Source organism: Medicago sativa, chromosome 3 (genome assembly GCF_051527215.1).
Source record: "Medicago sativa cultivar Bolivia chromosome 3, Bolivia_mono, whole genome shotgun sequence".
In the NCBI taxonomy this organism is placed as follows: Eukaryota; Viridiplantae; Streptophyta; class Magnoliopsida; order Fabales; family Fabaceae; genus Medicago; species Medicago sativa.
The window spans coordinates 97,454,088-97,598,266 of record NC_140751.1 but is presented as its reverse complement, the minus strand read 5'-3'; the positions used below and the strand labels follow the sequence as shown (position 1 = coordinate 97,598,266).

Genomic DNA, 144,179 nt, shown 5'->3' with positions numbered 1-144,179 from the left:
GCTTTAGAAATACAATTTGTGTTCTAAATGTTATTTTACATTCTAAATAGTAGTGTTTCTATAGATTATTCATTATGTTGTACTTTCAACTTTGATATGCATCTATGAAAAAAAAAATGTAAGAACTATCATATGTTTATTAAGATTTTTTTTCTTAATATTATAATATTGATAAGATTTTATTGAATATTATAGAAATTTGTTATTTGTTTCTTTGTAATTTGTTATTCAACGAAATTAATGAGCACAAAAATACAATTATAGAGCTTCTTCTTAAGAGACATAGAACATCGTGGTTCAAATCCTTCGCCCTATGACTTTGTGTGGGACACGAACATAGACCAATTTTCTTAATATTTAGAAATGGTTTTAATGAATCAAAATATTGGCTTGAAATTTTGATTTTTAATTTTGAATTTTTTAGTAGTTTACGTTATTGGTGATTAATTCAATTTTTTTGTTGAATTTTAGATTTTTTTATGATTTTCAATTTTAGATTTTTACTAATATTTGACGTTAAAAATAAACATATCTGAAATTAAACGATATATATACCATTTTAGGTATATATTTTACATTAATATTTTTTATTAGTTCAATTTTTTTCCAATTACCAAAATTTTAAAGGAATTATTGTTTTAATGGACATTTAATGAGGAAATATTCACCATTCAATAGCTATTATCATTGTCCAGGACTTTTAATGTGTATGCTTGAAGTGTTTTGTATATTATAAATACAATGTTAGTATTTTAATTTGACTAAATAAAATAAAAGATGATACCTTTTTTTTTGTTGGTATGATACCTTTTTTATGCCGATATTTTTAGATGATTATGAGCGCAAAAAAAAAACATAGACCTCTATTGCCTATATCCTCTATTGCATATATATATATATATATATATATATATATATATATATATATATATATATATATATATTTCTCAAATGTATATATGAAAACAAAGTTCTTCGAAGCCTACTCTTGACACACGACACCATGGACCAAACCAAGCATTTTCATGCATTTAACATCTGTGGCGGTTATTTCTTTATTATAATTTTTTTTATTTGGTCATGATGTATGCATTAAAATAATTTTACTATTCTAAGGTTTTTTATTTTCTCATTATGTAGGCATTAATTGGACCAAACACAAAATTTAATAATTATAACTAAAAAAGAAAATTGAATTTTTTTATAAATATAATTATTTTAATCTTATTTTTTTAAATAAATTGAAACAACATTCATCTTTTTTGTTGGTTTCTAAACAACATTCATCTACTTTAATAATTGTACCACTAAATTAATTTTTTATATGTTGAAAAAGTATTAATAAAGATAATTTGATTTTTTAAAAATTTAAATCATTTTTAATCTACAACATGGTTAATTTGTTATCTTTTAATTTTCTTAAGATTTTAAATATTATAATTAAATTCCTCAAAAAAATTATTATAGTTATATAATTTTTAAGTCATATTAAAAAAAACTTATGAAGGTAGACAAATATCTAAGAGAATCAGAAGCAATTTAAATGATAATATTGTGATACAAGCTTTCTAAACAAGTTATCGATTTGTAATATTTTTAATATATTTTAATGAAGTTTTCCTAATAAGTCATCTCAATATAATATATAACAAAAAATTGAATATTAATCAGGACATTCTCTTTACCGTCAAATTTTAATAATTATAATTAAAATAATAAATAAAAAATTAATTTTTTATAACTACAATTATACATTAATAAATTAAAATAATAAGTAATATTAAAATAAAAAGGGAAAACCAGTTCATTTCTTTTTATCACAGGTCAATGTAATTTATTGATCTGTCTTTAATGTCCAAGATCTTATCTCTTTACCACTAGACCAAACATTTACAAATGTATTACATTAATATTAATATATCATCGGTTGATTTTAATTTTTTTTTTTTGATATTTTATCTCATTCTTATGAGTGTGTTTCCATGGGTGGATGCACACCATATGGATTTGGTGTGGCTATAGTCACACCAAATTTTTCCTAAAAATAAACTTACATGTGAAAGATGTCTACAAGATAACAGTAGAATTGCAAGTTTAAAAAAATTGGTCAAACCATTTGTGATTATATATACTTGGTGTTGTTATACATGCTTTTGCATCGACACCTACATGTGTTCACAGGATGGGTCACTTTTCATTGTAATCTATTACCCGATGCAATGAAGTTTCGTTAGGTTGGATCAACAGATCATTACATATAACTTTTTTAAAAAAAATATTTAAAATATATATAATTAAATGACATTCTATATTATAAAAACTTCAAGACTTAGACTAGATTCTATTGTTTAAAATTTGAACACTTGAATACAATTGAAACACTTTGAATCTTTATGACATGAACCGAGTATTAATAGTGTGAACACTAGGTCAGTGCTTAGAGGAAACACGTTGTATAAGTCAAGTACAATGTTAAATGAGCAAGGGTCGATACATCGTCGCCTGGATGCAGTAAAAAATAAGCAAGAGTCTCAACATCTTTGTGAATGAGTGTGAGTAAATAAGTTAGTCCACGAGAGTATGACCCATTTTAGAACATGGAATAAAAGCACCCTTGAAAATATATGGAAATAGTTGACTCTATGACTAGGAGAAAGGTTAATTTTATGTGCCAACAAGAAACTAAGTGGGTGGATGAGAAGGCGAAAGAATTAGATAGTTCAAGATTTAAGCATTGATACACTGGAAAAGTTGGATCAAGAAATGGTGTAGGCATTATTGTGAATAAATAAAGGAAAAAGGATATTATGGATGTAAAGAGGATAGGAGATTGGATTGTAGCCCACAAATTTGTAGCTAAATTAGACATCTTTAATTATTATTTTTTGAAAGGAAATAAGACAACTTTAATGTTATTAGTGCTTATGCATCTTAGGTATGGTTGAAAGAATGTCCTAAAGTAAAATTTTGAAAGGATTTGAAAGGCTTAATTCTAGATATACCACAAGAAGAAAATATTTTTCTAGGAGGGGGTCTAAATGGGCATGTTAGGAGTGTTTGATAAGTTTTGAAGGTGTGAATTAGGGTATAGCCTCGGGGAGATAAATGCACAGGGTAAATTTATCCCAGATTTTTTGTTGTCTTCTAATCTTACTTTAGGAAAACAAAAGGGAGTCTTATTACATAAAAGAGTGAGATGTCATGTTTTCAGAGAGATGTATTTCTTATTAGTAATTATGACAATAAGATTTGATGAACTTAAGGTTTTACCTGGAGAGAGTTTGACTATCCAACATGTAGTATTGGTTATAGATGCAAGGGTTAAGAGAAGAGAGAAGAGGAGATGCCACAGTTGGGATACAAGGATCAAATGGTGGCATTTAAAGGATGAAAAACAAAGTGTTTTCCAAAAAAAGATTTTAAAGGAAGGTTACGTCAAGCTACATAGAAGCGAAAATGATAAGTGGAACAAGATGACATATGAGATTAGAAAAGTAGCAAAAAAGACAATAGAAAAACTAATAGGTTTTGGACCTAACTAGGAGTAAAGAATCATGGTGGCACTAACATTTTTAAATTAAAATGAGAATCAAAAGGGGATGTTTTAAAGTGTGGTATAGGTGTACACACACAGATATTTAGGAAAATTATAAGAGAGCTAAGAAAGGGGCAAAGAAGGCATTAAACGCAACAAGAACACAAGCTTTTGATGGGTTATACCAATCCTTACTCACCAATGAGGGAGAAAAGTTTATATATATTCTTGCTAAAGGACAAGAAAGAAAGGAAAGATAGATATTAGAGAGGCAGATATAAAATATAACTACTATCATCGTATTATAGAACACGAGGTAAAAGAAGTGTTGAAACGGATGAGACAATAAGGTAGTTGAGCTTGAAAATAAATCTATTGAAGTGCAAAAAAGTTGTGGAGAAATTTCATCCTCAACCCTGAACCCGTCCCCAACCTAAACATTTTCCCAAACCCGAACCTACTACTAGAAATTCATATCCACCATTTTTTATTAATCTAATCCATTTGAGGTAGGAAAACACACAACACCATATTTTATATCAAACGAACCTCTTCACAAAGTAATTAGTCAATTTTAAATTAGGGTAATGATTACAGTGATTAAAAGTTCAAAAATATCTCAAAAGTAGATATAATATTTAGAGATTTGCATGTTGCATATTAATATATTTCTACATTCGGTATAGGTTCGAAATGGTATCTATATCTTTAAATACTTGCCAATCATAATAGGAACACAGGCTACCATAGATCTTATAAAAAAAATCCATTTTCAAAAGATGAATTTGACAATAGTAAATATTTTTTTTTAAATGTCAATGTAATATATTCTTGGGGCAAATATCATCATGTTGGAGAGATCAAAACAATTGCCCTTTTTTTTAATGAAAAATGTTAGTAATTAGTTGTTAAATTAACATTACTCCTTCGTTTGAGTTTGACACAGTACCTCTAACTCCTTATTCCTTAACTCAAATCATTTGAACTACTCAACCCCAAAAACAATTTATTAGTTAGGATAAAAATACCAATTTAAAATAAAATATAGTTGTAAACTATATATATACTTTATATTTGTAAAAAAAAATATTCCCTCAAAAAAAATTGTAAAAGAAAAGATCTTGATACAACTATATAATATTATATTTTTTTACAAAAACTATTAATATCAAGTTATATTTTTTGTCAAAAAAAACTATATAATTTATTTAAAGTTACTTTAAATTTATATTGATTTATATATCAAATAACTTAAATACTCACAAACTTTATGTAAATTAATTTTCAATTTTAAATAATATTTTATTAAACATTAACGTTAATTCCTTGAGTAAAAAAGTATAAAAAAGTATGTTAATTTCCCGTGCTTAGCACGAGTATCCCGATTTGAATGATAATCTTGGTGACCCGTTATTTTTCGAAGAAAGGGGAATACTCGCACCAACGTTTGATTCAGTTGAGCATGTTAATGAATATATGATGTCACTGATTCCAGGTGAAGAGAAAGAGTATTTAAGCTCTGATTCTGTTTGTCGATCGGGTGAAAATTCTGATGTCCAAAACGAGTGGTTAACAACGAAATTTCTTAATGGTATTAAGAGCTCTGGAGAGAAACATCGATCAGGCCAATGGATTGTGTAATGGTGCGAGGCTGACAGTTACACATCTAGGGAAGAGCACGATAGCTGCTCCCCTAATTACAGGAAAAGGGACGATACTAGGGTATTCATTCCCAGGATGAATCTTATTCCGAGTGATCCAGGACTACCCTTCGAATTCAGGCGCATGCAATTTCCATTGACGCTTTGTTTTGCAATGACAATAAATAAAAGTCAGGGTCAATCTTTATCTCGGGTGGGAGTTTATCTTCTTAAGTTCGTGTTCACGCATGGACCACTCTATGCCGCTGTCTCTCGAGTTACTTCTAGAAAAGGTTTGAAGCTGCTCATCTTGGATGAAGATAATAATGTTTGCAAGGAGACCACAAATGTTGTGTATCGTGAAGTTTTTCAAAAAGTATGATCATTGGTTATGTTTTAGAATTGTTGTTGCTATAATTTAGAAAACTAAAGTTGTGTATTGTTTGAAAGTTGTTTTTTTTCATTTCTTTGTAAGGTGTACTGGTCATTACAGGCCATGCAATTTCTATATAAGCAGATCCTCCTGCCATTGACTTTTAATTGATGCACTTTTCACGTATAACAATACATGGAACTTTTTTTTATATCGTTGTTACCCTAAAACGCAATATTTACATTAGACCATTGGTTTTGTAAAAACTAAAAACAAATAACAATCGGCGTTTCTGTAGCCCAAACTATATTTATACACACCCGTAAAAAATTTAACGTTTGCATTCACAGACTAGGTGTATACATCTGACACTAGGCATGGCAATTGGGGGGGGGGGGGGGTTTACCTTCCCCGTCCCCATACCCGATTCTAATATACTTACCTGTTATTCTACCCATACCCAACGGGGATGAGAAATTGAATCTCATCCCCGTCCCCGACGAGTTCGGGTATCCCCGCCCCATCCCTGTCCCCGCATTGAATAATTTTTTTAAATAAAAAAGAGAAGTTTTTTTGCATCCCCAAGAGAAATGTTTGTTAGATGAAATTATTTAGTTGATCCTTTAAATATCAATTATAGTTTTTATTAACATGACAATTATCAAACAAAATAACATGACATATCAACATAAAGTAATTTTTTACATTTGGGACGGGTATGGGTTTGGGTTTGGGGTGGGTACCTATATACCCGTTACCCGTCCCATACCTATGTTTTGAAATCGGGAAAAACCCATACTCATATTCAAACCCAGTAAAAACGGGGAAGACCCGTCAAATTGGGTTTGGTTCGGGCGGGTAACTGCGGGTATGGGGTTTCTTGCCATGCCTGTCTGACACTGACTATTATATAAAAAAAAATACAAATTTTGTAGTTTTTATGATTAATAAAATACATTATGTCAACAAATAATAATATACAGTACATCGGCGTATTTTTGCAAAAATATTACATATGTTAAGTTTAACAATGAGTACATCTTATACTACAAATAATTAGTATAAATATAAATCCAAATACTTTAATCGTTATGTGCAATGTTTAGATATTTCAAAATATATACAAAATTAACAAAATTAAGATGATATTTTTTTACATATCAAATTTAAATTATAATCACACTTATAACTTTAAGATAACATAATATAAAATCTATTCATTTGATCAAAAAAGTTTTTTATTTCCCGTGCTTGGCACGGGTCACTATACTAGTTATATAAATTTAAGACCCTTTTTTCAAGTTTCAATATGGCATTGACACGTGGCATTCTTGAAAAACACTCTTGAGAAACCAAGCATTCTCAAGCATTTGGATTTCAATAACTTTCTATATTTATATTTGTAACTATGTATATCATTTATATTATAATTTATATTATAAAAAATATGTTAATTCAATTATAAATGGAGATTGAGAATAAATAGTCATCTTATAATGGTTGTTTAAGATATTATTAATAATGACATTAAATGGATTGAATATTTTTAATTTTTTTTGACGGCAACAAGTTTGTTAGACATTCTTAGAAAAAAATGATTTTTTTACTACAAATCGAAGATGCCCGCGGAAAACTTAGGTGCAATTCTTTTGGTGCTTTTGGTATGGTTCTTAACTAAAACTACAAATTTTTTGGATATAATAAACTTTGAGAAAATTATGAATTTAAGAAAATCAAAGTGAATTTAGTTAAGAACCATACGAAAAGCATCTAAAAAATTGTACCTAAGTTTTTTTTTTCTAAATTGAATAGGTGCATTAGTTACTTTCAAATAGAACCATTTTTTTTAAGGAAATAGAACCATTTTTATAGGCACCGAAAAAAAAATAAGATTATTTTGTTAATGTCGGATACGTAAATTAATATTGACTATTTTTATTGGACTAAAAAGTATACCACAATTAGTTTATCAAGAAAACGTCAGTTGTTTTTCTATTTTATTTCTTTTTTTTGTGTCAACTTCGTATCTCTCTATCAAATCAAAATGGCCCCAAAGATCGACTTGGTTTCTGATGTATCCACTTCCAAAGAAAGTTGGAATATTAGGGTTCGAATCGTTCGTCTTTAGTTTGTGAGAATCCGTACATTAATATGTACTTTAAATGAGTTTTTTTTTTGTGTATACAAAAAAATGCAGGTCAGCACATCAATACAATCAATAGAAAATAATGCACTTTAAACGCATTTTAATGTTTGTCCAAAAGTTTTATTTTAGTTCAGAATTACCTAATATGCATAAAATAAAAATAATAATGTCTAAACTACCCCACAAAATATGTCTATAAATTAGATATCCATATCAACAACATTGCACATCACATGCTTCTATCCTACTTTTTTTTCACCTCTTTATTTTTCATTATTTGTTGTTTGTTGTTTTGTAAAACCAAATGACATCAAGTGTGATTATGTTCTAATGTATTCCATTCTAAAGAATATTGGAATATCATGGTTCAAATCGTTTTTCTTCAACAATTTTTTTTTTTTTGCTTATTGTTGTGAGAGACATGTACAAGACAAACTTTCCTATTCTTTGGTAATGGTTTTTTGATGGATAACAAGGTTAATTTATGATTTATCAACATGTTAATTTTTTTTATTTAACGTTGGTCATATTTTTTCCATTATTTTTTTATTGATTTAACGTTAGTCATATTTTTTTCCATTATTTTTTAAAAAAAATCATTTTTTAAGGTCATGTTTTCGAAGAAAAAAGTGTATATGATTTATTTATATTTATATTTTTTTTACGATTAAGTCATTTTTTTTAACAAACACAAGAATTTCATGGCTACTTTTGTGATATAAACTATTCCTATACAATTTTTTGTTATTGTCGTGATTTTTAATTATGCAATTTTTTTATAGATTAGGAGCCATTATGAATTGTCATGATTTATGTCTATTTTTCATTTTTTAATTGTCATTGAATCGTGAAAATATAAAAATATTTATTTGCATTTTGTCAAAGAAAAAAATCAAAATATATGATTATTGATAAATTACCATTAAATTGTTTTTAATTAGCATATTAATGGTAATTATTACCATTAACTCACAAATCAAAATATTGAAGTTGAAAACCCCATAAATGAATATGGTTATTTTATTTATTTAAATATTACGTTTTTTAATCTGAATTCAAACTTGATGTTCTCTTTCTAATCCTAACTGACATTGTTTGTTAAAAATTGCAACAAGAATTGTGTTATTTTCACTTTAAATGTATAATAGTCATTCATGAAAATTTTGTAATAAATCATAAGGTGATATTTTAAAGTTTTATCAATTTTTTTTACGGATGAAAAGTTAAAATTGAAAAGAATATATCATTTTAAAATCATTAATGTCATTTTTAAATTGTAATGTTGTCTCTCAAGAAGTCACTTGGTAGAGAGTTTCTCTCTTCAACATGAGAAACTCGATTGGATACCCAGCACCTAGAGAAATTGTAACATTATTTTCTATCATATAAAAGAGAAAAGGTGAAAAGAAAGAGTAATAAAAAAATGAAAAGAATATATTTTTTTAGGAAAAATAATATATTATTTTACATATTACGGGTAATGAAATGATTTTTCCACTTAATTGTACATCAATTGTATCGTCTTGATAATATCATTATAAAGGAACTAAGAAGTGTGTCATTAAAAAAATGTTAATTATGTTTTAAATGAATAAAAATCATTAATGACAATTTCAATGTGGAGGTAATAACATTGATGTAGTGCAATCGTTGGTAATTTGATATTCTCTTTCTACCATTATATTTGAAACAATAACAAAATAAAAAGTGGAGAAATTATTGATAGTGAAAAGTTAACTCAATTTGCTATCATCTAAATTATTATTAATAATAGCAAAAGAAAAAGTGAAGAAATTGTTGATAGTGAAAAGTTAACCCAATTTGCTATCATCTAAGCTATTAATAAATTAGATTTTTTTAACAAAGCAAAACATTCAATGTATTTTCTCTCAACTTTTGACCACTACAAAGTTTGGTGACATTTTTTCAACAAGAGCTTAGTGACATGACACTTCACCCTTGGTCCATAATTTATTTTTTTCTTTTCCAAAACATTAAATACATAATATACGATATCTCTATTATAAACATTTGCGTTGCATCAAATAAAAAGTACACTTGGCATTTTCTCACTTCTTATTTCATTTAATGCCTTCTTATCAACCAATAAAATTGAATCATGACTCATTTATTTTTTCTTAGCCAATCAAGATGAATCACAACTCATTTAGTTTTCATCATCCAATCAAAATTAATCATGCCATGATTTTTTTCCTATATATAGACCTTTTGTTTTTCATTATTTTCATGTGATTCTTCCTCCCATAAAAAATTCATAAAAAAGTATATTTTGTGTTTTAAAAGCTTGGAAGTTTAATCACTTGGTTCTAGATTATTGGGTTGATTTCTTTTTTATTTGTATCTAATTGCTAATGTTACTCTCTCAAGGTCCCACCGGAGAGCATGTGTCTACATTCTACAACTTCAAGGCGTTCAACATAAGCAATATAATTTTTAGCAAGACAATGGTTAATGTTTTGTATTTTGATTTGATATAGAATCGAGAAGTTAGAGTTTAGATACTTTATGCTGATTGAATATTGTAAATTGATTTAGCCTTTATCTATATGTATATTATAAACATTTGTCTTGCACAAATGTTATATTACACATGAACTCTTATTTGATGAATCTTAACTGATGCTCTTAAACACATCTTCCGACATGTTACACATCATCCTAAATGTTGCATACAATTGATTCATATCATATAATCTTAAAGGTTGTATACAGTTACAAATCATCCTAAAGGTTGCATACAATTGGTTCATATCATATAATTTGGGTAAACCTTTTATAATAAGAACACAAGTTAACTTCATATGATTTAATATGACAACTTTTTACTTATCATGGGTTCTTTAATAAAATGTATCAAAAGCTTCAATCAACCATTGAGCAATAATCATAGTTTCTCATGACACATAATTGTGGGGTCTAACTCTAAATGTATATATGTGTTATTATAAAGTCATGGTTTTAAGGAAATGTTATTGCATTATCTTCGATAACTCTAAATGATTGTGCCATTTAGTCATGGTTTTAACCGATGCCATAATTTTTTTGCCAAGGACCATTTCATTCCTCCTAAAATTTAATTAATTCAAATTATTTTTTTGTCAATTTGTTTTGATAAGAAAATTTGGATCCTAAAAATATTCCAGATTCTACGATTGATTTAATTATGATGCTCTGAGTAGTCAATTTTTTTTAAAATGCAAAATTATGTTATCATTTAATCTCATATCAATTGTCTCAATTAATGTAATTAATGGTTTTCTTTGATTTTGATTTTTCCATGATTCAAATTGTACGATGGAGAAAAGAAATTAATTATTACCAACATTTATCATTAAAAAAAATCCTTTGTTTTACAGGATATCTTTTTTCTTAATTTAGTAATTATTAAAGATATCACTTTTCAACTATGATAATGAATTCCTCAAAAAAAAAAAACTATGATAATGAATAAAAGCTTATGTCTTTTATTTTTTTCGGTTACATGAATATTTTTTTGGGGGGTACATCTTATGTCTTTCGTTTGTAAATAGTATTGAGGATAGTTTTCAAATAAAAAATGGAAAATTATTGATATTTTAAGAATCTTTTAAAACAAGTTTTTTTAAGCTAAAAATGTATTAAGAAAAAAGAGAAAAATAAAAAAAAAACTAAAGGACGTAAACATAACCCAATAATCAATTATGGACATAAACCAAATTCAAAAAAAGAGGCAACATGATCTTTTTCATTAATTTGAGTGATTGTCTTTGTCCCAATTATTTTTGATGTCATTTTAAATTTAATTTAAAAATATAATGACATTTAATCAAATTAATTTTACCCATAACAATATAGGAGAATGGACATGATTTGAAATTAATTTGCGTTGAATTTTTTTTATGTATGCTACAATGCCTTATACTTTATTGACTTTTTTCAGCTCTATAAAATTTTTATACGTAACACTATCATAACTAATTATAGTTTACAAATTCTTTCTTTTGCATCATGAGAATTCACATAAAATTTCCACTGCAATTTTTCTTCATCTATTTTTCATATTAAAACAGTTGATATCTAAGTTTTTTTTTTTAAAGTTTACTTTATTTTTGTTGCTAATATTTAAAAAGTTACTTTGAAATCAAAGCAACAAGTTGATTCTTATTTGTTTAATATATCTCATACACCGACCTTTAACCATGTAAATATTATTACTACCTTTTTTTTGAAGGAAAATATTATTACTACCTGTATTCAATGGAAAAAAAAATTTAATTATAAACATTTGTGAAGTCATTATTTTTTTACCTCTCAAATAGTGTATTTTTTTTATTTTTATTTTTTTGTAAATGAATCTTTGTATTCCGGAGTTTGGTCAAGAGAGATTGTTTTACTGAATCAAACTCGATTTCCTTGAATAATTTATAACTGATTAATTGTTTGATAATCAATATATTATTAGTAAATATATTTCAAATCAATAGTTCATATTCATGCTCAAATAAATTTGTACAATAATTGCAACTCGGATGGTAGCTCAAATAAATGTGTCGATCTGCATTTATTGTGTGAGTCTGGCCACTAAAAAAGAAAAAAAAAAATAGAAAATAGCTCATTAGTTTATTTCTCTAATTCCTCTAATCTATACAAATGGAAAGGACATATTATATATATATATATATATATATATATATATATATATATATATATATATAATCTTTATCTCTATCTCTATATCTATATCTATTATAATTTATAAACATTTTCCTTGCACAAATGTTAACATACACTTGGCGCTCTTCAAGGTTAAGTATCATCAATACATTAATATAGCTAAGCATAATTAATACACGTGTATGCTTCATCATCCAAATCAGGGGCAATTAAGTGCCACACCAGCCCAAGCTTTTTTTTTTTTGGTCCATGGGAAACACAAGTACACTATAAACACTTTCACCTCACTTCTCACTTCAGCAAGCCCTTTTCATTATTCTTTCTCTCAACAAGCGCACAACACAATACAAACAGAAGCAAACACTTTTATTCTTATTAAATTTAGGCTAAGGCATGTATTGTAAATGGCTTGGCATGTGTAATCATCTATCTCATGGATTAACAAGTTTTCCAAGTTTTCAAGTTCAGAGTTCTGAGGAAGCCTAAAATGAGTTGGATCATTACATTTGTATAAGAAAAACCCCACAAATGAGATTGATACCACATCTTCATCCAAAACCTTAAGACATTAGGTATACTGGTCGTTTCACTTATATGTTGCTCAATATTTACTCTTGCATCAAATATAAAAGTTTAACTCACACATGTCACATTAATTTCTTCTCTTTGAGTGTGAGACTCTCGGTGTCTATGATTTGGTGAAATAGGCAAATAAGGTTGAAGACACAACCTGGTAAAAAAGATGGGTGGGTGGCGCTTTTATAAAGGGACATTTTTACTCATTTCCTTCATGATAAGAGCAAAAGTAAAATAGAAAAGGAAAGAAGATGAAAAAGATATTTAAACATGAGAGAAATGATAAGGGAAAATAATGAGTTTTTGGTAATTTATGGGTTTGTTGATGGAGGTAGAGATTACTGGGTAATTTTGCTACCTAAATATTAGAATTATTAAAAAAATTATCACATCAATTTAAAATATCTAATAAACATGTATTTTGTCAACTCAACATAACACATCTACATTTTTCCTTTTTTAGACCCCCAATTACCAAAAGTGAAGGAATTTAAAATATTGCATTGACCAAACAAATGATTGGATTAAAGTGAATGACATTAAAAATTTAAAATATAAGATAAAAAAATCAACGCAAATGACACCTAAAAATTAACAAAACAAATCACCATACTGTCGGGACTTACTTTGAAACTTACATTGGGTTGTATTTCACATTAGACTAGGAGAAATTACACAAAGGAGATTGACACCACATTTTGATCCAAAATGTTTAGACACATGTATATGAGTCATTTCACTCATATGTTATTTATCATCTAACTCTTCCATCTATTGTAAAATTTTAACTCATATTAGACACATTAACATCTCTCCCCCTCTCTCTCTCAACAATGTGACTCTTTGTGTCCGTAATTGTATGACATAGTACATAGTTAAATAAGGTCAAACAAAGGCACATCATGGTCAAAAAATTAGAATTGTGTGTTCTGTCCATGAAGTTATAAGAAATAGAGTGAGTTTCTGGTGGTTTTATCGGTTAGTTGAAGAAGTTTGAGATATTTGGGTAATATCTCAAACTGAGCATAACACATCAACGTTTTCTATTGTGAAATCCCAACAAAGACAAAAAGTAAAGGAAGTTGAAATAATAGAGATTGATTATAAAATATTGCTTGAAAACAAAAGACATAAAAAAAACTTAAATTTAATATAAAAATTAAAGAAAGAACGTTGAAAAAACTAACAACATAATTCATCAAAATGTTTAGAGTTTCGAGGGAGCCTACAATGGGTTAGATCATCATAAAGCACACAATTGGGATTGAAGATAGTGGTTTCATGGTTTCTGGAGACATAGCCAAATAAGGTCAACTAGAGGCATAACATGGTAAAAAAGGTGGGTTGATAGTAGTTTCATGGAGGGAGGTTTATGTTCATGTCTTTCATAAAAAAAAGAGAAAGAAAATTAGGAAAAGAAAGAATATGAAAAAGAAATTTAAAGATAATAGAAACGGTAAAGGGGAAAGCAGTTGTGTGTGTTTTGTCCATTGAAGTGTTGAGTATATAGCAAGTTACTGTAATTTTATGGTATAGTTGAAGGAATTGAAGACTTATGGGTAATTATTTCACCAAAAAAAAAAGACTCAATTAAAAAAATATCACTTCATTTTAAAATGTTTGATAAGCATGTATTTGTCAACTCAACATAACACGTCTGCATTTTTCTATTACTAGATCCCACCAAAGACCAAAAGTGAAGGTATTTGAAATGGTAGATGTAACGCCCTCATAAAAGTGTCTAGAATTTTAGAAAGCGTTAAAATTTAATACCGGGTACATTAAAATTTCAATATAGAAATTTACCTGTGATGACTGATAATGTACATATGTCTCTAGGACTCCTGACTGATTATCTGATAACTATACATATTATCTAGATGATATTTGTACTAACTGACGAGCACAAAATATTATACATAATCTGATACATAATTCCCATAAACTGATAGGGACTAAAATACATCACAAACAAGTCCTGAGACATACTTCCACATATAGACATCATCAATGAAGTGCCATAATCAATCTGTAGCCTTTACTTATTCTTTCCTCTTGGATGACTGTGGACCTGAAAAATAATAAATGGAATGGGATGAGACATAATGTCTCAGTGAGCTCCACCTATCCTAGGCTGCAGGCAATCCTTGGGGATACCTATAATTGCCCTCTGTCTAAAATTCAACCTCTCTGAGGTTTATATATCTTTAACTTGTAACTCTGATAACTTAACATAACTGAATATTTAATCTCAATATCTAACAATTGTGTTAGTAAAGTTAGCGTTGAACAAACAATATTATCTGAGTTGATTTTACGAATAAACCCAGGTGGAGTAACCCCGGAATTTATTCCTCTGATAACCGGTATATATAAATATTTTCCAACTGACGGGAAACCCAACTGACGGGGATACCGGACTCCTCTGATTATTGTGGGGTCATCCTCACGGATAGTGCCCGTTCCAACTGGCGGGAACCTTTCGTATCCAACTGGCGGGATAGCGAAAGCCACAATTTAATAAATCAATTAATGTCATATATGTTAGTGAGAATTAAATTCTCGTCTCTAACTGAAAATGTGTCAATAACTATTCTCTTCTCAAAAATGGTATTTTACCCGGGTTAGTGACTTACCCATAACTCTTATTCATGGCCAATTTACTCTAAACATTCTTTTACATAAATAATAATGTTATATGGTAGTACATAATTAGAGGTCATAATAATACATTTCGGCTACACGTTTGGTAATAATGAGAATTTATATTCTTAGCCAAACCAAACCATTATATTACCTTAAAAGTGTAAATTACATTAGCTAAGATTTGAAACAAAGTAATAAAACCAACAATTCTCACTTTCCAAAATTATAGCCGAAATGTGCATATTTATTCATACTTGTGCAAAACTTGTCATAACAATTTTTCCTCTAACTCATACACTACCATAAGCATAATTATCAATATAAAACCATTTTAGAGTACACTAGCAAGGGTAAATATCTTAAGTCATAATGTCTCTATGTTATGTCCTAACATACTAGATCATAATCTATAATTTCTAAAGGCATAATTTATTCTAAACATTCTTTTATATTAATACACATAGCAATATGGTAGTATTTGGTTGGAGGTTCTTATAATACTTTTCGGCTACATATCCGGAAAAATGAAAGTTCAATCCGTAACCGCCATTAGTCGTGTATTCATTTAAAAGTTTTTCATTCCCATTAACCAAAGATAGGAAAATACCAAATATTTAACAAATTTCTAATTTCCGGAATCTAGCCGAAATCATACACATATATCAAAAATGTATTGAATCCTTGTCTAATAATTTTCCTCCAACTTCTATACTAACATAAGCATGACAATTAACATAAAAGCAAATTCTAGAATATATTAGCAAGGGGTGTTTAGCCTAAACATAATAGCATTAACTATGTCCTAATGCTCAAAATCATGATTTATCAATCTCATAGCATAATTGAACTACCCAAAAGGGAAGGTGTACTAACTAAAGGAACTCACACTATTGTGTTGGTTCCTTTGATGATTTTGTGAAGATTAGAGTGAAGGGAGAAGAGAACCGATGGGTCTAGAAAGAGGAGGGGATTTGTTGTGATATTTTTGGGTGAGGAAGTGAATGGAAAAATGTGTGGATGTTTGTAGAATTTTCAATATATTATGCTTGGCTAGAAAATGTCCATTTTGCCCTTGGTTCCAAAGATTTATGGGTAAAAAAAATATCTCATTGATGATTCGAAAAATAACTGACATAGAAATTGACAGTGATTTTAAGCGGGATATTATAGTAGAGGTTGGATAAAAAAAAAGTTGCATGAAAGTGAACACTAAAAACTTATATTTAATATAATAAAATTAAGCAAATGACATCCAAAAACTAAAAAAATAGTTCATCATAGAGTTTGGAGTTATAAGCGAGCCTATAATGGATTGATCATCACATTAGACCAAGAGAAACCCCACAAGTGAGATTACCACCACATCTTCACCCAAAACCTTAAGACATTAGATATATTGATCATCTCACATTCATGTTTCTCAATATACACTCTTGCATTCAATGTATAAGTTTAACTCACACATGACGTGTTAACATCTCTTTGTAAGTGTGAGATAATCGTTGTTTCTGATCTGGTGAGATTGCCAAATAAGGCCAGAAGCACAACACGTTAAAAAATGTGGGTTGGTAGCGGTTTCATAGATGAGTGTTTTTGTTCCTTTCTTTCACGAGAAAAAATAAAGTAAATTAGAAAAAGAAAGAAGACGATAAAGGAATTTGAACATGAGGAAAATGACAATGGAAACAAGTAAGGAGTGGTTGTTTTTATCTATGAGAGTATAGAGTATAGAATGAGTTACTGGTAATTTTATACATTTATTGAAGGAGTTAAAAATTACTGGGTAAATATGTTACCAAAATATTAAACTTATTAAAAAAAATGCAACGAAAATTTAAAATGTCTAATAAACATGTATGTATTTTTTATCTCAGCGGAACACATATACTTTTTTCCTATTGTCGGATCCCACCAAAGATTAAAAGTGGATGAATCTGATATAATAGAGGTTGAATAATTTTTTGACGTTAGAAAACTAATATTTAAGATAAAAAAATTAAACAAACTACTTTCAAAAATTAACAAATCAAATTATCATAATGTTGAGACTTCTGTAAAAGTCTAAATTGAGTAGTATAAGGCTAATATCAATCACACGAGTGAGATTAACATCACATATCCAAAGTCTTAAGACACATGGTTCATCTTCATTGTATGTTGCTCACATCTACTCTTGCATACAATGTGAAATTGTAACTTACACTTAATACATTAACATCTCTCTATTAAGTACCAGACTCTCCGTATTCGTGATTCACCACCTAGAACACTTCCGTACCCCCACAATGTTGAACCAGGATATCATACCACCGTTGGACTTTCATGAGGAGCCAACACTAATGTGGATCGACACATTGAAGAAAGGGTAAGCACACAAGTGAGAATGATACTACATTTTCATCCAAAACTTTAAGGCTTAAGCATGTGAGTTTCTCACTCTTTTGATGTTCAACCTATACTGTTTCATCCAATGTTGAACTTTAACTGACATTTGCTACATCACAATATTATCTCCCTCAAGTTTGACGGAATTCTAGCCCATGCTTGGCACGGGTGTACATGCTAGTTAAGTATATTTAGTTTGTCATTTGAAATCGTTAACACTTAAGTGTTAACGACTTCAAATGAAAAACTAAGAGATTTACTTACCAAACATGCAAATCAAATGACAAAATACAAACCTTAACTTTATAATATTATATTGATGTTGAGAAACATCTTATGATCAATCACTATGTCGTCATAATTTTGGTTTTCAACGAGTTATCTATGACCATTTCTCGAGGAATAAACAGTGAAGTTAGTCCCCAAACTATCACTCTCTCAACATTGGTACACGGAAGAATTAGATAATTCAAGATTTAAGCATTCGTACACTGGAAAAATTAAATCGAAAAATGGTGTAAACATTATTGTGGATAAAGAATGAAAAAAATGGTATTGTGGATGTAAAGATGATATGAGATTGGATTGTAGCCTACAAATTTGCAGTTAAATAAGACATCTTTAAAAAAATTTGAAATCTTTAAAAAAAAATTGCAAAAATATTACATATGCTAAATTTAACAAAGAGTACATCTTATACTACAAATAATTAGTATAAGTATAAATCCAAATACTTTAATCGTTATGTGCAATGTTTAGATATTTCAAAATATATACAAAATTAAGATGATATTTTTTTCCATATCAAATTTAAATTATAACCACATTTATAACTTTAAGATAACATAATATAAAATCTATTCATTGATCAAAAAAGTTTTTTATTTCCTGTGCTTGGCACGGGTCACTATACTAGTCCTATCATAAACCTTTTATAAAAGTTTCTTAATCTTTTACATGTGTTCGATTGAGATGTTTTTGTTTCGCTTTGTTTATAGGAGAATAATGGTACCTTTGATTCAACTTTTTTAACGCATAAAATTTTAGGGTCAATTAAGTTTTTAATCCCTATAAATATTCACACTTTTTAGTCCCTGTGGCATTTTCCTTAAGCATTTTAGGGACCAAAACTGTTGATGGAAATTTTTGACAAGGACTAAGGCCACGTTTGGTTTGAGCTTATGAAAATTAGCTTATGTAAATAAATAAGCTTTTATTTAAATTTATAAGCTCTCACTAACGAAAATTGTATCTTCATAAATGGTTTTTTCATAAACTACCTTAAAAACTTATAAATAATACATAAAAAGTTATTTATTTGCATAAGCTATTTTATATAAGCTCTAAAATAAGCTAATCCAAACCGGCCCTAAAAGTGCTGATGGAAAAATTTATAGGGACTAAAAATGTTGATGGAAAATTTTATAGGGACTAAAAAGTGTTATTTTATTTTGTAGGGACTAAAAACAAAACTGTGAATATTTATAGGGACTAAAAACTTAATTAACCCAAAATTTTATTTTAATAATAAAGTTTGATGTAAGAGCTTTATAAATAAAGCTAAGGTTATCTGGTAATTTTCTCTTTTAATTTTTGTTTAATTTGTTTTAAGTTAAACGATAGAAAACATTTTTTTATAAAATATTTAATTATATAAGAATAAAATATTAAAATTTAATTATTAAGAAAACTTTATTATTAAAATCAATTCTAAAAGCAACAAAAAAAAATCAATTCTAAAAAACAATTAAACATGTCAAAGTCAATCATACAGATCCAAAATCAATCCTGACTTCTCTAAAGGTGGAATCAAACATGCACTTAGAATTTTTTTAAATTGTGAATTTAAATTTCAAACTTTAAAAAACTCACAATTTTCAACACAAATTTAAGAAAGTCGAAGACACAATTTCCAACATAATTTTTTTTATATTTAGCCTACCGACTTGTTAACATTTTCCTTTTCTATAATTTATGTTTTAATTTGTCACTTAGTGTGTGTTTGGAAACACGCTCAACATTTTTTTCTCGTGTTTCAACACAAATCTACCATGATTTTCTAAAGCTAAAAATCCAAGCTTCTTAGTAAACGTACATTTGGAGTTGTTTGATGTGGGAGCAAACGGGCACTTAATTATTATGATTTTGTTCAATTCATTTTGATTTCTATGGATCGAACACAATATGATTTTACATAGAATACTATGATATAATTTATATATGTTTTTTTTTTTTTAAAAATAAAATAAAATAAGATGTAGTAGTAGTAGTTTAAGCAATAAATAACCACATGGGTGACATGGCTTTGATTTAACTTTTGTTTGAAAAAGGTCTGTCTCTGAGTAAGCATGCCGAGTTACTAGTTACTACTAGTACCAATGGAAAAGGAAAAAGATTCTCCAATCCAACACAACACATAACTTGTTTCTCATTCTCTCACTTACTCATTTCAGTGTGGAGGTGTTCAAAAAAGCAGCTTAACTCAAAAAGCAGTTTCAAACTCATCAGCTTCAGTGTGTATGTCTATTATCTCCTAAGTTTTCACCCTTACTTTACTCTCTTGTACTTTTCAGCTCTTTCACTTCAGATTACTGAAGGAAAGTTATTGAGCTTTAGATTTTGCATATACTAATTGTATTAAACAAACCAACACTCTTTTTTTCTCATGATGGAGTTTGCTAGAAGTGAAAAGTTTAGCAACTGTGTTGTTTTTATCTTGTTCTTTAACGCGTTGTTGGTGTGTTCTGTGAGTGGAATTGGAGTTAACTGGGGTACACAGTGTACACATCTTTTGTCACCAACCACAGTGGTGAAAATGCTGAAAGATAATGGGATTCAGAAGGTGAAACTGTTTGATGCTGATCCAAATATCTTAAATGCTCTCAAGAAGACTGGTATTCAAGTCATGGTTGGGATTCCAAATGACATGCTTTATACACTTGCTAATAGTCTTCCAGCTGCTGAAAAATGGGTTTCCAAGAATGTTTCTGCTCATGTCTCTTCTGGAGGTGTTGACATCAGGTATACCCTCTATTTGAATTTATTTTTTTAGGGTTTTGTTCTGACCTTAAGTACGCTTGTTCGATTTGGGTCTTGTGTAAGCCCTCACAGTGAGTGTTAGTGTTTATAATTAGCCTCGATTCCTAAGCAATGTGAGACGAAGAGTAAGATGGATATTATCCCCCAATCTGAGCTGAAAAGGCTACTGGGCCTGTTAAACCCTCTTTACCAAAGAGGGTGTGGATGCACTGCTTTTGTGGGTTATTACCTGCTTTAAGCCCTTAGTTAAAAACAAGTTAGTGAGTTGAGAAGTGTGGTGTTTATAAACTGTGCATATACCAAAGATTTTCTTTAGAAATATGAATGAATAACATCATGGCAGCCAGCCCTACTACCGATTGGATGACAATTAATTTGGTTTTACAGTGCAATAGCTTGGAATTTAAAAAAAATAATAATCAATTTCTAATCGTTTATTAACATACCTAATGTGAAGACATGCAAACTAAGAAATGCCAGAAATAGTTTTGTTGCTGTTTCTGCTCTTGAATGATTTACCAATGATATACAAGTCCACAATTCCATTTACGATTCTTTGTTTTTTAGTTTTTATCTATTTTACATTAGCCTGATAAGAACCAAGTTAAGATGCAAGATTTAAAATTCAGTATATGTAGTGTTTTACCGCAAGTTGTTGTATCTAACACAATCACCAAATGTTTATGTTACTGTGAAGTTATCTGATCTCCTAACTGTCAAATAATGCATGTGGCAGATTTTAGTTTTTTGCTCCATTATTCTTCTGATTTGGATACGTATCTTGAACATTTCACTTGAAATGCAAGATTTGAAACACGCATAGGATATAACATAGACACAAGCATTATCAATAATGATTCTGCTAACTTTCTCTAAGAGGATTTAAGTGTATCTCATTGATTACGTATAATGCTGTGTCCTTGTTATGCTACATTCTATATTTTGTCATTCATAGACATTTATTTCTCATGGTCTTTACAAGGTATGTTGCTGTGGGTAACGAACCATTCCTGTCAACATACAATGGCACCTTTGAAGCAACAACACTGCCAGCTCTTGTAAACATCCAGGCAGCTCTCACAAAAGCCGGTCTGAGCAGTCGGGTCAAAGTCACTGTCCCTTTAAACGCTGATGTATATGAAAGCTCATCAGAAAAGCCATCCGACGGCGATTTCAGATCGAATATCAACAATCTCATGCTGCAGATTGTCAAATTCTTGAGCGACAACGGAGCTCCATTTACCGTTAACATTTATCCTTTTATCAGCCTCTACTTGGATCCCAGTTTCCCCTCTGAATATGCCTTTTTCAATGGCTTCCAGTCTGCTATAGTTGACAATGGAAAGACCTACGACAACGTGCTCGATGCTAACCATGATACTCTGGTTTGGGCACTACAAAAACACGGTTATGGAAACATGCCTATAATTGTCGGAGAAATAGGGTGGCCTACGGACGGAGACAAATTTGCAAATCTTCAAAATGCGCAGCGATTTAACCAAGGTTTTATGTCAAAGTATGTTTCCGGAAAGGGTACACCAATGAGGCCTAGTCCTATAGACGCATACCTATTTAGTTTCATAGATGAAGATAATAAGAGCATTCAGCCCGGGAACTTCGAGCGTCATTGGGGGTTGTTTTACTTAGACGGACAGCCCAAATACCAACTTAATCTTGGAACAGGCCGGGCCAATGGATTGGTAGGAGCTAGTGGTGTTGATCATTTGGCGAAAAAGTGGTGCGTTTTGAAGCCTTCAGCAAATCTTAATAGTGATCAATTGGCACCAAGTGTATCTTATGCTTGTCAAAATGCTGATTGTACTAGTCTTGGATATGGAACTTCATGTAGTAATTTAGATCTGAAAGGCAATATCTCTTATGCATTTAACAGTTACTACCAAGTTAATGATCAGATGGATAGTGCATGCAAATTCCCTGGACTTTCAATGGTTACTGATAAAGATCCTTCAGTTGGAACTTGCAAATTCAGAATCATGATACAGACAGATTCTGCTGAGCTAAATGGCATGGTTGGGTCAACAACAACAGCATTCCTTGCTTTGGTTTTTTTACTCTTGTGTAATGTTACATTTTGATTTGCATGCTTTTATTTTTAATTTATTATTTATGGATAACTTGATATGTCTATTAAAAATTCTCAGTATGTATGAGCTTAGCCGGTGTATAAAAACACTCGTAGCAGATCAAAGAATGGGTAAAATTCAGCGAGGTTCTTTAAATCACATATCTTAGACGGTATTTTGGTGGAGCTGGTGAAGCTTATATGGTTTGCTTATATGGTTTTCGCTAAAAAAATAAAAATAGAATGAGAAACAAACTTGATAGAATGACAAAAGTTGATTACAATGAGATACAATTTCTATAGTGTAGTATATGTGTCCAATCGAGTAGCAAGCTTGATGCAATACATTAATCATACTACAATAGAATTTAGTCATTAAGAGTTTATAGTAGATATATGAACTTTAATATAATGTTGCTCTGGGAATACCCAATTTCCCAATGCAAAGCAATCTGTTTGGTCGATCTTAGTTGTATGTTGCATAATTCTTCTTCCTTTGAGGGGACTAATTCTTGTAGTTAGTTTGGACATTTTTCTTGGTAATAATGCATTAATTTAAGGTTTCTACTACATTTACTTCTACCCATTCTTTACCGAAGATTGTCTTCTACTAACCTCCCCTAAACTATATGTATATGTCACTTACACCCCCTCCATTTTCCCACTTGACAAAAACATCCCCTGCCGTTAAAATCATCCACCTTCCGTTAAAGTTGTCTACCTCACGTTAAGAAGAAAATGAAACGTTGCACCGGCCTCCACATCCTTTGTCACTTGTTCTGCAATTGAACCATTTGTGAACAAACTACCAATACATACCAAAAAATTTGTTTCAACTGAAGTGGATTTTGGATTTTGATTGATTGATTTTTGTTATACCGTAATTACTTATTTACCACGTCTGCTATTATTAATCTATCACAATCATTTTTCTCTCCCTGAAACACTTTGATTCCAAGCCTCCTATCCACCATGGAAATAAAACTAACACCTCGGCTCTGTTTCACCACCGAAGCATCACACATATCACATATATTATCGAGTATCTCTTCCATTTTTGCTTGTTTCTTTCGTTTCTCTATGACATATTTCTAATCATTCATCATTAGGTATTTTTGTTTCAAGGGTGTATTCACGTTTATATGGGGCTTATTCTTCAATTGAAATGAAGAAAAATAAAAGGATTTAAAAAGCCTTCAACAATAAGAGGAATATTTAATGGTTTGGTAGAAGATTACCATCACTCATCATCAATAGAAAAGTAATGGTTGCAATTTTTAACAGAATTATAAACGGTGTTAGTTGAGAAGGGAGGTGCTTGTGTGTTTTAAGAAACCTTAAGGGAGGTTAGTGTCAATTATTAAACTAGAGGGGATGTTTGTGTCATTTGAAGAAACCTCAAGGGAGGTCCTTGTAATTTTCCCTAGAATATAATTGCCACAGATTATTTAGAACGTGAAAAAAGCTGTCATTTTGATACAAAAACTAAATTATTTTAGAAGAATATTAGAAATGAATAAGCCATCAATTTAAAGTATCGGTTTCTTTAATTTAATTTTTTTTTAACAAGTTAAATTAGCTCACACATACCTCGCATGAGTTTTTCGTCTATTCACAACCTTCAAATCTTTCAAAAAAAAAAAAAATTCACAACCTTCAAAGTTTTGTCCATAAAAAAATATATTAACTTTTATAAAGACCGATAATTTTTTTTCTTCATATTTTATCTTATTTTTTAAATTGAGACTATTCGTACAAACAATAATATTATGAAAGAAATAAATCACCGTTAAAGTTTAATAGAGACAAAACCTAAAAACTCGTGATTTTGTATGATTTTTTTTTGTGGCAGTCGGAGTTTGAACCTCAAACTTTGCATATATTATGCATTGTTAAATAATTATAAAAACATATTCGTTCCATAAAAAAATTCAATGGAATTATAAAAAAAATAAAGAAAAAGTTATTAATTACTACAAGATCTTTTTTTTTTCAATTAATCCGGTGGTTAAAATTTCACATTTTAAGTTGAGTAAGCGGAAAATACAAGGTTCAAACCTCTACTTCTACATATTTCAACACAATAACTCTAATATTTGAATTATACTCATCCAAATACGATATTCTTACATAATATTTTAAATTTCACAAAACATTGAGTCTTTTATGTAATTGTAAGTTATAAACAAAACAAAAATCTATATATACAAAAAATTACACATAAGTGAAAGACAAACAAACAACAAGCTGAACAGTTAAATTTTTTGATGACAAAATCAATTTCGTAAGCACAACAACCGTAAACGTAAGAGACATAATATGACCTTTTAAACTTGATGTAAAATGCAAATGGTATAACATGTTGATTTGCAGAACACATTTTTTCATATTTGACATATTTGTTTGACGCAACTTTAAGGGCTGGTTGCCCCATTGTAAAAGGCCAATCAAATTATAATATTTTATGAAAAAAAATTCTTTCAAATTCTCAATCAAATACAATACACTCTCTAGACACTATTATAAGCAAATTTCAGATTCATTAAATAAATGATATAAATGATCTATATAGAAACCAATAATCTATTCAATGAATTAAAAATAGATTTTTGTTTATAATAGTGGTAACTTTTTTATCTCCTTTAAAAAAAAAAAAATATCCAATTCAGAGAAGTGTTATTCGGGCTGGTTTCTCTTGGGTTGGGTAAGTTTTTTGTTGGTTGTTTTTGTTAGGGCTTTGGAAGTGGGAACTTGGAGAAGTAGTGTTAGGGTTAATCACGCAGCCAACTGGGTCGAATATCTCCGGAACATTCTGATCCATCGGTGTTGAGTTGTGCACTTCTCTTCTAACTCTATATTTCACCATCCCTGCAACACAACACAACCCTTATTATACTTTACAATTTCCATAGGTAGTTAGAATCATACATAAACACAAACATTAATCATCAATTTTTCATTATCATTAATTAATTAAATCACACGGTTGCCGGACAAATTAATCATCTCTGTATCGCCGCCGTAACTGATTTTCGATGGATAATCAACCGAATCAAAATCAAGCTCTACCACCACGTGACGAAGAAGAAGACGAAGATTCATCGAGGATGGAAGATGAAGAGTTAATTTCAAAGGTTAACAAACTCATGGATAAAATCACTTCCTCTCCCGATAACCCTAAACCTAATGTTCTTCACGCTCTTGCCACCATTCTTGAAACTCAAGAGTCCAAGTACGTTCCAACCATTCTTTTCTAATTTTTTAATTAATTAATTTCTTAGGCATTCATGTATTGCATTTACCAATTCTCAGCTTACACTATGAATATTGTATTTCATTTTTTCTAATAATTTAATTTAATTTTTGAAATGTAGCTACATGGATGAGAATGCTCATTCATCTTCAACCAATGCTCGTGCTGCCCATAACATTGGACGCCTTGGGAGTATAATTCGGGTATTATTATTTGATCTTTTTTGGTGTAGTTTTTTTTTTTTTTTTTTTTTTTAAGATTATTAAATTACCGAGGTAGTAATTTGGCTTTTGTTACATTTTTTTACACAGGAAAACGATGATTTCTTTGAGTTAATATCTTTGAAGTTTCTCTCAGAAAATGGATACTCCACCGCAGTTCGAGCTGCTTCTGTCAGACTACTCTTGTGCTGTTCCCTAACTTGGATTGTAAGATTATTTTTTCCACTTGTTTTGGTTGGCTTTTGTGATTTTTTTTATCGTGTTTTCGTCATTCTGCGGGTATTGGTGTCTCATGAATTTGATGAATTTTTAATTGGACAGTATCCCCATGTTTTTGAAGAACCGGTCCTTGAGAACTTAAACAATTGGGCGACGGAGGATAGTAGTAGGTCGGCGGCGGAGGAGCAAAACCTGAAGCGTGATCCGGTGGGAAAAGATGCCTCGGATTCTGAAATGTTGAAAGCATATTCTACTGGACTCCTTGCCGTGTGTTTGGTTGGGTATGCTATGCTGCTCCATCGATGAGCTGTTGTCTGTTTTAGATGTCGGGGGCAGAAGTTTTTGCTTCACTGTGTCTTTATTTTTGCTTCTTGACGACGTTGGTGGTCTTACTTATTATCCCTCTTTTTTACTCATATTTTTCTTGTTGAATTTTAAATGATTTCAGTGGAGGTCAAATAGTGGAAGATGTATTGACATCTGGCTTGTCAGCTAAGCTCATGCGATATCTTCGTTTGCGCGTGCTGGGTGAGACTAGTGGCAGCCAGAAAGATAGTAGTCATTTATCGGAGAACAAACATTCATCTGGGAATACTTCAGTGAGAGGTAGAGATGATAGTCGTGGAAGGTTTCGCCAGCTCCTGGAATCAAGTCATGTAGATGATACAAGGATGATTGAAGAGGGATCTTTTGATGACCAAGCTCCTGAACGGGGTCAGGATAGCGGACAAGCTTGCCAAGAAGATCCTTGGATAGATGGTGAACCACCTGATGGACTCGGCGAGGGTGCTGATGACTGCGAGGCTGATTCTGATGGGGAAGAGAGATGGCGCTGTAGAGATATTCGTGATGGAAGGATTAAATATGGTGAGCATGAAGACAATGCTAGAGACGAATCTTCTAGGCGGCGTACTAACCGCGGATGGGGAAGATCTAGGGGGAAAGGAAGGGTCAATGAAGGGCCAGTAGAAAGTGAACATGTTCTGTCATCTGCTGGTTCCGCCAGTCGCCTAGGACAGGGGAGGAGTGTTAGAGATAGGAGCTCGTTGAGGAATGGTGACATTAAGCGGGTGCCTGATTCTAAGAAGACTCTTACGAGTTCTATTTCTGAGGCTTTGATTTCTGAAAGAGAGGATAATGATGATTGTTTCCAAGAGTGCCGTATTGGAAGTAAAGATATCTCCGATCTTGTTCGGAAAGCAGTCCAAGCTGCTGAAGCTGAAGCCAGATCAGCCAATGCACCTGAAGAAGCCGTCAAAGCAGCTGGTGATGCTGCTGCTGACCTTGTTAAAACTGCAGCTTCGGAGGTACGCTGATGCTCGATCACCTTTTTCAAATACAAAAAATTATACTGTGTTAATATATTGTGGGTGTGACTGTACTTCATAACTTATCAAAACTTAAATGATAAAATATCTTATTTCATGTATATATTCAGGAATATAAATCCACCTATGATGAAGAAGCATCTGTTTTGGCTGCTTCGAGAGCTGCATCAACTGTTATTGATGCGGCATCTGCTGTTGAAGTTTCAAGGTACTTAAGAATATAATTACGAACAATTTGAGTGCTGAGGCAAATAATTGCCAGATAGGTTCTCTTAGCCGTTTTGACAACGTTATTATTGGATTGGTTGCAGGAGATCTGTCTGCATCAATACCGAGACAGAGAATGTTACTAGCAGAGAAACAGAATCCATTGAGGATGTTGAAGATTATTTCCTCCCAGACACTCTAACACTTACACAATTGAGGGAAAAATATTGCATTCAGTGTCTCGCATTACTTGGAGAATACGTTGAAGTTCTTGGACCTGTATTGCACGAGAAGGGTGTTGATGTTTGTCTTGGACTTCTGCAGCAAAATTCTAAACATCACGAGCCGTCCAAGGTTGCTTTTGTGTTGCCTGATGTCATGAAGCTGATATGCGCTTTGGCTGCCCATAGGAAATTTGCTGCACTATTTGTGGACCGTGGGGGAATGCAAAAGCTTCTTGCTGTCCCTAGAACGGCCCAAACATTCTTTGGCCTTTCTTCGTGTTTATTTACCATCGGTTCCCTTCAGGTATTCAATATTTTTAATTGTAATAATCGTGATGTGAGATGTGTAATAGCGATTATACTCCAAACCTTTGTGTACATCTTCCTTGTTATTTGATCTTCCTACAATGCTATTACATTATTTTGACTCTAGATTCTTATTTCAGGGGATAATGGAACGGGTTTGTGCTCTTCCATCCGATGTGATTTATCATGTGGTTGAGTTGGCTCTCCAACTCATCGAGTGCAATCAAGACCTAGCCCGGAAGAATGCAGCATTGTTTTTTGCTGCCGCATTTGTCTTTAGAGCAGTTCTCGATGCTTTTGACTCTCAGGATGGTTTACAGAAATTACTGGGCCTTCTCAATGATGCTGCTTCCATAAGATCAGGAGTAACTTCTGGAGCCTTGGGCTCGTCTAACTCGGGATCACTTCGAAATGATAGAACATCATCTGCTGAAGTGCTGACCTCATCTGAGAAGCAGGTAGCCTATCACACTTGTGTTGCTCTGCGGCAATATTTCAGAGCACACCTCCTAGTATTAATAGATTCTATCCGTCCAAACAAAAGCAATCGTAGTTCTGCTAGAAATATTCCGAGCACAAGGGCTGCTTACAAGCCACTAGATATTAGTAACGAGGCAATGGATGCAGTATTCTTACAATTACAAAAAGATCGGAAGCTAGGTCCGGCATTTGTCAGAACAGGTTGGCGAGAAGTGGAGAAATTCTTGGCATCCAATGGGCATATTACTATGCTGGAATTATGTCAGGTATGTCATATTTATTATATAGTTTGTAATCCCTTTGTCTTGCAATATATTTATTTACCTAGTTCTTGTTGTTTTATAGGCCCCACCCGTGGAGCGATATCTACATGATTTGCTTCAGTATGCATTAGGGGTTTTGCAAATTGTTACATTGGTACCTAGCAGTCGTAAAATGATTGTAAATGCAACATTAAGCACCAATCGTGCTGGTATTGCTGTAATTTTGGATGCAGCAAATATTGCCAGTAGTCACGTTGACCCCGAGGTAAGTGTCTTGTGGTAGCGATTGTAGTGTTTGCTTCCCTAACATCTGTTGTTGTTAAAGGGAGGTGCTTTAGATTTTTGACATGCTAATGATGCTGATAAATGATATTCTGTATTTCAGATAATTCAACCAGCATTAAATGTTTTAGTCAACCTTGTTTGCCCCCCACCTTCAATCAGCAATAAACCACCTGCAGTGTCACAAGGCCAGCAGTTCCCGTCTTCACAAGCCTCTAATGGTGCTCTAGAGACTAGAGACAGAAATGCCGAACGTAATATCACAGATCCTAGGGAGAGGAATGGAGAGTCCAGTGCTGTAGATCGAGGAAGTGCTGCAGCACTAACTACACAATCTGTGACTACTGCTCCCCAAACTCCCGTTCCCTCTGCAATTTCAGGCTTGGTTGGTGACCGAAGAATATCTTTGGGTGCAGGAGCACGCTGTGCCGGCCTTGCTACACAGTTGGAACAAGGATATCATCAGGCAAGAGAGGCTGTCCGTAATAATAATGGTATAAAGGTTCTTCTGCATCTCCTCCAACCGCGTATATATTCACCTCCTGCTGCCCTGGACTGTCTCCGTGCTCTAGCTTGTCGGGTACTGCTTGGATTAGCCAGAGATGATACTATTGCACATATATTGACAAAACTTCAGGTGAACAACTTTAACTTTCTTTGATATGAACCTTGTATCTTCTTCCAAGATGCAGGGGTAAATTCTCTAGTTATAGAAATGTTGCAGAAATTTGAGGGTCTGCACCTCCCTAGTCAAAGGCCTAATTTCTCTCATAAGAAAACAATATCCTTCTCACGCACTTCTATTTGTATGCAATGTGCTTTATTTCTCTAGCTATTCCCAGCCTTCAACTAACTCCTCTTCTAGCAGTAATTTAGTACCAATAGACATGTGACACCTAACAATTATTTCAACTTACTAAGGGGTCTACCTAACAACTATTTAGTCGCATTTAAGTCTGAAAACTATTAGTATTCTGTTCTCATTGGAAAGTAATTCCTGATATTGTTTGTGTTCTAGGTTGGGAAAAGACTGTCAGAACTAATCCGGGATTCAGGCAGCACGGCACTTGGAACAGAACAGGGTAGGTGGCAAGCTGAACTATCCCAGGCTGCAATTGAGCTAATTGGGGTAAGCATCTCCGCTTTTTGTTGTTGCTGAACTGTGTTTCAGTGTGTCATGTTGGGTTGAGTGAACTTGTTATGGACTCATGCTGTGTGCTTTACTGTTTTTTATTTGTCCGAGTTTCACAACCCATGTTAAAAAAAATATCATACAATTGAGGCTTAAGTTTATTCACTAGAAATTTTACCATATTAACCCAGGATGGAATTGAATGGTAATACTTTTTCTTGCCATGGCACATTATTCTATTCAATTATATTCCAGCTAGAAGAATATCTGTAATGAATTTTTTTTTTTTTTTTTGTATTTTCTTTTTCCTTGTCAATTTTGTTTGTGTTGTGATTTGGAAGTTTAGGGGATGTACATTCTCAATATGTGTTGCATTCTATGTTAGTTCTTTTATAAACTATTTATTTGAGCTTTTTAAAAAAGGTTAAGCTTTGCTTAGAAATTGACTATTTTTAATTTTCAAGAAAAACAAACTTTTTAGGATTAAATTGTTTAAACGGTTTCCAAAATAAATCTTTGAAAAAGAAGTCAAGTAAAACCAGCGATCTTACTTAAACTTAACATAATTTACTGATCTCAATTAAACTAAATATAATTTACATGTGCTCTATGAAGTCTACTATTGATGCTTAAATTGTCTGCTACTGATACTTATGTTGCAATTACATTTGTAGATTGTGGCTAATTTAGGGCGTGCAAGTACATTAGTTGCTAGTGATGCAGCTACTCCTGCATTAAGGCGCATTGAAAGGGCTGCCATAGCTGCTGCCACTCCTATTACTTACCCTTCAAGGTTTCCAGTCTTTTTTACATTACAAAAATTCACCATTCAGGATTTTTGTATACATTTACAGTTCTTCTGCCAACCTTTATTGCGGTATCCCTTCTGATGGCTGTTTATTTGTTGGTTGTCTTATGCAGGGAACTCTTGCTCTTAATTCATGAACACTTGCAGGCATCTGGATTGGGACAAACTGCCTCTTTATTGCTTAAAGAGGCTCAGTTAACTTCTTTGCCGTCATTACTTGCTCCATCTTCCCTTGCACAACAACCCACAACACAGGAAGTTTCTTCAACACAAATTCAGTGGCCTTCTGGTCGTACTCCTAGTGGATTTCTCACTAGTAAACTGAAGTATAATTCAAAGAATGAGGATGCTTGCTTGAAAAGTGATGCTGGCTCTGCAAGGAAAAAGTCGCTAACTTTCTCGTCATCTTTTGGTTCTCATACAAGACACCAAGTTATCGACTCTCGGCATTCATCGGCCAGAAAATGGTTACGTGCTGGGAAAGAGTCTTCAGAAACTAGTACAGTAGAGAATCCATCTGAATCTTCAGTAAAACATAACACTGAAACTGGATCTCAGTTCAAGACTCCAATCACCTTGCCGACCAAACGAAAGTTATCGGATCTAAAGGACATACCAATGTTTTCATCATCTGGAAAGCGACTAAATGTCGGGGATCAGGGACTTCGTTCTCCTATTTGCTCAAGTTCAGTTCGTAAAAGCAGCCTGCATACTGATGCTGTTGGGCTTTTCACACCAACTAGTAATCTGAGGAGTCAGCAAGGCCGTTGTACAGCTGACTATGTGGATGACAATCAGTACTGCATCTCAAATCTAGGTCAGATGACACCATCCTCCCAAGTAGTGAATGACCTTCAGCCGAACAACCCTGAGCGTGTGACACTGGATTCTCTAGTGGTTCAGTATCTGAAACATCAGCATCGCCAATGCCCAGCCCCCATTACCACCCTTCCTCCAATATCTCTTCTGCACCCACATGTTTGTCCGGAACCTAAGCGAAGCCTCGATGCCCCCTCTAATGTGACTGCTCGGCTTGGTACCCGTGAATTTAAGTTTATGTATGGTGGAGTACATGGTAATCGCAAGGATCGTCAATTTGTTTTTAGCCGGTTTAGGCCATGGCGCACTTATCGGGACGATGCGGGTGCATTATTAACATGCATTACATTTGTTGGAGACTCTTCGCATATTGCTGTTGGTAGCCATACTGGAGAACTCAAATTTTTTGATTCAAACAACAATAATGTGGTAGAGAGCTTCACTGGCCACGATGCTCCCTTGACCCTTGTTCAATCTTTTGTTTCTGGTGAGACCCAATTGTTGCTTTCTTCGTCCTCTAAAGATGTTAAGATGTGGGATGCAACATCAATATTAGCTGGTCCCACCCGATCATTTGAAGGGTGCAAGGCTGCCAGGTTTAGTAATTCCGGGAAAACATTCGCTGCCTTGTCTTCAGAATCTACAGCACGGGAAATCCTTTTATATGATATCCAAGAAGGCAAGTTAGAAGCAACGTTGTCAGATACATTCACTACTTCTACAGGGCGGGGTCATGCTTATTCTTCAATCCACTTTAGCCCTGCCGATTCAATGCTGCTTTGGAATGGTGTCTTATGGGACCCGCGAGTGTCTACTCCTGTTCATCGCTTTGATCAGTTCACTGATTATGGAGGTGGAGGCTTTCATCCTGCTGGAAATGAGGTATTTGAAATCCTGCATGTCTGAACATTATACTTATAGATTGATTTTACATTGAATCGACTTCCAGTGTAGACTTGTAGATATACTGTTTTTTTACTTAGCGAGTCTATAGAAGTGAGATGATGTTTGGAGGTTCAAATATCAACCTCATTATTTTCTTATGCACCCATAAAATAATTAACTTGGAGATTGTGGAAGAAGGGTTATCATTTATGGCCAAAATTCCATGATTGTTGAGCGACTCCAAGACATAAGTATAATTTTCACATATTTTTTAGCGATGTAATAAGTATACATCAATTGTATTAATAGGTTTTACAGCATCTAAATATATTTCGTCATCATATAACAATTTATGAATATATTAAGCAATATTTTGATGTATTAAATGGTGAAATATGGATGAATATTTGTAGATGTTGTTTGCAATTTCAATTTGTAGTTATTCAGCGTTTTTTTAAATTATAAAATTTGAATATATACTTCCTGTGTACAAAGTCGTATTTCTGACCTTCGTTTCTGTTTTCCCAGGTTATTATAAACTCCGAAGTCTGGGATCTGCGCAAGTTCAGACTTCTACGTAGTGTAGCATCATTAGATCAGACAGCAATAACATTCAATGCTCGTGGAGATGTTATGTATGCAATCTTAAGGAGAAATCTTGAGGATGTAATGTCAGCGATGCATGCACGCCGTGTTAAGCATCCGCTTTTTTCAGCGTTTCGCACGGTGGATGCAATAAATTATTCTGACATTGCTACCATCCCTGTGGATCGTTGTGTTCTTGATTTTGCAACCGAACCAACAGATTCATTTGTTGGGTTGATTACCATGGATGATCAAGGTGATATGTATTCGTCAGCCAGATCATATGAAATTGGTCGTCGGAGGCCAACTGATGATGATTCTGATCCTGATGATGCTGAAAGCGAGGAGGAAGATGAAGATGACGACGATGACAATGAAGATCCTCTTTTAGGCCCTGGTTTTGGTGTGGGAAGTGACAGTGATGCTGAAGACATGAGCAGCAATGAAGATGATGATGATAGTGTAAGTGATCCTGATGATGATGACGACGATGGAGGTTACATGATGGACGATGTAGACTTTGATGGACACGACATGTTGGATATTGTGACTGATGGGGATGAGGACGACGACGATGATGATAGTCAAGGACTTGAATCCGGAAGTAGTGATGACGATTATGGCTTTGGTTATTAATTGTTAATCTGAGAGGCTGTAATTATAATCTCTTCATTGTATTCATTTTTGGGCGAAAGGTCGCTTTGTTTTCTCAAAATTTTGCTGTAGTCTTTCACATTTAACTCTTCCTACTCAGTGGTATAAAGTCGAGTAGCATAATTGTATATATTTTTAGGAAACTGCATTTTTACTGGGCTGCGAATGCGTTATGGGGGTGCAACTGTTTTGTTTTTGTTTACAGCTTTTTTAGAGAATTTTTTTTTTTAAAAAAAAAAGCTTCAAAATCAGAAATCGGTCTAAATAGTTTCTTGGAAGAAGTCATACTGTTACCGACTATTTTTCAATGACAATTTTTTAAAAATGCTTGAAATAATTATCTAATTTGAGTGCAATTTCTAATGTGCACAAGTCACTCAAGTGGTGCATGGTGCAAGATTAATTTCTAAATGAATATCGATACACTTGAAGGTTATAAATTTTCACCTGAGGAATCAAGACCATGTTGTTTCGATATTCCTTGTACAGCAGCTATTTGAAGTCAGATCTTAAACCGATAAAAATCGTCTAACATCAAATTAAAACAAAAAATACAATCAGCATACTGATGGATAAAAGATTTGGGGTTTAAAGAAAGTTTTGAAACCCAAGTTGAATCGATTGAAGATTATAACAGTAACAAGTGCTGCTGGGTATGTTAACATGATTGGGTTTGAATGGTAAAATCAAAACTAGTGGTAGTTTCTAGAAGGGGAAGGGAGAAATGAATATTCACGTTTTGCTGTGTTGTCGTTGTTCTTCGAGGCAGTGAGTGAGAGTGGGGAAGTCGATTTGGTGTGTAGAGTGTACCATCGCATTTTGATAATGATTAGCCTCACAACCTTGAACCTCTCTGAGTTTGGATTTGCAAACTGAGAAATGATATTCTAATCATTTTGTGATAATTTTTGTGACAACTTTCTTTCTCGTACTCAAGTTGTGTTTTTATTTTCTCTCTATATTGCTTTAGTTTTTGTGTCAATTCTCATGTTTAATTGTCTAACAAAAATGGTTGTTCAAATAACACTTATTTTACAAATTTTAGGAATTTGATCCTTAAATTGCCATGCTCTTATCAATTTCGTTTTTAAACTATACTATAAAAAGTACATCAATTACGTTGTTGTATGATCATAAAAAACAACACATTTTTTTTAATTGAGAGAGTAAATAATTGGATGAAAGGATAGTTTAAAATTTGTTTAGCTGATTTTGATAGTTTATGGACCATCTCTATAAAAAAAAAAAAAATTATGGATTAAATTGTCGAGAGACTTAAAATTTAAGGACTAAATTATCTGTTTAAACCAAATTTTACTGTGTGGAGGTCTTCTAACTACTCCCTCCGGTCACATTTTTAAGCAACTTTTGCTTTTTGAGATTCATTAAATAAGTGACGTATCTAGACTATATTATGTTTTAGATACGTCACTTATTTAAAGAATCTAAAAAAGTAAAAGTTGCTTAAAAATGTGACCGGAGGGAGTATATAATTAAACTCACTAATGACTAGTCTTACTCAACCTTGATAACATTTTTTTTTAAGGAACTCAACCTTGATAGGATATACAGTGTTTAAGCTACATGACATCTCTATTATATACATTTCCCCTATTTTATTTTGATAGTACACATGGCAACCTTATATTGAAAGATGCATTTAATGTTTTCTTATCATCCAATCAAATTGAATTATGACTCATTTACTTTTTATTAGCCAATCAAAATTATTCATGACACATTTAGTTTTCATCAGCCAATCAAAATTGATCATGTCATGATTTTTTTTCCTATATATTGACAATTTGTTTTTCATTATTTTCATATGTCTCTTCCCCATCTCTTCCTCCATAAACAAATTCATAAAAAAAAAAATTCCGTGTTTTAAAAGCATGGAAGTTTTTTGTAAACCAAAAAACATGGAAGTTTAATCACTTGGATGTAGATTATGGAGTTGATTTTATTTTTTGTGTATCTTATTGTTAATCGTTGATTCTACTTTCTCAAGATCCCATTGAAGAGCATGTGTCTATATTTTTCGACTTCAAGGCGTTCAAAATCAGCAATACAATTTTTAATTGAGGCAATGTTTTGTATTTGATATAGAATCAAGATGTTAGAGTTTATATACCTTATGTTGATTGAATATTACTTGATGAATTGATATGTCGAAAAACCAATCTCCATAAATTTATTTAGCTTTTATCTATATATAATCTATAATATTTGTCTTACGCTAAATGTTGTATTACATGGGCTCTTATTTGATGAATTCTCAACACGTCTCCCGATTTGTTACACATCCTAATGATTCACATCATCTAATCTGGACAAACCTTTTTTAATAAGAACAAATCTTAACTTTATCATGATTTACTATAACAGCTTTTCATTATCATGGTTCGTTCAATAGAATGTATCAAAAAAGTTTCAATCAGCCATTGAGCAATAATCAAAGTTTCTCAAGACACATAATCGCGGTTTCTAACTCTAAAAGAATGTGTCATAAAGTCATTGTTTTCTGGAAATGTTATTACATTATCTTCAATACAACCTTGATCAAATCAAAACTTACTCAAGTTTTTGTTTCTTATACTCATATTCATGCTTATATATTTTTTTTAATGTGAGACATCGACTTCACTATAAAAAAAAAGTTCTGTTATTTCAATTTATTTTAACTTCATGAATTTAATATATAGTATAAATATCTGTTAAAAAAACGTTTCTTGCATTTCATTTAATATCCTTTGGTACTCAATTATTTCATTTGATTTGCGGTCTACTTATTTATTTATTTATTTTAAAAAACCAATGCCATAATTTTTCCAATGACCATTTTATTCCTCCTAAAATTTAATTAATTAAAATTATTTTTCGTCAGTTTGTTTTGATAAAAAAAATTGGATCCTAAAAATATTTCAGATTCTAAAATTTAATTAATTAAAATACAACAACAACAACAACAACGCCTTATCCCACTAAGTGGGGTCGGCTACATGGATCAAATGCCGCCATAATGTTCTATCAAAGACCATATTTGGATCCAACTCATTGACCTCTAAATCTTTTCTAATGGTTTCTCTAATAGTTTTCTTAGGTCTCCCTCTACCTCTTTTAATTAATTAATTAAAATAATGTTAGCATTTAATCTCATAACATTTTTTTTTAGGGAAACTAATTACTAACATTTATTATTAAAAAAATCATTTATTTTATAGGATATTTTTTTATTAATTCAATATATTAAAGATATCACTTTTCAACTATGATAATGAATAAATTATTATGTACATTTGTAAATAGTATATAAAATAGTTTTCAAATTTAAAATAAAAAATTATAGATATTTTAAGCATCTTTTTAAACAAGTTTTTTAGGATCTCTCAAAACAAAACAAAAAACAAGTTTTTTAGGATAAAATTTGTTAAGAAAAAATGAAAAATAAAAAAACAAAAGGACATAAACCTAGCCCAATAAACAATTATGGACATAATCTTTTCCATTAATTTCATTGATTGTCTTTGTACCAATTATCTTTACTGTCACCTTAAATTTCATTTAAAAATATTATGACATTTAATCAAATTAACTTTACCCACATGTACCAATTATCTTTACTGTCACCTTAAATTTCATTTAAAAATAGGAAAATTCTATGGTGAAGTCGTTCAATTGACTTTTTCGGTGAAGTTACACTACACCCAATAATAATGCGCCACGTTGTTGAATGATGTCATGTGTGTTGACTGTTGTATGGTATATACCGTGTACCTGCTCAATATGTACCACTTTAGACTAGCTTTTTTGAACCATCAGATTAAACACTTCACTAGTGTTATTGTGTTGCGTTTCGCACTATATTTATTTCTTTTCTCCTTTTTGAATATAAACCTTTTTTATGATAATCCTTTTTATAAAAAATATTTCATTATTAAAAATAAATAAACCCAGAAAGATTATGAACATCAACACCATCTCCATACCTCCATCATCTTCTTTATTAAACAAAATACAAAATAGCTACTCAAATACATCTCCAAATAACATGAATCTCAATATTTTCTTCATCTCCATTTTCTTCTCAACACAAAAGTCAATTACCCTAATTTAAATTCAACTCGTTTGTTTAACCCAATCCATTTTTCCAATTTTAATTTAAAACAATTTATATAATCATCTTTTTCGTCGTTCAAAATCGGTATAAATCGCCCGGTCTAATTTCGGGTTTCACTGGTCTGAAAAGGGTTAAAATGACCCGGTTGGAGGTTGAAGACGACTTCATTATTTTTTAATTGTATTTGTTATACACACTAGTAAACTATATTACGTACTATTAGTCTAAATTATTATATATTAAGTTGTTAAACATCTCGGCAGATTCAACAATAATATACGGAGAATTCGATGAATTTTTAATCTTTGTTTTTTTTCTTAACAAAAAAAAATCATTTTTTTTGTTAAATGAGGCTGGTATATACGAATGCAATTTTTTTTGCTTAACAATTTTTTTTTTGCAAATTAATAGTCAACACAATGCAAATTAATGCAAATTAAAAAAAATCCTATAATTAATGTCAACAAAATGCAAATTAATTTGTTTGTTTAACAATATTTTTTTGTTTAATGTGTGTTATTAATACAGTTGGTAGAGATTTACGGTAAAAAAAATTAATTTACGCCACCTATAATTAATGTTAACAATTTCGCTATTAATAGTAATATTTCCATTATTATTTCTTAATTATTTTATTATGGGTTTTTCTAACCTGTGCAAGATTGTTGCACAGCTTAAAGAGTAATAAATGCCTAATTTTTGGGTTTTTTAAAAGTCTATTAATGAGTATTTTTTGGGATTTTTGAAACTGTTTTTTTCTCGTTAAGGGCCCTCTCATTTTTGCAATTGCCAACGAACCAGATCACACTGATAATTGACTCGTTAAAATTTAGTTGTGCAATCGCAGTACCCTTACCATACCACAGCTCGATGAAATTTCAATTTTAATCATTGATTCATGTTGTTCCCATCAATCAATACATTATCCTTGACATGGATTTTTGTAAATGAAACAAAATATTGTAAATTAGAGAGATAATCCTTGACATGGATTTTTGTTTAGTGGAAAAGGAAAAACTGATGATCGTTCAGGGGAAAGGGATGAATCATAATTCATGGGGTAATTAATTGAAATTAGCTTTAGATTAAAACTGAAGGTCTGGTTTGTTCCTAGTAAGCTCCATTTTGTTGGCAAATGTTAATATGAGAGAGAAAAATACGGGTTTTAAAAAAAAGCCAGTCAATTGATTCATTAATAGGACTTAAAAAACTTAAAAAATCATGCATTTATTACTCCTTAACTGTGCAATCTTGCACAGGTTAGAAATCTCCTTTTATTATTTATTTTTTTAATTCTTAATCTCTCCATCTGTGTCGTGTCACACTCTTGAAAAGAGAAAACACCTCTCTATTTTACTGCTATTCATTTTTTTCAATACTTCATCTTCTACATCTAGTCGGGTCATAACGACCCAGTTAAAACCCATGCGACCCAAAACCATAAAAGCATAACTTTAAGTCATTTTAACATCAAAAACTCATTTTAAATACATAATCACGAACAAAAATAACATTTTCTGCGATTTCAAGAAATGTTTTGCAACTTTAATAACTCAAATTGAAATAAATAAATCTAATTTCAACAAAAAATACCCGAAATTAGATAAAAACGAATTTGCTAAGCAGGTGTTAACAAAGCGTTGGTATCTAAGAAGAAAAAGAATTCATGTGTGGTTGGATGAAATGAGTCTCGTTGTTGTTGTTTATGTGAATATTTTTATGTCCTTGTTGTTGTTTCGGTGCAAATGTAATTACGTTTCTTTTTTAATTATGTAATTTCATTTTTTTAATTTTTTGGATTTTTTTCTCTCATGAAGATGATGAAGATATGATGAAGATGATGAATGTATGATGAAGATGTTGAAGAGTGACATAGTGATTTGATAAAAAATCTGGAAGAGAGAGAGAATATAGATAAATAAAGAAAGAGAAAGAAATATGAGAGAGATGAAAAAGTGATAAAGTGGAGAGAGAATTGGAATTATAAAAAAAAATCATGTGGAGAGTGTGTACCACAATAACATAGAGATTAAATAAATCTAACCGTTAAGATCATGAAATAAACATGTCCATGGTGGAACATATGAAGCAAGTGATCCATATTAGAATTTGTCCCAACATCTGACGTGTCATCACTTAAAATCTGATTGGCCCTTTCAAACGACTTCACCGAAGAAGTCATTCTCCTGACTTCTTCATAGAAGCTCCCTTAAAAATATTATGACATTTAATCAAATTAACTTTACCCACAACAATATAGGAGAATGGACATGAAATAAAATTAATTTGCGATGAAAAATTTATATGTATATGCAACAATGACTTAAACTATATTGACATTTTTCTCATTATAGAAGTTTCTTATACGTAGCACTATCATAACTAATTATAGTTTACATATTTTTTGTTTTGCATCATGAGAATTGATATAAAATTTATGTTGCATTTTATTATGTGATTTGAAAAATTTATGGGCGAAATTTAAGGTGTTTTCTCTCTATAAAATCAAAAAATAAAAATATTAATAGCATCTAAACTAGGCACAAGATATGCAAATAAGAGATAAAAATAAAAATAAAAAGCAAATATAACATGTACCAACATTTTTTTTAAGAATAACACATAGCTGTTATAGTTTAATAAGGCAGCAAGAATTAGTAGAATCAATGTTTATATTCCACATAGGAAACATCATTTAAAGGTCAAAGGCAAAGCAAAACATTTTTCGTTTTTCTCTATAAGGAATGATGTGGTGTATAGAAAGCATTGATTAAGTTCATATTATTTGTTTCTATAAAAAGAATCATATTATTTGTAGAAGGAAAAAACTAAAAAAACAATGGTGATAAGAAGGGTCAAAGAAAAACGTTTTTATTGTAAACTTTTATGACAACATTGGGAGTCTTGATCTCAAAATAATGAACATGTATCAAAGTCTCACTGCTGATTGGTAGGGAGAAAAACAACGAAAAACGATGAGAGAAAGAAACAAGCGGTTACAGCTTTTTTTTATTAAATATTAAGATAATATAATTTTGGCTTTTAGTGGAAATCATGGGTAGTTTGTAGGGTAATTCGTCGAATTTTGTTGGTTTGTTTCGTACCATATAATATTTCCCATAATAAAACTCTCAGTTGGACCTCTCAAAAAAAAAAAAAAAAAACTCCCAATTGTTCTTCAAAAAGAAAACCTCCCAACTGTTTTTACGAGAGTAATTTTTAAAAAAAAAAATTATAAAAAAATTATAAAAAAAAGAGAAATATTATTGTAGGTTAACTCCCCTCCCACGTATGACTAATTATAGATTTTTCTTATATAAAATAAAAATGTTTACTCAAATTTTTCTTATAGAAAAGAAGGACATAATCCACGAGTCCTAGCATACTTGGTAAAATACTGGAATTTTTAGATAGTACGTCATGATCAAGTTTGAACCCTGACTCCCCTACTTATGTGTGTGTAAATTTTCAAGAATTATTATCATTTTGTCTATCTTTCTAAAATAATTGAAATGAAAATCAAAATACATGTTTCAATTTGTAACATATTTGATAATTATTTAATACCAATTAATTGAGAGTTTTATTTTTAGGGGGAATCAAATGAGAGTTTTCTTATTTGAAATCAAAATTCATTCATATACTCATGATGTAATAACGAAAAATAATAATTACAAATTGAATACATGTTTTTGTTTCTTAATTAAAAGAGTATTGTCTTTATTTGTTTTCAATAAATTGTGTAACTATTTTTTTTAAGAAGACAAATTATCTAAAAAAAAACCCAGCGATGACCAATTCACAAAAATTGTCTAAAATAGAGGAGAGAATATCGTTCCAATAAAAGAATTTGTTAAGAGCAAGAGTTATGTTATCTAGGTCATCAACACAATGATTTTCTTCCCTAAATATGTGAGTAACTATGAAATTCATACTTCTTAAAAGAATCGTACAATTTTGCCATATGTTACTTAAATGTCAAGGAACTATTTTGAGAGATTCGAGGGACAAATATCTACTATAGAGTGGAATATGTCTCTAACCCGAGATTCTTCAAATTATTGTCAAATGTAAGCTCAATTACGCTCATTGCTCCAGAGATCTCTGCATGAAAAGTTGAAGCTTTACCAGTGTTTTCAGTAAAGCAACCAAGAAAAGCACCTTCAATATTACTAAAAAGACCTCCATGATACAATGGTACATGTAGAAGCTCAATTGGTGTTGCCCTTTCCTCTAATTATTTACCTATCATACAGGTTCCAAATGTAATCCATGGAAGAAAAATGTAGTTGTAAATTTATTTATTAAGGCAGAAAAACAAGTTCCAAATTTTTACTACAAAAGACCATTCAAAAAATAAATGTAAAGTGATTTCAACAATAGTTGAGCAAAGGATTCACATAGAGGGAAAGTTGTAACCCCCTGCATAAATTTTTCATTTGTAGGTATCTTATCATGCATGAACCTCCAATGAAGAGATTTTGAAGGAGTAACAACTATTATATTATGCTCTAAATAGCTTTTTCCCGGTGTAACTTTTGAGATTGATGAAACTTGAACGAGTATGCCTCTTGGAGATAAAGATCACCATAAGAGGTATACTTCCATATTATACATTAATATAAGAATAATTCATATTAATTTCATAAATCAGTTTGATCATATTTAACTATGTGCGCCAACAAGTCAAATATTTTAGCATTCATATATTGACATGCCTATATATTTGTTTAGGAAAATTTGACAAGGTAATTAGGCAGCCAAGAATAAAAAAAATATTTTCTTGACAAATTTATTTGCATAAAAGTGGATGACATCTAAAATTTAAGATTAAAAAAATCCAACAAATAACACCTAAAAACTAACAAAAACATATTATCATAATGTTGAGACTTTCACTGAAGCCTACATCGGGTTGTATCATTGCATTAGACTAGGATAAACCACATAAATGAGATTGACACCACATTTTCATTCAAAATCTTTCGGAACATGTATATGAGTCATCTCCTTCATGTTATTCAAGATCTACTCTTCCATCCACTGTAGACCTTTAACTCATAGTTGACACATTATCATCTCTCACAAGTGTGTGTCTCTCTGCGTCTGTAATTATGTGATATAATCAAATAAGGTCAAATGAATGCACAACATGGTAGAAAAGGTGGGTTGGTGGCAATTTAATGGAGAAAGAAAATTATAAAGAAAAAAAGACGAAAAAGAAATTCAAGATTTAGAGAAATGATATTAGTAAAAAAAAAAAATAAGAATTTTGTTTTGTGCATGAGGTTACAAGAAATGAGGCGAGTTATTGGTAATTTTATTAGTTTGTTGAAGGATTCAGAGATTGTTTTTGCCACAACATTTAAAAATTTAAAATAAGCAAGTATTTTTTTCATCTCATCATAACACATTATCTTTTTCTATGGTTAAATCACATCGAAGATCAAAACTGAATGAATTTGAAATAATAGAGATTAGGTAAAAAATATTGCATGAAAGCGAAAGACATCCAAAAACTTCCATTTAGTATGAAAATTAATTAAACGATATCCAAAAACTAGCAAATCAGCCCATCATAATGTTCAGGGTTAGGTGGGAGCCTACAATGGGTTGGATTATCACATTAAGTTAAGAGCAACTAAACATGTGAGATTGACACGACATCATCATCCAAAACCAAAAGACAATAGGTATATTGATTATTTCACTTATATGTTTCTCAATATCCACTCTTGCATCCAATGTAGAACTTTAAGTCACAATTGACACATCAATATATCTCCTTTAAGTGTGAGACACTTTGTGACATGGTGACATAGCCCAATAAGGTAAGACAGAGGCATAACATGGTAAAATAAGTGGGTTGATGATGGTTTCATGAAGGGAGGTTTATGTTCCTATATTTCAGTAAAAGAAAATTATAAAAATAAAGAATATGAACAATAAATTTGAACATGAGAGAAATGATAAGGAAAAAAATAATTTGTTGTTTTGTCCACGAAAGTATTGAGAATAGCACGAGTTAATGATAATTTTATGGGTTAGTTGAAAGATTTGCATATTTAAGAATAATTATTTTACCAAAAAATATACTCAATTAAAAAAGTGTCACGTTGTTTAAAAATGTCTAATAAACATTTACTTTGACAATTCAACATAATATGTTTGTATTTTTCCATTGTTAGATCTCACTAAAGACAAAAAAAAAAATGAGCTATTTTAAATAATAGTAGTTGGATAAAAAAAATACATGATAGCGAACGACATCCAAAAACTTAGATTTAATATAAAAATTGACGCAAATGACATCAAAAAACTAAAAAACAATGGGTCATGTTAACTTGTACCCTTGGGGCACATGTTAAGCAACCTAAAAAGAGCAACTTTGCATTAGAAAACATAATAGATCAACTTTTAAGAAGTTGAATGCATGACTTTTAATGTGTATATTTCAATAATGAGTTCCTTAACATGCGTCATTGAGGGTACAAGTTAACATTTGCCAAAAACAATTCATCATAGTGTTCAGAGTTCTGAGGGAGCCTACATTGGGTTGGATCATCACATTTGACTAAGAGAAACCCAATAAATAAGATTGACACCACATATGCATCCAAAAAATTAAGACATTAAATATATTGGTCATCTATGTTACTCAATATATATTTTTTCCTCCATTGTATAAGTTTAAATCACACATAGCACATTAATATCTCTCCCTTAAGTGTGAGATGTTATGTGTTTGTGATATGATGAGACATCCAAATATGGTCAGAAGCAGGAAATGATAAAACATGTGGGTTGGTGGCGGTTTCATATAAGGTTGTTTTTATTCCTTTATTTTATGTGAAGAGAGAAAGTAAATTTGAAAAAAAATGTAAAAGAAATTTGAACATGAGAGAAATGATTAGAGAAAAAAATTAAGGAGTGGTGTTTTATCAACTGATAATTTTATGGATTTGTTAAATGGGTTGGAGATTACTGGGTATTAATGCTATCAAAATATTAGATTAATTAAAAAACACCATATATTTTTTTTTTAAATTAGCATGTAGTTTGTCAACTCAGCAGAACGCATATATATTTTTCCGTTGTCAAATCCCATCAAATACCAAAAGTGAAAGCGGATGACATCTAAAAACTAAAATTCAAGATAAAAAATGAAACAATTGACACTCCAAAACTAACAAAAAAAATCATCATAATATTGATACTTCAATGGGAGCCTACAATGGGATCACATTAGGCTAAGAGCAACAATATAAATGAGGTTAACATAACTTCTTCACCAAAAGTCTTAGAACATCAGGTATATCGGTCAACTCACTTATATGTTTTGAAACATTTACTCTTGCATGTAATGTGAAATTATAACTCACACTTGATACATTAACATCTCTATTTCAATTGTGAGACTCTCTATGCATGTGATCCACCACCATGCGCTATTCCTGCTCCCCAACGACGTTGAATCATAATATGTTGCCATCGTTGGGACATTTGGGGAAGCCAATACTAATGTGGATCAACACCTTAGAGAAAGAATTACCACACAAGTGAGAATGATACCACGTCTTCAACCAAAATTTTAAGCCATAATTATATGAATTTTTTCACTTATTTGTTGTTCAATCTCCACTCATTTATTCAATGTTAGAATTTAGTTGACTCATTTATTCAATGTTAGAATTTAGTTGACACTTGATACATTCCAATATACTATCTCAAGTATGACGAAATTCTAGCCCGTGCTTGGCACGGGTGTCCATACTAGTGATTATTAAACTTTATAGTTAATTCCAAAATTCTGGTTTAGAGTCGTTTGTTATAGTTTTTTCTTAAATAAATTTGTATAATTTAGCATCTTTTTGCTATATTTTTTTTAACAAATAATTTTTTAAAGAAAACTTCAAATGGAAAATTCGTTTGAATATTTTATCTTAGAATGTTATTATAAATATTTCATCATTTTGTTTTAACTTTTTTTGGATAATAAAATTTAAAAAATGTCTAGAATTAAAGGCTATTTAAAATAACTTTTCATAAAAATTATTTTACGAATGATGTTTTTTGGTAAGAATGATATGTGATTTCCAAACAACTTCTACTATTTTTAAATAAATATTCAAATCATTTTTAAAAAAAACAAAGGAAGATTTATGTTTTTTAAATCTAAAACCAAAAAAAAAAAATCAAAAAACAAAGGAAGATTTACGTTTTTCGAATGATGTTTTTTTTTTTAATACTACAATTTCTGGTCACACTTTTAAGGTGAATTCTAGGGTGAGGGCTTAATTAAGTCCCTCACTGGTGGACCATGAAAAATATATCATCAGATCTTATCAATGGCTAAGATTTTTCAGAATTAAAATTAGAACATCTACGTATTCCTGCACAGAATCTTTAACCCCCACCATCAACAGTTAAGTTTTCATTCAACTCTAGGTGATTCTAGTGGCTAAATCAAGCATTTTACTATGATTCATCAATTAAATGTTAGTATAACCCAAAAAAACAAAGTGCAGAAAAAAGATGTTGTGAATAGAAACAAACAAGACAAGAGACATTGATTGCTGATCAATTTGAGTTGGTTCATATTCATTCACTATCATCACGACAGCAAAAATGCATTCCATCGATGCCAGTTCATTGAAGTATGAGCACAACATCTTCCAATCCTTTTGTGTTCTAATCATTCATGAATATGAACAAAATAAACATACTTCAATGACCTTTGATTAAATCGAATTGAAATATGAGATATGAAATATTAATGAATGACCAAACCTCATTAATTTTTCGTAATTTCGTTTAATTTATTTTAATTTATTCATGAATATAAACAAAATGAACATACTTCAATTTTGTTCATCTTCCAATCCTTTTAGAGCATCCATGGAAACTAACGGGGGAGATACATGGATTGTGTGTGGGAATGTGTAGATTTTCTTCTTTTTATTTTTAACAAATATGAACCTTTGATTAAATCTGATGGTATATTTTTCATGGTCCACCGGTGAGGGACTTAATTGAACCCTCACTCTAGAATCCACTCACTCTTAAAAATCGAGACTACGCCCCAAAATTATGATATATATAGCGTAGTACTTTTCACCAAAATAAATAAAAATAATAAAAAGGCGAAAACTAAAGAAATCAATTTTTGTTTAACAAAATTAAGAGAATCTTTTTTTTGACAGAACAAAATAAAGAGAATCAAATTTATTTATTTATTTTGAGGGAGAGAATCAAATTTTTTTGTTAATCAATATTTGAGTTTTTTAATAAAACTGCAGAATGGCACGTGGACTGGCAAAACCGTAGTGGAGTTAAAGATTTGAGTTTTTCCCGTAAACCCTAGTGGTATTTGATTCTTTGAGTCATTCAGTTCAAGCGTGCGTGTAACTGTAACGCAATGTTGGGAGGAGCTGCAAAAACCTTCACAAACTTCTTGGGAGCTCCATTCCCATTCAGCTCATCATCCAAAATCAAACGGCAACAAACCAACCTCTCTTTTCCATCCAATGGTTGTCGTTGCATCTCCGCTTCAGCCGCGTCACCCGAGCCACCATCTCCGGGTCAATTCCGAGTCGACATCCTCTCTGAATCGCTTCCCTTCATCCAAAAATTCAGAGGGAAAACCATCGTCGTCAAATACGGCGGCGCCGCAATGAAGTCACCGGAGCTTCAAGCCTCCGTCATTAACGATCTCGTTCTCCTCTCATGCGTCGGTCTCCGTCCTGTCATGGTTCACGGCGGTGGTCCTGAAATCAACCACTGGCTCGGCCGTCTCAACATTCAGCCCGTTTTCCGTGACGGCCTCCGTGTCACTGACGCTGAAACGATGGAGATCGTCTCCATGGTTCTAGTCGGAAAAGTTAACAAAATTCTCGTTTCTTTAATCAAAAAAGCCGGCGCAACCGCCGTCGGTCTCTCCGGCATGGACGGAAATCTCCTCACCGCACGTCATAGTCCTAATTCCTCAAACCTAGGGTTCGTCGGCGAGGTCGCAAGAGTAGATCCGGCTGTTCTCCGGTCTCTCGTCGACAGCGGATATATTCCGGTGGTTACATCCGTTGCAGCTGATGAATCTGGTCAACCGTACAACATCAATGCCGATACGGTTGCCGGAGAATTGGCGGCGGCGTTAGGAGCGGAGAAATTGATACTGTTGACAGATGTGGCTGGGATATTGGAAGATCGAAATGATCCTGAGAGTTTGGTGAAGAAGATTGATATTAAAGGAGTGACAAAGATGATTGAAGATGGAATTATTGGTGGTGGAATGATTCCTAAGGTGAATTGTTGCATACGATCGCTAGCACAAGGGGTTAAAACTGCAAGTATTATTGATGGTAGGGTTCCTCACTCATTGTTACTTGAGATTTTAACTGATGAAGGTGCTGGAACCATGATCACTGGCTAATTTACTTGCAAAATTACTGTTTTTTAGTTTTAAATTCAAGTTCTGTGTTTTCTTCGCAATGTTGATTGTACCTTCAAGTTGTAAGACTCGGAAATTAGGGATTTTGATAATAATCGCCCGTTGTGGCCCTGCAATGTCAGGGGAAGCTCTCAACGAGTTTTTAACTGAAAATACACTTCCGTAGTGTATTTTGAGCATGTAGGGGGCAGAATGAGAAATTATGATGTTGTTTACGACCGTCTAATGATGGGGGGCGTAAACAAACACTGACTAAATCAACATTTCGGACTCAAGGGTATAGTAGTCTCTTGTTACATCAAGATTCAAGACCAACATAATTTTTAAAATCGTGGTGTTTAATTTTAAAAAATGACTAATGTTCAATTTAAAGGACTAAATTATAATTTTTCATTTTTGAAGGAAGAAATTGATTCACCTTACTATTTCTATTTCAATGATTAAAATGTTATTTACCCCTTATCAAACACTATATAAAGAACACTATAAAAATGCCCCTATAAAAAGGTGCTGCTAAGACTTCTGAAGCCTTTAGCCTGCTGCAAACTCCACAGCTGAATATCTGATTCAGAACTTTCCCGCAGTTAACAACATTCAAAGACAATTCTTTCAAAAAAAAAAAAAAAAACACATTCAAAACAAGTAAATAAAGACATTGGATGGAGCAATTTCTTCTTCACATCTACTTTTAAAAATTCTTGAACATTGGAGGGAGAAATAAGACTTGGTTGTTCATTCCATTCGTCACATCTTTAACTCCATATACCGTTATCATGAAAGAGAGGGGGGGGAAATGAGTCTCCCTTACACATTGTCAGCTGTCACGGCTTTGGTATGTAGTTTTTTTAGTTTGTAGATTGGTCGTTGTAGATTTTTCAGTTTTTAGTATGTAGATTGGTCGCTATATAACATTGGTCAATTAGGGTGTGCCATATCGGAAGTTGATTGCCTGGGTAGAAATTCTTGGTCACTCCCTCTAAGTTTATCTTCAAGGTTCAGAATCAAGGGTATCAATCAATTTATTGTACATATTTAACCATATGAACCTTGTATTTAGAAATTGAACATGATGACTTATTATGACTGTTCAGACACCTCCGCCACTAGCACCATCACGAGCAATGGCAAGTGAAACTGCCTTTTTGACCAGATCATCCCGTACTGTACAGCATCAAATACAATGTCAGCACTAAGGATTGAGATGGAAATTCCCCCTCCCCCCCAAAAAAAAAACCTCAGAATTTCTACTCAGAATTTGAATCATAAAAGAGTTATAAGTAATCCAAAGCCATTGTTGTATTGCTGCGGCTACAACTAATCCACCATATTTTCTAATGATCAAGCCAACACATGCATTTAAGTTATCCGATCAAAATCAGGCGGTTTAAATTTTACATCAGATTTTAATTTTTCTACCATAGATAAATGGAAAAAGTTCACTTTTCATGCAAACCTTTAGTTATAGAGAAACCATTTGTATCCTCGCACTGTACTCTCATGCTACTGGCTAGATATAAACAATTCAAAGATCAAAGTTCTGAACTCCTTTCTACTTCTAGGCTTTTTTCACTAAAACTTTCAAGAAAACCTCTATATGAACCAATCATATGCCTTTTCCATATCAATATAACTATGTGGAAACATTTTTTACTATCCAATAACTCTGGCATTAAAAAGATGCATGCTGACGTTGGAAAATAACTTCTGAGAATTATCCCCTTTACTTTGCTTCTTTTCATTCACATTAGACAGAGAGAGAGAGTAGTATGTCAGCAATTGGATTTTATTTAATCATCTATCTTTTGTTTGTACAAGTTTCTGAAATCTATATATGATCTAGATCAACTTTAGCAAAAGGTTTTCCCAGCACAACTGATTCTTAAGGAAAATAAATAGATCTACCAGATGTCAAATCTTTATATCAAGGCATAACCTTAGCAAGTCAAACAAGCAATACATGTATACAGAAATAGGACACACATCTATATCTGAACATGAATACAGAAACCGTAATACAGATTGTATTTATAAACATGTTTTTAACAGTCAAATACCTCCAATAGCAAATGATTGTACAATTGTTCCACCAAGAGGAACTCCTTAAATCTGACCTCGTACTCGTCCCATCCATCAACAATTAACTCAGTTTGTAAGTTATTCTGCCAATGAGAATAGATTTAAGAAGAGCCAAATACTTACGGACATATACATACATACTATAATTAGTATGTTACAGTAGAAGTATCCATCAGGCTGATGCAAAGTTTGATTTCAAGATTTTGAAGGAACATAGCATAATCTAAACTAGTATCTACTATCTACAATCGCAACTAGCATTGTGGAATTTAATGGAAACTCGACTATGCCGCTCTATTTAACAAGAAAAAGGTTCAAAGTCAAACTTTGTTGTTATATATCATGAGAGTAGCTGAAAACAATAATACACAGACATGGTGAAAGGCTTTGGACTTGTACGATTGTGTTAAATGCTTCACCCCCAAACAATTTTGGAAGCTCTTTCTTTGACAACAAACATTTAACTCTTTTCAACCAATGTTTTATTCATCCTCTCAGCAACACCATTCAAACATAAAGACATATAATGTTTAATCTAATTCTCTCTACAGTAAGCTTTAAATTTTCTCGAATAGGCGTCTTCATTATCTGTGTATATTCACTTTAACTTCATCCAGTCTCGCGCTCAATTGAGACCTTAAATTTCATGAACACGTTAAAAACATCATTTTAAATCTTCAATGTGTAAACTCAAGTTTTGATTGAATGGTCATCAATAAAAGTCAAAAAGTATGCACTACCCTCAACTGTTCTTGTCTTCATGGGACCGTATAAAACAATTATCACATTTCATAAAGTGTGGATTTCTCATGTAGACAACACATTCCGCTTACTTAGCTCATTCATATCTTACTTACTCATGTGACAGAACCTCTTATGTCATAGCTCAACTTTGTCAGCCGGTTCAACTACATGCACATCTTTAATTATTTTTGCATGTGTTGCGTAAAAGGTAGAACACTTCCTACCTCTAGAACCCTTGGTAAGTTTTCAGTGTCCCATGAGAACAAATTATTATAACCTTCATCACATAGTTTAGCCACGAAAATTAATTCAATCGAATGTCGGAACATCCTTCACATCCTTTAGAGTTAACTTGATGCCATCATCCATCTTCAAGGCCAACGCACTTTAACACACTTTCATGGGCCAACTTCACTTCAACAAATTCATCTGAAATATATGAGCAGAAAATATTTCTCGCGAAAGAGGCATGTACGGAAGTACCACTATTGATCACCCAAATAGATACACTATCAACAATACCATTTGAACTCTTAAAACAAAACCTTCTATAAGTAGAAAGCTTACGCATGAAGAAAGCAAAAACAAAAATCGCATATTCTCCCCCATTTGGAGTTCTCACCCGCAGCGACCACCGTAAACCTCTATCTCACTCATTTCTCCGCCAATTGCTCAAATTTGGTACCGAATTGAAGCCTTCAACGAATTCTAATCACCCACACACGATCCATCGGCGATGGAGGTATTTTCTCCATATTTCTCCTCTCTTCTTTTCGATTTTGAACTCTGGTTGAAGAGGGTTCGTGTTTTCTTGCTTATTTGCTGATGTTTCTTTGTTAAAATAATGTGGTGATCATCCTTGTGAGCACGATTATACAGAACATTTGCACTTGAATCATTTTTTTAAGAGTATTGCTATTTCACACGACATTTCAACGCACGACAATACACGACTCACGTGCTTAGTGTAAAAGTCACGCACACTCCTTTTTATTCTTAATGATTTTGTATTAAATATAAAAAGCAACTCAAATCACTCCCACGTTTACAGCGCCAAATGCAGTTTAACCGCCACTAATTGATTGATCTCACCATCAATTCTACAGACCTTTGTCCTTTCGTCGCCGTTGTTGTCTGCTCTACCATCGCCGCTGTTGTATTCACCGCCACGGTTCTCGCCGCACAACTATAACTGCATATCGTCGCTGCATCTCCATCCTCAAACATCACTTTACTTTGATTCCCCTGTTTCAACATTCAATTCCACAAGCAAGTAAGAATAATTTGGTTTTTTATTGTTTTTATCTAGTTAGATATTTAGAAATCATGTTATATCCACTTGTTAATTTAGTTGATTAATTTAAGTTTGTGTTTTGTAAAATTTTCTGCATTAGTGGAAACGGGATCTACTTCTTCTGTCCAAGAGGAGGTTGATCACATAAATGAAAACAGTGATGAAAATTTAGAAGCAAATATTGTTCAAGCAGGTGAGGAACCTAGGATTGGGATGACATTTAGTTCTGAAGAAGAAGTTACCAAATATTACAAGAGCTGTGCTAGATGTATGGGTTTTGGAACTGTTAAAATCAATTCAAAAAATGCAAAGGATGGAAAAAAAAATACTTTACTCTAGGATGTACTCGTGCAAGAAGCTATGTGAGTAACTCAAAGAACCTTTTGAAACCAAATCCTACCATAAGAGCACAGTGTATGGCTAGAGTAAATATGTCTATGTCTTTAGATGGAAAAATTACAATTACAAAAGTTGCTCTTGAGCATAATCATGGATTAAGCCCAACAAAATCTAGATATTTTAGATGCAATAAGAATTTGGACCCTCATACAAAAAGGAGGTTAGATATTAATGATCAATCTGGTATTAATGTAAGCAGAAATTTCCGATCTATGGTTGTTGAAGCAAATGGATATGATAATCTTACATTTGGAGAAAAAGATTGTAGAAATTACATTGACAAAGCAAGACGGCTTCCACTTGGGATAGGAGATGCTGAAGCTATTCAAAACTATTTTGTCAGAATGCAAAAGAAAAATAGTCAATTTTATTATGTGATGGATGTGGATGACAAAAGTCGTTAGCGAAATGTATTCTGGGTAGATGCGAGATGTAGGGCTGCTTATGAGTATTTTGGTGAAGTCATAACTTTTGATACCACTTATTTAACAAATAAATATGACATGCCTTTTGCCCCTTTTGTTGGAGTCAATCATCACGGTCAATCAGTTTTGTTAGGTTGTGCCCTATTGTCGAATGAGGATACGGAAACCTTTTCTTGGCTGTTCAAAACATGGTTAGAATGCATGCATGGACGTGCACCAAATGCCATAATTACTGACCAAGATAGAGCAATGAAGAAGGCAATTGAGGTCGTCTTTCCAAAAGCTCGCCATCGATGGTGTTTGTGGCATTTAATGAAAAAGGTTCCGGAAAAGTTGGGTAGTCATTCTCATTATGAGTCTATCAAATTACTTTTGCATGATGCTGTGTATGATTCTTCGAGCATATCTGATTTCATGGAGAAGTGGAAAAAAATGATTGAATGTTACGAACTGCATGATAATGAATGGTTGTAAGGGCTATTTGAGGAGAGATATCGTTGGGTTCCTGTGTATGTTAGAGACACATTTTGGGCTGGAATGTCAACTACACAGCGAAGTGAAAGTATGAATTCATTCTTTGATGGGTATGTGAGCTCAAAGACAACATTGAAGCAATTTGTTGAACAATATGACAATGCGTTGAAAGATAAAATTGAAAAGGAAAGCATGGCTGATTTTGTTTCATTTAAGACAACAATTGCTTGTATTAGTCTTTTTGGCTTTGAGTCTCAATTCCAAAAAGCATTTACCAATGCAAAATTCAAAGAATTTCAAATTGAAATTGCTTCTATGATGTACTGTAATGCTTTCTTAGAGGGAATGGAGAATTTGAATTCAACATTTTGTGTTATAGAAAGTAAAAAGGTATATGATAGATTTAAAGACACAAGGTGCATGGTAATCTTCAATGAGAAAGACTTCGAAATACAATGTGCTTGCTGCTTATTTGAGTTTAAAGGCATTTTATCCAGACATATCCTTTGTGTTCTTCAGCTCACAGGTAAAACTGAGTCAGTGCCGTCTTGTTATATTTTGTCAAGGTGGAGGAAGGATATTAAGCGGAGACACACGCTTATTAAATGTGGGTTTGATCATTTAGCCGGAAATGTTGAATTGCAACTAGTTGGTAAGGCATGTGATGCCTTTTACGAAGTTGTTTCTGTGGGGATACATACTGAAGATGATTTATTGAAAGTGATGTCGGATAAACGAATTGAAAATTGAATTAAACCGTGAAGGAAGTTCTTCTGTCATTATAGAAGAAGACAGTTTAGTTCAAAATCAGATGGCTAAAATTCTTGATCCTGCAACAACTCGAAGTAAAGGACGTCCTCCCTCAAAAAGGAAAGCTTCTAAAGTTGATCAAATTGTGCAGAAGAAGGTTTTAAGAAAGAAAACTCAAAATAGAAACAAAAAGAGTAACAGTTTTCTTAGCCAAGAAGAGGTGACCTTGAAATTTTTCAAGTTTATTTTCTCTAGTTAAATGTAATAGCATGTATGTCTAATTTTATATTTTTGGTGGCAGGGTCTGTGTCTATCTAGACTTCAAGAAACTGAAAAAGCTGAGTTTTCTACATCTCAAATCATTGATGGGATTGGCACACAACAGAGAATTCAAGCAAATTTAGCTCCCTTCAATCCAAATCAAAAATATTTTGTTGAAGTAAATCAGGTCCAAATAAATTCAAGCACTCTTTACTTTTGTTTGAACATTTATATTCATATTATGGAAGTATCTGATTCAATAAGCATAAATCATAATATTACATGTTCAGAACTTTTAGAGGTATTGGTTCCTTCTTTTCTTTCTGTTAGTGATCTAGTCAAGTTTTAATATAAATCAGCAATTCTTACATTTATGTGTTTTTTGTAGGCACAACACCATATGATTGATAAACCATCAGAATGAGGACATGAATGAACCACTTCTTTGGGAGATGAGAGTTGAAGATGATTGCTGCAGACTTGCAGAAACTATTTAAATTTATATTGTGTTAACTGATTAAGACACTACATTTTACATGTTAGGATGGCAATTGGAATCTACAGCTTGTACTGTTATTGAATGTAGTAGCAACTATTTAGCTTTATTTTATGTTAGAATTATAATATTTTGATTTGGATGATTTTTATGTTATTGGTGTTGAAACAATTTAGCTTCAGTCTCACTTTTGTTCTTTGCACATTTTGGAGGTTTATATTTATGTCTCTTTGAGTGGACATGTTTGTTACTTTGTGATGAGGCTCTTGATTGTGTTATGTGCTCTCTGATTAAGTAGCAGCCATTTACAATCCATCAAACTGAACCCATCATTCAGATTTTGGTGACTTGAATAATAGTACTTAATTCATAGTATTGGTTTGTGTACCATTATAATTTGATACGGCCACTCACATGAGTCTATTAACAATATGCCTTTACATTAACAACTTGTTTAGCATGCATAAGAACAATATGCCTTTACATTTTTTTTAAACAGCAAAATTTTATTCTCGTCGAGATTGTGCGAGACACACAAAAGCTCGCGGCCAAAACAGAAATACAAAAACGTGCGCCAAACTGGTACAGCCAAAACAACAGAAAAACACCCAGCCACACCACGCAGGGAGGGAAAAACCAGAACCAAAAAACCCGCCAACAGCTGAAAAACCAGACGCACACAGCAGGCCAGAACACAACTGCACACCCCAGGACCAGCAACAGCACACGGCAGCCGGACAACAATGACGATGTCATATACTCGTAGCCAAAACAGCAAAACAGCAGCATACAAAAGAATACACACCACCCACTTAACAGCCTTTAAAAAAGCACCATTACCGCACCAACATTATATGGAGTTTTTATACAAATAAATATGTTGTTACATCAATAGGCGTTTACAAAAGCAATACACAAACATGCCAGAGTCATCCACATGCCCTCCATTTTTTATCCCTATTTGACTAGTTTGTTTGCATTGGAATTCGCCTCTCTAAATACATGAGCAAAAGACACCACTTGGTAAATACCTATTTGGCACAAAATGAACAAACCTGTAACAATTGTCATTAGTTTCTAGACAAATAAACAATATGTCTTTGCAAGGTTCTAATAGTAGTTCAATAACAATTCAAATGTACATTGTCAATGCACGATAATTCCAAGATAATGAAACTCAGAATTCAAATTCAGAACACCTTACCTTAAGGACATAAGCATGAGGCAGCGGGGGTGAAGGTTACCTTACCTTAAATGGTTCATTGTCAGTTTGGAACTTAATCCCTGGAATGAAGTGAATCCAAAGAGGTTAACCACTGTTAAGAAGTTAAAGCCCTCAATTAGAAATGAAGACCCCAGAAAAATAAGCTATTTCTATTTAAGTGCTTTCAACAATTAGCAATTCAGCTTAACATACACACTTGTTTTCTTTTCTTATAACTACTAATTAAAGCTGCAAGCAATGCAAACTTTTCCTTCACACATTATCAATGCAATGCTGAAAGGCTTAGGAATATGAAAGAAAATGGTAAGAATATGATAGAACAAATTAAGAAAACAGAACCTGACCTTTAACGGGTTCATGTAAGTTCCAGAAACATAGTTTCAATGACATAAAGTCCTCCATCTATAAATTTTTGAATAAGGTTTGGCCACATCTTTAACCAACAACAAATTCAACACCTTTTAAAATCAACTACAATGCAAAAACTCAGAAAATACATAGAAAATCAAAGAGAGAAACCGATGGAGTACTAAGAAGGTAGTGAATATAACAAGAAATCAATAATCAAACTTTTGTATGTAGTAATTGCAATAGAATAAAAGTGGAATTGAAGCAAACCTTAAAATTTTCCCTTCATCAATTTCATTCTTGAATTGAGAAAGATGAGTTTGGATTGAGAAAAATTATTACCCTTTTTCTTGATTTCATTTCATCTGCTGCGATCCTAAACAGTAAACACAGTGTTTGGTGGATTAAAGTTTGGATTGGGAACGTTGGAACGTTGAGCACGGTGGTTCTGAAAAAGAGAACACTGTTTTTTTTCTTTCTTAAAGTTAAAAAGTCAAACAATAATTTTTATTTTTTTTTAAGTTAAAAAAATCAAACATTAATTTGTTGCCATGTCATAACTCGTGTGATTTACACGACTGTTATGTCGTGCACACCAGCATTTTCCTTTTTTTAATGTGATTTTAGAAATGTTTAAAATGTTATTATATTTTAGACGTGTTAGGATCCGTGGACACCAGGTGTCAACAGATTCGTTGACATCAAATCTTGATCGTCCATATCATTTGATCTAATAGCCAGAAATTATTCATTAAACAGCCCATGTGATTATTGTGTCTGTTCGCCCACATAATCTCCTTCTACATGTTGGGTTTCTGGTTGTCTCTCTCATTGTGGCTCTGTCACTGATTTTCACCCTTTCCCATTTGTTATCGGTCTCATTGATTATCGGTCTCCCTCTTTGTAGCTCCATCATTGATTTTCACCCTCTCCAATTAATATCAAGAAGAATGGTGAAAGCAATTGAGCTGTTTAGGTCTTCAGGACAGAGAATTATAAGCAATTCAACTTTATTCAATTGGGGATTTAGGAAAATACTAGATGTCAATGGATCTTGTATTTATTTTAATCAATTGGGAATTTAACGTGGGATAAATGGGATGGAAGCTTATCAATTTTCAAAACACAGGAATGAATGAGAAGATTTGTGCACGAGAGGCCTGGAGGTTTTAGCTTGTCGTCACAGAATAGAGATGAGAGGATATTTTTTCTGAATTATTATCCAAATCCATATTTTTCAACACCATAGCCGCCGTGAGTGAGTTCAGGTAAAGGAAGATGAAGAGGTGTGATTTATCAGCTAAGGAGCCTTCACCTGAACACTAAAGTGAATAAATGTCTGTCGTTAAGATGAAAAAAATACGGATAGGATTTGGTGTCAACGTGTCAAGGGATCCTAACTCATTTTAGACAGTTAAGTTGTTAATTTAACCAGTTAATTTTTTAAAAAAATATCGATTTTAGTATTGTCCGAGAATAAAAGAGCAAGATGGTACCAACCTATAATAATCTAACCTTTTGTTCATAATCTGACATTTTTTATAATATAAACCAACATTTTTTTTTAGGAAAAAACAATGTAACATTTATTATTTAGCAACAACATATAATTACTTACCGACATGTTAATTGCATATCCTTCAAAAAAAGAAAATGTTAAATGCATAAAAAGTCGCTGAGCAAGTTTATTTTGCTGTGGCCTGATTTCTAATTTTGTCAAGCATCTCACATGGTCACGTGCTGACATGCACCATGAGAGATGTTTGAACGGTGTTGAATTGATACATCAAGCAAACGACTTATATTCATTATCCATATATGTACTCAGAATTTTTAAATTTCTCGGATCATAGCACCTGAGAGAAGTATACATACCTTCATGGATTCCGAGACAACTTAGATCAAACCAAAAAATATGTAGAAGCTTAAGAAGAGGGATGTTTTCAAAATAACCCCAAATTTTGCTGACTACATTCTACACTACTAGATACTTCCCCAAAATGTAAGTTAAATACTGGGCCTAGGTAGACTAAGAAAGATCTGTCTTCCCTTCATCCGATTCATCCTCTGAATCAGGAACAATAGTAGATTCTATGGCAGTATTTCGGGTAGGTCTCTGTCTCACTCTTTGCTTTGCAGTCAAACCCATGCTTTCTGGAACAGTATGGCCAGGGACTCCAGCTATCCGCTTACTAGAGCGAACCCCTTTTGGATAAGAAACTGCATGGCTAGAGTGTTCTTCGGAATTATCCGCCTGACTCACATGTTCATCATTCTCCTCACTACTGCTGTGATTCTCAATTTCATAACCAGCATCATCACTCTCGGATATAGGTTGTGTATCCCTTTTAGAATCATCACTGTCTGCAGAAACATCTATGTCGGAGTCATCTTCCGATCCTCTGTTTCTATCTTGGTCAGCAGCAGGGGACTTTTTCCTTTTGCTAAGCATCAGTTCAAAAGAGTAGAGATTATAAAAGTAGAGTCAGATACAGAATCCAAAACACATATCAGAGAATGGAAATTATAAATGATGGCATGTTATGCTTATGCAGCAAATATATTGTTAGGGTAACCATTGCTAAAAGTTATCAACGTTATTATTCTCAGGAACATACACTTTCATCTCAGATTGTGTGTTTCAATGGGTGTATCTCAGCAATGGTGAAAAGAAGCAAAGTATTAAAGGCTTAAAAATTTTGCTTGCTCCTTCTCTTTGAGAGGATTAAACTATTCCACTTGATGATAACAAAAAACTATCAACATTCTACAAGGATGATGCAATGTAGCAAGGCAGATAGAACATGAACCAATGGGATATAATATCAGATAAAACATACTTTGTCAACTGTATAGCCTCCTTAATTGTTCGATCATAAGCTTCTGCAATATTTCCCAAAAAGAACTTGATTAATGTCAAAATCCAACTGATGTCATAAAGAGGCAGAGAAGAAAGAAATTGAAACAGTTAATATTCAAATGAGTGATTAGTTGTGAGAAGCATCAAACAAAATGTGGTTACTTACACCCGACCTGTCAAGTCAGTTTTAACTAACTCAATTTTATTTGCACACGTGTGATATGATGACTAATGGAACAATAGGAGTAGAAACTAGAAATGCAATTCTTAACATTGAAATGGCATTAATGAGAAAATATTTCTAAACAATTGAACATTCTGAGCTGATATAACCACTTAGTACTTAGAAAATTAATGTAAACACCACACATTACTCTCTAAGACTAAAAACTGATACAGGAAAAAAAACAAGAAATCAGTGAAAGTGAGGTTGAATTTATTTTATCAGATATTATATGCAAAGTAATACTGAGAAAATCAAAAGAGAGGAATATCTATTCACAATTCAATCCCTCTATGCATCATAATGCCAAACGAAGGGCACCTCACACATACACAGACATCCTCATCTGCTCAATTGGTATGACCAACCCCCTTTAATAGTGCAAGTAATACACAAAGGACAAAGAACAAAGAACAGTAAATCCAACTCCATAAATATGCAAGCATGGAGATCTTACCAAAACTGTAATTAATAGGCCTTCGAGTGCGACAAGAGCGTGTATTTCCAGAAGAAAAAGAGTTCTGAAAATCTTTTAAGAGCTTATCCTGTCTCTCTTTTTGTTTCATTGCTCTTTCTTTTTTCTGTATAATTTGAAAGTAATATTACACTATATTTAATATTAAAAACAAATAAAGGGTGTTCCCTAATATTTACTACTATTGAACACAAGACAAAAGGATGCACGTACCTTTTGAAGTTTCTCAAGAACAGGAATAGCATCACTTTGAAGCCTGTCGCCCATAAAAATCTCAACACGAGACTTGCTAGATGATAATTTTTCCTGCAAATAACATTCAAAGACAGTTAATTAAGGTTTCAAATATGGGTAAATGATGGAAGAGAAAGGACAGTTAGCGTGTTCTTACAGCTACTTCAGAAAATTCGTCAAGATTGGTGGCGAGTGTTTCCCATTGAAAGTTGGGAAGTGGTAAGCAACCTTTGCCCTTACGGTTTGGAGTGGAGACTGATGTGATTGTTTCCCTGTACAATCTGTGACTCTGCGCTTTAGTGTTTGCATCGTACCTACAATAGACAAAGTAAGACAGATTAATAATTTTTAGGGTTATGACAAAATCATGAAGAGATTGGAACATATTGAAATAATTACCAATAGGATGTGCGAGTTCCATCTATTCCAAAGGCCTCTTTGCGAAAAGAAGAAATTTGGGTTCCTTCTTTTAAAGCATCATTAATATATGATACCACATCATGTTGCTGAACATAAACAAACAAACCATCAAAATAATCTGGTATCATTCAAAATTGAAACATCAAAATTTGAAAGGAATTAGATAAAAAAGGGAAGGAACGCCAATAATGCTCAGAGATAATTATATAGTCAGGAGAATGAAGATCAGAACTATTATTGCGTGTATTAAAGAAACAAAAATTTGAACAAACTAAACAGGAGGCCATATTACATCAGCTCTAACTTCACAGAGGGCTTTTAGCAGCAGTAAACGATCCAATGGATCAAGCTCCTTGTACTTTGATATCTCCTCTCTGCATAAGCAATAATGCTGTCAGTTCATTAAATGCCATAACAATTGATATTGGTAGTAGAACATGATCAGTTCAACTCGGTACCCTTTAGATGGTACAAGTGGATTCTTCCCCTCAGCAACCTAAAGCAAAGAGCCAGCCAGCCAACAAAACAAAGCAATAAATCGTATCAGCAACGGGAAGAAAAAATATAAAAACAAACTTAAGCAATCTATTGATGACTCACCCATGGCCACCAAGTAGTCAGTTTCTTAGAGAGAGCGGTCACCCATTTATCAGAATCGTGCAGTGCTTTACCAACAGGTGGTATTCCCTGGTAGGAGTAAAAATTAAACTTAAATCTACAAAGAAACTAAGGATGGACCGGTATCTAATAATGGATAGGAAGCCATCAACAGAAAAATAGAAAGTATATGAACGAGAATGAAGTTTGACAAAGTTATCCAATTTAAAGAATTAATATATATTCAATCTCCAAGCTAAATTGCATTTGCCTTACATGTTTTGGGCTTTCTTAATAATTTTACATACAAATGACAACAAGCCTTCCACGATAATGAGATAATATGCACTATGGGGAATTCAGTGTTAAGAATCAAATAATGCAGTTCATGATAAATTTTACTTATAACAAACCAACTGATCTGTGTTTCTTCCAAATAAGACGAGAAAACAAAGTGAACAGTGTTACTAGCGGTTCTAAATTGTCTATAAAAAAAAAATTAAACTGAAATGAATCAACATAGTAATGGTTACCCTCCACTGCTTTTTCCCAGGCCATTTACTACAGACAAAGCAATCATAAAACATATATCGTTTGATAGTCTTTAATCATATCAAGATCATCTGAATCTGAATCGACAATGTATCTAATTGTTACAACAACTAAGTCTAATCCCACTGAGTGGGTTTAGCTACATGAATCAAACGACTTTGTAATGTTCTATGAGATATCATATCTCTATCAAACTCATTACTCTCCATATCTTTCTTAATGGTTTCGGTTATAGTTTTTTAAGCCTTTCTTTGCTTTGGTTGATTTTTCTACCCTCCATCCAATCCACTCTCCTTACTATAGAATCTACAAGCCTAGTTTCTAGCATCTTTTCTAATTGTTAAAGTAACTAAAATTCTTTGTACACATAAAAATATTTCATTTTAGCAACATACACATTGCATTTAAAACGCAATCCACAAAAGGCAAGCATTTGAATTTCAATGAAATCAATCAATAGCTTAAAAGAAACAAAGCACAAGTATTGAAAACAGGAGCGAAAAGATACCTTCAAAATTTGAATGTGAAGGTTAGCAAGAGAAGCATTAGGTTTAACAAGTCCGATCTCGATTTCTTCGGCTGTAACCTTCAAATCATTACCAAGTAATGGACTAAACACCTGAATCACACGAATCACCGAAAACGTTACTAACATGATTTGGAATCGTAATTCGTAACCTAATAGGAACATTCGAACCAGATGAATAAAACGGATGAATGACGCGAATATCTTACGTCAAGGAAATGGAGAACGGAAGCGAGTTCCCAACGTTGACGTAGCTTCAAAATTTCGAAATGTAAAGGAGTATCCTCATCCTGAACGCGTGCGTTTTGGTCTTTGCTTCCAACACCTTCTTCTTCTTCAATGGTTTGCATTGTTATCGTTCCTCTTTCGCAACCGTAACTGAATAGTATCACGGTAAACGAAGGAACGAACGAGATAGAGATTGATAAGAAGCGCTTTCCCGCGCAACAAGTGATTATTATTACTTTGAACCAGTTGTTGTTGTTGAGAGAGAGAGAGAGAGTTTTCAGAATTGTTTTGCACTGATATGTTCTGTTCTTAATTTTATTTTAGAGTTTTTAGGGTTAATACTTTCTTTCGGGATCGCGCCTTTTCCACTTCTATTTCCCCCCTCTCTCTCCTTGCAAAAAACGCACCGTTTTGTCACTCTTTCTTACTGCAGGAACATGCGCTCATTTTGGATCATGTGTCTTTTTTTAACTGGGTGGCTTTTCAAATAACTGATGCAATTAAAAAGATTTTATAATGTATTGATATTGGATGGATGGATGAATTTAGGGTGACATTTAGCATAGGAAGGGAAGGACAGAGAGTTTTTCACCATTGGATTAAAAAGTTATTGTTAGCCATTGGATTAAAAATAAAAATATATATATAGTTTTATCGCACACTCTTAACATTGTAATTTTTGTATTGTTTTCCACCACCGTCTCTCCGATTGGGATTTGGTGCTGTAGAAAAAGCACGCTGTTTCACGCTGTAATGAATCAGGACCGTCTGATTGTGATGTGTGGCTGAGATGGTTTACAGTGATTGTAAAGCTGAACCGTCAGATTGCAAATGTGTGGCTGAGATCGTTTACAGTGTGAAACTGTGTGTTTTATTACAGCATGCAAACCCAATCGTCTCTCTCCTTCATCCCCACCACCATCCCACCTCTCATTCTTCCTTTAATTTTCTTAAAATAAAATAAAGATGTGATTTCTACTATTTACCACAACGACATCAACTCATCGTCAGGGACGTCTTAAACAATTTAGAGACACTGTTATAATTTAAGATATTGATAAAAAAAACACACACACACACACACACAAAAAAAAAATAATTGATGGTCTAAAAAAAATTGGGGTACATCCTGGGCCTTGAACTCAGGTTAAGGTAGCTACAAATCAAGGAGAAAACCACTAAACCATCGCACTTCTTTTGTTATTTCCTGAACACTGAACGTATATAACTCATTTTTTATGGACTTGTATATAAAAACAATATTTTGGGCCCCAAAAAAATCGAGGCCCGTGTCATAGCCCGGCCTCGACGGGCTATGGGCCGGCCCTGCTCATCGCCCCAACTCTCTATAGTCTTCTATATCTCTATGTGACATAACACAACCATCTCTCTAGTTTTTTTCTCCCTAATTGAAAGATGAAATACCAATCTTTTTTTTTCAATTCTTAATTCCTTTATCATCTTCTTATTCCTCGCCCGTTCTCTTTGTAACAAAGCCCCGATTCTTTGTTTTACCGCCCGTTGTTTCTCATAATTGAATCTTCGTATTATTTTATCATTAGTTTGATTTTATTCTTGTAACACCCCGTTCTCCCAACAGCGTAATATTAGTTAATTTAATCAGAGTAACCACACAACGGAGTGTCACACTGCTAATCAAAATTTCATAAATAGGAAATATCTATTTATTTAAATACCAACATTTAAATTATCTTACAAACTGCAGCGGAATAATTCTTTAAAATATAAATTTAACCAAATTCAACATCAATAAAAATCTTGGCACAAAGGCCACAACATAATTCAACTTTATTCTAATAGCAAGTCCTTTCCAAAATATGTGATACATAAAAGAAATGAGAAGACACTCGCGACGATCCCCATCCTAATATGTATCAGAGCCCTAGACACTTTAGCCAATCAACCTACAAGCCATCATTACCTGCACATTACCCACGGTCGAGGCAACATATACGCAGAAGGGGTGAGAAACTTATCCAATAATAATAATATATAATTCATCGAATTAATGAAAACAACAACATATCACAACATGCATCATTAATAAAGTATATAAATAAATACATAAGCAACAACATAATTAATTTCAGCAACAAGGTACAACAACAACAACAACATTATCCACAACGACACCGACAACTCGACAATGCTACAACGACAACAACGACTCAACAATGCTATGACAACAACAACGACTCAACAATGCTACGACAACAACAACTATGCATCATGCAGGTGGTACCAATCTACGCGCGTTGAATGCTAAGCATTCCAGGGCATAAGCCCCCAACAATTTGGATGGTTAAAGCATCCCAGGGCATAAGCCCCCAACAGGTGAATGATAAACATTCCAGGGCATAAGCCCCCAACGGGTTGAATGATGAACATTCCAGGGCATAAGCCCCCAACAGATGTGAGTATGCAAATGGATTCAACTTGTGTATATCAACATACAACTTCAACAGCGACTACAACAACAACATATGTGCCTAAAACAATTATGACACACTCCCCAACTTTGACATTAGATGATACAACAACGTCAACAACGGAATCAACAACATAACATATATTTATAAATCAATTACATTCAGCTCAAGTCTAAAACATCCCCCAAAAGCAATTAAGTTTTGATCAATAGAACATAAGTCAAATATCCATAAAACACCTCAACTAAAGCCCTAACACTTAAGTTTGAAGTTGGGAAACCAACCATAAGTTTTTGGACTAACTTGGGATTAGTTATGCTAAGTTTTCTTAAATTTTGCTAAAGACCCACTTGGACTATTTTTATCATAACTCAAAATCTACAAATCTTTTCCACTCCAAACTAAGGCCATTGGAAAGCTAACTCAATTATCTACAACTTTTATGTTTACACCGAAAGCTAATTCAAAACAGAAACGGGCGAAAAAGTGAGTGTTTTCCAGTTTTGACTGACAGGAAATCGGGGCCCGATTTCGGCAGTTCGGGGCCCGATTTTTGTAGAACCAAAGCTGAAAAATCAGCTCAGAATTCGGGGCCCGATTTTGGCAGTTCGGGGCCCGATTTTGGACATTCACAGCTTACGGGAAAGACCAGTTTTCACTCCAAAAACCCAATTTTTGATCCCCCAATCACCCAAAATGAATTAGAACAATGTTTACAGGTTTAGTATACATCATAGGGGTAAAACAACCTATATTCATACAATTAAACAACATGTTTAATCATAAATTATCATCTAACATAACCTCTCAAACCCTAAACTCAAGAACAACTATTTCATCAATTTTCAAATTATATATCAAGATTATTGAAAGGAATCCCACCCTTACCTTAATTCAGCAACACCAAACGACAAGCTACCGCAATCGATTCCTTCCTAGCTCTCTCTTTGCCTCTTCTAGGTTTTCTCTCCAAAAGCAGGTTTTCTTCTAATGTTTTCACGTGAAAATGTTTCTCTCCCTTTTTCTTTCTTTTTACTTCAAAAATATCTCTCTTTTCTTTTCTCACCCAACTCCCTTAATTTCTATTAATTTCCACTTAATTCCCATTAACCAAAAATAAATACTATTTCTATAATATTTCTATTTCTCATATTATTTCTATCAAATAATAACAACATTCATTTAAATAATACACAACCCCAATATTCATATAATAAAATTGCATCATAACATATTTCATATAAAAATCATATAAAACATATATTTCACATAAAATCATTTATATAGCAATTAAAGTCATATATAAAATATTCACACATCTACTAAAATATTAGAATAAAAATGGGGCGTTACAATTCTTCTCACTTGAATCTCACAGCAAAAGAAGGTAAAACTAGGTAATTTGATTTTTTTTATGGGAATTGAGTAAATTGAATGTGTGAGAAATTTGGAGTGATGAGTTTAAAATTATTTTGAGAAATATGTTTTTATGCGATGATGAATGTTGTTGTTGATAATTGCGGAGAAATTAGATACACCCAACTTTTTGCCAAAAATACTAATCCACCTCATAGTCCATACTCCATGTTTGAAGATCTTTGACCCATTTCATGGCAGATAAAATATCAATTTCATGGGAGTAAACCACTTAGTGTGTGCCGGCACGAACACCCCTTAATCGTCTCTAACACATCTGCGACACCTACTCCATACATAGAATCAGAGAAATAAGTGCCTACATTGAACTTATATCTACAGGGGGACGTTTTGCACTTCACAACTTCGTGAGTGTAACGCCCTCCTTTTTATTTAATTATTTTTATTAAGTTAGAGTCTATTTATGTGATTTATTTAAATATGTGAGGTGTTAGTATTTTATTAAGTGACATTATTCTATTATTTATAAGAATATGAGAATTATTAGAGTAAGTAGATTTGGAGGTAGTTTTAAGATTAGATGTCTTTTTATGATTTAGTCGATTTATTTTGATGAGTGGTATTTTGTTATGTTATATGTTGGTATTTACTAGCATAATATATTTGTTATTTGTGAGAGATATATTTAATTTAGAAATAAATAAGATTACGAGGAAAATAGTAGTTTTGAGGTGTAAGAGAAATAAGAAGGTGTTATAAATAGAGAAGTTAGGTTTTTAGAAAGAGTTTTACGTTAAAACCGCTTTTTGGAAAAGAGGAGAACAAGAGAGAAGAGAAGAGAGAAGAGAAGAGAAGAGGAGAACTCAGAGAGAGAACCTTAGGAACGAAGAACGCTGCTTTTGATTTCAGAAAAACAATCTAAGGTAAGGGTGAGACTATCTTTCACTAATATTAAGTATGTAGATCATTAGATTGCATCTAACGTGTTTTATGATGAGTTTTGTAATATTATGAGAATTAGGGTTTGAGTGAGAATTGATGGTTATGTGATGAAAAACCGTTGAATTGATGTAAGGGGGGAGTCTCTATTCACATAAGGGTTTTATGAACATATGGGTAGTGAAGGGTTTGCATTCTTTTCTTTGTTTTCACGATGTTTCAATGAATTCATGTTAAACTCATGCTCTAATTTTGCTGTTGTGATTTAAATTAATGAAAACCTAACATTGGGGATTTTATGAAATTCAATTAGTTGGTTTCTTAATAGCCGATGCACAACTACATAACGATGAACCTTGGAAATTCTTATAGGAGCCTACCTTATATTAGTGTTCAATGTTGTGGTAAATTCGTAGTAGATTCATAGTTATATTTAGAGGATTAAAACGTGTTTGATTGTATAGTTAATTTCAGAAGTCTCTGAAACCAATGCCTTTCTTGTGTCTATTTGAATACGGGTTTTGTGATATCTGGTTTCATAGAAGATTAATTTCAACTAACAGTAGTATCATGCTAATACCTTTTGAAAGAAATATACTACTTAAAAGGTTAATGATCCAAAACGAGATACTATCCAAAAGGTTTGGAATATAAGCACTCTTTTGACTAGGTACAACTTTGAATGAAATTTGTTTCTTTAAATTACCAAGAATCTCCATTCCACGAGCCTTAATAATTCATTTATTGTTGAACTTGATGAGACAGCATGGGATATTGCCTTCTAAATTCAATTAGTATTGCTTCAAAATGTTTACATACTAATTAGCTTCTTATCATGCCCTTGTTAATTGGCTTACGGTTCCTTGCTATTATTTTGTGAAATAATTCTAGTTCTAATTCTACTATATATTTATCATAATTTTTCTTGATGTGTAAATGATTTATATGAATTAATTGACGATGTGTATTGATGTGTTATTTAATGATGTAATTGATGTGTTGATTTAACGATGTTGTATTTGACAATGATGCTATTTAAAGATGTGTATTTGTCGTGTTATATAAAGATGTGCTATTTTAAAACGTGTTATTTTAAGATGTATGATTTTAAGATGAGTAATTGATAACGATGCTATTTGGAAGATGTGTGATTTAAATGTGTTATTTATGATGCTTATGTTGATGCGATGTTTAAGATGTTGATGTCTATCGTTTGATGTTGTTGACCATTAATGTCATAAAGTTGTAAGTGTCGGTCTAAGTTGTGAAGTCGTAAGAAGTTGTCCAAATTATTGGAATCATATAAGTTGTTTAAGAAGTTCAAGATGTCTAAGTTGTAGGAGTTGAGTCCACTGCATACTCATTAAAGATGGGGGCTTGAGGCTCGGCAGCTTTATGCTCAAATTACGTTGGGGGCTTTAGGCCCGGCAGCTTTATGCTTAAATTACGTTGGAGGCTTTAGGCCCGGCAGCTTTATGCTCACTTGTTGAAGAGCCTATTTACGCTCATATTATGTTGGGGGCTTGATGCCCTGAATGATACCACATGCATTTGCATATCAAGAAGTTTACTATGTTATAAGTTGTGAAGAGTTGCATTTGTCGAGTTAAGTTGCATAGTCGAGTTGAGTTGCATTGTCGAGTCAAGTGCTAAGTCGATTTATCAAGTGATGTTGCCGAACGAATATGAAATTGATTATGAATTTGAATATGAAGTTGTTTATGAATTTGATTATGAAGTTGATTATGATAATGTTATGTGTATGATAATACTATGTTTAGATAATCATATGATGTTACATGATTATTGTTAAGATATGTGATGATATTTAAGTTGTTAAATGTGATTTATGATTTATAAGCTTAATATTATTGTTTGAGAAATCTCACCCTTCTGCTTGAAAATGTTGCTCTTCGTATGGGTAACTTGCAGGTAATCAAGATTAGATGCGGTCGTGGGTGACTATCTCTCACTGTGTCCTTAGGTGCTCTGATACGTAACGGGATGAGGATTTTAATACTATTTTCTGTTCCTTTACATATTGCTTTTGAAGTTTAAGAATTACTATTGAACTAAGATTTATGAGACTTTTATGATGAGGCCTGTGTGCCGAGACTATTTCTATTGTTAAACTAAATCCGCTGCGAAGTTTTTTAATATTATGTTGATGAATTTTTGAAGGATAAATTATTATCTATTTTGTTACGATTTTATGATAAAGAGATGTAGCATTCCGTTTATGTGAATTACTCTGATAATTTATTATGAAATTTTTATATTGGGAAAACGGGGTGTTACAGTAAACACTTTGGTTCGTGTGTTTAATGCTCTCTTTGCAATATTGGAAGGTTTTAGTAATATCGTTCAAAACTTTGTTGTTTTTGTGCTTTGAGGTGCTCCACATTAGAGCACTAAATACAGAGTGACGACTCTTGTCAAGATGATGCATGGTTTCAAAAATATTGTGAGAAATGTCATCTCAATTATTTAGAACAACCAAAATGGTGTTCCACGCCCCTATACGATGCTAGCACTGCATTGTAGTTACGCAAATCGACTACTGTGAAAATTCTTATTTTATGTCACTGCTTTATATGGTAATTTTCATATGAACGTGTTCACATTCTATTTCATCTAATTATTCAATTTGACTTAATTACATGATAAAAAAAATATTTTCTTATATTATTAAAGTTAATTTTTTAAATTTATTTACATATAGTTACACATTATTCAAACCCGACCGACTACTCTGTGCTAAACACGAGTTATTACACTAGTCACACCTAAAAAAACACGAGTTATTATGATATTGTAACCAAAAAAACATTAGTTATTACACTAGTCACACCTAAATTTTATTTATAAATCGTCAATGATATTTATAAATCGTCAATGATATTGATTGTTCTTTTGCATAAAACAATTATCATCTACCGGCACTCTTCTTACGAGGATTATTTAGTATTTGTGAATTATTTTATTTTTTGACAGAATTGTTAATTATAATTGGATGTGGAATTAAAATTAATACCTATATACAAGGAATATTTAGTCTTGGTACTTTTTATTTCAAATGTACCATTTATTTAAATATTTAGAATTTTATCATTTTAAATTATTAAATAATAAAACATTAAAATTCAACTGCAACATAAATAATTTTACTGTGATATGAGAACAATATCAAAGATCTTATAAAAAGTATTTATTTTAAAAAAAAACATAATGAACCAATTGTCGAACCGTACCAAATAAGAAATCAAATTGTGACTTGTGACTAATAGTTCGTGAATTGAAACAGAACTGCAATTCATGATATTAGTGCAGTTTAGTTTATGATATATTAGTGTGGTTCATTTTGGTTCAACGGTTCAGTTCAATTTGTAGTTTTTAAATGAAGTATGAAAAATATTTATTTGGTCACAAATATTAAGACACCACGTCTAGACACATTTGAAAAAAATTTAAGTAGAGAAAAAAAATTAAATAATGCATATTTAAAAATAACTAGTGTGAAAATATTCGTGACCAAGCAAGAGTTCATCACATGTTTAAATGTGATTTAAGTTTAAATCGATAAACGATTCATTCAATAGTTAATTAAGATCAAATATGTCACATTAAATTTAGTTTAGTTGGTAGAAACATCACATTTTATATGTATAGACCGAAAAGCGAACCTCAAATTCATCGTTATTCACTTTAAGGTGAATTTCTAACCATTAAATTACTTAAAAAAACTAAGAAAATACTAACAAATGATTTATTACACACTTCAAAGACTATAAATGATAAGTTTTATAAAATTTATACAATCAATACATTTCATATTGAAATACTTAACTGTTTTAAAATATAATTTCTTATCTTAGACAAAAAAAAAAATCATGACCTGCGTAATCTAAAGAAACGTGTACAAAGTACTAAACTGTAGTGAAGTAGTATGTTTTTGATGACTAAAAATTTGGACTATTTTTGGTTTTGTAAAAAATGATTTGTATTTCTGCAATTTCCTAAAAAAAAGATTTAAATGCATCTCTGGCCTCCTATTTTTTAAACAAATAATGTTTTGATCCTCATTTTAAAAACCGTTCTTGTATTCTTCCCATGAACTGCAATCAGCTCAAGTACGTTATCTAGCCAAAATTTGCTTTGCTTCCAATACCAATGATTACATAAGCATGATAAATCACGAAAAGATAAATGGAAAATTTACAATTGTAGTAGTAGTTTTAATTATATGTATCAAATTATCAATTATCAATACTGTACGAGTATTATTGGGAGTGGGTCTGGTTACAAAAGCTAAGAGTGGGTAGTTAATTAGAAGTCTGCCATCTACTAGTTGTTGCTGGGCTGTTTTTGTAACAATGGTTGACTTTCCCCATCCACTTGATTTTTGAAGATTCAAAAGCCAGAAATTGAATGTATGAAGTAAGAATCATGTCTTAAACCTAGAGCTCTTAGTTTCAGTTCCAGAATATTTACAATTTTGACGCAGTGAACCTCACATTTCAATTCGCATCACTTTTGGTAGGCCAAGCTGACTCATCAAAGGAATATGGTTTGAAACATTGAATGGGAATACCTGCTTTTCTAATTTCTCATGGCCAGGTCAAGATGGGAAAAACTAAATTAAGCGAAGTTAATGTTGTGCTAACTCCTCGTGGCACGCAGGGGTGACTTGCTTCTGCTCCTAATTTGAACAAGCCAGCTTGTTAGTCAGGTCTAGTTGCAAGTAAAACACAAGCAAATAAAATTGACAGATTAAATTAAGCGAATGAATTAATTCAGTAAAGCGGATGTTGTGAATCTATGCTTGTTCAACTCAGATACAATCGAGAGATAAAGACAACAAAGTTGCTATCTAATTAACATCAGTACAATGATTTTGCTAAACTACAATCGAGGTTTTAGTTCCTTTTTTTCAAAAATCCAAATACAACCGATTGGTTTTGCAACTATGAGACAAGTCAACTAAGTTTCATGTTTTGTTAGACTCTAGAAAATCCATTTCATCGTTTATTGTTTCTTGCCATAATTCAGCATCCATTAAGGATATAGCTTTTTAAGGCTTAATGGATCTTCTTCCATTGTATAAACCAAGTTCATACTCTTTAGCAATTTTAGCTTTCTTACCTCCTTGAGGTTCTATAACATCTCGTACGATGTTTTCATAACTGTTTCATAACTATTTCTGATAACATGAATGTGATCAGATTTAGTGCCCCCACTAGTTCTTAATTTTTAAAAAGGGAAATTTAATTTGCCCCCACTAATGTCGTGCTCCCATTAGAGCCCCCACTAGTGCCCCCACTATTCTTTAGTTAAAGGGGTATATATTTACATAGAATTCGACATCTTTTAAATTCTATGATCACTTTAACATTTAGGTCATAAAACCTATATGTTTCGTTATTTATCGCATACCCGATGAATACATATTCATAGGCTCTACTAGTGAGTTCAACTCTCTTGGGGTCCAGTATCTAAATATAGTCCAGACAATCCCAAGTTCAAAAAATAAGACAAGTTGGATTGTCTTTTCTTCAAAAATTTCTTAATTAGAATTTTTGTTCTTAGACTTGGGTACTCTATAAATTTCAATTTTCGTTATAAAAATTGAACATTCAAGCTCATCAATTTTATTTTCCAAAATTCACAGTCATCAATAAATATGATAAAAATATCTTTTTATCATTTCTAATTTATGTGTCATCAAATTAACACATATCATTATGTTTAGAGATTCATATCCTCTAAATTCTAATTTATATGAACTTTTGATTCATATATCTTGACTGCAATAAATAAAATTGTCTAATTATATAACGTTGGAATTAAGTCCAAGTTACTCAAAAATTAAACTCTTGTTCATGATCAATTTTGATATGTCAAATATTAAAATCACACAACTAATAACATAGAAGGAGAATTTAATTTTTAACATACCATCAAAGTGCAATCTTTTTCCACAAGAGTGCATGGTACACAAGTCTCTCTTTAAGTCTGAGTCAACTCAGTCTTATTCAATAGAAATCTGAAATTCAGATTCTTTCTAATATTTAGAGCATCCAACATGTCTAGATATCCAGTATGCCATTAAATTTATGGCAATTCTTGTTATTGTTTTAAAATAACACGCAAGGGACATTAAGTTTTATATAAAAATAAAACTTTATCATTTTCCATTCTTTGTTACTATTTTTGTAACAAATGGAACTAAATTATTTTTTTCTTGTTTTTGTAACAAAAAATACGCGACGCTCGTATTATGAGCTCCAAACGTTTTTTTTCTCATGTTTTGTAACAATCAAAACTTGTTTGGTTCTGTAACTAATAATTTGTTTTGTAACAAATTATTGTTTTCATCAAATAAAATTTTAGTGTTGTTGATTGAAACAACAATCACTTCATCGTTTCAGTCGAAAGATGTAAATCTATAGCTTGATTTATCCTTAATGTATTTAGGGACAACTTAACCTCAATATGTAACTTCTTCGGTAGACATAGCATATAGAAACGTCTTAAAATTGTTGTTTTTGGATTTCCAAACTGTTAAATTTGAATTTCCAAATTCTATCATCTACCGAAGTTGTTACTAGGTTGAGTCACGACCAGGTCGCTCTCTTTAAGACGTTTCGTGGCACTACCCAAAGTTGTGCAAGGTAGACTATCAACCACGCCGCCTCCAGGATAAAACAAGCCCAGCTACAACTGTTCGATTAACTACTGCACTGTAGAAAAATCGTTCGAGAATTACACCCTCAAAATATGGCTCAATCGTTTGATCGAAGCCACTCGATACGGTACGTAACCGCTCTATTCGAAACCGTTCAAATTAATATGGTATTATTACCATTCTATTATGGTGCTGAGACCACTCAAATATGGTGTTACCACCATTCTAACTTCTCCAAAACATGAATATGGCACTACGACCACTCATATATACTGTTAAGATCATTCTTTAATATGATCTTAATAGTACTCTATATCCCGAAGAATCATATATTATCGAAGGGACTATGAACTTAAGACCAAGGGACTATGGTCTTAAGAACACTCTTAATACCGAAGGGACAGAAAGGAGTAGAAGCAGAAGAAACTTGTTAAAAACAAGTCGGAGGGAGAAGAGAGGAAAAAACACAGGAAGCATCGACTGTGAATTTTCGGTGTAAAAAATCAAATGGGGCGAGCTCTCCTTTTATAGGGAGAGTTTGTAACAAAAAACGAGTGACTTGGGGATTAAGTCTGCTTAATCCTTAAGCAAACGCGTTTTGTTTCTTAATTGGATATATCCGGAAGTTTCTGGATATGCTTTTGGATCGGGTCAGATCGTAACAAATTTATTTGTTACGCGTAGCGCTTACGGATAATGATTAAATTAATTAATTAATTAATTTAACATTTTCAAGTGACAAAAAAATATATATCAATTTTTTTTTTTAAGCGTTCACCCGTTCACAAAATTGGGTACCCCAAGGGCACACCCTTGGAGGTCACTTTTCCCATATATAAACACTTACTAGTTGGGGTGACCCTTCAATGTGGGACATTTTTAAGTCACACCCACACACTAGTTTTTTCATAGTGTTTTTCTTTCCAATTTTCTTCACTAGAATTAACTAGTGTTCCAACATATATTTTGCAAATTGAATCTCACAGTTTATGCGGCAGTAATTTCTAAGTGAGCATGTTGTGAGATGAGATAAAAGGCATGCTGGTACAGTATGTAGTTCCTTCCAACCGCCATCGTCGAAATTGTTTACTGTATCAACCTGACAATGATACACAGTTGAAATGTTTTGAAAGATATAAAAAAAATACATAGAAGTGGAATGGAATGGAAAAGAAAAGACATGACAAAACTTGACATTAAAAACCTCATGAATGATAAGAGTTTGAAGCTTGGGGAAATGTGAAAGGAGAATATTCAGCCATCTCCATTTGAATGTGCCCAGTCCCAGCCGTTCATGGTCAATGTCTAATGTAAGCTCCAGATGAGTTAGATTGTCAAACATGAGATGTAGTGGATAGGGACATGTCTGCATGAGTTGCAAAGACATAATATTAATGAGTTGAGTAAATCAAAATTTTCATCCTTGAAAATTGAGAGAAATAGCAATTTACTCCCTTAAATTGAACAATGTGACTCAATTCGTAATTTTTCTAGTAAATTGATTATCTTAACTTAAGAGACTAATGTAATTTGCTAGTATTTTGTAAATTTGATAAATATATTGATATACATACCACATGTAGGCGCAGATGCTCGACGTTATAAAGTTGCTTAAACATAATATGCCGACCGGAAATGTTAGCTCTAACCAACTTGGATAAGTTTGTATCATTCCAAACCAGGCTACAACCTTTCTTTACCACTAAATCCTTTGTTTCCAACTCCTGTAGATTAGGAGAGCCAGATAGAAGTTTGGTGAGATATTCACCATCTGCAAAAGTGATAGATTCCATGTGAAGTACTTTGAGCGAGGGAAGATCAACGTTTGAAACTTGGCTGATTGTTATCATCTTCAATTTGAGGAATGACAAAGTTTTGGTAGTTAGAGGGAAAGAAGACGATTTGATTATGGAGCAATCAGAGTGAGAGGGATGGATGGTTGGGTTATAAAGTCGTCGTTGAATAGCGGCATAAACAATTTTATTCTTGGGGCACCATTTAAGGTGAACTGACAGGAAGGGTAGATTCTTATCTCGAGCGGCGATGAAGGGTAGAGAGTCTCGAGAGTGTTTTTCATCCAAGTAGAACATGTGTTGTAACAGCCAAATCGGTTTCCATCTTTTTGAGAGGAGGCTTGTGATGCCTGCGTCTTTGATAGAAAGAAAAGAGAGAATGTGATGAAGAACTGAGTCTGGGAGATCGCTTATTCTGTCATCTTCTTCTTCATCTGGGATTGAAAGCCCTAACGGCAGTGACATTGAGGGGCGGTGAACGAGAAAAGGATCAAAACAACAATTGGAATTGGAATTGGAATTGGACTTGGAATTGGGTCTCTTATCGTGTGTGTATATATACTCACACGTTCAAGCAAAGTTGTCACTTTTTGATTTTTTAACAATAATGACGAAAAATCTTATATATATTTTGAGTTTTTTTTTTCTTTGAGAAAATTACAAGTTGACTCTTGACCCAAAAAAAAAAATGAGAAGTGAACTTTCGATTTTTTTTTTGGGTAATAGTCATTTTGATCCCGAATGTGTAACGAGTAACAACAATAATCTATGTATTATTTAAAAAAAACAATAATATGTATCAAAATTTTAAAATAGTACCATTTGATTATGCATTTTTGACTAACATGGTATCTTTTTATCGTAACAAACAACAATCGTTAGATTTTCTCTCTTTCTTCAACAAATTTCTATGTTTTTGCATACACTCTATCTCTTTTCCATAACAAACAATTGTCAATAATCTAAATATTGTACGCATCTTTTTTAATAGTTGTAAAACAAAATAAAAATTATTTCAACTTCACATTAGCCAAAAGTTATGAAAAAATTAAATTTAATCCAACTCCTTTAATCAAAATTAAGGTTTCAACCAATACAAGATTCAAATGAACATAATTTTGAATGTTGAGGCCACTTTATCGGATCTAAATATTGACGTTGAAGATAACATCAAAATTCATGGAACCATTATTATAGGTAACATAATTTTGTTTAGTATTTGAAGATAACAAAAAAACAAACTTTGTTTAAAACAGAAACGAACCTTCATTTCTCAAATATATAACATTAAATAGTTTTATTAAAAAAGATAAGAGTAATTGAGAAATGATATAATTGACAAATCGTACTCTAAAAATACCAAAACAACGGGTTTGGTTCAAGAGTTTTAGAGATGATGGAATATTTTAAATTTGATGTGTTTGGTTCAATTTGTAGAAGGGGATGGGAAGAAAACAAATCTCTTTAAAATTTTATTGCATTGTCATAATTATCTTTAAATTAATTTAAAATCTCAATTTAATCTTCTAACAACTTTATTATTATTAGGTTATATTATCCTTATAACAATTTTTTTTTGAAAGATTGTAACAATTATGTTATCTATCACTCTTATTTACTACATGTAAAAACCACTCTTCCAACCCTGCTACTACTTTGTTGCCTCTAACCGCTGCTTCAAACCTTCTCCAACGTGAATTGTAAGTAATTCATTATCTCATCGTCTACAACATGTTGTTATCCATTATATCATTATTGTTTCGTCTGTCTATGAAATCGTAAAAACAAACATTTCCGAATATTTAATTAAGTTTAAGGATAAAACAGAAAATTAATTTTAAAATCCCTTCTTTCCTCTCCGTTAAATCAAACAGACCCCCAACATTAAATATGTAATCAAATTACACTTAGAAAAAACAGAGCGAGTATTAATTAAAATGTCACGGACATACTCTCAAGTTTTAAAACTTAGAGTAATCTTTCTTAATTTTTTCTTTTTCTACAAAATCTTTCTTGAATTCTTATCAAATAAACAAATATTCATATTCCCCTTGATTTTAACCGATAACATTGTTTAAGGTATGGTAGTAAGTTGGTCTTCATGCGTAATAGGGTTAATTATGTTTTTGGTCCCTATAAAATTGGGACCTTTTAAGTTTAGTCCTTACTTAATTTTAATAGTTCTTTTAATCCCTAAAAAAAATATGTGATGTAATAAATCCGCAAGTGCACGGTTTACCGAAGTAGTAATAAAAAAGTATCGTTCCAACGGGGAGTTGTTGAATTCAATTAACCTTTATTGAATGATTAGAAGAGAGTTCAATAGAAAAGTTGGGATTTTAACGGTTTAAAATAATAATAAAAGCGCATTGGGATTATTGGTTCGTCATGGTGACAAATCCTTCTCAAACCAAACCCTAAACCTAGAAACTTATGTTGGACCTATTTTCTAAAGACAAGTTTCTCTTTAGCCTATCACATCTCCTTTCGGTCTCAGTGAGTGTGTTTCTCTAGCAACCACGCCTATTTATCAAAACTTCATCTTTCGATCCATCGCTTGATATTTGTGATTATGAATTAACAAGTACTAACCCTCCGTTGTCGCTTTATGAATTTGATACTTGTTAATTTTATAATTTTTGTTTCATGATTTTAGCCTCATATTTTTAACAATTAGCCAATTGATAACTCATAGAGTTTTTATTTTCAATATCTTATTGATTTATTATAGATTTTTAGTATTTTTAGCGGAGTCAAAAGTTATATATTTACCTTTCCTTAAAATGTCCTTAAATTTATATATTTTTACATTGTTCATGTGAAGCTTTTAAATAATATTTATTTTATGAAAAAAAAACATTGTCTGGTCAATCTGCCAACCTGTCGGCCCCCGATAAAACGGGGCGTATTGAGATTTTCAACCCTACATCTCTAGGTTGTCTGCCCCGCTCCGCCCCGCCCCTTTCTAGACGAGTTATCGACGGTGCGGATGCAGGACGGGGTGGGTTAGCCTTTTTTATCATTCCTAACCAATAGACTACTTGACCAACAAAGAGAAATGCTAGCAACACACATTTTTCAACACATTCTCTTTGATTGGTTAAAATTCACATAAGACCCACCAAAATCATATGGGATCCACATGATTTGGTAGGACCCATGTGAATTTTAACCAATCAAAGAGAGTGTGTTGAAAAGTATGCGTTAGAATGTATGTTGCTAGCATTTCTCAACCAACAAAATAACACACGTATAAATGAAGGAGTAAGTTTGTACACCAGTCAGTCAGTGAATCTAACTTAACATTTTTGGTTTAATTTTTTAATTTTTGGTTTAACATTAAATCATCAATTTTATTTGTCTATTTTTAAACAGGGACATAATTTCAGATATTTTATAAACAAAAAATTATAAAATTAAAAAAATGAAAGTACTAAAATCATATTCAGTCGGGGACATAATTTCAGAAATTTAAAAAACGAAGGGAGTAAAATTGCAAAATTAAAGTACTAAAATCGTATTTAGAGTAAATTAGGAGAAGAGATTGCAATTAAAATTTAGGAAAAAGATTGGTGAACGCCCTTCTCCATACCACTCTTCCATACATCCCTTATGTGGCATGGGTATTTTTGAAATTTCACAACTTTCTCTTTCTCACCCTCTTCTCTCTCTTAGATCTCCTTTTCTTCTCCCTCTCACTCTGCCTCTAACTCACTTCTGGTTGTTCCCACTACCAACCAAACCCATTTCTCATGTTCCTTCCAAACCCACCATTTTTCTTCTTAATCACCACAACTTTCTTCTCCCCTCTTAATAAACATACCCTCTTTCCATTCACTTCAGTAACATAATTGTCAATAAAGTCCCTTATTCCCACCCACCGCTTTGTAAACTGCAATGATTCTTGATCTTCTTCTTCTCAGTACTGTTTTGTATTTGTATCAAGAGAACTGTATCGGTCATATGCTCAAATACGACCAAGTGCTTGGTAAAAGAGATGGCTTGCAATCATTCATTACATGTTCATCCAAGAATTGTATCAGTAAGAAGATAACCAGTTTTACAGTTGCCCATGGTCCCAAAGCCATCGAAGGTGTATCTAGCTTCGGTTTTGAAGCTTTTGTCGTGGGCAAGACCATTGTCGCATGCGCAGCTCGCCGAAAGGGCATCAGCTCCATTCTCCTCCTTTTCTTTTCAATTAGGTAATTTACTCTCTCCCTCTCTCTTCCATTTACTTTTGAAAACCTTAACTTCCTCTTTCAATAGTAATCGGGTCCAATTCATCCATCTAGGACTTTAATCAATACAGGTTTGAATCAAAGGAACAATGGTTTGATAAAATCAATTTTGACAGCTTCTCATACTGAATGGTTCAACAGACTATATAAGTTATATATGAATTGAGTTTCAATACAACTTTATATCATAATTTTCACAAATATTGAATCTATTTTATTATCGCAATTTCAAATCGCATGCAATCTGAATAATCTGATGGGTACAACAATATTAGCCTAACACAATTGGTGCTGAGTTTGCTTCTCTGTGTCATGGGTTTTAGTAGGCCATTGAATGTTGTGTTACTTATTTTTGCAAGTGACCATGTTTCAGGAATCACATTGTGGTATTGTGTATCAACTAAGGTACTTCTTTTTACATAGCAAGATTTACACCAGACATGGTCATGTAGATTAGATCATTTGCTCATTTTTCTAAAAAATTATTTTTTTCCTATTCTTTAATCTTTAGCTTATTCATTTATGCTTTCAATTTCTGTAATCTGTTTATGTGCTATTGATTTACTCTATTTTATAATTTTACCATTCAATATTTGATATTCATAATATATTTTGAATATTGGTTTGTAAGCATGAGAGGTTTTCTCACCACGACATTTTCAATTGGAGGGTATTGGAGTTTTTATGCATTTTGTAATCAATTCTTCATTCTGTATAAGCTCACATTATGAAGACGACTACTAAACATCTATCTATAGGTAAATGTAATCTCTATTGTGTCATGACTTAGTACTATTGTTAGTTTTGACAATTTGTAGGTTGTGACAGTTTTTGTAGCCATCATGAGGTCAATTTTGAGCATATTATTTTGTAGTTTTTGGGGCTTGGCTATTTTCTATATATTTTCTGCATATAACTTTTGGCAGTAAGAGGTTAAGTTTCTTTGCACATGAGCTTTTAATTTGTTCAAGTTTAGTCTCCCTTTTAATTAGTCATGTATTAGTTATCAAATAATCAAAATTCCAATGCTCTCTAATTGTTTTCAGCCTTTGATATTTAGTTTGTGATTAGTATATTTAGTATTATTTCAGATATCTTCATCTTGAAATTGTTTTAAGATAGCATAATATTTGATTAGGCAGAATCAGACACTCTTTCATTAGGCAGGAAGATAGCATAATATTCAATCTTTTGGAGAGAGCTCAATATTCTTATAATGCAGACACATATGTAAAAATAGTCAGTGAGACATTCTAATTTACGAAAAAATAGTGGTCACGCATATGTAAAAATGTGGTCATACAGACCATATATTTGGCTAGTTTTTCTTTCCCAGATGTAAATAATTTCGTTTTAGGTGAATCGAACGCATGATCTCATTTGATCGCTGCATTAAAAGCCTCTCAAACGATAAATAACTTCTTTTACAATCTGCAAGTTTATCACGCCTAAAGACGGACAAGTTCTAATTTCTGAAAAAATAGTGGTCACGCACCTTAAAATATGTGGTCACACAAAACATATATTTGGCTAGTTTATATTTCTCATGTATAAATAATCTTGTTTTATGCGAATCAAACACATAATCTAATTTGATCACTACACTAAAAGCAATTCCAATAATAAATAACTTATTTTACAATCTGCGAGTTTATCACACCTAAACACGAACAAGTTCTAATTTCTGAAAAAATAGTGGTCACGCATATTAAAAAATGTGGTCACACATACCATATATTTGGCTAGTTTATATTCACCGGGTATAAATAATCTTGTTTTAAGCGAATCAAACACACAATCTAATTTGATCACTGCACTAAAAGCAATTCCAACAATAAATAACTTATTTTACAATCGGCGAGTTTATCACGCCTAAAGACGGACAAATTCTAATTTATGAAAAAATAGTGGTCACGTATTTGTAAAAATGTGGTCATACAGGCCATATATATTAGGCTAGTTTATATTTCCCAGATGTAAATAATTTTGTTTTAGGCGAATCGAACGCATAATCTCATTTGATCACTGCACTAAAAGCATTTCCAACCATAAATAACCTGTTTTACAATCGGCAAGTTTATCACGCCTAAGGACGGACAAGTTCTAATTTATAAAAAAAATAGCGGTCGTGTATTTGTAGAAATGTGGTTATACAGACCATACATTTGGCTAGTTTTTCTTTCCCAAGTGTAAATAATATCGTTTAAGGCGAATCGAACGCATGAACTCATTTGATCACTACACTAAAAGCATTTCCAACCATAAATAACATGTTTTACAATCGGCAAGTTTATCACGCCTAAAGATGGAAAAGTTCTAATTTATGAAAAAAATAGTGGTCACGTATTTGTAAAAATGTGGTCATACAGACCATATATTTGGCTAGTTTTTCTTTCCCAGTTGTAAATAATATCGTTTTAGGCGAATCAAACGCATGATCTCATTTGATCACTGCACTAAAAGCATTTCCAACCATAAATAACATGTTTTACAATCGGCAAGTTTATCACGCCTAAAGACGGACAAGTTCTAATTTATGAAAAAAATAGTGGTCACGTATTTGTAAAAATGTGGTCACACAAAACATATTCATATTCATACTCTGTCAATATCTATCTTAAGAACCATAAAACCATACATAGTGCGATTAGAAGGAATAGTACATTACAAGCTTAGTGACTACCATACTATAGTATTGTTCAAAAAAGTTAGTAAAAGAAGGAATAGTACATTACAAGCTTAAAAGAGCATAAAAAAAATTTACATTAAATTTTGATTACGCCACTACACTATTTTTATTCTTCCTCGTATCACTCTTCACCCACGGTGTTCCAAGAATCCCGCTCTTGACACGATTTCTTGACTTGTCTTTTATTCGAGTGAACACGGTTGATGCTTGGAGATCTTCATCATCTGATACATTTGATGATCTTCATCATGTGGATACCCGAACCTTTGCTTGGTATTATATTGTAGAATTCCCAAGCTTCACATTTGGTATTCTTGCACCCATCTTGTTCAAGTTATCATCAATTTTCTTTGGCATGTTAGCCTGTTAAAAATCCAGCCATAAGAGGCCATCGTACTCTGGCCAAATAGATGAATCACAACACCAACCATATACTCTAGCCAATTAACTCTCTCCCAAGCTCAATATGACAACATTAGAGGCCATCATTTCAACATTAACCACTACTTTAGACAATAATGAACATCACAGAACCTACCAGATTTTTATTAATTCAATGTGAGTTTACTGAAGTGACTTCATAAACACAATACCGCAATCCAAAACACAAACACAATACCATAATCCAAAACACTAACACAAAAACAATCAACTTTTCTCATCAAATCATGGTTCTGTTATTGTTCCATCAATTGACAAATTGAATACAAGTGTGTTAAATACAGATTTCTTGGAGAGGTATTCAATCTAAGTCTATAGAGTAAAGCTATATATATGGAGGTAACTTCACATGACAACAAAAATTGTCTAACATAAAGTAGCAAGTATTGAAATTGAAATTACAATGAAATGCCAACTATCTAAATGAGTGCATATGACTATCCTTTTGCTTCTTCACTTGAACTTTCAACACTTGAACTTCTCGTGCTTTTTAGTTCATACCTTCTGTTCAGTTTTAAGCTTTTTCTTAAAAAGTTTTAGAGAGGACCACATGACTTAGTTTGGAACAATATATTTTACATCATAGTACCGGACGAACCAAATTTCTCCAAAGACATAGTGACATTGGCCAACTTTAGAGAAAATGTTGTCACATGATTACTCTAGACACTAGACACATGATTACTCAATTGACCAATACCCCAACAAAGCTGTATTTATTGAAATCATGGTTCACTTTAAGACTAAACCAGCTACTGAAATTCAACAAATACATCATGCTAAGAGATTGAATAAAAAAATTTCTTTAAAATTTAATATCATGTCATTTGATCATATTGATAACATTGAAAAATAACATCAATATTTAAAAGAATAGGCTGAGAAATTTGTGCAAGAAGGTATGTCTCAAAAAAGAACATATATTTGTTTAATTCTTCATAACTTCCATTGTCACTGCAATTTACACGATTTATTTAAGCTCAACAAAGAAAACATAGACCTGAACATTGAATTTTTACATTGTTTTGGAGAATACATAAACTTAACATGTCACTTGCACTGCTAATCTAGGTATACTTGAGACATTCGTTACACCAAACATTTATTTTGTCACATTAAATCAAGCTACAGATTGACTATTTGCAAATATGAATGAACTCAAACACAAACACACTGAAAGAACCACATTGACCTTCTCTATTCCACCAAAACACAAACACACTACCACAATCGAAAACTATAACACAGAACTCAATATCTTTTTTTAGATATATTTTTTTTTTACAAATTTTTTCAAAATCTATAAACCATTGATAAAAATTAGAGAAATTTGAATGAACTCAAACAAGATTACCTTAGGATGATGATGACATGAACAGTAGCATCGAGTGACGGAGATGGAAGGAGATCAACCCAGTTTGAGAATGAGGGAGATCGACCCAGTTTGAGACCAAGAGAGATTGACCCATAATCAAGCGAGAGAGTGATGAACAGTACTGCGGCGAGAGAGACAGAGGTCATAGTAAGCCCTTCTGGCAGCAAGAAAGGAAAACGCGATTGTGAAGGAGCACTGGTGGTGGCTCCGTTTGGAGCTGATCCAGATGAAAACTGATTTCTTCAATTTCTCTGCAACGGTATGAAATTCATGTGTACGGTATGAAAGAGAGGGCACAAGGAAAAGAGAAGAGAGGGATGAAGGAAAAAGGAAAAGAGAAGAGAAGGATGAAGGAAAAAGAAAAAGAGAGACAATTAGTGGAGTGTGGGGCCCACATTGCCACATGTCATTTTTTTTATGTGGATGTAGGAGTGGTATTGCCACCTATGGTGGTATACCTATCAGGACTCTAAAATTTATTTCCTGTATTTTGTTGTCACCATTATCATCACTACGTCTACACCTGGCTTCTCACGCCTGGGTGTATTGGATTGAGATTTTAAAAGACTATTTTGACAAAAAAAGTTGAAGATTTTAAAAGATTGTGGAGGAATGTATTAACTTTCATGGGATTTTAAAAGACTTTAAAGATTTTGAGGGATTTTAGCTCATAGACTTTTAAAGATTTGAAAGTATTTTATGAGAATTCATAAGATTTGAAATGACTATCAAATTTTAGCAATAATTCAAAATTACAAGAGATGACTAAAGATAAAAAGGCTACTTTTATGTTTGGCACAGATAGATGTGGTGTTCGAACCTTTACAATGTTTGGGCATCACCTAATGTGTTTTGTATATGTCTGACTGACATTGTGTATTTTTAGGAATTCCTTAGGCACGTCTTGTACTTTGGGGGTTGCCTGGTTTGTGATTAATATATTCCATTTTTGATTGTTAAAAAAAAAATATGACTAAAGATAATAAAAAATCAAAGGTTTGCATGATAAGAAATAAAATTGATACAATTTTTATGGGTTTGATTACTTATTATAATATAATATAATAATAATTACTAAGAAACTCATTGATAAAGTAACCAGAAAAAAAACTCATTGATAATAATAAAAAAAAAACATGTAAGAGCATGAAAAAAAATAAACATGAAGTAACATGATCTTTAAGTAAAAAAAATGTGATCAACAACAACCAATTTGTGAAGAAAATAAAACGACTAGGATAAAAAAAAATAAAACCTGGAAAAATCCTGGAAAACAAACATAAAATAATGATACTGAGAGAGAAACAAAAAAGTGAAATAGGTATCAACATTGTAGAGTTCATGGAAACTTGGAACTTGCTAGAAAACACAGGTAGATATAACACACGTTGATGACTGAAGTGAGAGGAGTAAAAAGTCTCAAGAAATCTCAAGTCTTTGTATGAGATTGTTAGTTTTGAAATTTTTAACTAAAAAGTCTCACAAAATCCATTCTATTAAGTAATCCATTGAAATCTATACATTTTTGAATATCGAGAGACAATTTTTAAGTTGTGAAAAATCTTGATAGAATACCACTGGATTTGGTTGGACTCTTTAAAAAATCCTGAAAATCTTAATTGAATACCACCAGAATTATTTATAATCTTTTAAAATCTTGATTGAATACCTCAGGATTTTTTTATAACTAAAAAGTCTTTTAAAATCCTTCGAAATCTCAATCCAATACACCCCCCTAAGACAATGTTCATTCATTTTGGACTCCATTTAACAAACACTTTCCGCGCAATCATTTCATTTCATTCTCGAAATTGAAACAAACAACAAGCACAATCTCTCATTTTGATGCAGCAGCAGCATCACCGCGATGCGACAATGGGGAAAGAAACCGAAACCCTCTGTCGTCTCGTCGCGAATCATCTTCATCTCGCTCAATTCGAACCCTTACGCGGCGTTCTTCTCGCTCTCCGAACGCGAAACCGTGACCTAACTCGCCATATTCTTCAATCTATCGTTGATGGATCCGCTCAATTCCCTAACATCGCTTGGTCTTCATCTTGTTCTTCTCCCGCTCTTCTGACCTATCTATCCACTCTCGAATTGCTTCAATTGGATGACGCTTCCTCCGTTTGGAATTTTGATTCCGAATCGCTCCGTTTACGTGCGGAGTTTCTTGTTCTTGTTCAGCATTTGATTGATTTTGTGTCGGAGAAGGAGGAAAATGATGATGATGAGGTGAAATTGTGTACAAGAGTTTTGGATAGGGTTTTGGAGTTAGGTTTTAAGAGGTTGAGAGTTGATGAAAATGGTGAAATTGAAAACGAAATTGAAATCAGTGTGAGTTTGATTGAAGAAATTGAGTTGATGAGTTTGAGGAAATTGGTTTTGTATTGTGCTGATGTTTTTGAAGCACTGAGCGAGAATATAGAGAAGCAGATTAGACAGTGTGATCTTGAGGATAATGGTTTAGAGGTTAATGTTAAGGGTGTTGATGATGATTTGAAGGAGGATGTTGATGTTAAGGTGCTTTTTGGGATACAGAAGATGGCTCAGGTTGTTCATTTGAATGCTATTAGGGAGAGTCTTGAAGGTGGTGATGTTGAAGGGGCAATTTCTCATATACGTTTTCTCCATTTTGATTATGGACTTGATCAATCTGAATACCGGTATGTGCCTTTTTAATCCCCCCCATTCAAATTGAAGTAACTTGTGATGTTGTTGTGAGGGTTGTTTTTAGTGACTACTGAGTTGTCCCTGATGATTGGTTTCCATGTCAATGCACCATTTGCCAAGGGAATTATGAGTATTTTGATTCTTGAATGTAGAATTTTGGTCTCCCTTTTAGCATCCAATATATTGAATGAATGGAGTTTTAACATGCATAGAGACTTGCGATGTTTTAACGAACCTTCATGATGCTTTAAATCTATTATGGAAACCTATAAAGTTTTTGTTTCTAGATTTTATTTGAACTATGGAATTTCATTAGCAAGGATATTATAAATTTCTTAACTCATTCTTATTTGGGTCTATGTTCAGTGCTATGGACTAGTGTTCCCCCTTATCTCAGAAGTATCACTGCTTAAATTAAAGATGATTTTAAAATAGAATGAAAGTAAGCCAATGTTGCAGAGATGAGAATATTATGCTGCATGAGTTTTTGCAGTATTACACAAGACAAGTTTAACTTAGGAATGCATCGCCAGATAGAAAAACGAGGTAGCCATCATTGTAGAAAATATGGTAGGGTCTATTCTTAGATTGTTTTAGTATGCGTGGAAAAGACCCCATAAACGCAGGAGGGTGATAGGAGGCAGTCCAATAGTCAGCGTAGAGGTATTGGTAAATGATCTAAATGTGAACTTTATACATGGCATGGTAATGTGATGCCGTTTAATCTTATGTGACTGAGTGGGAATAAAAGCTTGGTTGTTGTATGGCAGGTAATAGAATGAAAAGTTGAAAACGTTTAATGTACACTTAGGAGGAGTGGAGGATAAGAAGTAATACCAAAAAGACAAAAGGAAGAGAAAACAGTAGGGCAACATGGCTCAGTGTTAAGATTGTGTAAACTAGACATGAATTATCATAGATTCTCTCTAGGAGTTAGTTAGAACTCTAACTGAATAATGTTGATATGATTGAATGAATAGATTACAATCCCTAGAATGTCTATTTATAGACATTTAGCTAGACCTGCAGTAGCAGATTACTACTGCTAAGATGACTGACACCAGTATGTCATTTGGTTACAGCACTCTAACTGTCTGAAGCAGTTAGTTACAGGTAAGGGATACCGTGATAGGATAGAGAGGACCTATGGCAAGCTCTCATGAGCCTGCACTACTCCTTTAATACTCAGAAAACTGTTAGGCTACCAATTTCTTTGAACATTTGTCTTTTGAATTAATGTAAAACAGTATTGATAACAGTATTGATTTGAGTAGCACCCTTAAGAATCAATAATCTAGATTCCAGACCTTATTCTCCAAATTAGAGGACACATTGAAAGATTTCATTGCCTGAGCACAAGATTCATGTATTTTTTGTTTCCTTTATTTTTGTCATGATACCATTGGTATCTGTGCCACCTGCAAGTTCAAACATATGATAAATCATGTAATATTTCTTTTTCTGTTATAGAAGGAGCAGTTATGGAACTTTCTTAACATTTCTTAATTTTGTGATATTATTTTCTTTTTGTTTTCTTGAAATATTTTTACAATCCTAGTAGTTCATACCTGCATGATCCTAATTCTTTTGTAGCATAGTTTTGAAAGATCTCTTGAAGGCCATTATATCAAGAAGTGAGGATTTTGGGGAATCTTGGCTTATCATGCGTAACCAAATTCTAAAGATTTACAGTGAAGCTCTTTCATCAAAGTGCAGAGATATTGTTCAAATGATGCAGGTATATAGTCCCTCCTTTCTGCCAAAGGTTTATTCATTTATAATTCTTCCTACGATCATTAAATGCTATCAAATACAAGTGTTATGTAAACTTTTGGTGCTTATGTGGTCTAGACTTGTAAAATCGACTTCTAACATTGAACAGTTTACCCAATGTAAAAACAATAATAAAAAACCAAGGCAGTTCCCTAACAAAAGCAAGGCACAATAATTAAACGTGACAGTACAAATCCTATTCTTGCACCGATGACTAAATCATATTTTCGTAAGGTGAAACCATCTAAAGCAAGCTAAGGACCCGTTTACTTTGTGAATAATCTTCGAACTTTCATTGTCTAAAATTTGTATTATATTTATTTCGTAGTTAATAAGTGAATTACTACGACAGAGAGAAGATAAAATGCTAGCTAGAATGATGCACTTCAAGAAATAATGAAAATATCTCTGGACATTTTCATTGTTTCTGGAAATTCAAGGCAATTGTTCACATCAAGAGTCTCTTTTCTCCTTGTTAACAAGTAAAATTAATACAAATTTTAGGAAATAGAAATAGAAAATGTTTTCCTAAAGTAGCTAAATGTTCAAGATTTTCAAAATTAATGGTCTTGAATGGGCAAAATGTTCAGAACTTTAAGACTGGGAAAATGATGAATGGACAAAGCACATAACAAGTGGGTTCGACACATAAAATTGATCGATTGGGATTAGGTGACTTTAGGGAGGGAAGGTTATGGGGACTTTAGTGTATTTTAGGGTGTTTAATGAGAGAGAAAGATGAAGGAGAAATAGTAGTTAAGATGAGAGAGAGTAATATAAGAGAGAGATAGAGAGAAATTCACGGCGACTTTCCCTCCACAAAGTCACGGCAACCCAAAATTGATAGGCATACACAACAATAACAAGAGAGTACAGTATGCACTGTTACACAGACAAAGTAAAATTAGTTTAGTAACAGAGCTGGGATTGGCTTGTTTCGAGTTGACAGCACAAAGCAGTAGTTTGTGCTAGAATGTTGAGGGGGGATACCATCTAACGGAGCAATGTAAGGATGTGTTTGTAGTGCGGGATGCTCACCAGCCAGTGAGTATTCTTTAAACGAATTGTTGCTAGAGGATTTCCAGAAGGGAGGGAGAGTTTTTGTTGGAAGGACTGGATTCTATGAGAAGACAGCTCCGTTTGGCAAGGAAGCTGTGCTAGGTTTAATAGACTTGCAAAATCGTGTTCTAACTATAATTTTGAGTGAGTTTGCATGAGTCCAAATGATTTTACTACCTAGAAACATCAACATCTCCAACGAGTTTGAGTGGCAATTTTGACACAGCAAAGATATCCAAGTCAATATGTGAGTTTGACTACCATCTTCCAGAGCCTTCATTCAGTAGCATACTTCCATCACTGCATGCATTGTTGCATGTTTCATCAGAGCTGCTGAATCAGGCTCTAACTCACAATTTTGAGCGAGATTGCACGAGTTCACAAGAAATACTGCTAAAATACAAGTTTGTATGTGATTCCACTTGTTTTTCCTACCAAGAAATGTCTCCGGAGTTGCAAACCATCTTGTGAATTGAATCCTTTAGGAATTATCATATTTAATCGGTGCATGCGTTGCTGCCGGATTTCTTTTTTATTGTTAAATAGATTTGAATCCCACTCTCAAAAGCTAGCTCATAAGATGAGGGTGTCTAAACACATATATACACCCAAAAACCCAGGAACCTTGGGAATGTAAGACTCCAATACAACTTCAATCCCACCGTTACGCCTAGCACAGGTACTGGACCAATTCCACATTGTCATCCTTAACCTGGATCTAATACGATGTTAAATGGAATTGGATCTCACTCTCAAAAGCTAGCTCATAAGATGAGGGTGCCCCAAACACTTATGTACATCCAACAACCCAGGAACCTTGCCAATGTTGGACTCCAATACAACTCCAATTCTCATAACAAGTGTTTTATTTCCTTATCTTATTGGATGTAAAGTAACTAACATTCAGGAAATCCCAAAGTAGAATAATCACATATAATGTTTGCATAGCAACTAGCAAGACATCACTTCAAATGGGATGCTAGAGAAAGCAACACAAAAAATAATATGAGTTTTAAGAAACTAATTGTTAAAGAGCCCTACATCGGATAAGTGATGGCCTGACAATGTGTTTATAAGTGGGGGAAATCTTCACCTCACAAGCCGGTTTTGTAGGGGTTGTGTTAGGCCCAACCATGATTTCTAAGACTAATGATTCATAGACATCTTATTTTAAAGAAAGCAGACAAAACCATTTTTCAAGCGAGCAGAAATTTTTGGGAATGCTTATTTTGTCTTTCGAGAATCATTTTGTTTATCTGTTAAAGCATTCCGGCTTCTGATCAGTAAGGTTTTTACAAAAAAAAAAAAAAAAAAAACTAGTAATGCATTTCCTGCGTCTCCCACCTTTTCCCCACATTTAATCAACTCAGAGAAAATGGTTTCACTATAACTCAACCCATATCAATTTAGATTGGTCATTTTGTCTCGGTGTTATTATTTTCCTTTATTTAAAATCATTTCTAATAGTTGTTAGATGAGTAACAAGTTTACACTCTACATCATATATAGTTTTTTCCTTGACCATTTTACGTAAAAGGAAATTTTGTTTTGTTTAACTATATCAAATATCAACGTTTCTGTTTAGAGCATTCATGACGAAGTTTTGTCTGAAGAGATAGAAGTGGATAGAGTTCAAACTGAAAATTTTACTCCGCGTCCTCTTGTACGTCTTCAAAACTATCTGGCAGAACCGAAGCCTGGTACGAACTTGGATGATAAGACATCATCACTGAATGAGGTAATCAGATCATGCAAGACAGAGATGTATCATTATGCTCGTGTTTCTGGAGTACATGTTCTTGAATCTATCATGGATACTGCCCTGTCTGCTGTGAAAAGGGAGCACCTGGAAGAAGCTAGCAGTGTATGTGCCAATTTTTGTACGCTTATGAATAAATATTTGCTACTGTATCAATTATTACATCCTGTCAATTTAACTCTCCTAAGCCCCTAGTTCATAGTCCCTATACAGATGTACTTTAAAAAATAAAACTTCCGTACTTGTTTGTTGCAGGTCCTCCAATTGTTTCCACAACTCCAGCCTTTAGTAGCTGCCATGGGTTGGGATTTATTGGCCGGTAAAATAGCAGCCAGGAGAAAATTAATGCAACTTCTCTGGACAAGTAAGTCACAAGTAATTCGGCTTGAAGAATCTTCTCTTTATGGTAATAAATCAGATGAGGTATTTTTCGTCTTTCGTTGTTTCAAATGTGATTTGTGGGTAGTAAAAGTAAAAGAATGAATAGGTGGAACTTCACTCAAAATTTGATTTGATATTCTGGCAGATGTCATGTGTGGAGCATCTATGTGATACTTTATGCTATCAGCTCGATCTTGCCTCTTTTGTTGCTTGTGTGAATTCTGGCCAGTCATGGAATTCGAAATTGTCATTAGTGCGCCCTGGAAAAGAACAAGTGGCATTTAGCGATGAAGATGCCAATTCTGATCATTTTGTTGAGAACTTTGTGTTGGAACGTCTTTCTGTCCAAACTCCTATTCGGGTAATACTTTATTTCAAATGTACAACATTGTAGTTGGTGTGCTTGGAATTCACTCCTACCTTTGGAAGGGTTATAATTCCATATCAATAATTATTGATGTGATTGACTTAAAATATATGTAATTTTTGCATCTTCTCACTAAAGACGATCCTCCTTTATAGATGCACATGAATATTCGAACTTAATGTTTTTTGTATCCAGTGATACATAATGATATGTAGTGCAGCAGCTGTTGGGCTGCTTTTATTTTTATTATTTAGAAGATAGATGTATTATAAACTGTAGACAGTGATGTTATGATCTGGTAAGATTCCTCCTTTATTTTGGTAACATCCTTTGATGCATGCAATGCAAGCTATTTTAAGACATTCCACATACAGTGGGTATATCTTTGATGAAAACAGATTTGACTACAAAATAATATGTTTGTTGATGTGTAAAATCATGAAGGGCATCTACCTTCACTTCTTAAATTATCCGTAGTCACCACAAATTGCAGTCTTTATTTTTCAAAGGAAAATATATCACAAGTCGATAATCTATGATTTTTTTAAATTTCAATGAAATCTGTAATAATTCATTTGAGATTGACAAAGGATAGAAATGGAATTAGCCCAACTAACCTTTAGTTAGTTACTTAGTTTGTATCTAGTTAGTTAACATGTAACTGCTATGTAACTGTCCGAAACTGAACTGAATACATAACAGTTTTGGCAGCTGAATAGAAATCTTCGCTAGCTCTAATACATTCAACCAGAAACAGAATTGAACTCAAATTGAGTTCAAGAAACTCGTGTATCTAGTTAGTTAACATGTAACTGCTATGTAACTGTCCGAAACTGAACTGAATACATAACAGTTTTGGCAGCTGAATAGAAATCTTCGCTAGCTCTAATACATTCAACCAGAAACAGAATTGAACTCAAATTGAGTTCAAGAAACTCTCTCAAAAACACTTCCTATGAAAGATCTAAATCCTATAGTATACGAAATTCAATTGAGATTCATTGTACTTTAAGTTTGGATGTTAAATATGATAGCACCATCTTCTGTTGTCTTGTCATGACTTGAGAATCTTCTGTAGGTACTGTTTGATGTTGTCCCTGGCATAAAATTCCGGGAAGCCATAGAATTGATCACTATGCAACCAATTGCTTCCACTCTGGAAGCCTGGAAGAGGTATGCTTATGATTCTCCTTTCTCTTTCAGTAATATTCAGCAGCTTTCACCAAAAAAAGTAATGATCAGAAGTGTTGTCGTTTTCTTAGGACAGATAGGAACCCTAAGTGACTGGTTTTACTGGGTTTGTTAATTAGTTAGTGTATAAGATGACAGGCACACTTCATTATGAGGTCTATTGTTTCCGAGAAAATTACAAGGTATTCTTGATACTAATTTTTCATATTTGGAAACAGCATTCGCTCAACCACTACTGAAAAAGTAATTAATCTATTTTTTTAATTCTGTCTCAACGTGTTTATATTGTACTTGTATTCTGTAAACATACACTGTGATTCCTAGATGTTCCATTTATTTATTTCGATATAAAATTAATTTTGTTACGAGCCGAGGAGGAAAATACAATGACGGAGAACAGTATACCCATTAAAGTCCAAAACAACTAAAAATGGCAAAAGAATGAATCATGAATACAGCATGATTGCCAGTGCCATTTGCATATGTTCACTCTGTAATCTATTCTCGTTCTTTCATTAGTGTAATTAATTATTGGTTGCTACTGTCAGCATCTAAAATGTTTTTTTTTGTGTGTGTAGAAGTCGAGCTAAAATAGTAAATAGGATATTTTTATTTTTGATAAAAATGATATTTAGTTGTTTGAGATGGGGATATTTACATAAATGTTAATTTTGTCAACTATGGAGTGAACAGGCATCTTATTAATTAACTTGTATTACATTATGTTGATATATACTATTTAATAGTAATGCTAGCCACGCACCTCTTCTCCTATCTACACTATTTGATTTGCCATTGGATTATTCTCAGCTGTGTCAAGAAATTTTTGCATATATGAACATGTAATCTGATGGCGCTTGATTGGATGAAAGCCACAATTGTATAGCGAGACTTTCGTGACATGAAATGCTCAAATGCTTAATGTATCATAGTTACTGTGACGTCTATTTAACTCATTGAGCCTTTTGTTTTGTTGCTCATTTTCCTTGATTTGACACAGGAAGCAAGATGTAGAACTCTTACATATGCGTTATGCTCTAGAATCAAGTGTTCTTGCTTTAGGAGCAATGGAAAAGATTATGTCTGATGAAACAGAAACTTGTCAAAATGTGCCACTAGTTCATCTGAAGGATTTGCGGAGCCATTTGGATGCTATCAGTAATCTTCCACGCAAGGTTATTTCATTTTCAATGATTCTATAATTTTTTTGCCCAGTTTCTTCCTTCTCAGAATGTTAATCATTGCAAGGAAGAAGCAGTTTTCTTCATGTTGTTGGTATATCAGAACTTTCTTGTAATCTTATACTCCTCAGTCCAGACATGTAATTCATTCTTTTCCCTGTAACCATCTTCTTAAACAATTTTTTCCCACCCGTATGAAACATCTGACCAGTGACAAGTGCGATGTGTTGTATTTGGATATTTTGTCAAATGCTTTCATTTATTTAAAATTGAAAAATATGCTGTATATGGATCAGTGACTAGCAGTTGTGAAAGTGCATTTTCTGTGATATTTTGTATTTTTTTAAGTTATATTTTAAGCGTTGGCATCAATTGTTCAAAGATTCTATAATCAATTATTTTTATCGTTTTTTACCTGACATGGACGAAAGTTGAAACATATGTCCGGTGACAAGTTCTTTATGTTTTATTTGGATTTTTTGTTAATTGCTTTTCTTTCTTCCTCCCTCTCCAATATTACTTTCATTTATTTAAAATTTTAAAAATATATTCTATTTGGATCCTTCTCTTAATTGATCTTCACAAAACAAATGCAAGAAAATAACTCATGTAGGTTGCAATATACCGTGTATCTTTGACTGGAAGTTGTGAAAATTTTCAAGTAGCATCTATACGGTATCGTACACATTATAAAAAGTGGTCCATGTGGCATCTTTTTAAATGTTTTGCATTCTCTTTTATCATTTGTATTTCTTCAAATTGTATATTTTAAGTGTTGGTATCAATTGTTCAAACTTCAAAACTGTAATAATTTCCTTTTTCAGTTGTTAATAATAATATAATAATATACCATATTTAAATCTATTTTTTCGTGATGTAGGTGACAGCTAGTTTCTCATAATCTTATCCTCAGTCCATGCATGTTCTAATTTTACTCGTTTCTCTCTGTTAGAGTAGTCTCAAAAGACAACTAGCTGTAGTCTTAGTGAAGCCTTCTCTAGAAGCTTCTGAGTTAGTTAGAGTTTGTTAGAGCCTTGTAACTAACTAACTAACTAACTAACTAACTCAGCTATAACTACACCCTACTCACAATGTAATTCATTGAAACATCAATACAATTTCAGTTTTCTCTTTAACTTTCTGAATTCTCTAGTTCTAACACTGTCCAATCAATTTTATAATTTATTGCACTAATTTAGATTAACGTTTGACCAGTGGCAAGTGCTACTTGTTGCCTACCTGTATTTGGATAATTTTCTCAAATAATTTTATGTTGTATTTGGATCTTTTTGTTGATTTTCACAAAATGAATTTGGGAAAAGTTTATGTAGAATTCAATGTCATATATCAGCTGTATGTTGTTAATATTACCAAGTAGTGTCTATGTGGTATGGTACATACCATAAAAAATGGTCCACGTGGCATTGTTTTGGTGTTTTCTATGATACTTAAATGTATCTTTATATTTTAATATTATAAGTTTTTGCACCAATTGTTCGAAGACTCTAAAACTTCTTTTTCCAGTTATGATACTTTTCCCATTGAACCCTGATTTTTCAATGATGCAGATTTTTATGGTGGATGTCATAATTTCACTGCTGCATATGGACAATATCTCTGCTAACTCGATGCATTGTGGATCACAAGAGAGTGATTCTACGTTAACCAATGCATCTTCTTCGGGAAATAATTCTTCAGCTAGAAATGAAGGGGGAAATAAAATGGTTATATCTTTCACTAGTTTGTTACTTGACACATTACGTCAAAACATTCCATCATCTGTGGTTGAATTAGAAAACACACTAGATGGTGATGTAAGGACAACCAGCAGACAGGCCCTCGAGTGGAGAATGTCAATCTCAACGCGTTTCATTGAAGAATGGGAATGGCGCTTATCAATTTTGCAGCATCTTCTTCCATTGTCTGAACGCCAATGGAGATGGAAAGAGGCATTGACTGTGTTACGTGCAGCTCCCTCCAAGCTACTCAACCTGTGAGTGCAGCTTGTATTTTGTGCTTTTTGTTATATTTTCATTTCTTGGTCTTGGGTTATTCTCTAGTGAATTTCCCAAGTATTAAAGAACTCTTTGGTCTAATGGTCTATTATAAGTTTCCTTTATTTTGTTGTTTCATCTGTCATAGGGAAATTTTGTTCCCTCCTTATATGTTCTTAAATGTGTTAAATGTTTATTCATCGCAAAAAATCTGAAATGTTTTTTCCCCCGTCTGCAGTTGCATGCAGAAAGCAAAGTTTGATATAGGAGAAGAAGCAGTTCATCGGTTTTCATTATCTGCCGAAGACAAAGCAACCCTTGAGTTAGCTGAATGGGTAGACAGTGCCTGCAAAAAATCATCTGTATGTACTTTTATTTGGTTGGAATTTCTCTGACCTGTTGAACTTATGGCTTTGACAGATTTTTCCTGTCATCTCATTGCATTATTGCCATATGTGTGCGGAACCAAGTTATTAATTTTGCAAAAAATTATATTTAATTGCCAGTGAATTGTGGCCTCATTGATTTTGCCAAAACCTTGGTAATTAGCCAACATAATTTGCCCCAAGGTAGGGGGTACATGCTGTGCTTAAAAGATAGCAAGGAGATCGTTCTAGAACAGGTGGCTGTAACACAATTAAGTATTGTGTCATTTAATTTTTCAAAAGTAGATTTTGCACACAACACACTTAAGGTGAAAGAGAGGAGGCCAAATTTTATTCTTTAGGTTGTTAAAAACTTAAATGGTTGTCTTCCTACCTCCATCCTCTTCCTTCTTTTTCTTGATTTATAGGGCAATTCAATGAGTGTGATTCTTGTGGGTTTTGCACTATATCCTTAGGGTATGTAGATGCTGTTATCATTTTCAAATTACCAGATCCTTATGTTCGTGACAAATATACCTTTCTTCTTTATCAGTATTGAACACCGAGTTGAATTGTCATGGTTGCAACTTGCAACTTCTGTATGAATTCCTTTTTATCATGTTCTTGAATATTTCATATTGCTTGTCATGAATGGTACTAATTTTGTAAATGCAGGTAGATGATGTGGTGTCCCGTGTACAGGATCTAGATTTTTCCTCTTTACGCTCCCAGTTGGGACCCTTGTCTACAGTAAGTGGCTAAAATGTTAAGAAAGCAATTTAGACTTTGTCATTTCAACTGACGAGGAATAGAATGCTTTGTGTATATCTGGTTCTGAGAATGTGCATTTCTTGCCAGATTCTTCTTTGCATTGATGTCGCTGCAACTTCTGCAAAGTCTGCAGGGATGTCTCAACAACTGCTGAATCAGGTGCTTTAATAATTTCTTAAATAGATTCCAGTTAGCTGATCCCTCATCCACACAAAACAAATTAGACTATGGAGAGGGAAGGGGGAAAAACAACACAATAAAAGTAGTTTAATATTTTTTTCCTTTTCAAAGACAATAAACAAAGCACATCTGGAAAAGAAGCTCATAATAACAATAGCAGTTTAGGTGCAAATGTTAGAGAGACGTATGAATACCATTCTTCGTCTTATACTTGCCTGTTTAGCTATTAGGAGAGCTAATCTTTTAGTTTTCAATTTTCTCTCTAATACATTGCAATTAAGATTCCTATAAAGAGACAAAGATCAGAAAAACCAATCCAATTTCGTAGCAGGGCCTCAGAACCGTAATCTTAAACATACCGCCACTATACTCTGCAGTTCTGCTAAATACACCTAATAACGGTATGAGTTAATCAGTCACACACGAATCTCTGGCCTCCTTAATCCTTTAAAAGGTTTTGAAACTAAATAACTAACCGTTCAGATTTAACAGGAATCCCAAGCTTAATGAAAAACTCCAAAAACCTTTGTTGGGTGACCTGCTTTGTTGTGTAAAAACAAATGAGCAGCCATCTCGAAGCTGGAGCCACACATGATGCTGACATAAGGGAAACAATATTTTATAATTTTCAAATATTCAACATGCTATTCATACTAAACCCTGCGAGTACCACAGTCCAAATGAGAGACTCTTCCACATAGATCTCAATTTCCAAACTGGGGATGGTTAGGAAACTTTCCACTCAGTTTGAAACAAGAGGGTGTTGAAAGCAAGCTTATCAAAGAAATCAATATTCCAAAGCTTCATAATCCATATAAGAAGACACAATGAAATTGTTGAGATCCCAAATTGACAAGCGATATAGCCAAAATAGTTCCTATAAGGCTAGAGCGTTTTTCATCCTTTGAGCTAACCTTTTGAGTTGTGTTCGTTCTAGCCTGCATTCTAATATGGTGCAGGAGACTATCCTAAATATGTTATTTGGCCATCTGGATTTGTTCACACACTAGATGTCCATCCCTAGATGCGAAGTGTGTTGAAATCTCCCAGTGATTAAAGTAGTTATTGGGAAATCTTCACCCCTTGGGCTAACTTTGGGGGTTCAGTTGAACACCCGAATTACATTAGAAATCAAGTTGCCGTAAAAGACACTGTCATAATACACCTATTTAAAGACTTCATTTTAACATTGTTGGTTTTACAAATTATAGGTTTATAGAAAACTTGTTTGCTAGTTGCAGAATCTATTTTATTGTTCATTCTCACTTCATATTTCTCGTTAGTATATTGTTAACACTAATAGAGTGAAACCAATATTTTCTTTAAGTTTCAAGAAAATAGACAAAGGAGAGATTTGATAGTAGAACAAAGAATTAAACTGTCATTTATGATATAATTTAGGAATTAAGATTTGTTCTTACATTCCTTGTTCACCAAGAATGTCATCCATTTAAGCATATTTTTATTTTTGTGGAATGCTATTCAATATAGGTTTGATCTCTAGTCCTTTGTTCTTAAAAGCTTTGTCCTCATGACTAGATAGTGGTTTATTCAATTTGTAGGCCCAAATTATGTTATCTGAGATATATCCAGGAGGATCTCCCAAAGCCGGCTCTACTTATTGGGATCAGATCCTTGAAGTGGGAGTCATCTCTGTGTCACGGCGTCTTCTCAAGTGCTTACAGGAGTTCTTGGAGCAGGTGAGGGCTTGAAGTGGGAATCATAATTTCCTTTTATGATTTTGAGCATGGGCATAATCCACTATATTACTATGTCAGTGTCTGTTATTTCCCATTAAGTTGGTTCCATATGTTGATATAGAATACTTTTCTGGGCCTTATTTAACAGCTCATGCTTTCAATTGATGTGATCATTTGACATGTTATCATATCTTTGCTGAGCAACTAATTTAGAGTTCAATGCTATCTTGCTCGGAAAAGCACTATATAGTGGTGTTGCAACTCGTGCTTCTTCCAAGTTAAGGCATATTCTCCGTAATAAAGGTCGTGTAAAGTGAAAAGGCATTGATACAAAAGAGCTTTCCAACCCCTCTGCTTTTTTGTCAAGGATAAAACATTAATAGTGTAAGGATAAACATTTTTGAACAGAACTGTCAGTGTTCTGCTCTAGTCAAATAAACCAAAGAACTACCAGTGTTTTGCTCTACACAAATACACCAAAAAACATCGCAGTTATCACACGGCTAAAAAATGCTTTGCCTTTCTTATCATATCAAAATAAAATACGATGAAAACACACAAAGATTGTGGAACCCTGCTCAAGGGTGATGTAATACCATTTTCTTTTTGTTCAAGATATTATTTTGAAGAATGAAACACATTACTAAATTTAATATGTTAAAATCAAAGACAAGAATTGCAAAGCTTCTAACCTTAAGCAAAAGAAGTTGCTCCATACCTTGGGGCAAACATGATCGCACACTTAGCTGTGCAGAAATAATACTTAGCATATTGTTTTCTCCTTCCCCTTATTTTTAAATTTGGTAAATCAGGTTGTACCAAGTGTATTTGGGGGATTTCCAATTTTGTTTTTATTGTGATTTTTCCCTTTTTTTTTTTTTTTTTACCGAGATACCAATATTCTTTACTTTGGTGGTCTTACTAGAGCACATACAAATGCCATACCACAAAAAACTTACATGCAAATTTTGTAGAAGGCTGTGATATTGGTAATGATGTTCGTATGATTTACTCCTCCAGGACAAACCTCCGACGCTGCAGGCAATCCTATCCGGAGAAATTGTCATCACATCATCAAAAGAGTCGCACCGGCAGGAGCAGAGAGAGCGTGCTCTGGCTTTGCTACATCAGATGATTGAAGATGCTCATGTGGGCAAGCGGCAGTTTCTGAGTGGTACTTATAATTATTGGCATTTTATTACTTTTGTTATGTTGTAAAATCTAGTTAGTTGAAATCTGTATCCATCAGGCATGACTTCATTGGTTATAACACATTTTTATTCAAAAATCAGGTAAGCTGCATAACCTTGCAAGAGCTGTCACTGATGAAGAAACTGAACCAAATGCTACCAGAGGTGAAGGATTTTATTCTGAGAGGAGTTTTATCTCCAACGGTGACAAGGACATTGCACTTGGGCTTGGTTTAAGAGTTGTTAAACCAACACCTTTAAGTTCAGTTGGAGGAGAAACTGGCCCGCATTCTTCTGGTTTTGACATTAAAGACTCTGGGAAGAGAATATTTTCTCCCTTGAGTTCCAAACCTATGACATATTTATCACAATTCATTCTTCATGTTGCTGCAATCGGTGACATAGTTGATGGGACTGATACTACTCATGATTTCAACTTTTTCTCAGTCGTTTATGAGTGGCCTAAAGATGTAAGTTTTTTAAAATATTTGAATTATTTGACAGTGTTTGATTTTAGATGCAACTACCACCATGTTTATGAGTACTTAAGCCTGTTGCTATTGCACGACCGTGGATCTATTTTTATCATCAGAAGTTATTCATATATCATTTTTACCCCTCCACACTGCAATCAAACACATGATTTTTTTAAAATTTGAGGGAAGTATCAATGTGATCATATTTTAATAAAGTGAAAAGCATATGTTTCTTATACTATACTCATGCTTAACTTATTTGTGCAACCATCACAATATACTCACAGTTAACAAAGTCTGCCATCTTTAAAAGGCAACTTGTTTATTCTTTTATATATTTATTTTAATAAAATATAGGAGACAAGGTTGCTTCCTTGAGATTTGGGGGTCATTGATCCTACTTGCTGAAATAACCTTCCATTCATAACCACACAACACCGACCTGTAAGATGAGGATTGCCGAAGTTTTATAAGCTCTATTTAGGCCTTATATCTAACCAAGAGGGGATTTGGGTTTTTCTCAGTAACCTCTCATCCCATAACCATTGAGCCTGGTGTTGGATAATAAGAGTGGCCCAATGATGATTCTAGGATATACTTTAATACATATTTGTGCGTAACTCACCCCCACAAAATCAATTTGTAAGGTGGGGATCACCTAAGCTTTGTAAGTCCTATGTAGGCATCATATCTAGTTAATGTGAGACTTGGATTACTTCTATTAATGAGTTTCAGGCTGCAAACATTTGACTCTTCTCAAACACAGCAACGCCGGAGCCTTAGCCACCAAGTCTCCTTTTATGTAGCCAAATAGAAATATTTATGAAAATTTAATATTTTCATATGATGAGCATGTCTTGCTTTCCTTTAACCATGTTTTACTGTTTTATCTCGCAGCTTTTGACCCGTCTTGTTTTTGAAAGAGGCAGCACTGATGCAGCAGTGAAGGTAGCTGAAATTATGTGTGCTGATTTTGTACATGAGGTGATTTCTGCATGTGTGCCTCCAGTTTATCCTCCACGATCGGGCCATGGATGGGCATGCATTCCGGTTGTTCCATCGTTCCCTAAGAGCAGCTCTGAAAATAAAGTACTTTCTCCTTCATCTAAAGACGCAAAGCCTAATTGCTATTGCCGGTCTTCAGCAACACCTGGAGTCTCATTATATCCTCTTGAGTTAGATGTGGTGAAACATTTGGCAAAAATATCCCCAGTGAGGGCTGTCTTGGCCTGTGTATTCGGGAGTTGTATACTGTACGACAGCAGTAGCTCATCAATTTCAAGCTCCTTGAGTGATGGATTACTGCAGACTCCGGATGCTGATCGTTTGTTTTATGAGTTTGCTCTTGATCAATCTGAAAGGTAGCGTACCCTATTTGTGTGAATTGGTTGTCAGTTTCTGTTAGAGAATATAGCTTAGACATATTAGTAAATGTATCTAGCTTAGTTTAACTATTTGTGGGTGTTGGTGTCTTTTTGTTTTATTGTGTTTAGGGCACCTCTGGTACTCAGTTTGATGTGTTCTGTTTGATTTTGATACTTATCACTATTTCGTTTAACGTTTATATATATATATATATATATATATATATATATATATATATATATCTATATCTTTGCCATTCAAAAATAAAAAACTGTACTGTCTTGCTTTGCAAGCTGTTGAGTCCAATTGGACAGCTGTGGACAACTGTCAGTTTGCTACAATAGCTGGCATCTCAGCTTAGGATACTCGATCATTAAAATAAAACTTCCATTTGTTTTGATACTGTTAACATCTATATTTCATTCATTGATTTTTCATCATGTATTTCCTTATGTATACCTTGTTTTATAAAGCTCTATTATATATTAAATTTAAAGATTGACCATTTAGCTCTAAACCTGTTTTAATTGTTTGGCTTTCTGACTCTCTATCTCTAGTTGACTATCCTCCATTTTCCCAACCCTCCTAATTGGTACTCATACGGGACTTCTCCACACATACCCAAACTCTTAGAATTTGGGTTGGACCTAACTCAACCACAAAACTTGATTGTAAGGTACCGCCCAAGCTTTATGTGCACTGCACAGGCCATATCTCTAGGCACCGGGGACCTAATTCTACCCCTTCACACCCAATACATTGAAGGTGTAGGATGCTGCAATGAAGGATACCCAAATGCTGCAATTAGATGGCTAGGGCGGACCGCAATGAAGGCGAAATTTCCAACACGAACCATTTAAAACGAGACTCTACAATCATTCGACATTAATGTAGCTACTACAATTTTATTTTGATGATTGGATTTTTCCCAATCTTGTCTTGTATAACCACACATCCATTATAACATTCTCCCCTTTGAAACATTACGCGTACTTGTTTGATTTTGTTGAAAAAGATAAACCATGAAAGAATCTGTGTGTTACTCAATAGTGGGAGTAGACAAGTCCCGTAAAAGCATGAATCGAGCAGGAGGGAAAACAACGATATTCTTAGAATTCTGGTCAGGCCTAACTCAACCCTACAAAACCAGCTTGTAAGGTGAGAATTGCCCCCACTTATAAACTTTTGCTCAGACTTATCTCATCCAATACGGGACTATTTAACACCCCCCACTTCTAAACTTATGTTCATGCCATATCTCATCCGATGTGGGACTATGACAGCCAAAGAAAGCAAGGATCGTATGAGTGCACCGAGTTAGTAATGATTATGGTTTCTTCTCATTAGGCTTTGCGTACCATCTTAAGAAAGAGAAAAATGAGCCTGCATACAGCATATATGAGAGAAGATGTGTTTTACACACGGAGGTTATGTTATATATATGTATGAAAATAAATACAAATTTTTCTCCCATTCATATTTGTGCATTTGTTATAAGGGAAAATTCTAAGGCCTTCAGCTAACATGCTCTTTGTGGGGTTTTGGTACTTCCAAACAGAGCGTAAGGCAAGTGACTTTACCATACATTTCTTGTTAGCATTGCCTTTTTTTTCGGTGGCTGGGGAGCTGTGTGTATTCTATGTGATTGAACAGGATTGAATTATGTTAATATTTTTTGCCACATTTCTTGTTGCTTCTTGTCTTTTCCTTTATAAATTCACTTACAAGCCACAGGGGTTGCATACTTTATTTGTGTAGTATTCATTAATTTGTTCAATATTTTTTTTCCTGATGTGCAGGTTCCCAACTTTGAACAGATGGATACAAATGCAAACAAACCTTCACCGAGTTTCAGAATTTGCTGTAACTGCTAATCAAACAGCGGATGATGTCAATCTTGAAGCAAGATCTTCTGTTAAGAGAGTTCGTGAACATGACACGGAGACAGAGTCGGATGCTGATGACATTAATAGCAGTACAATTCCTGGAGCTCTGACAGACCTAAATAGTCAAGGGGTTGAAGCTGCAGCCTTCTGGCACAACTCCTCAAAATCTGAAGCTTCTCAACTTGACACAACCGTTTTCCTTTCTTTTGATTGGGATAATGAAGAACCATATCAGAAGGCAGTGGAACGGTATTATAGTTAATATTTGTTCAAACAATAGTTTTTTTTTTTTCCCTTGTTATTTACTTACTTTTAAAAAAAAAAAAACGGGGGAGGGAGAATATTATCTTTTTTAAATAGTTAAAGGTTTTTTCATCCCTTGTTGAGTTTCATTGCATTTGCATTAGAATGTTGCAGACTTGGTGCAATCAAAACAAACAAGATGATACCCTATTAGTTGTTCATGGTTATTGTAATTTAGCTTCATTCAAGGAAATCTGGACTTTGCATTGTTTAAACATTGACTTATTCCTGATTCAGTTTTGTCAACTTCAAATCAGATTGTCATTGTCAAACCTTTCTTAAAATGTGGTGTTGCTTGAAATAGACAATGGGGAATAATAGAAAACGTCCATACTTTCTTAATCACAACCATTTCCTGTACCAAGTTTCCGAATGTTCTTGCATTTTTTTGTTCAATAGTTTTAGTTTAAGGGCCCTAAATAATTACAAGTATTCTTTCTTTAGCAATGTGCATGTGACAATGTTTTTCTTTTGCTACAGACTAATTGGTGAAGGAAAGCTAATGGATGCTCTTGCACTCTCTGACCGTTTTCTACGTAATGGGGCCTCTGACCAGCTTCTTCAACTGGTCATTGAACGTGCAGAAGAGATCCATTCAAATTCTGCACAGCGTCAAGGACATGGAGGGCATAATATCTGGAGCAATAGTTGGCAGTATTGCTTAAGGTTGAAGGACAAGCAGCTGGCTGCTAGACTTGCCCTAAGGTGAGTAAATCACTTGATCATATGTATGTATAATGGGATTATTCTTCTGACTGTTGAACTGCTTGACCTGCCCTAAGGTGTACTAATTTTTCATGCTGTTGATTTTCGGCAATGTGAATGGATAAAAGGTTATAAAATCTCGTGATCTTCTGTTCCTTCAATTAGAGATGTGAAACCATTCGTGAACTTTCACCTAACAACTTAAATTTTTACGTGCTGGAGTTGATTCTTAACATGGTATCAACTTTCATAGCCTCTGACCAATTGGTTGTAAATTCAATCCTTGCTTCCACAATTTCTGTAATTAAATTAAATTTCTACACAAAGGAAAGTGGCCTTTTTTCATTGTCCATGCTTCAATCTCAAGCGGTTTTGCATGAAGGGGACATGTGGGAATCTATATTTGTCACAATACGGTCATGTTCAAAATTTGCTCGTATCAAATTCTTGATTTATATTGAATAGGTAAGACTCTTTCTAAAGTGAATCTTTATGGAAGAAACTAACATAACAAGGTAATGTCAAATTTCTAAATAAGATGATTCACTCCTGGGTATGTTATGAGATACAGAACTATTCCTGGGCGTCCACCTCATAACTTAGTTTTATTTCATGCTTATATCGCTTAGTTTTATTTCATGCTTATAATTAGGAGTTTATGATCATTATTAAATTGTGTTGTCCAGTATTTGTTTCAACCTGTGATATCACTTCTAATTTTCTTAATTTCATAATAGATATGTTCACACATGGGAACTAGATGCTGCTTTGGACGTTCTCACAATGTGCAGCTGCCATCTACCTCAGAATGATTATACTAGGGAAGAGGTGCGGAAGTTACAGTTATTTTTCTTTTAATACTGTATTGTTATATCAATATTTTCTTGCATGAGGCATGGATATTCTTAAATAGTTGCTATATCCATACATATTATGTATCCAATATAACTTGCTGGATATGCTTTGGCACACACCCTCCCTTTTATTCTTCAAATTTCTCTAATAAATGCCCAGGGCCGACCCAACTGTTATTAGGCCCAATACAAAATTTGATGCTAGTTCTTTTGAAAGCTAATCATAGATATTTTTATTTAAACTATTTTGTTTTAATTTTTATTTTTTCCAAAAAGTATGTGTGTGTACATGTAACCCACATGTAAGATTTCATATAACTAATAACTTGGGATTCTAATTATTTTTCTTGTTAAACTTAAATAACAAAAAAAAAAAAAAAAAATATGGCGGCCTCCATATCCCATAAAAAAAAATGGGGTCCAAAACCCTAGATTTATCATTGCTATATATTGCTCAAGCCTCAAGTACAGGAATCCATGCAAAAGATCAAGTTTTGTTCCAAATGAAACAAACTAATTGTCCATTCCTTCAAATCATGTGATCTATTAATGTATTTTTGCATACTATGTATATTTAGGGAGTTCGTGAAACATGGGATTAAAAACTTTTGATTTACTACTTTATTGTTTTTGGCATTATATTTCTCCTTACTACACTGTCATGCCTGTACCCTTGTTTAAATGTTTTAGAAATATAATTTTTAGTATTTCGACTTAGTATGTCATGGACTAATGGTACAAGTACTTGTACCGGTTCCCATACTATTTTTAATCTTAACTGGCATTATTCATTGTAATGCTTAGGTTTTGCAAATGAAACAAGCTTTGCAGAGGTACAGTCACATACTGAGTGCAGATGATCACCATACGAGCTGGCAAGAGGTTGTGATCTTGTCCTTGAACTGCTTCACTTTTAATGCATAAAAGCTATGCCAGATTCATTTTTTCTCCAGAAGTTTATATTGTCTGTGTATATGAGCTTAACTAAACTTTTCTGTAAATGATGGCTTTCTCGATTTTCCTTTCTTATGGAAACTCGATAAAAAATCATTGCATTTCAGGTTGAAGCAGAGTGCAAGGAAGATCCAGAGGGGCTGGCGCTTAGATTAGCTGGAAAAGGTGCTGTTTCTGCTGCGCTAGAAGTGGCAGAAAGTGCTGGATTGTCAATTGATTTACGGAGAGAGTTGCAAGGGCGACAGCTTGTGAAACTTTTAACAGCAGACCCTCTTAATGGTGGAGGACCAGCTGAAGCGTCACGCTTTCTTTCATCATTACGGGATACAGACGATGCTTTGCCGGTTGCTATGGGTGCAATGCAGCTTCTGCCTAATTTGCGGTCAAAGCAACTTCTTGTAATTAGACATTTATTTAGCATTTTTTTGGTTGTCTAATGATATAAATTTCTTTAAACTGTATGTCAATGATTTTTGGGATTCCATCTTCATTTTGATGACCATTTCTGTGCACTGTTGAAGGTTCACTTCTTCCTGAAGCGCAGAGAAGGGAATCTGTCTGAGGCTGAGATTTCCCGGCTTAACTCATGGGCTTTAGGGCTTCGTGTGCTGTCTGTCTTGCCAGTGCCATGGCAGCAAAGGTGCTCTTCCCTACATGAGCATCCTCATCTAATTTTGGAAGTGCTACTGATGAGGAAACAATTGCAGTCTGCTGCACTGGTAATTTAAACTTCCATTAGATACTTTCATTAACATGCATTATTTTCCATACTAATTTATTTGGAAATGCCGATAGCAAAGCATTAGGGGATACCCGTGTCTCATATATGGATAGGTTTTGTCTTTCATTTTTACTTGTTTTCTTGATTGCTTCTCTCTCTCATTCAATGTGGCGTTTGCCTGTATTTCTGTAGATATTAAAGGAATTTCCTTCTTTACGAGACAACCATGTAGTTACTACATATGCAACTAAGGCTATTGCAGTAAGTATCAGCTCGCCTCCTAGGGAACATCGCATATCTGTCTCAGGCTCCAGACCAAAGCAGAAGGCTAGATCAGGTGCTCCACCAAAGTTGTCTTTTACGAGCAGTCTAAGTAACTTGCAGAAAGAGGCTCGAAGAGCTTTTTCCTGGGCTCCAAAAAATGCCGTGGAAAAAAATGCTCCAAAAGATGTTTATAGGAAAAGAAAAAGTTCTGGACTTTCTCCTTCTGATAGGGTTGCTTGGGAAACAATGACTGGAATTCAGGAGGACCATATTTCATCTTTTGCAGCAGATGGGCAAGAACGACTCCCTGCCGTTTCAATTGCCGAGGAATGGATGCTTTCAGGTGATCCACTAAAAGATGAAAGCATCCGTACATCTCACAGATATGAAAGTGCTCCTGACATTACACTATTCAAGGTGTAGTTCTGAGTTGATCGTCATATTTAATTTTGTGTTGGAACTTGGAAGCCTGTAATTAATAATATGGGTAATATCATCTTCAGAATTTAGTGCTGTTGCTTTGGCATTTCATTGACGTTTTCTACAATTCTAGCTTCTAAGCTCATTTAATTGGAGCCATCGTGGGTGGGAATCCCTCGGTGATGATAAGCAAAGTCATTGTAGTTACTTAGTGTCTTGAAAGGGCGACAGTTTGTGAAACTTTACACACACACACACACATATATTCTACTGTTTTTATTAACCTAACTGTCTTTACTGAATTCTTGATTGTGCCCTTTGTAGACATTGCTTGCTTTGTGTTCTGATGAATCCGTCTCTGCCAAGATTGCCCTTGACTTATGCATTAATCAAATGAAGAATGTCTTGAGTTCTCTGCAGATGCCTGAGAATGCATCTATGGAAACAATTGGGCGAGCATATCATGCCACCGAAACATTTGTCCAGGTATACAATGGGAACAGAGTAATTTCTTGATTACAGTTTATGTTAGTGGTTAATAAGGATGGATGTTTATTTGTTTAACTTGCACAGGAAAGACAACAACATCACTATCAATTTGCATTGCTGATTTTTTGCCTGCAATGAAAAATACAACCATCTTGATGTGTTGCATATGCAGGGTCTACTTTATGCCAAGTCCTTGCTGAGAAAGCTCACTGGTGGTAGTGAATTTTCAAGTAACTGGGAGAGAAGTAGAGATGCTGATGACACATCATCTGATGCTGGTAGCTCAAGTGTGGGTAGTCAATCCACAGACGAGCTATCTGAAATCTTGTCACAGTCAGATGTTTGGTTGGGACGTGCAGAGCTGCTTCAAAGCCTTTTGGGATCGGGGATTGCTGCTTCTCTTGATGATATTGCTGATGGAGAATCATCTGCTCGTCTTCGTGACAGGTTGGTTGTGGAAGAACGGTATAGCATGGCGGTGTATACCTGCAAAAAGTGTAAGGTAGACTGATTACCTGTCGCTCTTTTATTTACTAGAACTACTCCATTTCAGTTATTAAAGGTTTTAAAAACAATATTGTCCTTTTTTAGATTGATGTGTTCCCGGTGTGGAATGCATGGGGTCATGCATTAATTCGGATGGAGCGTTACGGACATGCTCGTGTCAAGTTTAAGTATGTTACCTTTTATTTTTTCAGTCTTTTTTAAAAGCTTTGAAGTTCTACTTACTAGTATATTTTTTAGTGGCAGGCATAAATACAGACTTAAGGTTGGTTAAACATTGTATACCTATTTCATTTCAGGCAAGCTCTACAGTTGTACAAGGGTGATCCTGGACCTGTGGTTTTGGAGATTATTAATACAATTGAAGGCGGCCCGCCAGTTGATGTTTCAGCCGTTCGTTCTATGTAAGATGTTGTGCACTTTATGATAGTTTTCTTGCTGTAATCTAGTTGGCAAGATATCTCACCAGATCAATGTAGTCGGGATCGAGATCCTACGTAGGATCAGTCGGCCGGTGAAGGAATGTAAAAACGAGGAACGAATTCGTAAGTAGGATCGGTAGGTTATCGATAGAGTTGAGAGATATAAACAGAGAATATAGAGGAAAAACAGAGGAAACAGGGGAAAAAAAAAGAGAAAAAAACAGGAAAAATAGCGAAAAACAGAGGAAACAGGGGAAAACAGGGCAAAAACGAACCGGAGTGAAGTCGAAGCACGGTTGAGGTGCCGTGGCACGTAGCATCGTAAGATCCTACGAGCCAGCACTCGATCCTGGCTACATTGCACCAGATGGATTAAGTATTATCACATGCTTTCCTGTACTTCACTAAAACCTAAATGTGTTTAGGTTCTTTTGTAAGCATTGCTTGCAATTTTATCTGGAATAATGAGCTTAGGAACCTTTAGTGTTGGTCATTGCACAGAAGTAACATCTAATTGTATTTCTCTTCAGGTATGAGCATCTAGCTAAAAGTGCGCCCACGATTCTGGATGATTCTCTTTCTGCTGATTCATATCTTAACATCTTATACATGCCATCAACGTTTCCCCGTTCAGAAAGGTCTAGACGATCTCAAGTATCCGCAAACAACAATTCTACATATAATCGAGACTTTGAAGATGGTCCTCGGAGTAACCTGGATAGTGTTAGATACACTGAATGTGTTAATTACTTGCAAGATGTAATCACAACTCTCCCTTATCTGCAAATAATCGGCTCACAAATGCTTTCATTATCAAGCAGTTTGTTAAAAAAAAAAATTATCAAATTATATAGCTATGCTTCGGTTTCAAGAATGTGTATCATACATTTTCGTGCATTTATATACAATTTAAGTGTGTTTTTATGGTTCATATTATTTCTTAAACAAAAATGAAAATTTTTAACGCCATTTTTGGTGGTTGTTATATACTTGTAAGTTTTTTTTTATACGTTTTGAAGTTTATTTAAAAGGCGTCTTTTTTTTCCCTTTCAATTTGATTCTAAATTCATTTTCCTAATTTTTTTTTTTAATTTTACAGTATGGTCGTCAGCATTTGCTCCGTTTTATGTTTAGGCACGGTCACTACCATGATGCTTGCTACTTGTTTTTCCCTCCTGATGCTGTCCCACCACCACCACAGCCATCAATCATGAGTGGAATGTCTTCTTCATCACCTCAAAGACTAGATTCGTTGGCAACTGATTATGGGACAATTGATGATCTATGTGAATTGTGCATTGGTTATGGTGCTATGCCTATTTTGGAGGAAGTCATTTCAACTAGAATATCATCAACTACATCCCAGGATGCAGCGGTGAACCAATATACTGTTACAGCCCTTGCTCGTATATGCCTCTATTGTGAAACTCACAAGCATTTCAATTATTTATACGGCTTTCAGGTAATGTTTTCAACTTAATTATGTAATAACGGGTTGTGGGTAATTATAAAATTAAAATATGGGTTAAATATTTACAAGGGGGTAAACTTATGTTGGAATACAGCCAGAAATGAGTTTCATACTTTGTGGGGGGTTTCAAGAAGTTCTTCTCACCCTTGGCGAGAAGAGATGTGTAGTTTCCTCTAACCAAGACCCCCACAAAAGATTATATAAAAAACAACTATGTAACTCGATATTCTTCAAAAGTCTGTTAGAAAAGAAAATCATATCCATTGATATCTTGATATTATACTAGAATTTCTTGGTTTATCCCTAGGATCAGTTTCAATCTTAGTGTATCACAGATTATTTCATAGGATTAATTTCCATATCTCTTACATTATTATTTGTTTCCTGATTTCTCTATTTATTTAGGGTTGAGTCTATATCCATATAAACAGGGATTAGTGTTTAGTATTTTGTTTCAAGTTATTATCAATAACATTCAAAATTGTTAAGATTTTCTCTCATCATTTAATCTAAAATCCCGCAGCTTCAACATTGCATGTAGAATTTGGTTTGATCCTCTGTGACCTGTCTCGTCACATTCTGCTGCCAAATTCCCAAAAGTTTGAGAATATAATAATGCTTTCCCTTTTTCCGGTCACAGTTACTTCCAGCGACCATTGTCGCCGCTGGCACCATCTGTTTCCTCTCTTTCCGACGACCTTATCGGAAAACAACACCATCGTGACCGCCTTCTCAAGACTGGCCAACCACTAACAACTTACCACAAAGGGCCTATTAACGTGCTCTCGCACGTCCCGCTCCAACTTCCCGGCCTTCCAGCTCCTTAGTTGCCCGCCACCAGTTTTGTGCCACGAGTAGCAAGGCTCCATTACAACACCCCTTTTATCTCTCCTATTTTGGACGCATTTTTCTCTCTCCTTTGACCAATCACGACTTCTTGTTGTTACAGCCGAAATATGGTGCTTCTTTTGTTTCTGCAACTTTGTCTTCTGAGTATTGTGTCTTTGTTGTTGTTTGTTGACCCGATTCTTGTCCCAGATGCCTTAGCCTCATCTTCGTCGCAGATGCAGTTCTCAGACTTATTTTTAAGTTAAATATTGAGTCTTCACTCTTCAATACTGTTGGTTTGAAGTTTCTCGATGCAATTTTGAGGTCGATCATGCTTTGTTTGATTGCTTGCCATGAGTTTCTGTTGGTTTTTTTGTGTCTGCTTTGTTTGTGTGTCACCCAATCAAAGAGATGGCGTCAGAGGCTGTCTATTCTAGATATATTATTGAATAGTGTTGTTAATAGAGGCTATGGCGCTATTGCATACCGGAATTTGAACAAATCACTATTTTTTTTTTGCGATACGCTATTTAGTACCGAATATTGTGAAGTACCGGCTATAGCAGTACTATAGCACTATTGTGTAGCGGAATTTGAACAAACCGCAATTTTCTGCAATCCACAATTAACAGCATTGCTATTTAGCCACCCACAGATGTCTAGTCATGCAAATTTCACACTTCAGATATCCAGGTCCAGTCCTGACCTGAGTGTTAGGCCTTGAGGAGGTGGGCTGAGATCCCACGTCAACCTGTTATATGGCCAAATTAGTCGTTATAAGTGGTAGGCTTTTAACCTCCAAGCCGATTTGGTAGTGTTAATTAGACCCAAAATTTAAAATCTGCTACCAAATGTCACTAATTAATCGTTCTCATCGTTGATATATTTGTATAATTTTTTAAGTTGGTTCTTGTTTGGCTTTGTAATCAACACAATTATTTGTCAAAATAGCATTGAAGTTTTATTGTAAATTTTATCTGTAGTGTTAACTTGTATTTCCTGTATGGAACAAATTTTTTTATACCCAGAACTCATGTTCTTGTGTTCTTTATGTTCTATAATTTTCTTGTGTTCTTTATGTATTAGGTTTTATAATGTTCTCTTCTTCTGTTCAGGTAATTAAAAAGGACCATGTTGCCGCTGGACTCTGTTGTATTCAATTGTTTATGAATTCTTCTTCACAAGAGGAAGCCATTAGACATTTGGAACATGCTAAGGTATGTCCATATTGTTAGAAAGGAAAACTAGGATGATAACATTTTAATTCCTCAACTCTTTTAATCCCTTAGCTCAAACCAGTTGAGCTGCCCCCCGAAATTGGAATTAATTTGATATATTGTTGAGCTGTAAATAGCATGGGAGAATCAGTTTTGGAATCCCTAAATCAAGAGATTTGATTATGACGTTATTTTTCGATGTTTTCCAGAATTAACACTGATTTAATTTTAATTTCGTTTCCCCCTTTTAGACATCATATAATGCTGTGTACTGTGAATTCGAAGTCAATGTGAATAATTCAGATTTCTTCTCATACTATATATGCATCTGAAATAGATCTGTAGTTCGGGAGACCAGATGCCATGGTTTACTTTCTGTAACAACTGTCATCTTTGGTTCTTGTAATTGTGCATCTAAAATAATAACTAAATTACACATATTTTATTTGCCTAGCTATATATAAGTCGCTATAAGCTTGTTACCCTTGCTCTATTTTTTGTTAGTAATTCTGTGTTTTTTTGTTTATTTCTATAGATGCACTTTGATGAAGGGTTATCTGCAAGGCACAAAGGTGGGGAATCTACCAAACTTGTCACAAAAGGTCTTAGGGGAAAAAGTGCATCTGAAAAGCTTACTGAAGAAGGGCTTGTCAAATTTTCTACCCGGGTATCAATTCAGGTAATTGGATGTACTCAATCTCATTTTTGGAATTCCAAATTTGTCTTTGCTTTATGGACAGTATGACATCTTTGAACGAACATACAAACATTCACTACTTGACTTCTAGACACGTTTGTGTTGTAATTTTTTGACTTTACATGGCATCATCTCTTATTTTAGAAATTCCCAGGAAATATTCCTAACTTCTTAGTCATAGTCATACATTTTGGAAAATCGCTTATTTTAAATGCTCTGCTGTTGATATATTGTCATGAGTTTTGTTAATGATATCCTGTGTTTACTCCTCACAATTTCTGTCGATTTATTGTATTTTGTAGGTTGAAGTTGTTAAATCCTTTAATGATTCAGAAGGACCACAATGGAATCATTCACTTTTCGGGAATCCCAATGATCCAGACACTTTCAGGTTTGTGTAATTGTTTAGCTTAATTACTTTGTAACTTTGACCATCCATTTCTCTTTCTTGGAGTTTGGTATTTCTTCAATTTTGTGGATGTATCTTTTACAATTTTTTGAATAAACTCGTCTTGAATTTGTCAACCCATTTTTTAGAGGAGACCAAGCTAATCTCAAATTAACAAATCTAAAAACTCAAATTGACGGTTGAAATATAATACACCTCTTCAGGCAAAAGCCATGTGGACTTGAGTTTTCAACAATGTTCAGGACAACCTTACCTTATGATGTAATTTAATATGCAATTTTTAAGTCATTTGATGATTTTGGTGCTACTTATTATCACAGTCCTCTTAATGACTGCTAAAGTTTCATCTGGATTTCTCCACCGTCCTTATTGCATGCATTCAAATGTTTTTTTATTGTTTTATGCACCTATAGTTATTACTAATGCTCCATACGTTTTAACATTTTAGACGAAGGTGTAAAATTGCAGAGGTTCTTGTTGAGAAGAATTTTGATTTGGCATTCCAAGTGATCTATGAATTCAATCTACCTGGTAATATTGATAGTTTACTACAATCTTGTTTTGCTGTCTTGTTGTTTTAACTCCACAAACTGTTATCAGCATACTCAGCTAGATAATTTAATTGTATTAAGCAGCTGTTGATATATATGCTGGCGTTGCTGCATCTCTTGCTGAGAGAAAAAGAGGCAGCCAATTGACAGAATTCTTTAGAAACATTAAGGGCACAATAGATGATGATGACTGGGACCAGGTAATTTAATTACATTTATTTACGTTTTCTCTTCTGCTTGAAGAAGAGGTTTTGTTTCTACCTAACAATTGATATGACTTGTACAAATAGGGGGCAGTTTTGCAATTATAAATTTAAATATGAAATGAAAATAGAATTTTTTTTTTCAAGCAAGTCCTAAGATGGGCCATTGTAACCACGTTATGGTCAATAAGTGAACTTATTTTTACCTTCTCAAAAAAAAATGAACTTATTTTTAAGAAATTTTCACCAGCTTCAACGATTTTAATGGTGTAGGTCTTAGGTGCTTCAATAAATGTATATGCCAATAAGCATAAAGAACGCCCAGACCGTCTAATAGACATGTTAACTAGCAGCCACAGGTGATGCTTTTTTTAATTTTTCTCTATTTATTTATTTGCCTTCATGCACTTTCAGTTATGTTGTTATTTGGGAGTTCTATGCAGAACTGGTTTGTGTGTATTTATAAATCATTAGGACATAGGCATTGCCTAATTCATGTAGCTGACTCACTTAATTTAATTATAACTTTCATATATCCTTCTGTATTATTTTATTTGGTTTTCATAAACAGTTTAGCTTTTGCAAATTTTGCTCCTAAACTTGAGAAATTTATGTTGTCTTCTCTTCCTTGTATATAGTTATACACATTTGTTCCCAAATAATAATATAATAATTAGAATCATTCAGATTCTTCAAATAGGGGAAAATGCTTTTGTTGGTGACATTATCAATCATTATTCATTCACTAATTTTTTTTATTTATATTGTTATTTTTGTCATTGTTCAAAAGAGAATTATACAATCTGTATGCGGCTCAAATGCTTCAGTGCATCATGTCACGTGCTCTCCAGTAGTAATTCAGTAACCATGGTGACATTATATTTTTGAATTGGGCATGCAGGAAAGTTCTTGCTTGTGTAGTGTGTGGTCGTTTAAAAAGTGCATTTCAAATTGCTTCGCGAAGTGGAAGTGTGGCTGATGTTCAGTATGTTGCTCATCAGGTGAACTTTTGATCAATTTCGGCATCCTCTTTCGGATTTATTTAAGCTTTTAAACGGATTTAACTAACCAACTCTATCCTACGAAACTGCCTCTATTTAGACTACAAATGCATAGCAGCATTAGATTGAATTGTCTTATGTATTCTGAACCCACTTCATGAAACTAGGGGGGTCATACTCTTTCAAGTGGTAATAAATCTGGCATCCAAGATATGGTGAATGAGTATTTGCTAGAAAATCTAGTTGTCGGAGATTATGGATAACTTACTCTGCCACCTCAAGGCAGGGGCTTCAGCTTGATGACTCTGACAGTGTCACTTGGATTATCTAACCTTTCTCCGTAGGGTCACCAATTTTTTACGGCAATTATTATTCATAGCCAACTTAGTCGAACTGTGATATACTATTTTGTCCTGATAATGATATTGATAATAATAATGATGATGTCTCAAATTAAGAACAACTTTATGACATCTTATGTCCTCCTTAAGTTAACGATTCTATGCTAAAAAAAGGTTGAAAATACGTTTTTTCTTGGCGCAATTTCAATTTTTAGAATTTAAGACAAATTTTAGTCTGAAACAAATAAAGTGCTTGTTAACCAAAAGAAAAATCATATTTTGGTTCGGGTGGATAGAATATATGTTATATGTATATCTTATGGGTCGGACCCCTTTGGGTTGTACCTGATTATTAGTTTAACTACATAGGAAGCCTAAAATCATCAAGTTAGTGCATTCCATTACACAGCTTACAGTAACCCTCCCTCCACCTTTAAACAAAGAGGATCATATTTTACTGTTAAAGAAATAACAAATGAAGTTCATTCTTTTAAATTCATTATTTACGTCTATACTTTTGAATTAGTAATGGCCATAGGATATGTTAAAGAGTCCCACATCGGACAAAATATGGTCTGACCATGTGTTTATAAGTGGGGTGCAATCCTCGCCTCACAAGCCGGTTTTTGTGTTAGGCCCAACCACTATTTCTAATATTGTATCAGAGCCTCTCTAAGATCCATTGGGCCACCTGCTATCAGGTTTCCGCTGTCGGGTCATCAACCATCTATATCTACGCATCAAGCCCAATAATGTTAGGCATGAGGGGGTGTGTTAAAGAGTCCCGCATTGGACAAAATATGGCCTGACCATGTGTTTATAAGTGGGGGGTAATCCTCACTTGACAAGCCGGTTTTGTGGGGTTGCGTTAAGCCCAACCACGATTTCTAATAGGATAAATCCCTGTGCCTCTGTTCTTCTCAGTGATAAAAGAGTCCATGTCTCGAACACTCCTACGGAATAAGTTAATGCCAGATTCAAACACTAGTAGATTTCAGTAGCTAAAACTTACTCTTTCCTTCTCATCCCTTCTCTAGGTCTTCGGACTTGATGACGAAAGTTGTGGATGGCTTAACCAAAAGACATGACATATCCTTTTCTTCACACAGTGCATCTTATGAGAGATATCAATGAAAAAATTTGATATATATATATATATATATATATATATATATATATATATGAGTCAGGATCCGTTGACACCAGGTGTAAGTCTAATGACTTACACCAAATCTTAGCCGTCAAATTTACTTAATCCAATGGCTTCCATCTATCAAATTAAAAGGAATCAAAAGTGAGAAACATATGATTCCCTCTCCCTTCTCTTGTCCCAACGTCGTTTGCTTGAAATCATTCTTTCTAAATTGCTTCAGATTTCTTTGCATATTTCATCGATGGGTAGAGATCAAAGTGATGCTTCTCCATTGATTGTGAACCCTACTTTTGCAAGAACAGAAAATAGCCAAGCGGTGGGTGGATGAAACATAATCGAAGGGACTTGCAATTGAGAAGATTACTAAATTAAAATAAACGTGAATTGTAATATAAAATTGAAGCTTTCAATTAAGGAATATAAAATTGATAACCCATACATCCCTGAAACAAAATTGATAACCCATACGTGGTTTTCAATTAAGAAATTGAAATTACTTTTGATTAATGAAATTGGAATCAATACCATGATTAATCATCTATGTATAAACAGATTATGAAATTGAGAGATTTATCAGAAACTAAGATCATGTGTTATGTGTTGAACGACAAAGATGAAGAGGTGCGAAGCATGCAGGTCAGATTGTCGTAAGAGCTACGGTACTGCTAAAGAAAAGTAGTCTCACCATACTATCGGTGTGAATAATTTGAACCATTAGATTAATTAAATTTAATGGTTGAGATTTGGTGTAAGTGTTTTAACTTACACCTGGTGTCAACGGATCCTGACTCATATATATATATATATATATATATATATATCAGTTTCTTAATTTTGATGGATCCTACATGCCCTTGGGTTATCAATATCACCTGCACCTTGCATATCAGGGTTTTATTGTTTATACTATTTTTCTGTCCTTGAAACATCTTTTTCAAGTGTTCAACTTTCTTACCTTTACATCAATGTTGTTGCAGGCCCTGCATGCGAATGCACTTCCAGTGCTTGACATGTGTAAGCAATGGTTGGCACAGTACATGTAATCTATCATAGGCAGAATCTGTGGGCTATCGTATGTGCATATTTTGGTTTATTGATGCACCGGATGTCTAGAAAGCAGGAGTTGGATCGTGGTCATTAATCAAGAGAAGCGGATGAAACCAAAGCAATGAGAATCAAATATTAATCAAGAGATCTTATTGTTTCATTGATTTCAAAGCTTCTAGATTTGTTGAAGCGTGTTTCTGTGATCTGTGGTATATAATTATCCAAGTTGGTCCAACATATGTGTGGTACTGCTGCCTTGCTTGGTAGGTTTGGAGGATCGGTGGAAATAAATCATGTCTGGCTTAAGCAAAAAAGCGATGCATTTTTTATCATGGAATCGTATTCAAGTACTGAATTTGGGACCACCTGAATGCCAACAACGTTGAGGGAAGTTTTTTTTCAACCAGCTCAATTTAAATCTGTATAATATTGCATTGGAAAGGAGAAATGTACATTGTAAAGCATGATTTGTATGTTTTAGTGTAGAATATTTGTACATGAATTTTGAGCGTTTGTCAATGTATCAAAAGTAAGTTGTTGTATAGATGTCATTGTTTTGATTTTTGTCATTTATGTGATTGAGTTTTACACTCTTTACCAACCGTACTAAATCACGAGTAGACCATAATTTGCATCTTCATATAACTTTACTAGATGTCTTTATCTTTAATTCCTTTTGCGACACTCTACACATTGCAGCTCTACGAAGTCGAATTGTAACTGAAGCATATCAAAACAATTTGATCCCCATAATGAACGAAAACAAAAATACCCAAAAGTTTTAGATAAAATGTCGTGAGTCTCTTCTAACGTGACCAAGATCCTGGTTCTAATTTAGACTTGGACATGCACCAATGTTAAAACTCGTAGGTAGAGTTTACCGTCTATTTGAGTCTCTCAAGAGTCAAGATATTAGTCTTCGTAGTTGCATGTGGAAGATTTCTAGTTTATACAAACAACAAAAAAAATCATTATCATTGAACAATGAAAGTCATTGAATAATGTATAGCAAATGAAGACAACTCATGTAATCCTAGGGTCGTTTGTTTCAAGCATAAGGTGGTCCAAACCCTGCTCTAATCCAAAATTAAGATTTTGCAATAAAATACTTTTTATATCTATATATTTATATTCGTGAAATAAGACATTATCTTGTTTAACTAGTATATTTTTTTTGTTTAACAACTAGTATATTGTTTCTTATTATTAGGCTTAAAATGTGGTTTAATAAACAATGTTATGTCATAAATGAATATGCCGCATCATAACAAAATCTAAAAAATTAGATGGGAGACCAAAATGAGGTAATTGAATTTGTGGAAAAGAATAAAGAGAAGATAACTTTTGAGCATTTCAAATGTAAATACCGTTAAGAGTAAAATTGAGTTTTATTTTTTTGACAAGTAAAATTTTGAGTTAATACTTGAAAGATAATTGTACTAATTTTTTTTTTTTTTAAATGATCACTAAATGTTACTTAAAAAAAGTATCATATATTACAACATTCCAAAAAAGCATTACCAGATTACTATTAATAATTTAGTAATACTATTTGATTCTTTCTGAAGCATGTAATGCTATTTTGATGACTTAATATTTTTTCCGTCAATTTTTAAAAAAAATATTTAGTCAATATAGTCTTTTTATTTTATCATCTTTTATATTATTTTTATTTTATCATTTGATTATTCATAAAATAAATATATGATTGTGGTGACACTAGGGTCTTCGAGGATTTTATTTAAATATTAAAATCAGATATTTTTATGGATTTTTTTTTTGTGGTGGTCAGGGTTTGAACCCCAGACCTTGCATATATTATGCATTTAAATACCAACTATCTATTAGTTATTTTTAGAGGAGTTGAATCCATTAGTTATTAAGTCAAACAAAAATCCATTAGTGTATTTTCAAAAAAGAAAAAAAAAATGATACAGTCGCTTGTGTGGTTAATTAAACAAGTTGAGAGGAAAATCACTTGAAGTATGACCTTATGTTTTAATTTATCCTCCATGCTGACAAATCACTGGATCAACGACATATCTATCATCTTTTTTTTGGTAGTGATATCTATCATCTAAATATATATTAAGTTATCTCTATGCATAATTATGCCATTATTACTAGTATATTAGAGTATGTCAAAGCTCCTTGCCACCCTTCCCATATATTTTTCTAATGCTCATGGAGATTCACGCAGCACAGAGTTGACTTCTTATAATAGAAAAACTTAATTTTTCGTTGAAATTCATGTAAGAAGTTGAATTATTGATTAATAAAATACTAATTAGAGAAAGAATTATTGATAATTAAATAAATTAGACAAAGCTTTGCCGTATGTGGTATGCATATATGTATTCCACTTGTATAATAACGTTGATAACAAGAAGTGTTAACTCTCTCTCTCTTTCTCTCAAGAAATGACGTTGCCATCTCTAGTTAGAAGACGTTCAAGTGGCGAAATAAGGAACTTGGCCTCAATTTCTAGCAGTCTTTTACCAGCATTTGGCACTAATCCTGATGAAGGTTACTTCGACCTAAAAAAATATGTTATTGCTCCCTATGATCGCAGATATAGGTACATAAATATTTAATTTGCCTTAATACAATTATTAGTTATTTGTTTACATCCTGTGCTGTCTGTGTAATGACAAGTTTATGATATAGATTGTGGCAAACGTTCCTAGTGGTATTGGTGGTGTACTCAGCATGGGCATCTCCATTCGAGTTAGCTTTCAGAGAGATGTCAATTGGGTCCATGTTGATTGCTGATCTTGTTGTCGATGCCTTCTTTGCATTTGACATAATCCTGACATTCTTTGTGGCTTACTTGGATAAATCAACTTATTTCCTTGTTGATGACCATAAGAAGATTGCTATCAGGTGCGTATATGCCATACTTTCTACATCAACACGGAAAGAAAGAAAAGAAAAAAAATGACAACCCACCGTAATTAGGGCCTTTTGATCCCAACTAGGTGCCACAAGGTATTGACCATGGCTTAGACCCTTTGGAATCGTTGAGACTAATCATTGACTCGGCAATGGGACATTCATTTTACACACCGAAAATTTTAATACTATTGATGGATTAGTTCATAGTTGATGTGTTACCCTTGGTAGTTTTTTTTTTTTTTTTTTTTTTTGACAAAATGTTACCCTTGGTAGTTGTTATCTATACCAATATACAAAGGGGATTCATCAAACTTTTGGGTTGGATTTTTTCGGATGAACAATCCACAACAATAGAAGCAATATTGGACGATATCAAAAATCTTATTTTGATTTTATATATAAAAAAAATAGTGTTTTAGTGTAACATTTTTTCGTTTAATATTACCCTTCACTTCAATATTTTGTACCATTTTATCGTTCATGGACAATAAAAATGGTGTCCGTCTTTACGCGAGTAGTCATAATTAAATTTAGTTTAATCAAGTATTCGTTGTTGGTAGTTTGTATGTCTTCATTTTTGGTTCCGTTTTGTTGTCTGCCCCCTTTTATCTTGACACCAAATAGTTACTTCACTGTCTTGATTTTTGTCTCCTAGATTTACTTTCAGTTTTGTTTAATTGGACAAGCAATGGCTGAACAATTCAAGGACACCAAAAACTATGAAATATATACTTCGTATTGTTCCTCTATTTTCGCATGATTATTGAGTTTTCATAATAGGTATGTCAAACATTTATTCTTCCCCATGGATCTAGCTTCCACTCTGCCATTTCAGCAGATATACCAACTTATAGCAGGCAAATCACACGACAGAGGGGAAGTCTTTGGCTTTCTGAACATGCTTAGACTCTGGCGATTGAGGCGTGTTAGTGAGCTCTTCTCAAGGTATATTTACAAATGAAAAAACTTAAATTCATTTCTTTAGGATATTTTTGTGGGTATAACAGACATTATACGTATGTTCTGCCATTTCGCACATGTTCTGCCATTTGTAACTTGTAACTAAACCTGCTAACTGTCTTACAGGCTAGAGAAAGACATCAGGGTCAGCTACTCAGTAACAAGAGTCTGTAAACTGTTATGCGTAAGTAATAAACTAAAGCTTCTCTAAGTATAGATCCAAATAAGATATACCATCAAATTGTCTAATTTAGGTTCTTAATTTTGAGCTTCACTTTTGTTGGTTTATCATAGGTTACGCTATTTGCAGTGCATTTCACAGGCTGCGTGTATTTTTGGTTGGCTTTCCATCACAAATCACCCGGAAACACGTGGATTGGGAAGCAGGTAGAGGATTTTAAGCATAGGAGTGTCGGATCGGGTTACACTTACTCCATGTACTGGTCTATTGTAACCCTTACCACTGTTGGCTATGGAGATTTACATGCAGAAAATACAACGGAGAAGGTTTTCAATATTTTTTATATGCTGTTTAACATCGGCCTCACTGCATATATTATCGGAAACATGACAAATCTGGTGGTTCATAGCTCTGTCAGAACCTTTGCCATGGTAAATTTTTTGAAGATTTTTCATGGTAGTTTAACCCTTGACTTAGCATTGCATTCTATAACACTAACATCAACATAGTTTTATGTCTTCCTAGTGGAAGTTAAAGGAAGAAAACACAGTAAGGTTAAGCTACGATTGCTCAGAACATTTATATATTTTAGTTTGTTGTACCGACATTCTCCCACTGTAAGTATCTCAAAAATACTATCACATGAAAATCAAACTAAACTTTCAAATCTAATCTACTTTAATCTGGTTGGTAAGGGAACGAATTAACATCCGGAAAACAAACTAACAAACTATTCCATTGCAACAAATATACTAGAAACTTAAGACTTGATTGGTTATAAGTGATACTACAAAGGAGTAAAAAAGGGGAAAGAAGATGTAGATCTAGGTAGATATAGTATTTACCACCTCCAGGCTCCATTTCCTAACTTTAAGTTTTTATGCTATTAAGTTTGTCAAGCAGGGTTTAAAATACTGTTAACTGCTTCGTTTCTAAGCCAGACATGCTTCTTAGACCTTATTTCTTATATTAAAAACGCCAAGGTTTGAGCAAATATCCCTATATCCTAGTCAACTTTCAGCTTAACTGCATTCAAATCTCTATTATGGTTATCATTCTTATATTCTGTTTTTGATGAAAATTTATTTTTCAATTTTTTTGAAATTATTGCCGTGAAATTCTTTCATAACTTTTCTTCTACTTTAAGCTCCTAAGTTCTCTTTTTACTCAAAATCTCTGCAAATTAATGAGTTAAATCGTTTTAATTCCCTCAAAATTCACCAATTGAAATATCGAAGTTATTCAATATAAAAAACCCCAACAGAATTCTCTCTTCAAACACTGAAATATCCTACAATTAAATTTTAATAAATTTTTACTAAATATCTGACTTTTAAATTTTTAAAAGTGTTTTAGTCAAAAAAAAGTTTCTAAAATCATTTTATATTTCAAATATATCACAAACCTCCGAATATGTTAATAGAGTAGGGAAATAAAAATGTAAAGGGTTTTTCAGGTAGAAAGAATTGATGCCAATAGTAGATTTGCTTAATTTTCAAAATAGAGACTAAAGTAGCTAAAAAACAAATTAATGATTAAATCGCTAATCTAATCTAAAAAGTTTAAAAATGAGTCAAAACTTATGCAATCCGAAATACTTATAATTATATGCTTCACAGAGGGACGCCTTCAACAAAATATTACAATATGCGAGCAAAAATGGACTCCCAGAAGGTTTGAAGGACCAAATGTTGGCACATACACAGCTGAAGTTCAAGACAGCAGAGTTACAGCAAGAAGAAGTGCTACAGGACCTGCCTAAAGCAATTAGAGCCGGTATTGCTCAGCATCTTTTCCACAACGTAGTTGAAAAAACAAATTTATTTAAAGGAGTCTCGGATGATTTTATATCCCAGATGGTAAAACTTCTTTTTTTCTCTCTCTCAACAATAAAATAGATTCTAAACATTTCAACAACTAAACATGACATCCATCACTACACAGGTATCAGATATGAAAGCAGAATACTACCCGTCAAAGGTTGACATCATCTTGCAAAATGAGATGCCGGCATATTTCTACATTTTGGTATCTGGATCAGTGGTAAAACATCTCTATCTCTATCTTATACAGTTCATACTCTAGTACTGGATTGAACTAGTTAGCTGCAGACTGAACCATTTCTAATCGCAGGATGTGTTGATTTTAAAGAATGGGTCTGAACAGGTATGATGGAATCCAAACAGACAATTGATTTCAGAGTGTAAGTAGCATGCATGTCTAGAGTAAAATAAGCAGTAACTGCTAACAACTAGCGAGACAGTGACTTAGAAAGACATGATTCAAGAAGAAATAAAGACAATCAAAAATTCATCCCACTTAGACAACAGATACTAAAGTAATTCATTTAAAATTGAAATTAGAGAAACGTTGTATTTATTATAATTTCTGAACTATGGAGATCGGAAAGTATCTCATAGACCTGCATAACTTCAAAACATATTGCATCAACCTGAGGCAGAAGTCATTTGGGAAGGTCGTGTTTGCTTTACAGAATGAAGTGTTTACCATCTTCAAGCACTTCCGAGCAACCTGCTGAAGCAAACACATCAAACTACGTTAAACTCTTTGAGCTGTGCCTAGAGAACATCTTAATCAGACAAGTAAATGGAACAGAAGGTCGAGCTAGGTAGTAAGAGATACTAGGAACAAGACATTTTGAGGGCTAAAAGTAGAGAAATAAAAACCAATGTTTTATACAAAGTATTTGTGCCTCTTAGCTAATGGCAATTCTCCCATTGCATTGCTAAGCTCATAATTTTCTTTTCAGTTTTTGTTCAAACTAGATCCTGGAAGCATGGTAGGAGAAATAGGTGTGATGTTTAATATCCCACAACCTTATACAGTGAGAAGTAGAAGACTCTCCCAGCTTATACGAATCGATCATCATCATTTCAAGCAGCTGGTGAAACCATTTAATGAAGATGGGAAGGCAATTATCACCAACTTTACTCAGGTTCGTGGAGCAGTCAGTAATAGATAGATAGCAAACCACAAACACAAATACACATTTGAAAATTAGCTACTTAATTCACATTTTTCAAATTTGAGAGCAATTCATAACCCAAATCCCCACATTTTTCCTGAAATTTCTAAATATACAAGGAAATTGAATTTTTAGACCAAATATCCTTGCAAGCCACAAAGACCTCAAAAATATGACCAAATTCCCTTCATACAAACTTCATGTCCACAAGTCCATATCTTTCTATATTAATGTTTGTTTTTTTTTATTCTACTCAGTTTATGAAGGGCCTAAAAGGCGGGGTGCTGGAAGAAATACCGTATGTAACAGAATTTCTGAGTGATTTGGAAGACGAGGTATATCCTTTCCTTTAAATTTCAATCACCAATACTCTTCTTGGCAAAAAAAATCACTAAAGCTCTTCACTGATCTAGTGAGGAGCACAAAAATTTTAGTAAGGCTCGGATGTAAAATAAATTCAAAAAAAAAAAGATGCTAAAAAATCCATGGATATTAAACATCGCATACCCATAGCTAAACCTTAGACAAACTTATATACAATTAGTACTTTAGTGTGTGGGAGAAAGATAACGGCCAGAAGTAAAAAGTTATTCCTGAAATTCCAAAAGATCTTGGTTATCCATCAGCTTTAAACCATGTTTTGAGGAAAGGGGACCAAGAAGTGAAGGATAAAAGAATAAAAGCTTATTCAAAACTGAAAATGTCTTCTCAGATTCCCTCCTTTGCCCCTTTCTCCCAAACAGGACATTCATGTCACCTAATGATGCATGGATAACCACTTCCTTTGAACGAAAGAATCGTGAAAAATACATATATTAACATCTCAGGGACGAATAAATAGAATATATAAGTATCATGGACCAATTCTCGCAATGGTTTACATTTTTAACAATGTGTGTGTATACATGGATCAGCAATACTAAGTATACTATTTAACATTTTAACTATGTAGTTTACACTTTTACATGATAGATCATATGAACCAGAAAGAAAAAAATGTTACGCAACAACAAAAAAATTAAAGACGTTTTACGGTGGATAACATCCCTCCAGAAAATAAAGACTTTATGGCACAGGCAAACAGATTTATTTTAATTTTGGCCACACATTTACATCTGTACAAATCATGTCATATATGATGAACATTGTGTGCTTCTTGCAGCATCCGACACAAAATGAGGGCACAAATGATGACATTTCAAAGTACTATGAAGAAAATCCATATGAAGAAGGTAACCTTAATCCTGTGGATTGTACGGTCAGTAAGGGATGATAACACTAAATGAGTGGGTAGATATTGTGTAGGAGCATTAAAACAAGAACCAGTTGACATTCAAGGGTTCTGCTAAACACGGCACCCAGAAAGATTTATGAGCATGATTATGAGGGTGTGCATAAAAGAAAAAGAAATTAACTAAATTTGAGATTGCCATTCAAAGGCAGACTTTGTGTTTATCCGTCAACTTACAACAACTTTTATAAATTTTCAACACATGCACCACTTAATAACTTTTTGTTTAATATGAATTTAACCAATCTGATCGTGTAATCATGTGATATTACTAAATGGTATATGTGCTAAAGTTTGACACCTAGTACCATTTGATTATATCCCTACCAAGTGTAAGTGTTAGTGTTAAAGATATGTCATATGTCACGTGGGGCGACGTGCACAAGATTGCCCCATGATAAAGAGGCACAACACTAATCCTGGTTTATTCAAAAAAGCAGCATTCCTTGTTGTGCTCATGCTTAAAATATATCTTTTATGATAAAACAAAACCAGCTTGATTGCAATCTTAGTTTGAAAACCTCAAACTCTAGATGACAGTAATATATTGCTATGGCAAGGTAGCCTAGGTTTTTTTTCTTCAGTTTATTTGCTTAACCGTAGTGTCACAACTTGATATGGCTGTGAAATGCACAAAAAAATAAATCACTGAGATTTTCTGAGATAAATGACGTTATTTCCCTGCTTACCTAATATTTCCCTGCTTACCTAATATATAAATGCACAAAAAAATTAACGCAGGAGAAACAGAAAATTCCAGTCCACTGTCAAGCCTAGTCCCGATTAGAGTCAAAATCCACGGACATCACCCCAACGAAAACATTGAAAATGGAACAACACCAAAGCTCATTATCCTACCAGATTCAGTCGAAGATCTTTTCAGAGTAGCAGGTATGGGTATAACTATCTAGATTCAGTATGCAAGCTTTCTCCCAAAAGATTCTGAGTAGTTTCACGGTTGAATAATATTGAAAAAATAATAATATATAATCCAAAGATAGAAATAGAGGGGGGGGGGGGGGGGGGGAAGGCAAGCATTCCCTTCTTTGATTTCATTTTAATTCCACCCACAGTGCTTCATAATAAAAATCAATTGCACATAATATCATGATTTATTCTTGCATTCATAGTATTGAACATATTAATTTGTGGTTTCTGTATGCAGAGAACAAGTTTGGAAAAAGAGGAAGCAAAATTCTTATGGCTGATGGCTCAGAAGTAGAAGATCTATGCGCCCTAAGAGAGGACGATGAGTTATATATCATCTAATCTTCGCACCAAATAGAGACAATTACAATCTTGTTATCTAAACATGATATGATTGCAAACACGTGGAATTTTGAAATATGTGGAAATAAAATTTTTAGCATATTAAAATGAAAATTTTCTTAGCATATTAAAATGAAAAAAGATCGAATAATATTACCCTACGGCTTTTTAATTTCTGTTTAGCATGTCGAGAACAGCATAAGCAGCTTTTTGACAATGCTCTTTCTCTTCATCTAACGCTGTTTTCCTCTCCATAGCAGAACCTTTACATTTCTCGATCTCTTCCTCAATCACCGCAGAATTTTGATTAATCTCACTGCAAAATTAGTACAAAAACACTATTAGATCTGAAACCGTAAAATAATCCTTCAATTTTTGATATCTTATGACATAACAAAAATAGTAATTATGTAAAAAATGAAGAAATAATTATGATTAAGTAACTAACGCGATCATCTTAAGCATGTTCTCCATTATAGATTGAGCTTCGTTTGACATCTCTGCACGATTAAGCAAAGAAAGATGAAATTGAATAATGAATCAAATCGCGCATTGAGTATGATTCGAAATAGAGATTAGGTTTTAACAAATAGAAGCGATTAAGAGTTGTTGATTACGCACCGTAGATGAGAGAAGTGAGTTGGTTTTCGGTTTCTGCTTCTGCTTGTGGTAGTGCTGACTCTGAACCCGCCATTGATGATTTCAATCTTGCTTCCGAGGGAGGGAGGGAAATAACCGTTTCAATTTATATCAGATTAAAATTAAAATGCGCTGATTAGTTTAATCAGATCTTAGGAAATTATACCCTATACCCCTGCATTTATACCTTCACCCCTACAAACCACCAAAAATTCCAATTCTACCCTTTTTTCATTAGACTTCACCCCTACAAAATATTTTCAGAAACTGTCAAAATTGTACAGCAGAACAATTGAAGAAAGGTTTCCGAAAGTAAAATTCATCGTAATCCTCCAAATTCTAAAACTCATCGTATTCCTCCAAATTCTAAAACTCATCATATCATATTCCTCCAAATTCTAAACCACAACATTTTCACAGGATTTGCAAAAATAGTGGTGGAGAAATTGAGTGTGACGGTGTGCGGCACTTCTCAACAATGGTGCAGTCATTCGTAAAAAAATAAAATTGTATAAAAAAAATGATAATTAACAAACAAAATTCATCCCTTGTAAATAAATAAATAAATCATATTACAAGTTGCAATAGTGCATTGGAAAAAAATATGATCACAAATCTGGAAAATAAAAATCAATGAAAAAAGAAGGTAATTTATTTATTGCAAATGGTAATTAGGTTTAATTGGTTTTTGATTTCATAGATGTTAACACTGAAACTAACGAATTTGAAACAAGATGACATGTATCAATAAATTGTCTTCGATTATATTACATGATTCAATAAACAAGATGACAAATTCGAATTTTGTTGATGCTCAATTTTTTTCTTTTGGATGGTGTTACGAGTTATGGTCCATTGATCTCTCGACGATGATTAATCTCAATCCTTAAAGAGAGTATCGTGCCATGTTAGAGGAGATAATTCCGGATATCTTTTCATTTATGTTTTTGAACCGAACAATTTATCTTGAGTTTTCCGGAAACAAAAGTTAAGTAGGAAATATTTTGTGGGGGTGAAGTCAAAAGATAAAGGGGTAAAATTGGAAATTTTAATGGTTTGTTGGGTGAAGGTATAAATGTTGGGGTATAGGGTATAACTTCCCAGATCTTATTACTGGTGATTGGGCTTTTGTTTCGGTCAGGCCCATAAGGTCTCGTCTAAGAAGATTTCTTTTTAGGCCCCCCTCATATCTCTTTAGGCTCCCTAAAATTACAAAATTGCTCTTAATAACACGCTTTGTAAATGACTACCGGATGTTCATTTTAAAAAATTTCAATTTTGTATCAATATAAATATGTACTAAACTTGCGATTTGTGTGAATATAGACGTTATTTGTTCTATTGACTATGATGATAACGCAAAAAATCGCAAGGTTCATCTTGCACCTACTCTCCAATTTTTCACTATCATCAAAAGCCACCAAACCTTTTTTTTTTTTTTGTAGTGGCCGAGGTTTGAACCGCGAACCTTACATATATTATGCATTGTCCCTACCAACTGAGTTGAGCTCGCTAGGACACGAAGTCTGCTAATTGATTGCAATTAAGTGAAGATTGATGTTTTTTGTTCTATTGATTGTTAATTTATTTTGTAAAATTGATTTTGCTTAGAATTGGGTTGAATGTAAAGTAATTTATATTTGGATATATTCGTCAAAAAATGAGTTGAACAATAAATGCAAAAATAAATTTCAAAATCAAAAGTTTCAATTTATAGCTTTAAGTGTGTTTGTTTCAAGTTTACCAAATTTATTCTTAAGAATAACATTCCTTGGAATATAAAGATGAGAATTTTATTACAAGGTATTTAGAAAATATATGTTTGGTTAACTTTATAATATTCCAAGGAACCTTAAAAATAGGGATTATAATAGGTAATTCCACATAATTTTATTCCCATTTTCATGGGAACTTTATTCTCACCCTTTTCTTTGGGAAAACTTTTCTATTCCCAGGAACATTTTATATCCGGAAATAAAATTCAGTAAACTTGTAACAAACATAGACATATGTATTTTGATGATTTTATTCCCAGAAATCTACAAATATAACTTGAAACAAACACACACTAAATTATAATCAATTGTTGAGGTAAAATTAATTATACGTACTTGAAGCAACTAAACACAGCAAAATCAATTTTACACCTTTAAACTCAATTTTGCCTCCTATAAAAATGCAACCAAACATAACTAATTTGTTGCCTTCTTACTTGAATCGCAAAGTGCATCCTTTAATCAACAATGCCAAGAAAGAAGGAAGGTCACTCCTAGGGAAATCCATTGGGAACATTTTTCCCTTATAGCTAAGATTATTAAAAGCCAAAGCCGCACATCATTCCACTTCTTTTGTTTGTTAGTAACGTTTGGTGGACAGGTTCAAACAAGAGATGACATAGGATTTTGTTATGTGTCTAGTAAATATCAAAAGTACGAAAAATGGGTTATAAATTAGTAAATTTTATATATTTTTTATTCCGATAGAACGGTAAAACGAAAAGGAACAAAAGAACAAATGTTCGTCAAAAAAAAAATGTTCTTCTTTTTATATGTTTTTTTTTTGTTAAGAAGCTTTCTATCTATCTATTTATATTGTCTTCTTAAAAAATACAAAAATAAAATACTATTTAAAAATCAATAAAAAAACTTTCAAAATTGATATGCTTTTGTTCCTTTCAAAATTGTTTTGTAAAATAAAAAATACCCACCACTTATAAATGCAATGTAAAGTATTATCTCATTCAATGTGAGATTTATAATAAGCTCCTTTCAAGTTAATAGTGAGACATTTGAAATAGATCATAGCAATTCAATAGCGGTAATTCCATAAGAGGTAGTGCAACGAAACTTTAATATTTTATATTATTTTAGGATTTAGATTATGTTTAATTTAGATTTTACAAAATCGGCTTATAAAATAAGGATCATCCACCCATTTATAAACACATTGTTAGACTACACACCATCAACATTAGACTCTTGGCACTGTGTTCAACTTTTTGAAAAAATAATTAGTAAGATTAATTGAGTAGCATATACTTTAATGTTCACGTGTACTATTCACCAACCCGAAGACAGTGCTCCCAAAACAATAGTACAAAATAGCTTAAAATAATGCAACGTCTCATAATCCCCCTGCAAGAATTTTTTGATTCCTGGGAACATATGAAACCTCAAAAAGACGGTTGAGATAATGATAGCATCAAGGATTTGTTAATCAAAAAAATATGATGACGACAGAAAATTGTTTTGAAGAACACTAATCAAACAGCCCTCAAAATTACCTTTGCATTTTAAATTAATTGATAGAAGTGTAACTGATTGATAGTGGTACTTAATAATACTAATAGATTAGTTGGAGCATTGTTTATTTTGTGCCTCCACCGAAAGTGTCAGGTAAATTCCCAACACATTGATATTTTAATATTAAGACGGACAGAATGTATACAAAGGCTGGTCAATATAGAAACTGCAGCAGCAAGTAAGAATTTATCGAGTTAGATGATACGGATACGTGCATTTGAAAACAAAAAGATACGGAGTGGCTAAACGTCTAATTAAGAAGTTTAAAATGAAAGTAATTCTTTAATAAAAGTATTTATGAGAAATCACACATTTTAGATCTAGCTTAAATATTTGCGCACACCACGGGCTGTGACTTTACCTCAAAGTTTCACTCATCAGAATTTAGAACAATAACTCAAAAATTTAGTGCATGTTTGATTGTGCGTCCGCATCTCCAAATGCATGTCTACCTTTGATTTTATTATGATTTCACAAAAACTGAAGAAGCAAGCTTCTATTTAGACGCAGAAAGTTTGCTATGATTTTGGCAAAATGTGAAAGATACGTTGTGGAACCACACACATGTTAAAAATATACAGGAGTTCACTTAAAAAAGAGACTAAAAATATCGATAGAAAATGTTTAACGGATCATTGTTTAAAAAAATAGAGAAACTAAAAGTGAAATTTGATATGCATTTATAGAGATCGGAAACTTATTAAAACTCAATTTTATTTAGAGGTATTTAAACTCTACTTTTAAAGTACTATATGTGTTAAGAGATAAGAAGTTTGAGTTAAGCATATTTTCACACGAAAATAATAATATAAAAATATATTACATAAAAATCATCCTTCGCTAACAAAATATAAGTAAAATGAATAGAGTAAATCACCAAATTGGTCCTTCTCTTTGTACCAAATTCTCAAATTGGTCAGTGACTCTATTAATAACTCAAAATGATTGTCTTTGTCAAAAAAAAAAAATCAGATTAGTCTCCGACTCTATTAGTTGTTTTGTATTTTAAGTCACTAACGTACTAAATAAGATCCAAAAGACATTATGTCATTAACCACTAAATAGTATCCAAAAGACATTGATTCATTAACACCCAAAATACAAAACAACTAATAGAGTCGGGACCAATCTGATAAACGTTTGACAAAGACATGGACCATTTCGAGTTATTAATAGAGTCATGATCAATTTGAGACTTTAGTACAAAGTTCTTTTTTTTAGGTTACTATGTTGTCGGTTCCCGTCGATTAGTGACACTACGGTGATTGAACACAAAGAAATAGAGATCGAACTATCATCACCACATGTTTAAGGTTAGATATGCAAATCTCTAATCACTTGGATTGGATTAATCCATTGTGATTGAACACAAATTTTTTATTGTATTGTTATTAAGACCTTTTTTTTAAGAGAAGTGTTAATGACACATAATTTTTCATACAATTTTTTATTGTTTAAAATTTATATGGACTTTATGAAATCATGTAGGTCCTGTATGAATTTATTGGATTCTTATGAATTTTAACTACTAATAAAAAGAGAACGTGTAAAAATATAGTATGTTGTTAACAATATTCTTTTTAAAGAGTTGTTAACGTTATTCATTTATTGAATTCATATACATTTTAATTTTTTCTATTTACACAATTCGTTCTTTAACTTATTTTTAGGTATTATTTTCGTCGTTTATCTTTTTTTTACTTTCCGAATTCATCATTTATATTATAATCAGATAACACTTTCATTTATGTTATTATTTTTTATGGATTTTTTTCATGAAATTTGAGTTTCTACATTTGTATGATAAATATCTGAGTTTGTTTATCAATATGATGAATTTTTATAGGTTTTTTTTTAAAGATATTTATTTATTTTGTTTTGATTAAAAAAGATAATAATGTTGATATTTTATAATATAATAAATTGAAAATAAAAAAGGTAAAAGATGAAAGTATTACCTAAAACTAACTTAAGGGATGAATTGTATAATTTTACCTTTTAACTACTAATAAAACACCGATATTATTAAACTGAATATTTGTCATTCTTCCGTTTTAAAATGAGTTTCACTTTAGCCAAACAACTTTGTTTTAAAATGAATGTCACTTTACATTTTCAATACAACTTTAATTTTTTTTTCCAACTTTACCTTCAATAAATACTTCTACTTTTCTCTCACACAATTTTCAATACAACTTTAAGTTTGTCTTTTTCTTATAAAGTAAGGGCGTTTTAGTAAAAGTGTTATGTCTAATAATTATTTCAACTTTTTCTTTAATCTGTGTGTAATTGGTTAAAACGACACCCATTTTAAAACGGAAAGAGTATAAGCAAAAAAGAAATTCATAAAAGACGAGGATGGAGTAAAAAAAGGAAAAATAAATAAATAAATGGTACATCATTCTAAAAAGAATCTTGACGGGAGAACCGTTGGATTGCATAGAGATGGTCGATAAGAAGCACACGTGCCAGGTCTCTATTCAGTATTTGCTCTGTTTCTTCCTTTTTTTGAGTACTAAAACTCATGAAAAGCTTACTGGTATATAAAAAAACATGAAAAGCAGAGTCACGCAAAACGACAAGGAGTACTGCTGTTAAAGTTACAAAGGCTATAATACCAGTAGTACATAAGCAAAAATCACAATTCAAAAATCAATGTATATGGTTAAGAATTTATCCTATATATATGCATTGATTAAAAGTAAGCTAATCGTTAATTATTAAAGGGTCATGTTAACTTGTGCCCTTAGGGCACATGTTAAGCAACCCAAAAGTAGAAATTGTTTCTTAAATTTTGTGTATTCAATTAGTTAAAATTAAAAGTCAAAAAGTTAAATTCAAATACATTAATTACAACAAAACATTTCTATTTTTACTTCTTAACTTGTGCCTTGAGGGCACAAGTTAACATTAGCCATTATCAAATTATCAAGTAATATTTTGAGGATAGTGTGTGGTATTAATTGAATACTACAATTAAAAAACAAAAATTTATTACTCCCTCCATCCTTATATGTAAGCATTTTTTGCCTCTAATAAAAGGGTGCTTACATATAGGGACGGATGAAGTATTAGATTAGAAACTAAAAATGAGATTCACTTTGAAACAATATTTTTCATTAAAGTGACACTATTTTGAAATAAAGAAAATAATAGAGTGTGCTTACTTTTGAAGAGCAATTACTCGATAGAAACTTAGCACATGAAAAAACATTGAATATGAATGTATTATCTACTTATATATATAAGAAAGGAAATGTCCGTTGAAATTACCAATTTGCCCCTATGAGGGGCATTTTGGTAATTCAATTATTGGAAGTGGTTTTTTTTTTTTTTAAGGTTTGGCCTATGAATTTCCATTTTTGCCCCTAACCAATTTTTTTAATTATTTTCTTATTTTTATATTTTTAATAACATTTAATTATTTTCCAATTTTTATATTTTTAACTATTTTTCAATTTTTCCTCCCAAATTCAATTGCTTCTACATTGCCGTTGTGGGAGATTAAGGTATCGTTTGACCCGACTTTTTTCAAACTTCTCTACATTTTTAAGGAGAAGTTAGGCCGAATACAATATCAATTAAGTACTTACTAAAAAAAGTACTTTTTTTGAACGCATAAAATTGAATGGAATGAGCTTTGACCAGAAGCTGTTGAATGTTACTTTAAAAAACTACCTCTTTTCAACTCACGCCGGGAACTTTTTCTTTATTTTTTAATACTATATTTCAATATGTTTTTTTTCTTCCATTTAACTTTATTTTTTTTAACCGTTCCATTAATTTTTTAAGGAGATTCCATTTAATTTTATTACCTTTTTTTCAAAGGAATTTTATTATCTTTTTATCACTTATATATTTAATTTCAATATCGTTTAATCATCACAATCTCACAAATATTTTTATTCACGCTATCATTTAATGATCCCAAATATTTTTATCTCCTTTCTTCAACCTCGCGAATATATACACACATTAACGTTTAGAGTAATATTTTATGTCCGTCTGTCTGTTTTTTTTGTTACGCTAATGCATATAATTTTTTTAGTGTTGCTTGGTTGAGTGCTACCTCACCAATTTTTTTAACTATTTTCCAATTTTTATATTTTTAAAAACTTTTAACTATTTTACAATTTTTTATTTTTAACTATTTAAAACTAAGTTGATGGTTCATGGTTTTTAAGGTTTATATTTTGACATATTACAATGATTCACAATTATCCGTCATTTTACCATCTATCCTTTCAATGTAATCTTCCAGACTGAATATTACTAAGCATATGTGAAGAGACTGAATATTGCTCAGTTGATATTACTTTTTTGACGTCAAAGAGATTTTTTATTTTTTAACGGTCAAAATATTAATAACCAAGTTCCTACACAAGACGCTAAAGAGTTTATTGTGTTTCTTTCGTTCATTTTGTGTCATGTAAATATTGGTGTTAATCCCTTTTTGGTAACTCTATGACAGTAGCGCTCACTTTTATAATTTTAACTATTATGTAATTTATGATGTTTTCCTGCTCTTGATAAAGCTTTCATAAATATTTTGATAAAGTTTTTTAATTTTTGTGCAATATTCATTAATTTGTTCATTTTTCCTTCAGAACAATTTTTTTACAAAATACGTTACTGAACCCCATGCCTTAAACCATGCATCACAAATATTTGGATTATGCGAACTTCATTCTCAAATTTACGAAGAATGTTAATATTCCGTAATTTGAACATCTCTCCTTTAAAATAAGTTTTTAAAAGTGCGTATAATTCACATGAAAGGACTGGATACTAAATTGCAGTTAATATCTGCCTTTGCTATAGATCATGTGAAATGATTTATATACGTTGAAACTGAAAGGCAAAATGATATAAATCAAGTAGAGAGGCATTCAACTATCTCTCTGATTCAGAAGTTTGTTCACCTGAAAGGAATGGATACTAAATTGCAGTTACTATCTACCTTTGTTGTAGATCATGTGAAAGGATTTATATACGTGGTACTAAATTGCAGTTAATATCTGCCTTTGCTAGGGGTGGCAAAAATACCCATGTCCACGGGTACCCGTGGGTAAAATCCGTCACGGGTATGGAGCGGGTAGCTAAACTGGTATCCACGGGTATAATAAACGGGTATTTGACTACCCATTATTATATGGACACAGACACGGATTGGATTGTATCCATACCTGCGGGTACCCATACCCGATAATAAATTAAGTAAATTACTAATATATCTTTATATATCATATCTTATTACTTAAAGTTGGTACCTTATTGAAGAAAATTTTACCCCCCACCTAAAAATCCTCAATTATAACCTATTTTTATTTTAAATTTTTTTAATTCATCTTATTAAGTTCACCGTTTCCACTTCATTCACATCATAAAACATATAGATTATATAAGAATCATGAATTTTCTATGAATTATGTATGATTTATGAAATTTTGAGTGGATTATGTATGGATGTTTAAAAGTTGAAGTTTTTTGGTAATTAAAAAAAGTTATTATTTGTACCAAAAAATAAATAAATTCAAAACTCCATGGGTACCCATGGATACCTCAATACCCACGGGTACCCGTATAGTGAGTACCCACGAGGATACGGGGCGGGCACTGGTATCTTACTTATCCAACGGGGCGGGGACGGGTATCATATTATCCGTACTCATGAGTATCCATTGACATCCCTAGCCTTTGCTGTAGATAATGTTAAAAGATTTATATACGTTGAATCTAAAACACAAAATGATATAAATTAGGTAGAGAGACTTTCAGCTATCTATCTGATGCAGAAGTTTGTTCGCCTGAAAGAACTGGATACTAAATTGCAGTTAATATTTGTCTTTGCTGTAGATCATGTAAAATGATTTATATATGTTGAAGCTGAAAGTCAAAATGATATAAATCAGGCAGCTTTGGTAATAGAGTTTTCATTGGTTTATAAATAGATATCAATTATTACTGGAAAAGTGTTTCTACCGCTGACAAAATACGTTTTCATTTGTTACTTGTGATCAAACCATTTTAAAGATTTAATTTTGTAATCCGTAATGCAAAAGTACTCTAAATATTGTATTATGGTTTATAATTATTTGTCATTTCACAATCTATCCTTCCAATATAATATTTTGTCAAATACGTTACTGAACCCCCGTGCGAAGCACGGGTTTGTAACTAGTTTACTGTAAAATAAAAACACAAGGAGAATATTATTCAAATAACTACCGAGACATCATTTTCTTACTTCGTCAAAAACACCCAAAATCCTAAAGATTCGTAGAATTGCCCAAAATTTGGTCATTGATTGTTTGATGTTTTTCTTATGAGAAATGTTCATTTAGGTGAACCCAAAACAACAAGAATTCTCCCCCAATTAGAAAAGAGATCATAGATGGCAACATTAAAATATGTAAAATTAATACAAAAACAGTTTATTATTATATTTTATATAAGAAACAAAAACGCTCTCACACTCCCCTCTCAACAAGAAGACGCCACTTCATCAATTTTTTCAAACCTTTACTTGTGTTAACTGGTTTAACAAATTTGCTTGTTTTTTTTATTGATTTTGTTTTATTTAGCCTTGGTTGTTAGTTCATAAATTGTGCTAAATTTGTCACAATGACGACAGAGTAATTTCTGTTTATATATCTATGTTGTCTTTGTCGGCACTGATGGTGCTTTCGATGATACGGTGGTTGTGAGGTTGCTTCATCGAATACGGTGGTTTGTGAGACAGAGGTTCTTTAGGGGGTGGAAGTTTGACAAAGAAACCTCACAACCGCTGCATCACCGAAAGCACTTTAGAGACAAAAGGCTAACATTGATACGAAAACAACAATAGCACCGTTCTAGTGAAGGATTTAGTACAATTTATGAAAAAAAGTATGACATGGTGTCTCATGGTAGTGCACGTTGAGAGGCAAGTGTGCGAGCGTTTGTGCCTTGCACTTCTCTTACTTTAAAACATACCAACTATAAAATTTTAGATTTAAATAAGTTACGATGAGTGTGAGCAGAAGAATCAACCACCTCACATAGCCTCACTTCGTAAAACATTAAATTTTGCTATCACATGCTACCTCCGTCCCGGTATAATTGACCTACTTTGGTTTTTCACACAGATTAAGAAAAGTGTATAAATAAAGGGGAAAGTGGAATATATTGTATTGGGAATGATAAAAGTAGTATTATTTAGTGTTATATTGTATTGAGAATGATGAAAGTTGTATCGAAAATTGAAATGGGTCAGTTATTTTGGGACACTTTTTTTTAGAAAATGGGTCAGTTATTCCGGGACGGAGGGAGTACATTTTTAACATGAAAGGATTTATTTTTGTAAAAAAAAAAATATACTGATTATAGATCTTTCATTTACTATCGTCGCACTTTCATTTCCTTTTACTCCCTCCGTCCCTCAATAGATGACCTAGTTGACTCCGACACACGTACCAATGCATATGTTTTATCTTTGATATCTTCAATTCTCTACTAAAAAAAATTATGAAAATTTGATATTTAAAAAATATACATCGAGACGAATCCAACAATATCTTACATAATATTATTTATCTTTGTGAATTAGTAAAAAAATATGGTCAAAGTATGTCAAATCAATAATATATATTGTCAACTAGGTCATATATTGAGGGACGGAGGGAGTAACATTTTTTCTCTCTGGAAAATTCTTTGGCTCAATCTAACTTTCACCTTTAAAAATAAATCTTAATTTTTTAATGTATTTTCTAGGTTTTCTTGTCTTAGGTAGGACACAGAATTTAAAATAATGCAGCAGTGATGGTGCATGAGTGAGTGAGTTTATTTTCTATTTTGGAGCATCTCTTCTCTTGCGTGAAGGAGTTGTGTGGGCCCAGTTGGCTCAGTCAACTGACCAGGACCGTGACCCATTGTCAGTTCTAATTCAATCATCACAGTCTTGTGTTTGTCGTTTTGTGATCACTCACTCACTCAGTCTGCAAAGCCTTTCAAACTCTTTTATCTCTCTTTCTCATCTCTGTCTGGTTTTTTACCTTCCATTCAATGCTTTCCTTGTTGCCACCTAAAACAACCACACATGTCGTGCATGTGTTAATTCCTTTATTTATTTACCGGGGAAAAAAGCTAATCACAAAAAAAATTACTATTCGTTCCTTTCAAAAAGAAAAAGCAGTAGTATTATTAGGAAAAATTAAAGGGAAATGTTAACTTGTGCCCTTAAGGCACAAGTTTAGAAATCAAATGTAGAAATTATGTATTGGAATGCGTGCATTAAATTTAATCTTTAATATTTTAATGAATTGAATGCACAAAGTTTAAGAGAATATTTCTTTTTTTAGCTTTCTTAACATGTGTCATAAGGGCATAAGTTAACACTACCCAAAATTAAACGGCTTCTTTTATCATTGTCATCATTTTTTCCATTCCCGAACTTAATCACATTAACTTTTCGTAGTTGGGATTGTTCAACTTTTGCTTTACTAACATTTTTGCCTAATAGTAAACCATTGGGTCTTGTTAACGAGTATCCCGGGGCACTCTTTAAGGATTTCAAAAGAATAAATTTTAGGGAAATGTTAACTTGTGTCCTTAAGACACAAGTTAAAAAGTTAAAGCTGGAAACATTTTCTTGGAACTTGTGTATTCATTGTTGTAAAAGTTAAACAATTTATATTTCCAATACAAAATTGATTTATCATTTCCTTTTTTAGTTCCTTAACTTGTGCCCTTAGGGCTAGAGCTGTCAAAATGGGCCGGGCCATATGGGCCGGCCCGAAAGCCCGAATAAAATGTAGGGCCTGGGCCGAATAATTGCAGCCCGAATTTTTTCAGGGCTTTTTAGCCCGGCCCGAAAAAGCCCGTAGCCCGTTAGGGCTGGCCCGTTCGGGCTCCGGGCGGCCCGCCAGCCCGCCAAAAAATACAAGGTTTTTTTTTTCTTCTTTTTTCTATTGTTGAACTTTTAAATTTATTGGTTAAGATTTGTGATGTTACTTTTCTTTGAATGGCCATATCAGGATTTATAAATATAGTCCAACGTCTACTTAACAGAGCTAACAATGCTGAGCATATAAAAAGGATGCTAGAATCCGTTGATTCTGAGGGTGATACTGTGAGTATTTATTTACCCTTCTAAAAGTTTGAGTTCCTATTCAATAAGCCAAACTCAATCCAACGACCTTCTGGTGTGTGTTTGGTTCTACACCATTGAAAATTGATTGTGATTGAAATCATTTGTAAAGTTTATTTTAGCTGAAAGTCAGCTAACGTAAAATAACTTATGTTTGCCTACGTTCATTTATCTCGTCGGCAATAACCTTGATCAGTTGATCATTGACAAATGAAGAAGAGGTCTGCATAATTAACATGTGTTACTTATATGAAAAAAAAATATGATCTATACAAATCACCAATATATATTTTGCAGGAATGTATTGCACCTGAATGCATCTGGCGAGAATTCTCAATACTATTGTATAGAAAACCTTATCAGTAGCTACTTGCCTTTTGCAAATCTTCTTAAATTTAATGAATTTGCTGTTAAAAAAAAGTGTTTAAAAAATTAAAAAAAAAAAAAAAACTACATCCGGGCCGGCCCGTTAGCCCGGGAGCCCGTATAGGGCCGGGCTCGGGCTCCATTATTTCAGCCCGTATTCAAAACGGACTTTTTAGCCCGGCCCTAAAAAGCCCGTTTCCCAACCGGGCCGGGCCTAAACGGGCCGGGCCGCCCGTTTTGACAGCTCTACTTAGGGCACACGTTAACATGACCCTAAATTATTTTATTAAAAAGTCAAATATTTCAATTCCCGATGCATTGATTATACATATTTTTATAATAAGTTACTATTTAAAGGTCATAACTAGTGCCCTGGG

At 33.0% G+C, this 144,179-nt stretch overlaps 8 protein-coding genes, 2 long non-coding RNA genes and 1 pseudogene across 16 annotated transcripts; 7 read left to right on the top strand and 4 right to left on the bottom strand.

The window, feature by feature from the left end:
- Positions 1-20,376: 20,376 nt before the first annotated feature.
- Positions 20,377-23,254, top strand: LOC146942586 (glucan endo-1,3-beta-glucosidase 5-like). The gene is made up of 2 exons (XM_085756608.1): positions 20,377-20,996; positions 21,997-23,254. The coding sequence occupies exons 1-2, from the start codon at positions 20,641-20,643 to the stop codon at positions 23,108-23,110; spliced, it is 1,470 nt and encodes a 489-aa protein (XP_085612734.1). The 5' UTR covers positions 20,377-20,640; the 3' UTR covers positions 23,111-23,254.
- A 2,549-nt stretch (positions 23,255-25,803) lies between these two features.
- DCAF1 (DDB1-CUL4 associated factor 1) lies at positions 25,804-34,947 on the top strand. Its single transcript, XM_085756607.1, has 14 exons — positions 25,804-26,329; positions 26,472-26,553; positions 26,662-26,778; positions 26,893-27,071; positions 27,239-28,097; positions 28,229-28,326; positions 28,430-28,853; positions 28,996-29,601; positions 29,681-29,863; positions 29,984-30,517; positions 30,899-31,009; positions 31,687-31,805; positions 31,934-33,521; positions 34,053-34,947. Exons 1-14 carry the CDS (start codon positions 26,133-26,135, stop codon positions 34,743-34,745), a joined length of 5,790 nt encoding a protein of 1,929 aa, XP_085612733.1. The 5' UTR covers positions 25,804-26,132; the 3' UTR covers positions 34,746-34,947.
- A 13,201-nt stretch (positions 34,948-48,148) lies between these two features.
- On the top strand, positions 48,149-49,480 carry LOC146942584 (acetylglutamate kinase, chloroplastic-like). The gene has a single exon (XM_085756606.1). It carries the CDS (start codon positions 48,299-48,301, stop codon positions 49,307-49,309), a length of 1,011 nt encoding a protein of 336 aa, XP_085612732.1. The 5' UTR covers positions 48,149-48,298; the 3' UTR covers positions 49,310-49,480.
- A 926-nt stretch (positions 49,481-50,406) lies between these two features.
- On the top strand, positions 50,407-56,174 carry LOC146942583 (protein FAR1-RELATED SEQUENCE 6-like; annotated as a pseudogene).
- A 3,423-nt stretch (positions 56,175-59,597) lies between these two features.
- Positions 59,598-64,245, bottom strand: LOC146942582 (DDT domain-containing protein DDR4). The gene is made up of 11 exons (XM_085756605.1): positions 63,916-64,245; positions 63,689-63,799; positions 62,632-62,718; positions 62,490-62,527; positions 62,324-62,405; positions 62,011-62,117; positions 61,769-61,925; positions 61,591-61,683; positions 61,360-61,483; positions 60,660-60,702; positions 59,598-60,263 (listed from the first exon to the last, which is right to left on the bottom strand). The coding sequence occupies exons 1-11, from the start codon at positions 64,054-64,056 to the stop codon at positions 59,849-59,851; spliced, it is 1,398 nt and encodes a 465-aa protein (XP_085612731.1). The 5' UTR covers positions 64,057-64,245; the 3' UTR covers positions 59,598-59,848.
- Positions 64,246-74,554: 10,309 nt separating this feature from the next.
- Positions 74,555-77,643, bottom strand: LOC146942581 (F-box/FBD/LRR-repeat protein At4g26340-like). The gene is made up of 3 exons (XM_085756624.1): positions 76,960-77,643; positions 76,590-76,751; positions 74,555-76,484 (listed from the first exon to the last, which is right to left on the bottom strand). The coding sequence occupies exons 1-3, from the start codon at positions 77,641-77,643 to the stop codon at positions 76,332-76,334; spliced, it is 999 nt and encodes a 332-aa protein (XP_085612750.1). The 3' UTR covers positions 74,555-76,331.
- Positions 77,644-80,880: 3,237 nt separating this feature from the next.
- Positions 80,881-82,469, top strand: LOC146942580 (uncharacterized). The gene is made up of 2 exons (XR_015032768.1): positions 80,881-81,380; positions 81,790-82,469. It is a non-coding gene; the product is annotated as an uncharacterized LOC146942580 (long non-coding RNA).
- Positions 82,470-83,975: 1,506 nt separating this feature from the next.
- On the bottom strand, positions 83,976-86,441 carry LOC146942579 (uncharacterized). The gene is made up of 2 exons (XR_015032769.1): positions 85,901-86,441; positions 83,976-84,639 (listed from the first exon to the last, which is right to left on the bottom strand). It is a non-coding gene; the product is annotated as an uncharacterized LOC146942579 (long non-coding RNA).
- Positions 86,442-87,655: 1,214 nt separating this feature from the next.
- LOC146942578 (zinc finger FYVE domain protein) lies at positions 87,656-121,423 on the top strand. 6 transcript variants are annotated; one of them, XM_085756619.1, is made up of 36 exons: positions 87,656-88,587; positions 90,193-90,332; positions 93,012-93,290; positions 93,441-93,549; positions 93,712-93,927; positions 95,012-95,106; positions 96,125-96,299; positions 97,874-98,298; positions 98,538-98,661; positions 99,340-99,414; positions 99,523-99,594; positions 101,178-101,315; positions 102,336-102,489; positions 102,608-102,975; positions 103,879-104,342; positions 106,146-106,481; positions 107,016-107,240; positions 107,978-108,068; positions 108,899-108,976; positions 109,156-109,446; positions 109,570-109,767; positions 109,962-110,450; positions 110,778-110,939; positions 111,115-111,444; positions 111,534-111,616; positions 111,746-111,850; positions 112,399-112,627; positions 112,968-113,330; positions 115,283-115,384; positions 115,920-116,063; positions 116,384-116,472; positions 116,939-117,021; positions 117,126-117,241; positions 117,518-117,603; positions 118,146-118,245; positions 120,717-121,423. In XM_085756619.1, exons 5-36 carry the CDS (start codon positions 93,712-93,714, stop codon positions 120,780-120,782), a joined length of 6,072 nt encoding a protein of 2,023 aa, XP_085612745.1. In that variant the 5' UTR covers positions 87,656-88,587; positions 90,193-90,332; positions 93,012-93,290; positions 93,441-93,549; the 3' UTR covers positions 120,783-121,423. The 6 variants fall into 6 exon arrangements, with proteins under 6 accessions (XP_085612745.1, XP_085612743.1, XP_085612741.1 ...); XM_085756617.1 differs by having other exon boundaries at positions 93,441-93,591; XM_085756615.1 differs by having other exon boundaries at positions 93,441-93,608.
- Positions 121,424-123,167: 1,744 nt separating this feature from the next.
- Positions 123,168-130,540, top strand: KAT3 (potassium channel protein). The gene is made up of 13 exons (XM_085756620.1): positions 123,168-123,364; positions 123,454-123,669; positions 124,462-124,626; positions 124,768-124,825; positions 124,936-125,253; positions 126,442-126,681; positions 126,767-126,865; positions 126,956-126,988; positions 127,593-127,778; positions 128,066-128,143; positions 128,971-129,040; positions 129,841-129,990; positions 130,265-130,540. The coding sequence occupies exons 1-13, from the start codon at positions 123,207-123,209 to the stop codon at positions 130,366-130,368; spliced, it is 1,875 nt and encodes a 624-aa protein (XP_085612746.1). The 5' UTR covers positions 123,168-123,206; the 3' UTR covers positions 130,369-130,540.
- LOC146942576 (polyamine-modulated factor 1-binding protein) lies at positions 127,090-131,156 on the bottom strand. 2 transcript variants are annotated; one of them, XM_085756623.1, is made up of 4 exons: positions 130,990-131,156; positions 130,817-130,868; positions 130,526-130,684; positions 127,090-127,357 (listed from the first exon to the last, which is right to left on the bottom strand). In XM_085756623.1, exons 1-3 carry the CDS (start codon positions 131,060-131,062, stop codon positions 130,537-130,539), a joined length of 273 nt encoding a protein of 90 aa, XP_085612749.1. In that variant the 5' UTR covers positions 131,063-131,156; the 3' UTR covers positions 127,090-127,357; positions 130,526-130,536. The 2 variants fall into 2 exon arrangements, with proteins under 2 accessions (XP_085612749.1, XP_085612748.1); XM_085756622.1 differs by having other exon boundaries at positions 127,090-127,354; positions 130,990-131,146.
- Positions 131,157-144,179: the final 13,023 nt, after the last annotated feature.

Bases quoted from the DNA above. Each gene is read 5' to 3' on its own strand.
- LOC146942586 (XM_085756608.1), top strand. From the start codon at position 20,641: ATGATGGAGTTTGCTAGAAGTGAAAAGTTTAGCAACTGTGTTGTTTTT. The intron at 20,997-21,996 runs GTATACCCTCTA...GGTCTTTACAAG, and splicing joins TCTGGAGGTGTTGACATCAG to GTATGTTGCTGTGGGTAACG.
- DCAF1 (XM_085756607.1), top strand. From the start codon at position 26,133: ATGGATAATCAACCGAATCAAAATCAAGCTCTACCACCACGTGACGAA. The intron at 28,098-28,228 runs GTACGCTGATGC...GTATATATTCAG, and splicing joins TTAAAACTGCAGCTTCGGAG to GAATATAAATCCACCTATGA. The intron at 30,518-30,898 runs GTGAACAACTTT...TTTGTGTTCTAG, and splicing joins ATATATTGACAAAACTTCAG to GTTGGGAAAAGACTGTCAGA.
- LOC146942584 (XM_085756606.1), top strand. From the start codon at position 48,299: ATGTTGGGAGGAGCTGCAAAAACCTTCACAAACTTCTTGGGAGCTCCA.
- LOC146942582 (XM_085756605.1), bottom strand. From the start codon at position 64,056: ATGCAAACCATTGAAGAAGAAGAAGGTGTTGGAAGCAAAGACCAAAAC. The intron at 62,528-62,631 runs GTGAGTCATCAA...TCTTTGCTTTAG, and splicing joins TGACTACTTGGTGGCCATGG to GTTGCTGAGGGGAAGAATCC. The intron at 61,926-62,010 runs GTAATTATTTCA...TGTCTATTGTAG, and splicing joins GGAACTCGCACATCCTATTG to GTACGATGCAAACACTAAAG.
- LOC146942581 (XM_085756624.1), bottom strand. From the start codon at position 77,643: ATGTCACTGCCGTTAGGGCTTTCAATCCCAGATGAAGAAGAAGATGAC. The intron at 76,752-76,959 runs GTATGTATATCA...CAACTCATGCAG, and splicing joins AGCATCTGCGCCTACATGTG to ACATGTCCCTATCCACTACA. The intron at 76,485-76,589 runs GTTTTTAATGTC...TATCATTGTCAG, and splicing joins AAACTCTTATCATTCATGAG to GTTGATACAGTAAACAATTT.
- LOC146942578 (XM_085756614.1), top strand. From the start codon at position 87,767: ATGCAGCAGCAGCATCACCGCGATGCGACAATGGGGAAAGAAACCGAA. The intron at 102,490-102,607 runs GTACTTATAATT...TTCAAAAATCAG, and splicing joins CAAGCGGCAGTTTCTGAGTG to GTAAGCTGCATAACCTTGCA. The intron at 113,331-115,282 runs GTAATGTTTTCA...TCTTCTGTTCAG, and splicing joins ATTATTTATACGGCTTTCAG to GTAATTAAAAAGGACCATGT.
- KAT3 (XM_085756620.1), top strand. From the start codon at position 123,207: ATGACGTTGCCATCTCTAGTTAGAAGACGTTCAAGTGGCGAAATAAGG. The intron at 123,670-124,461 runs GTGCGTATATGC...TTTTCATAATAG, and splicing joins CATAAGAAGATTGCTATCAG to GTATGTCAAACATTTATTCT. The intron at 126,866-126,955 runs GTAAAACATCTC...TTCTAATCGCAG, and splicing joins TTTTGGTATCTGGATCAGTG to GATGTGTTGATTTTAAAGAA.
- LOC146942576 (XM_085756623.1), bottom strand. From the start codon at position 131,062: ATGGCGGGTTCAGAGTCAGCACTACCACAAGCAGAAGCAGAAACCGAA. The intron at 130,869-130,989 runs GTGCGTAATCAA...TTAATCGTGCAG, and splicing joins ACTCACTTCTCTCATCTACG to AGATGTCAAACGAAGCTCAA. The intron at 130,685-130,816 runs GTTAGTTACTTA...CTAATTTTGCAG, and splicing joins AACATGCTTAAGATGATCGC to TGAGATTAATCAAAATTCTG.